This window comes from Coturnix japonica, chromosome 18 (assembly GCF_054131305.1).
Source record: "Coturnix japonica strain WE chromosome 18, WE-NBRP24, whole genome shotgun sequence".
Taxonomy (NCBI): Eukaryota; Metazoa; Chordata; class Aves; order Galliformes; family Phasianidae; genus Coturnix; species Coturnix japonica.
Genome location: NC_140680.1, coordinates 9,627,182 through 9,749,077, shown reverse-complemented (window position 1 = coordinate 9,749,077; position 121,896 = coordinate 9,627,182). Strand labels below are relative to the sequence as shown.

The following is a 121,896-nucleotide window of genomic DNA, read 5'->3' as shown; positions in this document are numbered from 1 at the left end:
CTCACCAATCTGTTCTGTGCACAGAGCCTTCAGGCATTCCTCTGCTGCTGGCTTCAGTTTGTGAATGCTACAACATCCCCATGTGGAGGTGTGTGAGACTGAAAGCAAAAGGGGAATGTGTGAACAAGCTCTCACGGCACCTCGGATCCACCTGCATCCATCCTCAGGAGCACACGGTGCTTTTCTGCCTTTCCACTTCTGACACCTCTCCGACTGCTCTAGATGTGCCCCATAGTGAACACTGCAGTCTGTCAGGGCCGTTCCTCTACATCTGCTGTAAATCACACGTAGGAAACAGGCAGTTTATTATGCACAGTAGGTTCTGCTATCTGTATCTTCCAGTGCAAACCCACTCTAAGCTGCAGGTGCTGGCAGAGAGCCACGCAGCCACACAAAATCAATCAGAAGCACTTAAGTATTAGCACTGCTTCACCAGAGCTGTTGTTTGCTCAGAGGGGTCAGATGTGACCCCATTGCATTGGACCCCAATACACCAACAGTGGTTGTAATTCCACTGCATCCAGCACTAGGAATGAGCAGAGGTTAGAGACAATCAGGTGGCTCATGCACTTAATTAACAGCCCTGATGAGAGCAGTAGAGAAGATTTGGGCAGTGACGTTGATAGTATGGATATGGAAGATGGAGCATGGCTTTGCATGCTGACCTACTGCATCCTGCAGGAGGCATGCGAGGAAACTGCAGGGCTGTGGCTGCGGTTCTGCTGCTCCTCAGGTGTGGATCAAGGACATGGTGATGGCCTGAAGCCCCATGCCTGGTGCACATCTTGGTTATGGCCATTGCAGCAGCAGGGCTGTGGCTGCAGCGCTTCTGAGGATCTCTGATATTGGGGTGCAGGTGCAATTAAGAGGAGTTCAGGGTTGAGCAAATTGTCCCCAGCTGCCCTAGGAGAAGGTTCAGATGTTGCTAATTACCTACACATGGGAGCTCATCACCTGCTGGAGCCAACATCTCAATCCAAGAGGACTTTTGAAAACCCGGCTGCCACCTGCCGCCCAGCAGTGTAACAGTGCAGCACTTTAGATACCGCTGTGCTTCTACAACAGCCCCATCCCGATGCCTTTTCTCCCCGCTTGGCCGCCCCCTCCGCAGCAGGAGCGGAGGTGGTTTTTGGGTGGATCGGAGCCCACGGTGCGCAGGGGAGGTAATGAGCAGAGCCCAGGGCAGCACAGGTCGTGCAGCACCAGCTGCTTCTCGGGGATGGCAGCTCAATTTTTATAAAGATAGACAGATTTTTCACTTCGCTCCGTGCTTCAACGAGGTAGAATGGCAGGTAATGGCTATGGCTGGAATACACGGTACTTTCTACCTATTTATAAATAAGAATTGTCACGGTTGAAGCTCCCCTCAGGCGCTGCCGAGGACACGGGGATGAATTAAATAGTCCCGAGGTACACTCAATGAGGCCACTTTGGACCGGGGTGTCCCAGGGGACAACAGGGCCCAGCAGATGTAAATGGAGGTGGCTCATTATGTATCCTCAGCTACTCCATCTCTAACTTACTGTATCACGGAGCAAGAAGACGGGCAGCCTGGTGCTCCTGTTAAAGCCGGGCAACCTGAAGAGGGGATAAGTGAGCGATTCGCGTTCTTCCCCAGCAGGTTGCGATGCTTTTTTCCACCAAGCAGGGGCACCCGAGCACTGCTCTCACCCATCCAGGAGCTGCTGTTGGCTCTGTCGGCGCTCCGGCTCCACCGCGATGTCAGGAGCGCTCCCGAAGCATCGAGCTGTGTTTAACTAACTGCGAGTTCAGCCTCGCAGTGCTCTCATTGCCAGGAGCGGCTCTGCGGGTTTCTTGACAGCAAAACCCAACCTGAAACAGCAGCGCTGAGCTGGTGCGAGGCACAGCTGAGAACACGCGGCGGAGCAAACACACGGCTGGGTTTCAGGTGTTACTTTATTAGAAGGCTCTTTACATCACAGTGATGACTCCGCTGAAGGTGTTTTCCAAAACATTTTTAAAAATCTTTTTATTCAAAGCCACATTTTTATTTTTTTTTTAAATGGCCCCACCCCCCCCCCCCAAAAAAAAAACAGATTTTTGTGGTTACTTCGGAACAGGAAACAACAAAACATCCTCTTCTTAAAGGGAGGCAAACTAACCTCCCTGTAAACATGACAATCATCAGATGTGCTCCCCTGCCCTCTGCATGGAGAGGGTTTGGTGCCAAAGCCCCAGTGCACCTGGGGAAGGAGCAGAACAGGCAGGGGACAAAACCATTCCCATCCTCTATTAGTAGAAGCAAAACCATGCTGATAACTCCAGGCTGTGAGCGAGCTGCACTGGAGGAAGGCACAACCGATTTCCCTCAGGGGATCTAACCAGCTCTTTAAAAGCCTCCAGAAATAGTCTCCATCCATCCCCACAGCTGCACAGTATTCAGAGAGAACTGACACTCCTGGATGCAAGAAGGCAGTCAGAGGGGCTGCAGCATCCTTCAGCTGGACAAGATATGGTAGCAACACTACTGCAAGGCATCCTCCTGCAGGTCACACACACCGAACCAAAACCATGTGCCAGGTACTGATTCCTGCAACAACCACCATCTTACAGAACAGCTCCAGCCTGACCCCAGCAGGATGGGGAACTAAACCACAGGGGCTGCTATGGTATATTTCTATTGCAACTAAAAGGCTGAAACAAACACATTGTCCTGGTTCAGGATCAACCCATGTTCATTCATTTTTATATCCTAAACTGGTTCTGTCATCATATCTGAAGGGCACAGCCAATGCTTTTGGATACAGGAGATGCAGCCTCCTTAGGACGGCCTATTTATTGCAAAGTCACCACGCAAACTGCATGCAAAGGGACCCAGCCCTTACATCTCTAGGCTATGTTTATTAGTGATGCTGATTCAGAAGAATCTAGGAATGGCCCAAATTAATGTAGTCTAGCTAGTTTGTAGGAAGCATATTATGAACTCTAAGTTCAATGCACTCCTCAGATAAAGATGTGGGAAAGATCTGGGGGCTGAGTCCTTCAGCTAGGGAGTGTAGCGTGCCACACACCACCTTGCCCTGAAATGGTAGGACATCTCTGAACTGATACTTAATAAGAGTTATTTTTTAGCAGGGACATTTCTTCTTGCACAAAACAATTGTCCAGACATCAAAGAGAGAAAAACCCAAGTGCTACCATACACCCTTTGGTCACTGCCATTGCATGAAGAGGGTCTTGCTCAGTGAGGTCTCTGCTTCCTTTTCCAGCTTCGTGCTCTGGGTCCCACTCAAAGCTCAGCCACGCAGTGCCTTGTGCTGGTGTAGAACAGCACCCACCTGAGACATAGGTACAGAACAGAGGGGTGGAAGGCTGGGCCTGCTGCTGCTCTGCCTCTCTGCAGCCTGACTCTAAGCTGAACCATCCAAGAGACTATGGCAATTCACAAGGAGATAAAACAGGGTAACAAGCCATCGTGACCTGTCTTTGCATCTCTCCTTCCCTTGCACCCCTTGTTTCAATACTCCTTTGCTTCTTCCTGTGACCCTGACTTCAGAGTGGCTGACTTACACAGCCCACACATATATGGCACTTAAAAAAAGCACCTCAGGCACATGTGTGACTATGAGAGCTGCTGCAGTAACACCCTGTGGCCAACCCCTCACTGCATCACAATGGGACTGAACACCATTACAAACTCCCACGTGCACACGCACTTCAAGAGACAAAAACCTGCAGGCAGTTGAGTGGTTCAGTGATGAACCCTATGTTATCAGCTGCAAGTCTGGGGCCTGATAAGATACTGTTAGCCAGGTGCAGAGGGTCTGTGGTGCCTGCAATCACAGCAAATGAAACGACAATGAAAAACTAAAGGCGCTCTGACAGGGTGCCCAGCAGGTCCCTTTTCTTCACAGTCTGTGCTGGGAGGAAGAGGAAAGAAAGAACCCAAATCTCTCTCCTAAAAGGAAAAAAATCCAAATCATCATCTTCCTTGAGACAAAGAGGGCCGTGGCAACTACAAATTAATCTAAGGCAAGTGTGGGGGGCCACAAGGCCAAGGCTTGCATATGACACCACCAGGGATGCTTTATCCCAGGCTGGCCGGTTACAGAGGACTGGGAGGAGCAGCCTAACCACTGGCAGTGTGCTCGAGGCCCTGCCTGCTGCTCCTGCTCAGGGCTGCTATTCCTCAGTTCCAGCTGATGAGCCCGCTGAGCACCAGGCTCACAGCACAGGCAACGCATTCAGCTAACAGTGCAAGTAAACCACAGAAACTGTCCTCCCCAGTAATGAGCTCTGCTGAGAGGGCCAGACTCTGGAAAAGCCTCCAAAACATTCAGTAGCATCTCCCAGCGACGGACAAAGGCACGTTTCTCATAGAGACAGCACAGGGACAGGCGGGTGCTGTGAGAAGAGGCTGCTGAGAGTCTTCCAAGTCAAAGATGCCCCACTGCAGCCCTGGAGGATGCAGCAAGGCCCAGCTGGTGTCCTGCCAGCCACAGGGTTACAAGCTCTCTGTGGAGCTGAAGGGGATGAACTTGGTGTGTTTGGTTGGGGATGCTGGGGTCTGTTCATCTGCCTCCACACTCAACTTGAAAAACATCTCCTGCTCACGCTTCTTCTGGTTCAGCTCATCCTCCAGGGCCTGAAGCAAAAGGAAACAAAACATGAGACATATTAGACATAGTACCAGAGCTCTGGACATTGCTCCCTCCAACCATCCCAGCACCCCAATCTGCAGGGAGTGCAATACCTTCTTCCGTGGCCTCAGCTTGTCTCTCCACTCCTTCATGTGCAGGTTGTGATTCTCATCCAGGGACTTCAGTTTCTGTGTTTCGTGTTCAATCAAGAGGTGACACTTTTCATTCTAAACACAGACAACAAAGCATTAAAGAAGTGGGACTGTAAATCCTGCAAGTCCAACAAGACTTGCAGCAGCTAGAGGCATTTGGAGCTCTGAGCTCCAGGCATGCTTACACTCTGCCACATAAACTTCTATAGGTCAAGCTGGGGAATGCCAGTCCTAGCTCACTGCAGTCACTTCTACAGTGGCCAGGGCTTTTCTACACATCTGAGGGGCACAAGTACCTGAAGCTGCTGGAGCTCGTTCGTGTTGCTTTCACACTGGGCTAGCATGTCCTTCATCTGTGTCTCGTGCTTTTGCTGCTGGTGTAGCCGCTCTGCCTTTTGCCTCTTCTCTTCCTGCTGAGAAAACTGGAAGAAAGCAGGAGCCTCTGTGTGAGCATCGCTGCTCTGATCACTGCATTAGGTTAGAATGTGGGGAATGGTTTCTTCTTTCCAACCTGAATTCCCCAGTGAAGCACTACACCCCTAAGCCAACCCTCAACCCCAGTGTTCTGTGCATGGCCTGACCTGTTTTATCTTCTCCCGCTGTTCAGCTGCGCTTCCACTGGAGTGGATGTGCAGGCTCTTCTTGTACATGGCCATGCGTGTTTTCCCTTCGCTCCGCTGGATTTTGGGGAGCCGAGCTTTCTCCTGCTGTTGCCGAATTTTCAGCTGCTCTATCATACGTTGGTTGTATCGCTGCATTTGCTCCCTTTCCTGCAATGAACGAGACAAGTTAATAGGAGGAAACATGTGTCAGATGTGCCAGTCTCACTTACTGCTATGGGAATCCAACTCACATACAGGATAATGTTTCCTGTCTGTCACCAACAGTTCTTACCAAACCAGGTTCCTCAACACAACGTCTAAATGTTCCTTGACTGCCTCCAGGGTTGGTGATTCCACCACCTCCCTGGGCAGCCCATTCCAGCACCTGACCATTCTTACAGTCAGACGACCTGAGTGTTATACCAGTTCCTTTGGACTAATGACACAGACCTTCAACTCGCAGCCCACATTCCACTCTCATTTCAATCCTGGATGGGAAACATCCCTTTCACAGACACCCAAGCACCCATCCAAGCAGCACACAGGACTATTACAAGGAGAAGCTATCTGTTCACCTTCTCATGCTTCCTGAGCAACTCATGCCTCTGGAGGAAATACTGGTCCTTTAGCTGCTGCTTGATAAGCTGGTGCTTTTCCTGCTGCTGACGCTCCTCAAGATCCCAGATGCATGCCTCTCGGTCTGAGGAAAGGAGGAGAGTCAGGAGAAAACCCACCTTGGACCATCAAGCTTGGTCACATGCAGCACCCTGAGCAGGAGTGGTGGGAGCAGCCTACTAGATGTGCCGCGTGACCACTCACTGCCTGTTTTCCAAGCAAAAGTGGTTGTAAACCATATTAGAGAATCATTTCTAGTAATTATGAAGCCTAATTGGTTCGTATTTGTAAAGTGCTTTGAAGATTAAAATGCTATTTATTATTATCGCTAAACATTTAGACAGGATCTGGCAGGGCTGTTTTTTTCTAAATCCTTCCCTGCCAGCTTGCAACTCTGCCACAGCAGCTGTTGCGTGGGACGAGCCAGCAGTGGATGAGGCCACCATCACAGCATTTGCTTTCTTCCTTCTCAGCCTTTGCCACCCACCTCTCATAAGCTGCTGCTTTTTGTTCAGGCACTCGCGTTCCTTGTCACAGATCTCTTTTTTGTTCTGGGCAGTTATGTTCTTCATGGCTAGCTCCAGATCTTCCTTCTGCTTGGCCAAAAAATCCTGTTCCTGGAAGGAAAAAGCAATAACAGCATGAGCCTTCCTCCTATTGCAACGTGAAAAGCAACTGGTGGTATTTTACAAGCTGCCAATCCATCAAGGAAGAAGGATGCTTCTATCGTTGAGTAGTGGCAGTCTTCTCTCAAACCTTACCATGGTTTGTTTTCTTTGGGCAAAGTCATCCATCTTCACCTTCATGTTCTCTTTGCGCTGTTGCCGTGGCAGCTTTTCAACCTCATTCTTGACCTTTGGAGAGGGAAAGAAAATTTATCAGCAGGTAATTTAGGCCAAGAAAACGCCATGGAATGTTGCTAAACATCTGGACCTCAAGAAACACCCTAATATACCAAAGAAAACCTAAAAGCTTCCTACTAAAACACCAACAACTGCCTCCCCCTTGAGCTCTGCTATGGAGAACTGTTTATGCTTTCCTGGAAGAAACAGATGCAGGAAGCCAGCTTTCCTCCATCTGACCCCAAACTTACCTCCTTCTTCTTCTGCTTCAGCTGCTCCATGAACTTCACGTGGTCCCGTTCCTGCTCTAAGCGGATGCGCTTGGCCTCCTCCCGACGGCGCAGAGAATGATCTTGTTCCATCTTCTCAATCTGCTGCTTCTGCTGCCGCTCAAGGTTCTCCAGTTCGGTGTCGTAGAACTTCTTCTTAGCCTGTACAGGAAGGGAACATGAATCAACCTCAGTCTCCACTGAGCTTCGTTTTCTGGTGTAGGTGTCCTACCACAAATTGAGCCTCTAATGAATACAGAGGAAAGAAACTCCCATAGAACAATGTGTGAAGCACACAGGGCAGACCCAGCTCTGGTGTGAGCATGAAGCCTTTTTTCATTTGTTCTAGAACTGATGCATTTCAACACTATCTACTTGCTCAAGTCCTGATCCGCAGCATCCCACTGGGACCCAAAGCCCTGAGCAAATATTAACAGGCAGCAGAGTTCAAACATAACATTTCTTTCTCTGCAGACAAGGATTTTCATGTTTGAGGGCACTGTGCTCCAACACAGCCTTTGTGTCTGATCTCCTTGCAAGGAGCAGGGATGGAGCACACCAGTATCAGTGGGGCTGGGCTGCAAACTGCCACAGGGAAATGGTACAAGAAGCACATGTGGGGCCTTTTGCACATTGCAGTGTGTGGTGAATAACCTCAGAAATGAGAAGTGACTTGCTAAGATGGGAATTCACAGATGTGGCACGTCAAGGCTTTAACAATCTAACAGCACACAAATGATTGATGCTTTTCAGCCTGCTGTGGGAGGATGGGGCTACCAGATGTGCAAGCTAGGTGAATTAATAAAGGGGTATTTAAAAGATGGTTTACAGAGACTGGACTGTAAAATCATTCTACTTCACTGTAAGCTGCCCATGGAGGGACTAAGTAAGCCAGCAGAGTTTATGTTTATCCAATTTATACTCAAAGACTTGCCAGTTTTCCTGCTCTCAGACCCTGACCACACGGTTTTCTTGTTTGAAGAGTTTTTGTTGTTGTTAAATACAATAGTGCCACAAATCTTTTTGCACAGTAGCAATAAAGAGTCACACAAGGAAAGACCACTAACGAGGGAAAGTCCTGAACAACCCTTTCCCTGCCACACTCTGCAATGGAAGACAGCATTCCCTAAGCACGTGTCACCCACAAAAGGCTCCATCCTCCACAAATGCATCCCATCCCTCAGATCCCAAAGGGGCTTCTCAGCTGTTCTGCCACAACCACAGTGCTGTACTGTGACAGAGTTTGCCAGGAAGAAAAGTCAAAGCAGCTGATAGCCAGCAGCTCCCCCTGCCCACATACTGTCATCTCTTGCTCGAAGCGGCGGAGCATCTGCTCCAGCTGCAGCTGGTGCTTGCTGTTGAGCTGGGCCTGGTTTCGGTGCTCCTCCTTCTGAAGCAGACGCAGCTCCCTCAGTTCCTGGCGCCTGCAGAGGGTTAAAAGAGAGAATGAGAGAGAAACACTGTCAGATGAGCTCAAGAGCTGAGTGCCTGAGTGAAGGTGGCAGAATCAATAACCAGAGCACTGCAGGAGTGAATAAAATCTGCACGGGCATCACTTAGCTGCTGACTGCTGTAAGTACAGGCAGGAGGTAAATGCCAACAGAGCTGTATGCACTGGGCTCTGTGACACCAGATCACTTCAGGAAAGCAAGATGCTGATTACATTAACTGTTGGCAGGCTGTCACTTTTCACAAGGACAGACTGTTAGCCCTTAAGCCCTCTCCAATAAGCCTTGACAAAGTTCGTGAGGTGATGCTGCAGGCAATGCCCACCATCCGGATTATTGCATATACAACCTGAAAACAAGGCTCTGGGGAAACCCCACTGTGACCTTCCAGTACTTGAAGGGAGCTTATCAACAAGACGGAGACTGACTTTTACACAGCGACAGGACACTTCTGCTTGTGGAGAACATAACACTGCCCAGCTTGTTGCTCTGCTCCCCCCCCCCCCCCCTTCAGCATGGAGGCCAACTTGCCTGAGAAACCTCATCTCTTCATCCTTCTTCTCATCCTCGCTGATGATCTTGGAGGTGGTGACGCTCACCTCTACTCCATCCACCACAAACTTGCGGGTGCGTTTCAGGGTCTTGTTGTGCATCCTGGAATCCTGCATTCAGCAGAGGAAGAAACAAAAAAGACACCATGAAGCAGCCCTGTGGTTTGCAGCACAGGGTACAGAGCTGGAGATCTCAGAGCGATTTTGATGTCATTGTTGATAAAGAACAAAGAGAAGAAAGGACAACACATCAAAGTGGAAATTGTCAGATTTGGGGTCACCATTCAAATCATTCAGTTTTGCTACATGATGGAGTAGTGAGATTTTCACCCTGCAAAACTGCAATGCCTAGAAATCTGCAAGACATAAAGCTGGCAGTGTTTCCTTCTAAGTCTCCTGTGCTTTCTGACCCGCAGGTGCAAGGCAGCCAAGGCTACAGAGAACTGAGCCAACCCTGCATAACACCTTGGAGTTTGTGTCCCTCTGGCCCTCATTACAATGCTTTGCTAATGACAAGCAGCTCTGAGCTCTTTACAGCACCATAAAGCACAGCCCAGCATCATTTCAACTCATGCTGAGGAAAGTGAAGAACCTGCATTCCTCTGCAGGGTCTGCACCTGCAGCCTGGCTGAAGGGTTGCCACTGGGGAATGGGCTTCTCTGGCAAATAAATAAGGGCACAAATGAATCACAGAATCGTTAAGATTGGAAAAGAGCACTAATGTAATCTAGTTCAACAGTTAAATCTATTACCACTATGCCCACTAAACCATATCCTTAAAATTGTGGTGTCCTACAGAGAAAAGGCAATAAGGAAACAGGCCAAAGCAGCCTAAAGTCCTCTCATTCTTACACTGATGGCCATTATAGAGAACATAGCACAGGAGCTTCCCATGAGCCTGCAAGAGCCCAAACAAGCACCCAAAGAGCCTACAGCAACCGAAGAGAGATGAGGTTTAATGCAGCTGGGCACCACGGAGCTGCTTGGTCACATCCCTGCAGCTGAATGGGGGGGAAGAGATTCAGAAGTAAGAAAACTGTTGAGACAAAGACAGTTTAATAAGAAAGAAAAATATAAGAAAACAAAAGAACCCTACAACTAAAAGGAAAAGAACCCTTTGTGATGCAATTGCTCACCACCAGCCAAACGATGACCAGCAAGATCCCAAGTAATGGTGGCTTTTATTGCTGACACCCTATGGCAGGGCACATCCCTTTGGTCAGCCTGGGTCAGCTGTCCCAGCTGTGTCCCCTCCCAGCTCCTTTCTGGCAGGCAGTATGAGAAGCCAGAAAGTCCTTGACTCAGTGCAAGCACTGCTCAGTAACATCGACAACATCAGTGTGTTATCAGCACTGTTTTCATTACAAATCTGAAGCACAGCACTCTGTGTGCTACTATGAAGAAAATTAACTCTATCCCAACCAAACCAAGACAAAGAGCAAGAGAAGTGCTAAGGGTGCGTGACTTATCCACTGGAAAACAATCTGGCAGAACCTTAGTGGATAAAACAACACTAAAATTTCTGGAAAAAAGGCTTGCATGAGACCATTTTAGGTCACAACGGCTCTAAGTGATGCAAACTGAATTAAAACAGCTGGCTCCTATGTTTTCAAGATGAGAAAGTGCCAATATTGAGCAGGTCTGAGCCACTCACAGTGCCCATTTGGCACCCTGACCTCCCCATGCTATGTTCTCCAAATGAGCATCTCCCCCCACAAACAGTTCAATCTGGGAAGTTTGCTTTTCTTTTCTATCTGCTTCCTGCCTGCAGCCCATTGCTGACCACCAGCAGAGAATCCAGGACTGTCCAGCAGCTCTGAGAGAACAGCTCTGCTTGATGCTTGGAGAGATGTGGTATCATTTGTTCTCAGTCTCTCACTGGGGTTGATCAAACTGTCATCTAACACACCTGTCTCTTTGATATTTACTCTCCTTTCCCCTTCTAAGGGACCAACTGAGGAGAGCAATTACACACGTGGCATCATATGTGTATTTGGCTGGCCCCAAGGAGACCAGGTGGCACAGGAAAGGCAATGAAGAGGGGTGAACTGCTGTGCAAAAGCATCACACTTTCCTTATTAGCAGATCTACATTGTGTGTGCACTCCTGCAGGGCAAACCAGAGGAAAGTTTTGCTAAGAATGAAATTTGGGCACATTTCAGTGCTATCAAGTTATCCCTCATGCATGCTACTGGATAAAGGTCTTGTGCAACAACTCACTCTGCCCCCTCAAGTCACACACATTTCGTCTCCTGAAGCTCAGCAAATATCATTTGAATCATTTTGCTTCTTCATCTAAGACACACTGACCTGGCTGGCTCTGGCTCACAAGCACTCCCAGCCTCCAGAAAGCCTCTGCAAAAGCCCCAAAGCCTGGGAGGTCTTTGTGCAAATCACTGCTGACAGAAAGCACGCCAGACGTACAGCAGGTTGGAAAAATCAAGAAGGTCTTTTCTGGGCTGGTGCCTTTCTCCTGGGGGATGGTATTCTAGGAAGAGCAGGGAATGATGGGCAATACATCAAGTTTAGGAAATGACATGTTGAGTTTCCTATTTCAACTTGATCAGACTGCACAACTGCACAAAGTCAGGCACAGCTCCTTCAGATTTCTCCAGGACCACAGAGCAATGAACTTCCATTAGATTCCAGTGGCCTGGGACATGCAGCAGCTCCACAGAGAGATTTTGCCTATTTTGAGGACGTGCCACATGCTTATGGCACAGCTTAACCCAGAACTGCTACAAACCTTCCTGGCCACCTCACCAAACAGCATCCTGCACCTGTGTGGCACTTCAGGTCACACTGAGGGTTAAAACCAGCATTCCTTGACCTCTGCTGTCATCCAACCTCTGCAGTCTCCTACATTATCTGCTCCCTTTCCACGCATGTGGCAGAGTAGGGGCAATTCACACATTTCTCCTGCAGTCACAGAGTCCAATGCATGGAGCAAAAATCTTCCAGAAAAACATTCTGGTTTTCAGGAAGGAGTTTAATGAGGTATAGATGCATGCATGCACTCAGTCTCTAAAGGAAAGGATCTGAATTTCAGGGACTTGGATAGAAAGAAAACCCAGCATTTATGGTGGGCTTGCTGCCCTTTCTGCTCAACACCCCCCCTACCCCCTGCTCTCACCTTCAGGGAGATGGAACCACTCTCTCTGTTGAGTGACAGGTCAGCAGACAAGGAGATGGTGAGGTCCATACTCTCTGAAGCTGATGTGCTGCCAGAATCTGAGTCCCCTTTGGACCGGCTGCCAGGGAACACTGCTGATGAATCCAAGCTTCCATTGGCAAGTTTCTCCTCTGGGAAGTTTTCCAGGTGGCTGCTCTCTGGTCGGTCCACCATGCTCCTCCGTTCCTTGCTGCCTGGCATGGGCTGCTTATCCCCCTCTGCTGAACTACCCCGCCGTCCAGACAATGAGATGATGTCTGGTTTGCCTGGGGTGGCTTTCCCTTCATCTGGGCTGGAGCTGGCAGGGGTTTTAGTGGAGTGGCTATTCACCAGTTTGTCACTGCTTATCCCTTCATCCAAGACTTTATCACTCTGTCCATTCACCATCTCCTTGTCAGTCGCTACAGGACCATTAGATGTCTTGAGTGAGGAAGAGTCTGGAGGTTTGTCCCCATCAAAACTCAGCTGACTCACTTCAGAGGGGTCTCGCTTGTGCTTTCCAGGCAGCTGAAAAGACAACAAACAGAAGATGCTGGGTCTTGCACCACCACTTTGACACATCTGCAAGAGTTTTAAGTCCCCATCCTTCAGAATAAAATCACCCACAACGGAAGAGAACTGTGAAGAAATGTTCCCTTTCAGGACATTTTCCCTGGAATACTGATGTCTTTCTCCATAGGAAGTAACAGAGCTTAGCGAAAGCCCTGGTGCTCCATCCTTTACAACCCTGCCCATAGCAGCAGCTCTATGTGCTCCCATCTCATGGGTGGGCAGCTGGGCCACCCGCCAGCACCATTGTTTCCCCATGCCCTTGGCAGCCACTGAAAACTGGCCTCTCCCTTGTCACAAAACTGCCTTCCCATCCACCTGAGGGGCCCCAGCAAGGCAGCAGCCTGCTCCCATTGGGCATCTAGGAGAAGACCCAGGATTCAGCCTTCTGCAGCCATATTCACCCACTGCTGCCCCACTCTGTGCCAAGCATGGCATGGGTCTGGCTGGAGAGCACTCACCGAGGCTGACTCGGACGAGTCATCATCCTCTGCCTCATCCCGGCTGTCCTCGATCTCCTCCAGCACCTCTGCCTTAGCCTCAGCCACCAGCTCACGCAGGGCTCGGTTGCTGGTCACCTTGCTAACGAAGGGATGCTGAAAAGCCAAGTACAGTAACATGTCAGACAGCAAATAACAGAGCAAGGTTGCTGAGGTGACAGTAAGATACACATCTTGCTATTACACAACTGCAAAGACCTAGGGGCATGGCTCTTGCCAGCATCACCAGGCATAACCCCCTAAGTGAATTTACAGCTTTGTATGAGGGAGGAAAAGATGCTAAGGTTAAACCTCAGCTCTGTAAACACGCTCCAAGCACAATCCTCTGCAAAGCTGCATTCTGTCAACATTCCTCCCAGAAAGCACCAGCTGCATTTAAACAAGGAGCTCTCATTGCAAGATATCCTCCTGCCCGCTGCGGGTGGGCTGACCCTGGGGTACAGGTCTGAGCCCTCAGGGCATCACTGGGGCAGAGCAGGGCAGTGGGAAGCCTCTGTGCAAACACAAAGAGGGGAAGGTTTAATTGAAATTGGGCTCAGATCACTCAGTAAACAGTGGCATGTTTGTGCAAAGCTTCTGCAAGAGGCTGGGGAGTCCCTGTGGTTTGCAGAGTACATCATGCACTTCCTACTCTTGACTCAGGTAAACACACACTGCCGTGGGCTGCCCCAGTGACAAACAAAGCCACTCCTCCCTCGTCTGTTATTGCACCACTTTCAGTGCTTACAGGGACAGAGCCCTCTAAGCTGAATGCTTGCAGGGTAGGAAGGATGCAGCAAACATTATCATGTCACACAACATTTGCACTCCATGCAAAAAGGCATCTTGCAGGGGTTTGTTATTTCAGTAAGGAACAGGAGGAAAAGAACTGCATTTAAATTTGGTAAAACCAGTTATAAACGGAGCTGGCTGCCACTTGGGCATTTAGGGAATGGGAACCACTTCTACTCTAGCTGGCATCAATATGAACCCTGCAGTTTGCTCCAATGAGTAAAACAAAGCTGCTGTTTTGGAGCATCTTAGTGGCTGAGCAGTACTATGGATTTTCTGAACAAGAGAGGTATTATCTAAATCCCATCTAGAGCTCATCATCACTCTTTTTTCCTCCTGAAAAGAAAACAGAATGAAGTTCAGATACTCATGGCCCAGTGAAGACCCAGCGAGCAGGGCAGTCCCATTCTGGGTACTGCTGGTCCCTACCTCGAGCAGCTGGGCTGCGCTGGGTCGGGTCTCAGGGTTCTTGTCCAATGCTGTCTTCAGGAAGTCTCTGAACTCCAGGGACCTTCAAGAACAGTCATCAAGAGCAGGTCAGTAGAGGGAAAGACCTCAAACATCACAGGGGACAGCTCTCCTGCACAGGTTTTGTTCCTGTTTACATCTGGCCACAATCCCTGTTTCACTCCCAGCATGGAAAGCCCAGTGCTCAGTTTGACAGATGATGTATAAGAGAATCAGCAGCATGGCCAAGTGAAGAACTAGATTTTCCCTTACCTGTTATGGCAACAGACAGCAGGATAGAATGACAGCTGCTGTACTGACATCCAGGGCAGAGAGATCAGGAAAGGGCACCTATCTGTGGCTTTCCAAAATCCCAAATGCAGCACTACTTGGGAACAAAGATGCCCCAGGACCAAACCAACCCTTCCATCCCTACAGCTCCAGTGGAGATGGATGGCCATAAAGGATCAGAAACCCCAGAGGAGGGCACCATCAGCCCACAGAACACAAGTCCCAGATGGACAGTGAGTCTGACTCAGTTCTGGCTGCCCAGCAGCCCCATGGGGAAGCACTAGCCCACTAGCATTCAGTGGTGGCTCACTACCCTGGGGCTCCTGCCTGCTGTCTGTCACAGCCCCAGCAGCCTCCCTCATACAGCAGCTCCAGGGTTCCCAGAACAAATCCGGACTCCAGATCACACCCTAGGCCCTCAAATTAAACACCACTGTGATAGAAGTGATGACTCTTCCCTCTTTGAGATGTTATGCAAAGTAGAAGATGTGAACTGCAGGCTTTGCTGTCCAGAGTACATCACAAATCCCAGGGTGCCCCCCCCTCACCATTTGGAAGGGCAGCTGAGAGTGGGAGGGTCAGACTTGGCAATCTTCAGCAGGACTCGCATGGGGTTGAGCTCATGATGGGGCGGCTCAATCTGTGCCATTTCGATCAGCGTAATTCCCAGGGACCAGATGTCTGCTTTGTAGTCGTACGGAGTGTCCTTCATGGTCTCGCACATCACCACCTCTGGGGCCATCCTGCAAGGGGCAGAGCAAGGAGCAGGGATGATGCCACAGCTGTTGCCACACTCAGGAGCCTCTTAGCAGAGATTAAAAATGCTTAAAATTATCTATAGGATGGTACAAACGACAACAAAAAAAGCCTTTCTTTCCAGCTCTGGGTTTGGGAAGTAGCAGCATCTTGTCTAAGGGTCACGGTCCTCCCTCTTCTGCAGAACAGCTGAGACAGCCCAGGCAACCCACAGAAACCCCCAGGCCATTGACATCTGGCACGGATGCTGCTTCAGACAATAAATTAATACTTGCAGACTCCATTCCTTCAGCAAGTTGGGTGATTTAGAGGTTGCATTTCTGGAGCGAAGAGTCGTGCTCATGTGCTTGGAGCTGCTTCAAAGCACGCTCTACCACCCAGGCAGAGGGGAGCAGCCAGAGCACACACGCGAACACATGTGTGTACCTCACTCCTCTGAGCCTGCAGTACGACAGCACTGCGGGGCACTGTGACACTATGCAATGCTCTGTGCCATTTCTATTCCTCACGGCTCCCTTCAAGCAAGGGGAACCCTTGCACACAAGCCAGTGATGCCCCAGACTCCTTGTTAAACCCTTTGGTAGGACAACATGGACAAGAAACTCAAATACTACCAGCTCCACGTTTCTGAGCAAGTCTCATTTTCAGAAGGGTGAAGCCATCATGTGGCTCCTTACAAAGACAGGGTTCCTTCCTCATCAGGTCACTCACCAGTAAGGGGTCCCAATGAAGGAGTCTCGCTTCTGCAAGGTTTTCACATTTTTGGCAGACACTCCAAAGTCAGCTGCAAAGAGCAGTAACATTAGATGCTGCAGGAGAACTGAAAGACCCTTCTGAATTAGCACACTTGGCTGAAACACAGATTTAAAAGCAAATACGCATTTAAAGAAAGAACAGGATAGAACGTGCTGTTTCCTCTATACTGAGCATCAGAAATCAAATTTGCTTTTGGGTACACAACCACCAGGGACCTTTCCCACCCATGCACTATGTATGACATACAGCGAACAAGCCATCCCTGCTGTAACCCAAACCTTACGTATTTAGAGGGAAGCTGAGATCTTTTTCCACAAACAAACAAAAGCAGCCCCATGACAAATTCCTCTTAACACTACTATTTCATAGCAAAGAGTCTCATTTTACTCCCAAAAGACAAAGCACTGTTGTGCTCTTTGTCTTCCTTACAGTCCTGTACACAACAGCCACTGTATGACACCATTTTCTGACTCTGGCCCACAAACAGCTGCTGAAGCCAAGCCAAGCCAGTCAGACTTGATCGAGGCACTGAACCCACCCCAGGTGCCCTTTCTCTCCATGATGGCAATGATGACATTCAGAGGAGCTGCTGTCCATCCACAGCCTGGGCCCAAAACATCCCTAACCAAAGGTCCCTGTTGGCTCAGGGCAGCAGAGCACCTCTCATGCTGGAGCACAATACATGGTCACAGGAAGGTCTGCAGCATCCAGGGCTGCCTATGTGTGGGTTCCCATTTTATGGGCCACCCCTGGGTCTCCACTGGCACCCACAGACACATTCCATGAGTACTCACAGCTGCTGGCACCCCCCAGCAGGGTCTAAAAGTGCTCTGCACCTTTCCAACCAGAATCCAAAGAGACGGCTGCCTTCTTGCTGGACACCAATTTAACTCAGACCTATAGTGAATTGGCAAAGCTTCTCTTTGGCACAACTCACCCTGTCACCACCAGACCTGCTCTGGAGATAAGATGAATTCCTTTAGCTCCCAGCCTTGCCATCTGGCACCCTTTACAGGATGCTCAGCAGGCCAAAGTGCACAGAAATCAACTTCAAAACATGATTAAGTAAATTCATGAAAGGAAAATCCATCAAGGCTCTGGCTCGGAGTGAGTTGGGGGTCTCGCTGCTCCATGCTACTCCCATAGATTAGCACAGAGCCCTTGCAGTGCTGTGCCCTCCACCAAAAGGCACTGCACTCAGCTGGCTTTGGGGACACTCACTGTAGCCATTTCCTGATGCCAGCACATGGCGTATACAAAGACTGGGACTCCCCAGAAGGAAGGCACTGACATCCCTTCCCCACCTCCCCTCCTATCAGGAGATCTGTGGACACTGTATGTGAGAGCTGACCACAGACACCTGCTCAGGACCAGGCAGTGATGCTTCTCAACCACCTTCTTCCCATTGTAATCTTTAACCCCCACCAGGCTACAGAAAACACCACATTTCTACTTGCAGCAGATACTGAAAGAACTCAGCTAAGCACAGCACACAACTTGATGGTGGATTTGCCCCACTACATAACAAAAAGTTTTCCCCTTTCTTTTCCTCCCTAAGCTCATCAGTCAGCAGAGAAGCAGGGCAACAAAATGTGCACGCCATCCCAGTCCTGCTCCCATACATGCAGTCAATAAAAGAGAGCATCCATCAATCCCAATCATGTTACACTGAAACAGTACCACAGCAAAACTAACAAAAGCAGAACCATTGCAAAGTGAGCACCCATGCAGACCCTGTGCTCACCCAGCTTGATGTCCCCATCCTGTGTGAGGAGCACATTGCCAGCCTTCAGGTCCCGGTGGATGATTTTCTTGCTGTGAAGGTAATGGAGAGCTTCCAGCATCTGACGGCAAATCACTTGGATCTGGGGCTCGGTCAGGCCCCGGTCCAGCTCTGTAAGGGGAGAAAGGGCTGTTAAACAGGGCAGGGATTCAAGCTGTGCTCTCCTTAAGCCTCAGTAAGGCACGGACAATCCTGTCAGGCCATTTAAAAACCACTGTCCATGTGTCAAAGCAGCAGGAGACTAATGCAAATCAGCTTATTAGGGTAATTTGTCCTCAAAGCCAGAACTCAGCTTGGAGCTCCTGATCCATGGCTCCCTCCCACGATGCGCAGCTGAGCTGCCTGGTCCAGGAGCAGTGGATGATGGGGATGGGGAGGCAGGTGAAGCTGCAGGGGCTGCTGCGCAGCAAGGTATCTTCATGACTGGAAAACAGGTCCCTGTCTGTTTGGGAACTGGGTCACTGCAGACAAGCTGGGTTTCACCTGGCACGGGGACACTAGAGGATGGTGCTGCAGGGAGCAAAGAGCTAAACTCAGCTGCAGGTGGCAGCAGGGCTAAACGCAAGCATGAAAACCTCTCAGCTCTGTGCACAGCCCTGCTGTCACCCATTGTCACCCACTACATCTGGGTGCTGAGCAGAGCACACTGAAACCAGAGCAAGTGTGAACCAGCTCTAGTCTGGCTGGAGTGGGGGCTGACAGGTGGCGGCTTAGCCTTCTTCTTGGAGCATCTGGCAAAAGAAAAGCTTTGAACGCCGCTGTGGGCAAGAGTTTTGTGCAAATTTGGGAGATAAAGAGAAAGCAAAGCTTTCGGAATGAACTGAGCTTTAAAAGGGAATAGAACAGGTTGGCCTTGTGGAGGGGACAACGCCTACCTGGGACCCTACAGCCCTGGGGCGGTTTTGAGGTACACTCACACACTCCCAGTCCCAGTGGTACTATGGGGAAGGGAGGAATTGAAAATGGGGAGGTTCCAGGAATTGCTGCAAACTGCAGTTTATTTGGATGCTTGGGCTGTTTTCCAGATGACTGATACCATACGGAGCAGTCAGCGAGGAGACCCTGAGAGATCCAACATGATGGGCCCAGATGAAGCATCTCAGCCCTCTTGGAGAAGCTGTGGGAACCAGCACCCCTGTCCCAAGCAGATAAATATTTAAAGCCCTTCGGTCAGACTCTGCCTTCTCCCCCATGCCTCGTGATCTGCTGATCCCAGTAGCATTTAAATCACAAAAGGACATCAAAAGCAGCTTGGGAAACACCCACGGGCTGCCACACCTTGTGCTCCAGGTAAGAAAATAGGCAAACTCATGGGAGAGGAGCTGCAGCAGGAGAGCAGGGCTACCTGCTGTCCTGGGGTGCACCTGATGGCACTGCACAGGAGGGACCCCCCCAGGGCCATGCACTCACCCAGCATGGTGGCATCCACAGCCCCGCCTGGGCAAAACTCGATCATGATCTGGAGAAACAAAGAGAGAGGAATTACAGTCAGCACCGGGTGCCACCGACACAAACCTGCAGGGTACAGGGGAAGAAAAGCAAAGTGTTCATTTTGCCACTTCCTGCACAACAAAGCCGCCGCTCACACCATGCAGTCACCTTCCTTGTGCCCTCATGGCAATGCTGAGGCTCCAGCTCTCCCCAGGGCGCATCCCCATCACAAACCTCAGCCCTGCAGGCTGATCCCACAGCACCCCAAGGAGCTGGGCATGGCCCCATCCTGCAGCTCACAGCCCACAGCCCCTACCTGCAGGTCTATCCACAGCCAACAGCCTCAGCTCCGCTCCCCGTGTTTGTTTACATCTTTTTCCATTGCCTTTTGGAGCGAAGGCTGCTCCAGAGACACGGCCTTGCCAACAGGATGAGATAGCTGTCATAGCTGGGAGCTGACGTGGCAGGGAGAAATCAGGCAGGATTTTGTTTGGAAGGGATGGGAAGGGCTAGTTGGGTCTTCCAACCTCCCATTACTCAGTAGTTCATTGCTCTCTTGACTTCAAGCAATTCGAGGGAAAAATATGTGAGCGAAGAGGTTGAGTGCATTTGCCAGATTGTTGCTGTTTGTCTCCCAGGGACACGAGCAGAACCCTGCCCATCACTCACGTTCCACTGCTGCCTGCCCACCCCTCTTCTCCCTCCGTTGCTCCACAGGGCTGCATCCACCAGGCATTAAAAATACTTGGCACAGTGCACTCAAAAACTTTGCAGACACTGGGGATGCAGATCCCACAGGTTGCAAGATACAGGACACAGAGCCACGTGCATAGCCCAGCACCACTAAACCTCAGCCTGCAGGGAGCATGCGCAATCATCCCCTGTCTCTGGAGCCTTCTTTGGGGACAGCTCGGCGCTGACCCCAGCTTCTTGCTTACGTTCAAGGCAGATGGAGCTGCTTAGATAAGCAAACTAAAAATTTCAAGCAGCCAGGGGTTAAGAAGGACAAGAGACACTTCACAGCCCAGTGCCCCAACAAGCTCTTCTACTCCTTGCTCGAGCAATGCAGGGTGACGTGCCCGAGAGGCAACATGCCAGAGTTTACTCTGAGGACAAGGACTGAGCACATTGCAGGCAGTGTTTTCCAGCACAGCTCCCTGAGCTGAAACTACCCTTCATGGGGAGTTCAGACACTCAGCGCTGCTCCATCTGAGAGGAGGAGGTTCAGCCTCCCTCTGCCCCATGGTCTAAGATCTGCAGCCACAGCTGAGTTACAGCCCAGCCTTTCATTCTGTGCTTCCTACATAAGGACACAACATACGTTATTTCCCAACCTGGACCATGGTGGAAGACATGGCTGCTTTGTTCTGGAGAGAGAGGACAGCAGGAGCAGAGACCCACACTGAGATCCAGCACACCTCCAAGTGTGCCGTGAGAATCGGCCCCGATCCAAGAGCGAGAGGGGAGACAATGCTGGGAGAAACACAGACAGGTTGGGCAGCATTACACAGGCACAGTTGGAGGAAGCAGAGAAGAATAACCAGAGGCCAGGAGAGGGGGGGAGGGGGAAGTGTTTTGAATAAGCTGGGGAAGAGACAGATGGAGAGAAGCATTTGGGAAGATGCTCAAATGATTTGAAAATCAGGAGAACAAATCTGTGCTGACTCAGAGCTGAGCACAAGGCTGGCAGAGAGGAAGACAGGGGTCAGCAGAGCCCTCACAGTAACAGATGATGTTATCACACTTTTTCTTACTTGAGTTTGTACCATTAACTACAGCATCAGCACTTCAGGAGCAAAGGCAAAAGTTGCCTCCTGGCATTGCCTCTGTGTGGAGATCTCCACTATCAACCAAACGCAGCTCAGACCTGTAAGCATGAGCATCACTTGTCCACATCACTCTGACTGGCATGAAACCTGCCCACACAGATTAACCTGTCTCATCACTGAATCACAGCTGTGGTTTTGCTCATCCCACATGAGCAACCCTTCCCTGTTGGAGCCAGGTGTCTTGGGAATCACATGCCCAAAGAGTTTCCAAGTTCAACCCTCAAGTTCAATCGGTAGAGGAGACCTGATGAGAAGCCCCCTGGTGCCACCAGGCTCAGCTCTTGGCTCTGAGCAGTCTCAGGAATCCCAAAATTTCCAGCAGCCCAATTCAAATCAGCTGCTAATGCAGCATCCAAGTGACATGGGTGCTTCTGTTGCAGATGCCCAACAAACAGCTTCACAGCTCTTTGCACCTGGCACTTCCTGAAGCTCCCTCTGCAGAGCCTTCAGTTCAAGGAATGGATTTTGAATCTAAGAGGAAAGCAGAGGGCTCAATGAGAGCCAAGTCTGGTGGACACAGCTTTGGGATCCCTGCCCCAGGGCACAGGCACTGCATGAACCACTGGCACAGCTGGATGTGCTCTGGGGAGAGTTGCTCCACGGGGAAGGGCTGGGCACAACAGACCCCACTCTGGGTCACCGTGGGTTGTAGTGCATCTCTATTGGGTTTCATCCACAGGCTAGTAATGAGAATATTAGGAAAATACTACCCCTGAAACAGCACGAATGTCTGCACTTACAGAGGCACAGCAGGCAGCAAGCCAGCCAGTGGGAATATGGAAAATATATGAAACTTTAAAATATGCATTTTCAACAAGGGCAGAGATGCCAAATAATAATTACGGGTGTGGTTAGATAGTCTGAACATCCAAAAAAACCTAATGGGCTCATTTCAGCCCAGAAATCCTGACTTAAATAAATCCAACTCCCAATCCCACAGCTCATACACCACACGTACAAACCTTCCTTCCAGGAGCAGGGCCAGCTTTAAAAAAGTTTCACCATCAAGCCAGCTGGGAACACAGGCCTGGTGTCAGCAGCGTGCAGCCTTCTCTGCATGCATGCACTTGGGCTGGGGGCTGCACCAGTACCTGTGCAGCTGGGAGCTGGTAGGGAAGCAGCCCAGGCACTGACCCCAACATGGGCACCTCATTGCTCTGGCTGCTAGAAGAAGGAAGAAGAAGAAGAAGAAGGAGCTTGTAGGAGTACAACAAAACAAAAGCGCTGTTGGCAAAGAGCCCATACAAGAAGGAGATGTACCCAAGGGCTGTGACTTACGGGTTAATGTTTTGCTTGGGACTGTTGTCACATTCCTTGATTCACAGGCAGACAACACCTTTGTCTACATGTCTCCAAGGCAGGGCTGAATCCATGACCTTGCTATCGGCAGTGCTGATCTTGAGCTGCCCTTTGCTTCTCTACTCCATGCCAAGCTGATGCCTGCTCTGTGCTCAGCTGCCCTCAGCTGATGGGTGAGGCTGGGGATAGGTCTTGTTGCTGAGCCTCAGCAGCCTCACACAGCCCAAGCATTAGTCCTATGCATCTGTGAATCACATTGCAGCCCCATGTAGGCATTCTAAAAGCAGCTCCTTCAAAGTATGCATGCTGGGTTTGCAGCCCCCTGCCCAGCATCCTACTGCCAGCTGCAGGGTCTCCAGCGAGCAGCCTGGGACAAACATCCTGTTTGTAATGACTTCCTCCATGCAAGAAAGCCAGGGACTTCCTCACTGCTTGTTCAGGCTGCCTGCTGCGGAGGGGAAGCGGCAGCAGCACCAGCCCAAAGCAGTTTGTGTATAAAACAAAAATGCCCCAAGTGCTTTTATAAGCCCCAAGGCAGCTGCAATTACATCTCACAAGTGAGTGCAGATATTCACTGTGAGCTCCTGTCACTGAAAAAGGCAACAAAGCAGCCCTTCCCACGCAGCCCAGCAGCCCTCACCCTGACAGCTCAGCCAAGGGACCCACCTGCTTAGCAGCCCAATGGGACACACAAGGGACATGCACAGGATGGATCTGGGCTTCTAGGCTATAGACACAACAAACTGAAGTCTGAGTGTTAAGCTCAGCTATTACGGCGTTCCCCAGAAGAATAAATATATGTGTATTTGTTGAAGCCACTATGACTTAAATTATATACACTGAAAGATGCTGCTGTCCTCCTGGGGACAACAGAGCTTTCTCCTGGCTCTGCCCTGGGTGCATGAACTCCAGCTACTTTCCAACAGTGTGAGAAAAAAGAATTAAAAGAAAACAAAACCAAAAACAAACCTTATCTCAAAAGGTATTTCACCAAACACCGGATAGTCGCCTGGGGTGGAACAGCTGATGTCCCTGAACTTATGCTGAGGTTCCTAACTGAAGCCCAATTAAGAGCACACACCCTCAGCTCAGCCAACTTGTTACTCATCCAACTGGCATGCTGGAGGGCAGAGGCCGGTGAACTGTTCCCTTTACAACAGCACTGGAGAAAAGCCTCTTCTAGGCAGACAAAAAGGAAAGGGGGAAAAAAAAGAAAGTCAGCTGGGAAAGTTGTGGGCAGCTCGGCCGTGGCAGTGGGGGCCCTGGGCAGGCCTTTCCCACCAGAACACTGGGCTGCATGAGGACACTGGGTCGCTCTGAGCTGGAGGAGCACTCTGACGCAGCGTGTTCACTCCTAATGCACTGGGACTCTTGCTGTGATGTGTCTTTTGCAGTGGCACATCGAGCAGCCCGACTGCTCCATAGCACCCCAGCTCCATTTGCAGCCCATGTGCCAGCGAGAACAGGAGGCTGTCGGTGTCTCCAGGATGCATCTGTCCCCAGTTCACACTGCTTGGTCATGAAACTGCTTCAAAACTTCAGCAATTTCCTCTCGCTATCTGCAGTGAAGGGTTTCATTTGGCTCGTACAGCCCGTTGCTGGGGAGCAGGTAACCCGCAACATCCTGTGCCTGTGCTGCCCTATCACTACGTGCTGCTTTCGCTCTGCCATGCTGCTGGGGCAGCTCAGCTCTCCATCATACAGCAGGGAGCACCCTCCTGCACAGACATCAGATCTCCTGCCTTGTCCCACTGTGGGAAGATTAGAAAAGCACACGTGGGAGATTAAACTGTGCCCTGTTAAAGCAGGATGCTTTTCAGGTTGCCACATTGGCTGCAATCACAGCCTTCCACCTTCCCCCCTTGCTCCAGGATGCAGAGCAAGCTCAGAGCTCTCACAGGGATGCTGCAGTTCATAGCACTCATTTATATCTGTTTTCCCAGAGTTTTCTAGTGCTGTACCTTGCCTGTTTAGGAGGGAGAAGCACAAGGATGGGGATAAGCAGATGCAGGTAATGCTGCATAGCAGCCCTCGGCCAGCACAAGGCTTCACTGGCATCACCCACCCACTTCCAGGAAAAGCGGAAGAAACAGTCAATGGCAGTGGGTGGAGACAGACCGGGTCACTAAAAATCCTTCACATTCAGCAAAATAGAACAAGAGGGAAAGAAACAAAACAAAGACACACGCACAAAAAAAGGAAAAAAGAAAGGAAAATGAGCAGCCCTGGTGCTGCAAATGAGCTGAGCTGCCCAACACAAAGGATGGGTGAGGAGGATGGCGCAGGACTGCTGCAGGGTTTGCTATGAACAAAGCCCCAACGCCTCCAGCATTGTGCTGATCCCTTCTTCCTCCCAGCACACCCAGCTGACAGACACGGTTCCCATGCTCAAGCAGAAGGCACAGGGCACACAGCCCTACCCAGATTGTGCTGGGTCCAGCTGCCCTGGGGAGGGAGGGAGGGAGAGAAGGAAGGAAGGGGGCAGACACCCCACATCACAGAGCTGCTTTTCAGCCTGCAGCGAGAGCTGGCCCCTCTCTTCTGTGTGGGGATTGCCCAAAGAGGGAAGTCTGGGTCCTCTTCCCCTTCAGCAGGGGCACTCGGCAGCATCACCTCGGGTTAAAACCACAAGGCACGTACCAACGCCTGCATTTCAACAGAATGCTGCATTGAGCAACAGCCTCTGCAGCTGCAGAGCCTTCTTCCCCCCCTTGCTGCCAGATCCTGCTCAGCAGGACACAGGCTGGGGACATGCATGAGGTTGGTGTCTGCAGAACCCCTAGCCCTGCTCAGCTGGCCAAGTGCTGCACCACAACAGTGAAGGCTTCAGCCCTGAAATCTGGCACCACCCTTCCGCCCTCAGAAAGGGCATCACAGCCTCCATTGCCTTCCTTCCCCTTCTCTCACCCTGCAGAGTAAAAGTGCAAGTGAGACCTTGTCCCACCCAGCCACGCATTGGAGCCCACCTGGGGAACAGAGCCCCTCTGTGAGCCACCCAGACCTCCAAAAACAGATCCTGGCTTCAGAGTGGGACAGAGCCTCCCTTCATTGCACCCAGCCTGCCGTCAGCACAGGCAGTTCTACCCTCCACAACGGATAATTCTCCTGGCATGAAGGTGGTGGAGAGCAACCGAAGGGTCAGGAGGAAGCAGTCTAGACTTCTTCTGTCTGTGACAGACTCAAGGAGCAATGGCTTCAGGTCCTCCTGGCACCTGGGTGAGATGGGCTCTTCCCCAGTCCTCCAGCAGCAGGGTAAGCAGAGGGCCCAGACAGTCTCCAGGGCTTTTGGTCTCAACTCAGCAGCAGGATGAAGCAATCCAGGAAGGCATCACCCTACTGCCCTCAGGGCTGCTTCCTCAGGAGCAGAATGTTTCCTGTTCTGTTAGGCATGACAGTCATTCACTGGGTCCTCCTTCTGTCCCTTAGGTGCCAGCATTACCTCTGCCTGCAGCATGCAGGCAGCACAGCTTGCCTCTAGCCCACCCTCCCAGGCAGATTGGAAGCAGGTGAGCCTCATCAGAGCCATGCTGACACGGGTCACAGCATAGTGCCCCATCACTAGCTCCAGGGCAAGCAGTGATCCCCAGTGCCTCCTAGTGCACCAGAGCAAGGTAGAGGTCACCCTGGCCATCCACTGCCCCTCCAGTTGATGCACCCCCTGATCAGCTGAGCCCATCCACATGGCTGCAGCAAAAGCTTGGGATGAACGCAAGCCTTTGAGTACAAACAAGGAGCTTGATCTGCAACCAAAACAAACCCCACAGGACAGAGCTGCGCTCCATCAATGGAAAGAACAAAATGATATATTTAGGCACAGAAACCACATTTAGACTCTGTCAGGGGGCACATCCTTTCCTCCGTCTGGTTGACATCTGAACCCAAGTTCTGATGCTTAATGCTGCAGTTATGCAGATCTGCTGGCTGGAAGAGGAGACAAAGGCATAGAGCCACTGCAGTGGAGCCCTGCACAGTCTGCCTCTTCCTATTGCACAGGGGGATGTGTGGTTCTTAAGCATTGTTTGGTCTCCTCTATCCTTATCTCCTTTACATCATGGCTTTGTTTACAACCATGCTGAGGATCCTGCTGTTGCAGCCAGCCTGCAGCCCACAGCTCCAGCCACATCACTTTGCCTGCTTATCACAGTGCCTGCCCCAGGCTTAATGCCTCACAAGTGCCAAAGGGCTGTAAGAAAGAGGGTTGCACACCAGGATTGCTCACAAGCCATGCCCAGCAGCCATGGGTGGATGAGCGCCCACAGAAGCCCAGCACCATGTTACCCTGAATACCACGTGCTGGCTGTGCCATCAAACAATCCACTGGTACAACAGAGAAAACAAATGTCAGCAGCTTGTCTGACACAGCAAGTATGCTGTAGGTGGAAGTGAAATAATTAGCTCTCTGTAAGAGAGTGCTCCAAGCTCGCCAATTTTCCCTATAGACAAGGACACCATTCAGAGGCTTTAAGTATAATAAACCTTTTTTTTTTTTTTTCCCCTTCCCTCTTCTGAATAAAATAACCTACAGAAAAAAAATATTTGAAATAAAAAAAGCTCTGTCTTCATAGGCAAAGAGGGAAAGAGGCAGGGCAGTAAGTAAGGAAACCCAAGTCCTATGGAGTTACTGAGAGCAAAGGCAGGGAGCACAGCGTTCTCCTCCAGAACACAGAGGTTCCTGCTGATGGCATGGAGGCTGCAGACGGGTTCTGTCACAGCTACATCACTCTGAGATGAACAACTGTTCACTTCAACTAACACTCACCCCCTGGCTACTCTGCAGCTACTGAAATGTTGGTAGAGCAAGTCAGAACTACGTTTAGGACAACCATTATGATATTGCAAAAGAGCATTCTTCCCTTTGCTGGAAGCACCCAGAGCATTTCATTTCTTTCAGTAACACAACAGGCGATCCCTCTGAATTCACAGTTTCTGACTTTGCTCTCCCTGGCAATAGGAACAAGAAAAACCCCCTGAGTGACAGCTGTCTGCCCAGGCACAGAGCAGTGGGGCTGAGGGCCCCTTCTCCCACCAACTCAATCTGCATTTTCAGTTCAACCTGCTCACCAACGGCATTTAGCGAGCAGCAAAAAGCACAGAATCTATTAAGATACAAATAGCTAAAATGAGCTAAAATGATCTTCAGACAGCAAGCAGTATTTCATTCAGCCTATGCCCAGCGTGACAGCAGAAGAGGCCCACATCCATCGCATAGGACGAGCTATTGCTATGCAACTGTTCAGGAAAGGCTTTGAAGTCAGTGGAAACCACTGGAGGCCATAAGGTCTGCAGAGTGAGATCCCTCCCTCACAGCTAACAACTTTCCGACTATATCTGACTGAAAAAAAGATGTCTAAAACTGCAGCCTGTCACTCATCCCTGGCCATAGCTGTGCTTGAAGGCACTGTCTCCTATACACAGGTATAGTTCATAAATATTCATTTAAATGCAAACACAATTGCTTAGCATTTCCCTTGGTAAGCCGGCCCAGTGGGAATGTGGCTCATTGAGATTCATTCCTAAACAAAGTTAGGAAAAGCTTTGAAAGTGAATTTGCCTACAGGCTTGTTGTCTGCTGCTTTTTCATAAAGCCATGGCCTTATGGTTAGAGCCCCAGACTGGGATCCAGCACTCAGGACTCATTCCCAGGTATCATTTACCTGCTGGGTAAACTTTAGGCAAATTCCTGTCTGTGCCCCATCTCTCTCTTTTAATAACCAGAATAATGACACTTAGTCTCTTTTATGAAAGCATTCCACAGCATATATGACAAAGGGATGTAATCACAAGGCATTATTAGCGCTTCACTAACCTTTTCTTGCCACGTTATCTCCTATAGAGGATGATACACAAAGGCTTATTTTCTAGTCTGTGTTATCATGTTGCTGCATGTAGAAGAGCTCTTGAACTTGGCTTTGCTATGGTCATACGCCTGCTGTGTAAGTCATCCCTGGTGCATTATCAAAATCATTTCAAGTCAATCCTTGCTTTGAGAGAAAGAACACAACAGGATTTCCAGAGAGCTGCCAGCAGCTCAAAAGCTCCAGCTCTCATTCACAGCCTGTTGTCCCCATCTCTGTGCCTGGTTCAGAGCAGGAAGGGGGACAGGAGGGAACTCAGAACTCCACATCTTTAGGAAGGGCTGCTCCTGCAGGCTGTAACCACACCCCATTAGCAAAGCCTTTAAGGAACCCAATGCTGCTATCAGCTTTCTTTTTTTTTTTTTGTTTGTTTTTAAGAAAAGATACTTCAACTTAAGAGACTTAGAAGGCGGAGACGCTTCCCGCAGCCCAGCAGTCTAGTGTATGGGGTAATGAGCATCTCTTCACAATACAGGATTTTCAAGAATGTCCAAGTCAACATCCATATCAAAGGGGTAACAATCCAAAAAGTCCCCGGCTGAACAGGTCAGAGCCTGCCCATAGAAAATGCAAAGTGCCTTCTTACCTGAGGTACAAAGAGTGGCTACAAAGCTGTTGCATCCCCAGAAGGCCCTGGCCAGGCAGGGTTACCTGCATGGTACAGCCATTTTTGCTCTGATTTCCAGGAAACATCTGTTTATTCTAAAGTCCGTTTGCTATAGCAACCACGGTTTATAGAAAAGGAGTGGGGATGAAGAAAGAATTCCCCCGTGCTTCACTAGAAAAGCTATACAGCCACTGGAGGAGTCATATATTAAATGCCTGTGGCCAAATGACACTATTTTCCATAGCACCCTACAGCCTTGGTGCTGGAGCATCCCGACAGGCTCTGCAGCAGGGATGCTGCTGGTGGAGACACCATGGAGCCCTGGGAGCACAGACCTCCTCACACATCCAAACAAGACCCCCCCTCCTTCCCCATCTCCTCTTTGCTCCTCTGTCTGCACAAGGAGGCACTCGGAAGCAGCAGAGATGCTCACAAGCAGATCAAAGGGCCTTTCCTTCCTCTGAGGTCTCAGTCTGCGTTCTTGTGGAAAGAAAGAAACAAACCAACACAACAAAGAAACCCAAACTCTCAAGAGGGACAGAGAACACGCGAGGTTTGTTGTTTTCCTTTCCCATGTACGAAATATTATCAGCACCAATTCGGTACCATTAACTCCGAGCATTCAAAACCCACACCTTGGTCACATTTTGCAATGACAAAATGATGTTAAAAAAGCCTTGTTTAAGTTGCACACGAGGTGGGTGGGGGTGTCTGCCTTTGTGTTTCCAGCCTCTACAACACACTTCACACACACAATGTGACACAGCCACAAGGACTTAAACCAGACTCTTTTTTCTTTCTTTAATAGCTCGAGATTCTCAGCTTTCATTTGGTGCCCCCATTTCCAGCAGCTGGGATTTATGCAAAAGAACATCAAATGCCACAGGGCTTATAATAAAAATAAAACAAAATCACGAGAGCTCCCAGCATTGCAGTTTTGTGAGCCTCGCTGGGCTGTTCTCAGCCAGCACAAGGCTGCTCTGCCTCCACCATAAGCACAGGACAGACAGCACAGGAAGGTTCTTGCACCACAAAAACTGAAAGTCCCCTTCTGTTACCCACAGCACACCGACCCCAGGCCCTGCCTGGCAGAGAGGGGTCCAAGCAGCCCCAGAAGGCCAGGTTTCCTCTTATATTTTCCATGTAAACTCAGGAGTCAGCAACAGACTGATGAAGCATGAGCACCTCTCAGGACTGTCAGCTGAGACCGCCTGTGGTGCAGATCAAGCCATAAATTATTCAGACCAAGGCACTACTGCCAGCTGGGAGGCTGGGCACATCTGGAGCTCTGGCAGTCAGGGTGTGCCACAGCTCCTGCCCCAAACATTGCCTTATCTGCACTGCAAACCATAGGACACACACCGTCTGTGCCACAGGAAGCCTAAACCGAAGCAGGGTCTGCACACCCATCCTGGTCCAGAAAAGCATTGCTCGAGTGACTGCATGGATAGAAATCACGGTGGGATGGAGAAGGCCAGATGAGGAGACGTTTAAATATGGCTGCAGATTTTCCCCTGCAGTGCTGGTGACCAAGAAGCAAAAACCTTTGACTTCAGAGAAAGCCTGAGAGTAAATAGAAACCTTCCAGCAGTATAAGAGGCTGGCGCATTTACTTCCCCTAAAGCCAGAAAAACACTACAGCATTAATAGGAACAGCCTGAGCACTGAAATGGAAATGCCACTCAAATAATTAAATAAAGAGAACGATCCTCTCTCCAAAACAATGGCCAGGGCTGTCACGTCTGCCCTCACGGGACAGCCTCATACAGCAGGCTCTTGTTCCATTAGATTCAAAGAGGCTGTTTAATTTTAGTAGGTCGGCGAGCATATGACATTACAAAGCACTTTGTAGACAAAAGCGGAGCAGAAGAGATCTGCAATCCATTTTCCCTTCAGGAAGGAAGGCAAAGCTTCCTATTGCAGGAAGGAGGTGGAAGGGAAAGGGGAGGGGGCTGACATTTCAGTGGGTCGGTGAGGCCAAAGTGTGTAACACAGGCAGATTGGGGAGGGAAAAGCAGAACTCAGTGCAATATAAGCCTGCCCCACCTCTCACCTCAGCTCGTTATACATTTGCTTGTTTCATTTTGCCAGGATTTATTTGGCTGCAATCACAATCTTGTCCAAATACTCAGTCCCCTCCTAGGAAAGATGTTTGCCTTACACTTCCTTAGAATAGCATATATTTACTTTTGTTCTCTAACATGCCCAGCATCTCAGCACCATGATTAGTAGCCATATAAATAGAAGGCCTTCTAACAGCATTCAGTCTCAAAGCAAGGAAACACACAGAAGGAAGTGCAACTGTATTTCTGCAGCAATGCTTAACCAAGGAACAAACTGGGTATGAGCTGTTATTCCAGTGGCAGATCTGCAGCTCCGCCTGGGCTCTGCCCTCAGTTCTGGGCAGGCAGGACAAGCAGTGAGCTACAGCTCATGTACAGAGAGTTATCTGAATCCAGCAAGCACAAATACACAAGGGGTTATGTACCTGTGCTGGGAAGGTGCCTTCCATGCTGACCTTCATCTGGCACTAAGGAATTAATAGAAAATCAGGAGCTGGGGAGCAGGGGTGGGTACAGGCTGTACCAGCTGGGCTAAAGGAAAGCCATGCATGAAGTTCCAGGCCTCACACCAGCTTGCTGGCTTCTATCCGGTGTCCCTGTGCCCACCTGCTTTTTTGTGTGCTACAGACAGAGCCAGAAATAACACATGAACCAAAAAATGGGGTTATACTTTCATCAGATCCTTCAAATGAAGGGGTGGTTGGGAAGGAGAGGCTCTCATCAGCGCTGCGTTTTCTACCTTTTCAAGCTACAAAAGGTGAAAAATCTAACAACTCTGAGTTTTGCTTCACAGTTAAGATCTCTTGATCTTCCCAGGGCTATTTATAAATGGCTTTAGTTAGATGACAGTTTGCCTGTCAAAGAAAATCCAGCAAGCAGAGCACAGTCTGCGAGTCATTTCTAATTCACACTGATGCTCAAAGGTGCTCCAAAGGTTCTGCTTCACTGTGAGTTACCCATCTCTTCTTTACCAAGCAAGACACAGACAATCATACAGGTCACACATAGGAAGAACCTCTTACCCACAGCTTGCCGTCCCAATAAAAGGCTCCCAGCAGCTTGACGATGTGTGGGTGATCGCAGGTCGCCAGTATTTCAATCTCCACCATGTAATCCTCCAGTTCATCTTCACTCTTTGTTTCAATGACTTTGGCAGCTGCTAAGGCACCGGTTTCCTTATTTTTAGCCTGCAAGACAAAACCAATATGAGCAGGTGAGGAAAAAACACACAGAGGCTGCACAGTTCCTGCTCCTCCAGTACCATCTACAACACAAGGATGGGAGCCTACAGATGCACTGCTGCTCTCCCCGGCCTGGGCAAGGCTTCAGACAAAGGATGAACACTGACAAGGAGATATCTCCACTTGTTTGTACTGTAAGAAGAGATGGAAGCCTCAGAATCTAGAGGTTCTCTGATCATATTGTAGACAATAGCTCCAAAATCCAACCAAACTCACGGTACAGCCGTGAACCATCACCACACTCCCTATATTCCTCTTCCTCAGCAGGACAGTTTCCTACAATATGGAGACATCAGGATGATGCAGGTAAAGCACCAAGAAGGATCTGTCTTGGTTTCTGAAGACCGTCCAGCATTCCTGTAAGCTGCTCTGACCACATTAAGAGAACCTCAGCAGGTTGCTCACTATTTCATACAGTCCCATTAACCTGTTCACTGTAACCTGCTTCACCTAATACCTAGAAATATATCCAAACTTTGTCCTGCTGCTTGGGAAACCTTGCTGACTTTCCCTCTCCTTTCTGGGGGGAGAACAACTCCACTGTTCTAAGAGTTGGCAACACAGGGTTAGTGAGCTCCATCACCTCCAGCCTCCCTTCCACAAGCATCACTCACTGCCTAGAAAGAGAGCACCAACATAGGAACTGCTCTGCCTGTAGATGCTACGTACCAGAAGAAGGCTGCTAATGCAGCATGAGACACCATGCAACACAACCATTTAGGAGTTCTTCAGTTGATGTCCATTTGCTTCCCGCAAAACAGTCAGGGCCAATAAACATTTTGCAGTTGGAAATTTGCACAACATTTGCAAAAAAATTTGCAACCAAATGCAGAAAGGGTGTGTTTGCAAGATAGTCTGTACAAAGAGCTCCTGCTATCAGAGCGTCACGGGCTGGGAGAGGGGGCGAGATGGAGAAGTTGACTCAGGGGCTGATTGCCATTCCCAGAAGTGCATTGAATCAGCAGGCTGAGGAACAGAAGAAATCCCCATTAGCTCACACACTCTGCTCCTCCACTGACACGGGGGAGCTCTTTTGTATGACTTCAGCTCAATCCCTTTTCTTACTCCCCATCCCTCCTCCATGCTGCTCCTCCTAGGTTCATGACTGCTTCCCAAGGCAGAAGTCAAGGTGGGGTTGCTCACGCTGAAGGAGCAGTTGGGATGTTTCTCACTGCTTTGTGGTTTATGTATTTGAGTCTGCAAAACCTACATGGGAGCTTACAGCAGAGTTAATTCCTAGTGTAAACACCATGAGCCCCGCTGAAGAGTTTCACAAGGCTTAGGTGAGAACGCTGCTGTGTATTACCAGCCAGACTGCGAGACGAGGAGGGAATGAGGGAAAAGCCATATAGGAAAGAGGGAAAATAAGGGGGTCCTGACTGCTGAATTCACACTGGTTGGCACGAACCGCTGTGTCTTTACCACAGGGTACAAACCCATTCCTACCTGGGCCTGCTGCCCAAGTGCAAGACAGCAGCTCATGCTTGTTTCAGAAGAAAATAACTTTTTGTTGGGTTTGTGGGAATTTTTTCCCCTCCAGTTTGTGTCTTAAGTTGCCAACATCTACCAGAGGAGAGCAGGCAGGCTTGGGCAAGATGCCGGGGCAGAAACAAGCACAGGGAATGCATGGTGCTTCCCAAGCTCCACACCAAGTGCCCCACCATGTTTGCTCTGCACTTACCACCCTGGGAGGGAGCCAAGGAGGGAAAGTAAATATTGTGAGACAAGGTGGGGCTTCCCTTGGATGCCAGCCACCTCATGGGCCCACCAGTGGGGCCCAGGCCAGGACTCAGGGGCCCTAAAGGCACTAATGGAGCCCCAGGGTCTCAGCTTACCAACAAGGGAGTGGTGGCCCTGATGGCCCAGGCTGCTCGCCCTCCCCAGGCACATGGTCCCCATGGTCCCAGCACCCAGCAGCCCTGGTTGGCACGGAGCTGTGCATTGCAGAGGCTGTGCACGTAGGTCTGAAGGATACAGATCTGCAAAGCAGCCTGTGGGCAGGGGTGCAATCGCAGTCCACAATCTGATCTTACTCATCGTTACCCGTGTTACTAACAGTGAGTAGCCCAGCAACCTCCAGATACGGCTTCCTCTCCAGATATGAGCCTGTTAGCACACTGCTTTGCTTTCGGTCCAAACATGCAGTGGGTGAAGTCACATTGCTGGTGGCAGAACCACAGAGCAAGAGTTGTTTTTCCCTCGACTCGCCTGGCTCAGCACAGTGCCTCATTACATGGCATACAAGGCCAGCAGGAAGGGCCATGAGGTCCACGCGCCTTTGGCACAGGCCAGGAGTTCTCTTAAGTATAAGAACAGCAATTCTGGGGCCTTACAGATGCTCACAGTGTGATCAGCTGCTGCCCTTCCCCGTGGATAAGGACTGACCTGAACAAGAGCACTTTCCTGGCCATTGCTGTGACCTGGCAGACACCAGGGTTGCATTTTTGCAAGGGACAGGATCCCACGAGCTGCACAAGTTGGCTTTCACTACAACAAAGCTCCTCCAGCATGATGAGGAGACCTCTCCCCACACATTGAGAGCACCCAGATCCCACCAGGCAGCACTGCTGACCCCTTCCAAGCTGCCCACGATCTTGCCCATCCCCAACCCTCCCACTATGCCAGTCCTGCAGCAGCCAAGAGACAGCTGTCCCCCATCAGTAGGAGTGTGTGTGTCACAGCCCTGCATTGCATTACATACAGGCAATGTCAATTTTTGGCTAAGTGTGCTGTGCGGTCTCTGTAAGTCACATCTGGCAATTTTCTCCAGCTTCTCAGCTATTATTTTCCTGCATACAGCATATTAAAACAGAGATATTCTTCCAGGAAGGTTTGTTTGGATGCTAAGTTTGCCAAATGCTTACACTGCTATCTTTGCAAGCCAGTTTCCAACACCTGAGGCAAGCAAAGATGCTTTAGGGCTTAAAGGCCTTTTCTGATTTCTACTTGTCCTTGTGCAGTAAGTCATAACCTGCCCCAAGACGCCAGCACAAAGCAAACTACAGATTGCTCCAGCCTCAAAAAGCCAAACCAGCAATCACACAGCAGCAACCTGCACCTCCAGTCCATGAGCTGCTGGTCTGGGCAGTGCTCCTTACAGATAGAGGGGATGGTGCGAGGCTCTGAGAGCTGGAAGAAGACAATTGCATCTCTACAGCTTCACCCCCATCAGGAGCTGCCATGGAGTGGAAGCCCTCATTTCGCAGCAATGGAAATGAGAACTTATCTCACGATAGCTGTTTTCCCTATCTTTTCATTTCTTTGGGCTTTAAAGGCAGTAATAGAAAGGAAAAGAAAACCAAGATGACTTGAGAGTACCATAGCTTGACTCACCAGCAGCGAGTTTGTTAGACAGCTACAGCATTCAAAATGACCTCTAGAAAACGCAGAGATGAGGAGAGAGTTTCATTTCCTGCACAAAACACCCCCAAATGCACACTGTGATGAATTAGTGTTTCCCAGACCAGCAGATTTTCCACTGAAATCTGTGGGCTGAAGAGAAAGAAGCAGCAAGTTGGTGAGATCCCAAGAACAGAAACTGTTTGATGCCAGGCTGTGACCTACGGCTGGTCAGTTACAACTAAAAATAGTTAAATAGTAAAAATCCACTTCCATCGTGTATCTCCTCCACTGCTGGGCATTTTAATGCCATGGATTATTTGTCCCTGGAGTGCTAATTAGCACAAAATATAGAGCAGACAGCTGCCAGCATAGTGCCCAGGAGGAGCCGTAGCTGGATTCATTACAGTCCTGGCATTTAAAGCCTGAAATACCCTTCTGGCCCTATGTGCCTTTTTGCAAATCAATGCACTGCGCAGACACAGCCTGACAGGTCTGTGCAGAGACAGCAGTGGGGCACGCAGTTCATAGGAGAACACGAATCCAATCGAAGTTACCCAATAAACCACTTCCAAAAAGCCAAACCAGGAGCCAAGATTCAGGATGCAAAGCAAGAAGGAGGAAGGATTTGCTGCAGCCCTCTGGACAAAGATGGGTGTGGGGCATCCTGCTCCCAAACACACTGGGAACACCAGGGAACAAGCACTGTAACTCTTTGGAGGCAGAGGTGTAGAGAAAGTGCTGCCCACTTGGTGGATTTAGGGGGTGAGAGGTGGCTGTTCAGGTGATACAAAGGGCTGTTTGGCCTTTGCTTATGACTCAGCCTGTTGTGAAACCTCGGCTCTGACAAACACAGGAACTACTTTAAGCTCTTTTAGAACACGCTGCCGGAAGGCAGATTGTTCTGTCCTTCCTCAGGCAGCGCCCTGCCATGGCACAGCACACTGCAAGGGCAGGCACAGGGAAACAGGGAACGTCCCTGTGAGCTCTCACCCATCAGTGACAAAGAATGGAGCCAGCAGCCAGCATGCTCCAAGTGCTGCCATAGGAGTTCTGCATGTGCTGTTCACCAGCATGGCACCCTGGAGGCTTCCTGAGCCTGGGATGACCCTTTCAGAGCTGGTTTGCAATGATATGCAGTCATGTTTCTGTCCCTTCTCTCTGTGTGCTGTGAGAGCTGATGCCTCAGGTATTACTGAGTTGGAGAACCAAGAGGGAGAAGCCCCCCTCGGCCTCCTTACGGTGGATGCTGCATTTGGGGATGGATGGTCCTACCTTGGTTTTCCACACAGCAAATTCCTGTTGCATGTCTTTGCATGGAAGCAACTGAATGATTAGGTATTTCTCGGGAATAGCATAATGATTAATTGCCTTCCAATGAGCTTTGCCTGAGCTGTCTGCATCAAGAAACACAGAGCAGACAGGCTCAAGTTAGTGTTCCTATTATTGCCAAATAGTCAATGGGAGCTGAAATTACTTTCATGTCTGATGAGCCCCACTGAGCCACTTCGGTCTGTCTGAATGTCCCAGGCTGGAAGGGACACAAGGATGACTGTGCGTGTTTCTTAGCTGCACACAGGACCACCCAAAATCCAAACCTTCTGTCTGAACACCTGCAGCCTCGCATGCTGCACCCAGCTCAAGTGCAGCCTCCCATGAGCACACCTCTTTACAACAAGGGACATTTTAACCTTGTGAGTTATGACTTTCAGGTGCAATACATGCCTTTGGGGAAATAACACTGAGCCTTATCCTGACAAGACAGGAAAGGATGCCAGCAGGCTGCTTTGTCTGACAGAGGGCCAAATGCAGCACACACACAACGATCCTTTCTGCACATCACACTGCTGAAGCCATTGAGCTACATGCACCTGGCATCCCTAATAGACACAGCACCATAAGGGCACCAGGCCGGGCAGGAGGGCTCCATCACACTTCTGCTCTGGTAGCTATGGTAATGCTTTAGCAAGAGTTAAGGGGAAGTGGAAGTGGTTTGCAAAACAAATTGAAAAGCGTTAGTAAAAATGCAGAAATTTCTTCCTCTGGTTTGACATGCTGGGTGCAATGGAAAGGAACATTGGCAGCGAGTTCAAGCAGTGACCAAGGACTTCTTTTCTATACAGACACACAAAGTGACCAGAGCACGGCACACAAAACCCTTCCTGCCTTAAAGGCTCAGCAGCAGCCCAGCAGAAGGCAGGAGGTGCCAACAAATCCAAGCATCAATGCATTGGCTGAGGAGCAGACAAGCTCTGTGCAGTGCTTTGAACCTTGTACCCAGGCACAGCAGGACAGTCCAAAGCAATGGTGAGAAGCTTCTGTGCTGATACACAGCATCACAACCTGAGCTGGCTGCATCGTGCTAACATGAGCCAGAAGTAGAAGAAAAACCCACTTGAGGGAAGAAGAAAGCTCAACACGGATAAGAAGGTTTTCAGCCTGTGCCTTGCTCTGAGCTCTCCCTCCCATGCAGCTGCCCACCCCATGCAGCAGTGCCAAGCTCTGGGCCATGACACAAAAATCATTGTCAAAATATTTAGGGCACGGAGAGCCATCCTGCTCCCCCTGCACACACAGCAACAGCTCGGCATGGCTGCAAACAGCCTTCTGCCATCAGCAGGGATGGAGCAGTGCCCGTGTCAGCGCATTTCAAGTGAACGTTAAGTTTAATCCAGTTTAAAGGTCAACCAAGTTTAGTACCGTTGGGCCACAGCTCCCTCAGTAAAGGAGCGATGTATTCTCATTCCTCTTTGTGAAGCACTTTAGGAGAAGCTCTCAGCACCACCCCTATCCAAAGCAGAGCTTTAGGGCTATCAACGAAACACTAAATGCTGCCTTAACACATCAGATAACCCACACACAGCTCTTGAAGCTGCATCTTAATAAAGATAGCAGGGCAGCACCAGAGGCTCACCGAGGTACTGATGGAGGGTTCAGATGAAGAGCCCCAGTGTCATGCAGTGCTGGCAGCTGCAGGCTGCCCTGCATAGAGGGGACATCCCATCCCCACAGCCCAGAAGAAAGGGTTATCAGGGCAGCACCCCATCAGCATGCACTGGGGAGAGGAGATAATGTTCAACAAGAGGTGTGGGGACAGCAAAAGGATCCCACAGTTTGACATGCAGGAGAGGCAGAGAAACTGCAGGCTCCTTCCAGCAGAGCCTGTGCCTCTGCAAGAGCCAGCCCTGTCCTCACCAAGGCCTGTAAGAGCCAGGGTGCATCCATTCCTGCTGCCAACAAAAGGTTCCGGAGGTAGGACATTGTGTTTTACATTGCATTTAGTTGTATGTTTGATAGTAGGGGCTCAGCAAACTTCACACTGTGACTGCAGCTCCTGACCACCAGCCTAATGACTGGCTGCAGGTCACTAATTTAATGAACTTTGGGTGAAGAAAGTAACTAAGTGCATCTGGAACGCAGCGCATTGCTCTCTGTGGGCCGCTATCGCTGCCTCATCACACCCACTGGAATTACCAAGACCAAAGGATTCATAGAGTGAATGCAAAGCAGCAGCAGTTTTCCCCCCACCCCCATCCTACTTTTCAGCTTCATTACCCTCTGCAGCGAGTTTCACTCTTTCCTCATACAATCAGGTCCCCTTTTGCTGGGGAAAGGAGTGCAGGCTTTATAGAGAAACAGGGGAATCCCTGTAGTTCTCACTGCCTGTGTGTTTCTTAAGGCCGACCATATCCATTTCGGGCTCTACTACAGAGCTGATTATTTGTAATTAACATACATTGAAATCAAGCCCATCCTATTTTTTGTGTCAAACCAGTTCATCTTTATGCTGGGCAGACCAAGGAACAGCTCCCCAAGCACTGAGCAATGCAGCTACACCAGCACTGTGCAGCTGGGCCCTTCTTCCCCCCTCAGCTCAAACCCAGCATCATAAAAACTAAACCCACTCCAATAAACACAGTTTCCCTTCTACCAAAATGTAAATGTCTCCCAGCACGGAGCTTTCCTGTTGTGTTTCAGACCATTCCCTGTACGAATAAATCCCATCTTTCTGCACAGGTCCCACACATGGGGTGGCAGGGCAGGATGCAGGGCTTACATCACATCCCCGTGCTGCGGGATGGAGGGCAGGCAGGAACTTCATTCAAACATCCTGAAGCTCTCACCGCCATACAAACGCCCCGAATGATTGCTTTGGTGTGAAAAGCAAATTGACATCAAAGCAAGTTGAAGAGAATGATTACAGTTTCTCACTGCACCTCGGCCACCTACGTTTTCCTGGTGTACAAGGGCTGGTTTGTTTGTTCTGGGCTTGGCTGGCAGCTGAGCAGAGCACTGCAGCAAACGTAATCCTTCACGTCACCATCCTATACACATCATCACTGGGGTCGTGCTCCAGATTGGAAAGACAAAGGAAGACAATAGGCAAGTTAAACCTTAACACGGCAGGAAACAGCTCTGCAATAACACGACCAGTTATTAGCTAAAACAAGGCTTTATAGTAATGTGTCACCTGAATCTCTTGGGGTTCTTAAACAAACCAAATCTTGTGCAAGAGCTCTTAAAGGCCAACCGTGTCCTTCAAGATGAAGGATGGGCACAGTTCAAAGATGGAGAACTGAAACTGGACCGATGAAGCAGAACAGCCCACTCCTTCGTCACAAGGTGAGCCGCCACCCCGTGCCTTAAGCAGTCTAGATTTAGTTGTTAAAGTACAATTACAGCTGCAGACAGAGTGAACTTTGGGCTATAACCACATGGCCTGCACTGCGTCACGCGCTACAGCCCACGTCCTCCTTCAGCTTGGACAGGGGATGGAAGGAGATGGAATGAGCTGGAGACACAGCGGTGCTGCTGTCTGACAGGCTGACAGCACAGCACACAGGTACCACCATAATTTAATGTCATGTCAGGCTGGAGTTCACAGCAAAGGCGTTCAGGTCTGACAATGCATTTAATACCCAATCCAGCCACTGATAAAGTTGGATTTTTTTTGTTATTTTGTTTCTTAAAGTTCACTATTTTGGATATGGGAAACACATTTCAAGTAGAGGAGAAATAAATCAGGTGTTCCTCCAAGTCTTCATTTGTCTCAGAAGCCCATTAACCTACTTTACAGTGTTTACCTCATTCCTTTCATTGCACAAGCAACCTAAGCAAATACAAGCAAATAATTACCCAGGCCAGGGTGAGTGTTGCTATATACAAAGTGGTTTCTAATACACAACACCAAGCAAGCGGGTCACAGAACAGCTAATTAACACAGGTGCCACTTTTAAACTGATAAATATATTAGAGATTAAGTCACAATTGTAAGCAATTGCACATTAAAAGAACGGATCCTTCACCAAAGATTTCCACTTTAAGTCTGATTTTTAGAGAGTTTTTCTCAAATAACAGGGCAATAAATGGAGAAAATAAATGGCAGAGCGTTGTCCTGGCCTGCAAACAGCCAGCTCCCTTCTCACCCTTTCTCTTGGTCACTGCATTTCTCAGCTCTGAAATGGCAATACCTTGCTGAACGTTCTTAAGAGCCTGCCAGAAAGCAGCTGCCAAACAGCTCATTCACAGCTCCACTTCCAAACGATTTCTGTAACCAGGGCAGCTCGCTCAGGGAAGCTGGAACCCAACCTGCTCCTCCAGCCAGCCCCAACCCCAGTCCCAGCCCCAGCATCCCGCCCTCCCCAGCTGCCAGGCAGCAGAGCTGAGCAGCGCAGATCCCGAACCAGGTGAGCTCTGGGGAGCAAAGTCCGCTTTGGTATTTGGCCTTTAGAAACCTAAAGGTAAAACTGTCACAGCACTGTACCCATCGGAAGGAGCTGCTGTGCTGCTCTGCTCACTGAGCTTCCATGCACATAATGGCCCCCCTGGAGGCTCGCAAAACTTGGAGGCAGCCCCGAGACGGCTGCCTTCCCAGCGAGCTCTCCATTCATTGCTCCCACAGTCTGGCAAGGTTTCGAAGTTTGACAGTTTAGAAGGAAAAAAAAGAATAAGTTTCTTTTAAAAAGAAAAAGAGACAGACAGACAGACAAAGTGCTTCTCTCCCTCCTTGCCCCAGCCCCAAGTACGGCTGCACTTCGGTCCTACTGAACTAAAAGTTCTCCCGTTGCCCCCGCTTACAGAAGAAGAGGTTTCCCCCCCTCCCAGCCCCACGGGTGCCCGGTGGGACGCGCAGATGCAGCCCGAGGCTCCGGGCACAGCTCAGCATGCGGGGCTGGGGTCCCGGCAGCACCGCGGAGATAGCGCAGGTGCCTGGGAACACGCACCCACCTTGTAGACCTTGCCGAAGGCTCCGTCCCCCAGCTCCCCTACGACCTCCCACACCTCTCCGGGATCCAAATCTCTCCGAACGTGCTCGTATTCCTTGGAACGTCGTTTCTCAAAGGTAGAAAGGCGCAAGATGCGGCGGAAATTAGCGAAAGCCATTGCTGTCGGGGCCGCTCGTAGAGCCGGGAACACGGCGGTTCCCTCCCCACCTACACCGCCGACCAACTACCGGCAACCGGCCGGCTCCCTACCCCGGGGCAGCACGGAGCCGGAGCCGCTCCACCTGCTGGCCTGCCTGCCTGCCGCCCCCCCGTGCCATTGGCCGGCACCCGCCCCGCCCGGCTCAGCACGGCACGGTAAGGCACTACCGTGCTGTAATACGCTGCCGAGCCGGGCTGAGATGGGCGGCTGCCAGCACGGTTGGGATCCGGCTCGGTGCCGGTCCGCACGCTCCCATTGGAAAAACTTCAAGCCCCTCTGAAAAGCCGCTATAAAATCAAGTATTAAATGGGGACATCTAGGGGAGAGAGCCGACGGTGCAGCCGGGGAAGTTTATTCCTAAAAGTCTTCTGGACTTTCCTATGGTCGTTTTACTCGTTCTATCATCTACCTTCCCAATCAGACTCCATTGAAGGTGTTCCTCCCCACTCCTTTTCTTTCTGACAGCCCATAATCCTGCTGGATTTTACATTGTTATCGTCCCCTGTGTCCCCGCAGCACGCAGAGCCCCCAGGTCAGCTTCCAGTGCTGTACAGACACGATAACCAGCTCCTGGCCGCAGTGAGCTGATAACAGACACACAAAAGGTGGTGATAAGGGAGGTCTTCACATCTGTACAAGCAAGATGTCAGCAACATAGGGCAAAAGGGGATTCTGGCTCAATGATACTCATTCCTTAGTCCTGCCACAACCTCACCATGTAATCCTTTCCATAAACCAGCCGTGCTCCATGCTAGAAGGCAGGCAGGTGTCCTGCCAGCAGCTTTCTGTGTCAGGCTGTTCACAGCCACAGGTCGCTCCTTCTCTCCATCAGGCAGCAGCACCCAGCTCAGCCTCAGTGGGCACCCCCAGCTCTGGAGCAGCTTGGGATTTCCTGCAGGTGAGGTCACCTTTATTCTCTGCATGGCAGCATCATCATGGCAGCATCATCATATTCCTTAAAGCAGGAAATCAGTGCTCACAGTCTTCTCCTAAACCTTTCCACCCCAAAACAGAACCAGTTCCCTGTGCCCTCCTGCAGGGAGCAGGACCTGCCCTGTGTCATGCTTGGTGCTGGCCCTTATTTGGGGCTGCCTGGTGAAAGGGATGCTGTGAGCTGGCTGTGCAATGTGGCTGTGAAGGCTCTGCTCTCCCTGTGCCCAGCCATGCCCAGATCCAGATGTTATGAATCTCAGCCACATCTGGAACCCATCATGGAATGGTGGAGAAACATGCCAGGGAGGTGCCCCATGAGCCTGTAACATGTTCGGGATGAGCTGCAGGCAAGGAGCTGGAACCCAATTCTCCTGAGCAAGCTGGGAAGCAGCGTGTTGGAGAAGGGGACAGGAGCTGGTGCAAGGGGGTCTCTCTGAGTTTGGATTAGCCAAGGCTGTTTGCACTGATCTGCACTGACATCCAGGAGAAGCAAAGTCAAAGAAGGCAGCAGTGGGTTGTGACCATCCTGCGAGCCAGAGCGGGCAGCTCCCAGCAGCCCCCATGGGAGCCCCCTCCTCAGCTGGGAGCAGTGCAGCCCTGTTCCTCCTCCCCTCTGGGCTCAGCTCACAGACCCCAAACGAATGGGATGCTGCTCTCTGCTCTGCATTAGCAGCACACGCCTGGGGGTCAGGCAGTCCCTGCGTCCTCATTACTGCTCATGAGGAGTGGTTTGACTGAAGGAAACGCTGCTTTCTGTGTTAACTCAGACACTTAATTAAAGCCATGTGGATAGAAAGCCAGAGAGGCAGCTTCTCCTGCTTTAACGTTGGCTGTTTACCCCTTGGATGCAGCATCCTGGTGAATGCATTTCCCCTCTCACTTTACACATGGCATCGCAGCATTCAACTTCCTCCAAACACGCTGCTGTTACAGACCTCCCCTAATGAAGCTGTGAGGCTGTAGCATAAGGGATTAATTAGGATGGAAACTGTGAGCTCAGCTGCTGACCCCCCATGATGCATGTTCAGCACACCCGCATCACCCACCTCCCCAACCTCCATGTGACTTTGTGCAGTCAGACAGAGCACAATGAACTATCACTATTGTCACAATATAAACATTAATTACATTCCATGTTAGCTGGAATGGAATGAAAGAGGTGTATATAACAGCTCTATAAGTTGCATTTTCCCCCACACTCCAATTACAGCATCATTAAGGTTGGCAAAGGCCACCATGACTGTCATGTCCACCCCCACCCCAGCCCAATGACAATGTCCCTCAGTGCCACATCTTAATGGTTCTTGAACACCTCCAGGGACAGCATATGTATTACATGTATGTATAATCTCTCTCTATGGGAATATATACATACACACATAAAAGGAATATACACATATAAATTCAGGCAAGTCACAAACCTGTTTGCTTATCATTCACATTGATTCTACCAGGAAAACAGATGAAGAGAAACCCAAAGCACTGCAGTGTTTGCTGTGCTACCATTTCTGACCAACGTGGCTCACAAAATGCTCCTCTGACACATTTGGCAATTAATCAAGGCCACGAAGTGGTGACCTGAATGAAGACATCGTACCAGCTAATGTAATTATGAGGTGGTTAGTCCCTCCGGGCGCTGCCTTGTTTGGGCTCTCCATGGGCAGCACAACTGCTGGCGAAGGACTTTGTCACACAGCAACACAGAACCATTATGGTTGGGAAGAGCATGAAGAAGATTGGGTCCAACCAAGCCATGGCTGTGACCACTCTTGGCTGAGTTGCTCAGTGTGATGTCTGCCCCCAACCGGGATCATGCCGTATCAGGAGGTCATGGGAGAGCTGCAAGGTTCCCATTCAGAATTAAAGCCCTATCGGATAAACTCAAGAAGAAAACCAAGGCTGTGTTGATTCCTTAAGGCATCGCATTTCCACTATTACTTTTTATTTTTTCAATGCAGGAAAAGAAGAATTTCTCTCTTTTTTTTTTTAAATCTGTTTTCAGTACAGGAAATTTTGTACAGCATTTCCAACCCAAGAGGAGGTGATGATGGTTTGCTCTCAGTGGCAGAAGATGGTGGTTAAAAAAACATCACGTAATTTAACAGCCTAAAGACAACCTACTTGTGCTTTGCCACTGATTGAAAATGTGCACACGCTACCGCCATATGTCAGCCAAGGAACAGAGGTACAACAAAAACACAGGATGCATTGAAAGTGACCCGATGTGAACAGCATCTTTATGCAGGCCGGGAGTTCTTCAATGACCAAATGAGCCAGGGAGGGGGGAGAAGTTAGAAAGCAAGTTTTACACAGCTCTGTGTTTGATTCCAAGAGAGCTTATCAAAAGGACAAGGGGAGAAAATAAGAAAGGTCACATTGCTGGGATTCCCTTGTCTTTGCTGTGCTGGAATTACGTCCTCTCCGTGTCAGTGCAGCTCCAGCACCATGCCCTAAGTAATATGGACACTTCCTTGTTACGTGGCACACACAAACAAACTGCGTACAAAAGGTTTTTTACCATAAAAATGAAGAGATTTATTCAAGAAGTACAAATCTGATGGTACCAGCCATCTTTGAAAGCCATTACCATGAGGCAGAGAGGACACAAACCTAAGTCTCTTGCTCAGGACATGTGAAAGCGAGTGTCTTACGAACCTCCAGTTAATGCTGTCATTCCAATCATTGCTCGAAAGCCACCTCCGCTTTTTGGACATTCCCTGGACTTGAGAGGCACAATCAGGGTTTTTACGACAAGACCAGTTAGTTATTTTAATAAAGCCGTCAGCTAAGAATTAATTCGTTTTAATTTTGCTTTAATTGTCTCCAGCCTTTTAACTGGACTGGAATTTCCTAAGGAAATGGACTTCGAGATGGGCAGGTGCAGAATTTCTAGAGCTCGAGATGAGCTGAGAGTTTTAAGGCAGGAGTCAGGATTTTAAGTTCTCTATTTGCCCCATGGCTCTGATCAAATGGTTACCGTCTGTACAGGATACAAACATGGAGATCTATCGGATAAATACCCAACAAAAGGTCCTGTGGAACATATTTCTTCACAGAGAGTCCAGCATTTATGACAAGTCTCAAAGTCTACAGAACGAAGCTGAACACATCTCATCTTCTGACTGCTGATGTCTGTAGGCTCGGTGCCATGCCACATCTGCCATGGAAGGAGCTCCATCTCCATCTCCTATGAACAAGAGCAACACACACATGCGGCTATGAAGCATCTGAATGGATGAAGCGTGGAAGAGGAGAGCCATCGGCAGAACAGAGCAGTCAAAAACTCTTTATGACAATGGAAGCAGGCAGACTTGTATATACAGCCAGGGACCAACAGAAGCGTTGCAGCTGCAGATATAAAGCAGGACGTTCATCTTCTTTGGGAGAAGACTGAAGCATGGCTGCCAAGTTTAGCTCAAAGACTTCCTACAATGGTTAACTGGCAAGGCAGACCACCACCACCTCAGGGATGTGAGGCTTTGGTTTTGTTTTGTCCAAACCAGTTTGCAGAGCATAGGAAGCTCATCCCCCATCCCCAAAGCAACTCCTTTCTCAGCATCCCTCTCCATGCTGTCCCAGGGAGCACGAGCTGCCCAAGAGCTGCCAGCCAGCAGGGATTGGGCTTATGGGGAAGTGGTGAAGGAGGAAAACCCCTTTCCAACAGAGCCTCCTTTTATTTCAACAGAATGAGCAGCGCAGTGAAAAAGCCAACAAAAATCCTTCATTTCCCACCCCCTCCCCCCCAACATTAACATGATCTGCAAAAGGTGCAGGGAGTCTGGAAGGTATTTACAGTGACACAGCAAAGAGTTTAGAGAATATGAGGAGTCAGAAATGTCGCTACTGCCGGCGTCTCTGAATGAGACAGGAATGGAGGAATGTACAGCATTCAGTTTGCCAACACTTACACAGCCAAAATGCTTTCAAAATCCCGTGGCTAAAAGCATCCCGCTGTGGCAACAAACCAGGATCTTTAATAGTAGCGTTGAACTTTTTACATTACTTACTAACAATAGATATATATGCAGGAGCATGTCGTACTACAGCAATACTTTTGTCAATTGGCCATCTGCTCTACTGCCGCTTGTGCTGCACGTGTTGCCTTGTTGCATCAACAAATCCCCCCCTCCTCTCCAAGCCAACCTGTGAGCTCGCTGTGGAAGGCAAGGAGGAGCTGCTCTCTGTCTGCTGGATGAGTTCATTTGCTGTGTTATTTCTATGACTTTCAGCATAGTGGCTATTAAAAACCCAACTCGTTACACTGCTGATTCACATCAGTAAGTCTTCCAAGCTCCAGAGAATAAAGGTGTCCAGACAACTAAGAACATTCATAGTGCAGTTATTCTCAGCTGTGTCCTCTGTGCAGGATGCTAATACACAGCTATGCATAAGCAGCCAATGCAGAGAGCACCATGCAGGAGTGCTGCCAGTTGGCTATGGAAGACCTGGAGCACCCTGCTGCAAGCATCCACTGTCCTGCAGCTCCCAGCAGACAGTGCTGCTGTCCTTTCCATTCCCTGCTGCCCAGGAGTGCGGGCTTTTACTGGTTTGTCACTTTTGGGTCAAGGAGAAGCAACAAGAGAAGGTACAAAAATCTGAAGAACATCAGAGAGCAAAAAAAAATGTCATCTGCTGGTTCAGCTCAGACTCAGGAATGACATAAAGGGCTGACAGTCTTAACAAAAAACCCCACAACACCATAGTCCTATTTCTCCTCACTCGTGTGCACGTGGCATTGCAGTTCGTGGCTGTGTGCATCACCAAAGTGGCTGCATCACACTCAGCCCGGCACAGCCCAGGCTGCCAGCAGCACTGAGCTCAGTGTGTGCCCACAGTGCTACACACACACGGGCAGCGCTGCCAGGTTCCTCTCATCCTCCCCATATGAGCAGCCACAGACCTGCCCTTGTCCCACTTGTCCGTGGGGCTGTGAGCTGAATGGCATCCCAGTGTTTGGTTGGACTCACTTCAGCCATGCCTCCCCTGCTCTGCACTGGAACAAGCCCTTCCCTCTGCCCTGCTCTGGGAACCATCATGAGCTCCATGTGAACCCAACCTGGGTCACCTACACTGGCATCAGCACTGCAGACCATCCCGGAGCACAAAGACAAAGCATTCTGCAGACAGAAGTGACCATTCTCTCATTGCATATCATTGCATACTGCAGCCTTCAGGAATATACAAGGGATAAGTTAGTCTCAACATGCTGTATGCTTTCCTTAATGATTTTTATTATATATATATATATATATATGTATTTGCAACTTGGAATTCTTTTTGCATGTAAATCTTGTAAACTTTGTTTCCAGCAGTGTATGTGCTAACAAGCACATCTGCTGTTTTATAAAGGAGAAATGAAAAGATTTCACTGCCACCTGTAGAAACGTTTCTACCACTGAACTCCTGTCAGTTCTGGCTGCTTAATGGTCAGGAGAGAGGAGAGTGGGTCAGAGAACACAGCGGTCAATGAACACAGCACCTTCACCAACCAGCCCTCTGTTCTGCTCAGAGCTCACACATGGCACAGCCTTCAGACCATCGCTTTGCAACCTGCCAGAAAAACAGTTAACACAGAACATCTGGGACAGCATAATGCAACCGATGCCATTCTAAGAGGGGCAAGAAGGGAAGAACAAAGTCTCCTAGTTCCTATGTGGTCTAATCTCAGAAGCTGGACATGGTGACAATGGCCTGAATGAGAAAGAAACCCCTCCAAAATATATCCTTCGAAAAGTAGCTCACGCTGGTTTTAGCTTTGCTCTCTCTTAATCACCTGCCACAATTTCCCCTTCCCAGTAAGGACTGAAGGGAAGCGAACACTCATATGGAGATGTACAACTGCGCCTTACACAACAAGTAGAGCCTTCCTGGCACAAAACCACCCTTTGACCAGTGAAAAATCAAAGAGAGTCGAGTTGTTTATATACCAAATAACTATTTTCCCCTCTGGAATGCAAAAGATTTGGCTGCAAAACCCCAGTATAAGAAAGCAGACCTGCCATAAAAAAACTCCACAATAGAAAACCGGTGTTCTAGGTTAGTATTTACCAGCCTTGATTTAATCTTTAAAAAGAAAACAAACCAACAAAGAAGCAAAAAGTCACTTGGGTGTTTCTGAGAACCAGAAACTGATTTTTCTGCACAGCTCTGCCATTAAGCTTCCATCATCCTGCACAAAACTGGGACTTAAGGAGCTGTAAGGTAATCTAAGTGTATAATACAAGGATCAAAATAAAAGCTGATTTGGGATAGAGAAGAAATGCATGTAAGATGTGGATCTGTTTTCCAAGAGGTGAGAGTTGGCTGCACCTATTACCTGCATCTGCTTCCTTCTGTTGGGTAAGAATCGCCATGTCGTACCGGGGTCCTTCTGGCTCTGCAGTGATACTTGGGGAGCAAGAAACTACCTCAGAGCTGGACAAATGGAATTCTAAGCAATTAATCAGGTTTCAAATGGCCAATCCTAGCCCAGCAGTTTCACCAGCAGATGAATATGAGCTGAGATAACTGTAGGTTTAGATCGCAGATTCAGAATGGGAAGGCAGAGATCAGTGCAAAAAATCAAACCTGGCCAGCTGTCAGAGCTGAAGGAGTGATTTCACTGATGGCTGAAAAAACAAGCAAACGAGAAATGAAGTTTAAAAGGAGCAGCGGATTTGGTCTCAAGCAAAGGCATTGCCAGGCAAGCCCGAGAATCAGAGTGCATCTCTACCCAAAGTAACCAATGATCAGATTCTTCCCCCCCAGGTATGTTTGTCAGATTCAGATTTTTGAGACTAAACAAGGATTTGTCCTTTGCCACAAGGGCTCCTCTTATATTCCCAAGGGAAAGTACTGTTGATTGGACACCACAGCCACACTGTGTGTTGGTGAGGCTGCCTCCAGACCGAGAATGACATCAAACAATGCAGGAAAAGCTGAAACTCGTGTGCTTTTGTGTTCTTACCATTTTCCACGTGGAGCCCTCCAGAACGGAGCAGGGGAGGCTACAATCCATTGCATTTGGGTATAACTGCACTTAACCTATTGCAGCAGGCATACCGATGCCACCAGACAGCAGTCATGCACCTCACCCTTAATTGCAGACCAGCGCACCCCTCCTCCTAGCTAGCTTGTCCAAAGTCTGTTTTAATGCTCTGAGTGCTATACAGTACTGCGGCAGGCACATACCCGGGTGCCAGTCAACCAGTAAACTTCAGGCAAAGTCAGTCTTGTAGGTTTACAGTACAGTACATGGGAGTATACTTTCACAAAGTTATTGCCTAAGGCCCCAGCAGGCTGCGTCCCCAGCGCTGGTGCCAGCAATGGCACAGGACTGCATTGCCACCTTGGAATGTACAACTGTGTGGGCTGAGCACAGCAGGAGCTGCCAGGAGGACAGGGACTGAGCCCCAGCCCCTCTCCCTGCCCAGGGCTGGCAGTGCCTTGGCAGCACCTGAACGAAGCTGTGCATTGGGTTAGCCAGCAAGATCCCCACAACACACAGCAGGACCTAGGCAGGGCGGCTGCAAGTCTTGCTTGAACTGTAGGTGGTGCTGATATGAAATATCCATTTTTAATTTTCTTTTAAATAAAAGTGCTCTCTTACTCTCGTTCCGTGGATCAGGACACCACCTACAGTTTTAAGGATCATTACATGCTTTTATTGTTCAAGTGAAAGACAACCTTGTCCCTCCCTCTTTGCACGCCCTCCCTTTTCCCTTCCCTTCCCCACTCCTTTCTTCGCCGTCACCGTCTGCTGTTTGCTGCTGTGTTAAATATGAGATCAGGCAAACCCCAAAGGCCAGTTTATATTTTTATGTTTTGTTTTTGCAGATCTCCATCACAGATGGAATTTTTGCTGGTCAATTCTTGGAACCAATCCATTAGCAGGACAAAACGAAAGAAGACAGGGCAGTGAAAACCAGTCCCAACAACAGAGAGGGAGAGAAGGAGAATCGATAAACAAGCAGAAATCAGTTTTCCACCGGGGTTGGGTTTGCTAAGGGCTGGCTCACAATGACTTGTACCACGTAGTCCTTTGGGATTTTCAGCTCCTCCAGTTTCATTTTGTCTGCAAGTGGCCGACCCGAGAAGAACCAGCGTTGGCTGCTGGGCTCCACTCCTTCCACCGCATGCAGCCGCCTCTTCATGTGATACACTGTGTCCATGCTGCGGACCATGAGTTTGAGGTCTTTGCCTGTGGACAGGCGCAAACGGAGCTGGCATTCATGCCCTGAGTTGGGCGGTGGGTCGGGGATGTCCAGAGTCTCCAGGTCTCCCTTCTCCTCAATCATGTTGATGGGTGGAGCGAGGCAGTAGACGGGGAGCTGGTACCTGTTGCCCAGTTCATCGTAACACTCTGTAAGAGCACCTAAGGGGTAAGAGAACAGGAAACAGTGAGAGTGGATGTGTTTCAAGTTTAAAACTGAAGCAGTCACACTTTGGAGCATTAACCCCACTGTTACGGCACTGATTAAGCCTCACTTGAGGTCTTAAAGGATCAACCTCAAGTTCTCATTAGGAACTGCTTCTACCTGTTTCCACATGGAAACTCGGGGTTGAATTGAAGCACTCCCCCAAACGTACCCAACCCTCCAAACAGAGCTGATAAACTTCAGCAAGAAGGAAGAGATGGAGCGAGCTGTGTGCTACATGAGCCATGGAGAAGAGCATTTCGCTGGCAGCACAGCCTGGTATTTAGGGCATGCAAACATCCAGAAAATACTACTGGGATGAATTACATGATCCCAAACACGAGTTATGAAAAGACAAAATGGCGAAGACTAGAGGCAAAAGACCACTATGAAGAAAGAAGAGACTTTGTAATTAATCAAACATTCAGAAATAGCTGAAATGGCTTCATATAGGCTCTATGTTTTAATGCTCGCTGCCAGAGAAAACAAACACAGCCACCCAAGCTGGACAACTCTGCATTTCCAAACAGAGCACGGTGTCATTGCTGGAGCAGTGACACGTGGCACACACGGAACCAGAGCAGATTTAAAGCAGTCCCACATCCCTGTAGTGTCAGGAGTCATTTCCATCTCCTCGGGCTCCTGAGAGGTTCCCTGGGATAACCTGGCTGTTGCTATTAAAGATGAGGAACTGCTGTGCTGCCTTGAATACAGCACATCCTTCCCTACTCAAGCCAGACCACACACACTAAACAGCTCAAGAACTACGACTCTTGCAGAATTAATAAATGCAAGCGGATAATTTTTAAACACCGTATGAAACACACCCTTTATGAAGGCATTTCAAGAGCTACCTCGGAAAAACAGCAGCATGTTTCTCTAACATCCTACGACTGCAGTGTCAGAAGCCAAGAAACGAGCCCTGCTACGCACAGCACACGTCACCGCCTGCAGCGAGCCAGGGAAACGAGATGCCAAGGGAACTGCATCCCCGCCACAACAGAAATCCCTTCTCAGTGGAGTTAAAAATAACACAGATATTCCCACTCCAAGGAAATGCCTCCCCAGTGCTTTGGCTTTACCTGCTCCAGCGAATTTCCACATTTTTGCCCCTAGAGGGGGCACATTCCCTTGCAACATCACCCATCCTTTTGTAGTTGGAGGCTTTGAAGAGAAGCCAAATCCCTGAGCTATGGAATAGTTAAAGAAGCGCTTTGACTCGGCACTCCTGCACACAGCAAACACCCAACTGCTCCTTGTTAGAAATTATGGCTGATGCTTCTTTCCTTTTCTTGGCTGGAGGCTTCTCCATGTTGACAGTGGGCTCCCTTTAACTTGGCTGTTTGATCAGCAAAGTGAGCACACTGTTTAACTCGGGGATACGCTGGATACACGCTGTCTTTTAGACAGATGCGTCCCCCACTTTTTAACATTTTTCTTTGTTGATGAAAAGACGTGGAAGAAATGTTTGACTAAAGGATCAGCCACTTCTGGAGCCTTCCTGTTCATACCAGTAGCGCCAAGACTGCCGTGGCATTTATTGAGAAAACAAAGCAAAAAAGGAAGTCCAGAGAAATACGGCAGCCTTGTATCATTTATGAACCTCCGAGCAAACCAGCTTGATCAAAACCGTATAGGCTCTGGAGCTTTCAGGATACTTTGCATGTGATTTATGTAGTAAGGCCTGAAGTCCTCAGCCTTCAGCTTTAAAACGTTCCTTTCATTCTATACACCTCATCAATTTCCTAAATGGCACAGCACTAAATTCTGGATGGTGGTTCACAGAAACAAGCAGGCAGTTTGCCGCTGAAAGAAAGAAAGAGCCAAAACCCCAACAGTTCTTTAAATTTAGCTACTGCAGCTAAAATTGTATCGTTCTTTAAAAGCCGTGCGTTTCAACAAGAGTGTCCCTGTTTTGGAGAAGTAGATCCAAATTTCCAACACAATGGAGTAAAGCTGGCTGCGGAATCGATTCATCGTTTACATCCTTGCCCAGCTGAACTCACATCAAGGTCAAAGCATACGCTATAAACATTCGATTGCTTAATCATCGTCGGATAAGTCATATTATAAAGAATCCTATGAAGGAGCAGCCAGCTTGGAGGTGTGGGTGTGTGTTTTTAGGTCTGTTTTTCTTGTTCTTCAAGACACCGTAGTGGAAACCTCTTGCAATAAAAACTGCACAGCCCTATCACAGAAGCAGAGCCTCATAAATGGGTTGGAAGGGATCTGAGATCACCCAGTCTCAACTCCTGCCGTGGGCTGGCTGTCCCCCACCAGCTGAGGGTGCGCAGGACCTCATGCACAGCTTTGGGTACCTCCAGGGATGGTGGCTATCCGAGGCTGACCATTAGCCTATGAGAAATTCATAATGTCACAAACAACCATAAACCTAGCCAACAAACACCCATTCTTTTTCTCTTGTTTGTAAAAATACTCCAGGCTCTTGAGCCACATTACATTCAAAACATGGAGCAGAATGTGAAGTGGACACATGGATTAAGGTACAGAATCAGCCCACTGCAAGCAGAGCCTTCATTTTATGGCTGTGCACCAACATCAGACCCATCTGTAGGAGCCGAGTGGGACAAGCACAGCTCTGTGGTTGTGAGCCCTTTGGCTGTGACTTTTGGAGAGGGTCGGGCTCCACTGACAACCCTTAAAATGTTGTAAATGGCTCAATGGCAGAGTGTGAAGAAGCGTCATATTGGTTGGAGTCCAAAAGCTAAGGGAAGGCTGAATGCATTTACCAGAAGGCACGTTGAGTTTGGATCTATTTTAAGCAATGCTTGCAAATGCAAATTGTTGGAGAGAAGATGAGAAGGCGAGCGTGTTGCCCGCAGGATTGCTCCCATCACTGCAGCCAGGCAGAGCTCCCACCCAGACCATGCAGTGAGCCCTGCATGGAGCACAGCAAGCAAACACCTGAGCTGCAGCCCCCCAGTAATGCCAAAGTAAGTCGGAAACATTCGGAGCCCTCCTGCATAATGCACCAGCTTGGGCCACTGAAGTTGTTCAGCACAAAAGGACACAGAAAAGAATGTTGAGCTCTCAGGAGAAAACAGAGAGAATGCAAAAGAATATATATAATTTTAAGGTTTCCCTGTTGCCCAGGCAACAAGGGCCCCCAGCATCCAGTTAAGGCACAGGAAGGATGCAGCTCCTTCAGCAGGAGGAGAAGCAATCGCTGCTCATGTGAAAGATCACAGCAGAAGGGTTTTACAGAAACAGCCAGGAGAGGATGGAGCAAGCACATCAATACTATAAATACACAACCAATACTCAAGTATCTGAACAGCTCTCTAGATGCTAACGTGTCTTCAATAAACTCCTGCACGGAGTACCTGGGCAGCAACATGTGGGAGGTTTTTGCTCTGAAATGCCCCAACCCTAACAACAGAGCAGATTCTTCCTCTTCCCATCCCTCAGTCAGACTTGCTGCAGGAAGAGGAATTAAAGCAACACAAAACAAAATCTAGCACTGCAATGAGACTGCCTATTTAAGGAGCTTAAATGTCTGTGTATAACACGTTTGCCCAAGGAACAGCTGGTTCATTTGTTTTTCTTACTGAAAAACTCCAGTCCAAAACCAAGCTGAGCTTGGACTGCTGAATAGATTGGCAAGAGCAGAGTTCTCACCTGTGGACTATTGGTTTGTATACAATTATAGGTCGCAAACGCCTGAAAACTCATTACAAGTGGGTCCTATTCTGGATGCTACAGTACAATTCCTAGAGAGTGATGATTAAGTCAGGCAAAGAAGCTGAGCTTTCTCTTCATCTTCATTAGCAGCTGATTCCAGGTCATGGCTGGGAAACACAGGATCTTATAGGGAAAAAAGTGTACTGACGTCAACTTCATGCATGAGTGGTGAAGGGTGACTGCTCAGTAAGAGAACAGGGTCGAGACAAAGAGGTGAAAACATGCAGTGCTCTGTTCTACCTCACCTACAACCACTGCAAACTGGAAGGAGTTAAAAGGAGGAAAACCCGACAATTTCACACCAAAGCCCATGTAACTTAATAACCACAGATACAGATCAGCAGTTAACAACGGGGGCTTTCCTGCGCCCTACATCACGTATGGAGAGCAATAAACCTGCTCTAATCATTAATGGTGTGGATGAAGCGTTTCATAACAAGCCACACAGACAAGTGTCCTCCCCAGCCTCTTCCTACTATGCTTTCACAGGCTATGCAAACTTCAGCTACCCTAAGGCTACCATACAAAGCTGTGCTTCACCTGGTCATAGCACTGTACAGTAAGTTTCCATTTCCCTTTCTGTACAGACTTTTGTTTTGATAAGAACTCCAGAACACATTCACCAGTGAGTACTCCTTTATCCAAATGAGGCTGGATAAAGAAAGTCAATTATGCATTAATGCTCAGTAGCGATCATACTGACAATACCATATGTTCTGCCACTGCTCTAGCACTCCCAAAAACTTGGATCTAACATCGTAAGAAGGTAACAGCTTCCCCAAAATGTTACATCAGGGTTTGAAGACGACAAGTCTTTTTTACTAATATAGTATTCATGCACTGTCCTGCTTTGCATTTCATTCAAATGGATGTCTGTCTAGACAGGCTTCTTGGATAACCAGATTTCTATTTTTTGGTAAAAGAGTCCCTTTGTATACCCTTTTCACTTGCATTTGCTGTTCTCCATCACACCCTTTAAAGAAAATGGGTAAAGTGATGCTAGGGTAAAAGTACAGTACCCCAATCACACCCCCCCCGCAGACAGCCAGGCAGGCAATGGTTCCAGGTTGTCTGTTCAGTGTGAAGATGCACAGAAGCAGAACTCAGTCACAAAAGTTGTCACTGCCTTTACAACCACTGAATTGATAAGTACTCTGCCAGCAGGGAATACTTAGCACTCAGCATAAAAACCCTATAACTAAAGCGGTTAAAACGGAATACTAGATGGGAGGTTATTAACAGCATTTTATACAACTGTTAAAGGTTTTTCTTGCCAACAAGGTCTTACGCAAAGTTCTTGCTCTGTTCTCCAGATACAGACTTGTGTAAGTCTCCTTCCAATGTAGAACTCATGGATGTTTGACCGTGATGCAGCAGAAAGGTCACCACAAAGCACAGCGTACCAACCCTTGGGGTGCAGACGCTTCATTATTCACAAGCAGAAGATGCCATTTAGACTGGAGAAATTGTGTTGAGCTTAAACTAAATCCCTACATTTACAAAAGGATGTCATCAACCTATGAACAGTGATGTGTTCTGTGGGCGCTGCTTTAGGTTTGCTGGGAAAAAAAAAGCCTTTGTCCATTCCAACAGGACACTGCACAGTAACGATACACCGAACACAGCTATTCAACCCCACTTTCGTACCATGACAAACACTTTGCTATTTGCTGTTACTCCTGCAAGACAAGGTAACTGCTGTCTATCCACATTTCACTTTAAAAGGATTTTCCTTTAGCTGAGATCAGCAGGACGCTGTCGATCAATACTACTGACTACTTCAGCATCCAGCAAATATGCAAGGGCCGGCTGTGGTCCCTTCCAAGTAATACATAAAGGCAGAGACAACTTTACCTTTGCTTGGGATTGATCTCATTAGGTACGATCCACGTGTCCTTTCTGCTTGTTCTACTCTGGACTCGCTCACATCCCCACCCCAAGATGCAGCATGTCCTTTTGCTTAAGGAAGCACAGGCTGGCCAGGGAAAGAAGTACTGCTGCACACAGGGAGGTTCAAACAGCAACTAGTGACTGCTGTAACTCGAGCCACCTCATCCCTGCATGACCAGTGTCAGTGTGCTTAACCTTGAGCAATCCCCTGCCAGCTACAATGCCCTCCCTGGGCAGCAAAATGATATTTGAGACTTGGTTTAGTCTGAAGTGGACATGGATGGAAATTTGGCTCAAGACAGTACTTATTATAGCCTGAGCTAACATAGCAGGGGAGACAACCCTATAGGCTAACATAAACGTGAATGCAGGCTTTTATGCAGTGCACTGAAGTCCCACAGCTGTTTGCAATGAGAGATGAACACACACAAAATTTCTGCTTGCTAAGGCTAAACAACACTACCCCTCATCTGCATGTAGCAGGGGATGGAAAGAAAGCACAGAATAACCTAGACAAGTTTGCCCTGGAATACTGTTCGCTCACATCCCTGAGTCAACATTCAAAGCCAAGTTAATGAGCACAGGAGCCATTCATTTGCATGCTCAGCCTCCAAGGATAAGCAGGAAAAATGTTAAAGGCTTCAGAGAGGTCAAGCATGCTGACACAACCCCACATTAGTATCTACATCCTAAAATAAGATGAAGGTTACAACCAAAGGACTATTTAGAAAGGGCAGGAGGACAATTAAACAAGGTTACAGGAAAGATCTGAGGCAAGTCTGCTGAACAGTTTGTTTTATCTAATATCCTCTTCACCTCTAAGATGCTGTTCCTCTAGAACTATTTATAATAAAAAAAGAAAATGTATTGATTAAGAATAAATGTAGAAGACTGAATGTTAAAGCTGTATTGCCCTCTCACTGAAATGCTGCAATGACTTGAAATTACCACCTTGGGGAATTGATTGAAAGAGGATGTAGAAGATCACAAGTATTAGAACATCTCCTTTTGACACATCCATAGGCTTGTGAGTGCTGTGCTGCTGTGTAACACACCAAGGAGCACCTCCCTCGGTCATCACTTGGCCCCAGAAAGTTGAAATACAAGGTGGCTTCTCCAGCTACTCATACACTGTGGGACATAACTGCCTTGGGAGAAAAGGTACCACTGTAGTCCTACTCAGACACCTGAAGCCAAAATAGAGAATGATGACAAACTTCCTGACCACTGTCCAGTGGATATCATAGAAGAGAAGCAGAGTGCACCCATGGCATGGAAAGGGACCCCTCATTTATCTGCCCAAGCTTCCAAGGAGACAGTGTGCTCCAGGTGTACAAACCCATGGGCAAAATGCTCTGTGCTTTCCTCAAAGGGGTTTGCTGTACTTTCCTGATCACACATTAATGGTAAAAAGAAACAAACAAACAAGCTGCAGTTTTGAGAACAGTGTTGTGCAGTCATCCTCAGCACAGCAGAAAAGGCAAACTAAAACCAAAGACAGGAAACAGACGGGCATCTGCTACCAGGGGAAGAGACTTGAGAGGAGTCCAAGCAATTATGTTGATGAAACTCCTCAAAATACCTTTCAGAGAACAAGAGCACAAGTTAAAAATACTTAAAGAAAACAACTGTAGGATGTAGCTGTAAAGTGGGTTTCTATTTGAAGGGTTGATCATTTCTAACCTGCACTTAGATTTATAAATATTTCAGTCACTCACAACTGCTTCACATCCTGATGATTTGCTTCAAAATTCCCTATGAAGAAAACACGGAAATCCAGCACCCTTCAGACAGGATGTTTGCATCTATTTTAGAAGCGTTAATCACGGCAGTCATGACAGAAAGCATCACCTAAGTTGTAACTCAGGACTCGAGGGGTTTTTGAGAAAATATCTTCTGTTTCAAGGTTAGGAGTTGTGTGAAGTTCCCAATCCAACAGGCACCTCAGTGACCAACACACCTCACCAGAAACAGCAGCGAATGATTAATAGTGAAAACACGAGTGATGAAAAGCTGCTGCAGGTAAATCGCAGTGCCAAGCACTCACCATAAGGAGGTAAGGGAATGAAAGCCATCCCTAGGAGGAGGGATCTGGGTACTGACCCAGCTTGTTAGCTTGAAGCAATTGCAAAATGCCATCCTACACATTGGTCTGGAAATCAGATGGGAAACAAAATCAGAATAAAAGAAGGAGGTGCACTATTAAAATAAAAGCCCTTGTGGTAATGATGTGCTAACCCAATTCCAATGATTATCTTTAATTGCCTCATTGATTTGCTATTGTCTTTTCCTCTCATTCTTGCTCAAATGTCTCTGTGCTCAGCTTTCCATACAGCACATAGTATGTGCTCAGGTCTATGTGCTGCTTAAAGCTCTCAGGATCCTCAGCCATGACCGCTTTTGGGAAGCCAATGCTTCCACTTCACCCTTGCTCTCTTGATTTGAGAGTGAATGTTTCTCCTGTATATAAAGAAAATTATGGGCATACACCCTGCTGAAGTAATCAGTTCTCAGCTCTTGGCCTGCTAAGATACACACTCTCCCCTCCAAAGTATGAAAAGCTCTCAGGATGAGGACATGGCAAACCAGCAGCTCCATCTTACTGTACAGAACTGACACTCTGCTTCCTCACATCCCTCCTCTGACTTAAGTACAATCTAAGGAATTATATCAAACAAACAAAAAAATACCAGCAGCTAACTTTACTATTTAGGAAAACAATCTTGTATATCACTTCACATAAAATCAAGGCTTTCCCAGTGTGTCTCATAGCCACCTTCACACGCTTGCATGAGTCCTTCTGTAGCAAGACCTGGAGCTAACACGGGAGATAAGGGAACTGAAGAGTAGAAACAATTGGCTGGGAGATTCCAGGTCAATGCAGGGTTGTGTTATTCACATTAACTCCATGCTCCTCTCTGCTAGAAGGTTTTCAAAAGGGAAATGGGTAAAGTACTCAAGAGCTTAAGAATTCAGAGCTCCACTTAAACACAGAAATCAAATCAAAGGTTTCTCCAAAGCTTTCAACTACCAGCTCTGAAGAAGTTACCTGAAAGTGTTTCTTCGGCGCTGTAGTCTATAAATGAATGCTGAGCACTTGCCCTTTTTCAGTGTGAAGGTAAACAAATGCTTTGAGCATCCAGGAACTGAAATAATGCACTGTAGTTTCAGGTTGGAGGAACTGAAATGGCATTGTGCAGTTTGCATCTGTACTTAATTCCTTTTCAAAGGACGACAGAAGGTGAAATCAATGGTACAGTTACTTATTTATCTTCTTAAATTTCACATGGATCCAGGGCAAAAATTAAGCAGTTCTTTTCCTTTTGCCAGACAACTCTCTAGACACAAGTATCTATTGGCAGCTATCCCCATTGAGTAGGGAAAACAGCATCGCAGATGTATTTCCTAGAAAATGATGTACCAGGTATAAAGCAGAACAAATTTCATATCTGATCACTTGAACTTGAGATGATGCTCCAACAGTGCTTAGGAAAAAAGTCTGCCTTCTCTCTGTATGGCATAAAGAAGCCCTCTTCTGATATAGGATTTGGCTTTAATACAAAGAAGATCGTGTCTGTGATATGTAATTCCTTTCATTAAATTAACACCCAGCAGCACAGGCAGTAAGTGCTGACACAGCCCTAGAAGTACTTGGGTACCTTATCTCCATCAGCACAGGGAGCCAACTGGTTCCTCTTCAGTAACAGCACTCCCCAAAACGCTTTGATTCTTACAGTTTACTGCAAGACTGGTGAGGAATGTGCAACACCCACCTCAGCAGACAACAGAAGCTCTCCCAGTGATTTACTTATGTAACAGAACAACCTCCTTGGGACTTTCAGTGTCATAAGTGCAATCAGCACTAAAAGCAGCACTGACACTCTGCCAAACACAAACAGACCACAGGCTGCTCTCCCACTTGCCCAATATAATATAATATACTGTTTGATCACGTTCAGCCATTGCCCCTCTTCTCCCCTTCACCTTGTACTCTCAAAGACTCATCCAACAGCATGAAAGCCTTCATTTATAAATAGAAATGGAGCAGTTTTCAACATTAGAAAGGGCAAGTTTCTGGATAAAATAAAGCTAGTGATTGCTGCCATCGTTCTGGCTATGTATGTTAAGCAAACAATCAGTGAAGGGCACATGCATCCTGATGGTGTGTTGAGCCCCCTGTGATCACCTCCTGATATGCAGGACTTCAGGCCCAGACATCACCTGAAGGAGAAGAAGGTGCTCTGCCCACTGCTAGAACATCTCAGTGATTTCACCTACTTTTCCCCAGCACTTCAGGTAAATACATCCCCACTTCTCATGACCTCAAGCGTTACACACAGTCAGTGTGACAGTTCTGCTTGCACACACAGAGCCAGCACTGCTAACTGAGCAAGCACACTGTGAGCTGCACTGCTGAATGCTCCTGAGCACAAAGCCTTAACAGAGGAGACCTTTATAGTTCAGGCAGTATTAAACAAGCTAAATTCAAGGCTACCGTAGCATAGTAACCACTTAACCCCAGACAGATTCCCATTAAAATTAACTACTTTCAGGATAAGTTCAGCTCTACTCTAATGTTTGGTGCAGACCCTAATAAAGCAGAACGCTTTCTAACATTTCTTTTTTGGTAGCTGAGAAGTATGTAAAAGCATTCATTAAACTTAAATGGGTTCATTAATAAAATATTGAGGATGTGCCACTTTAAGACATCATAAAAATCGTATAAATTGGAGAGAATGTTATTTCTATTTTTAAATACATCCCACAGAGGCACCCAAGATAGATGAGAAGTGCTAAGTCCATCCCACGAGCTTATTTATTTATTTAATACTTAGGTGCTATTTTTAACTGCAGAAGGCAGCAGAAGGCATCCGTTAGAAAAAACTACATTGGTTTTGATTTTTTCCTCACCCAGGTGAGAAAATGATGAATGCAATGTTAAAAGATGCATTTCCTCCGCCCTTCCCTTTATGTTTTTGGAATGAAAGAGCAACTCCCCTCCTGCAGCTTAGCATCCGCAGCTCCTGACCACCACCACTCCTTGCTATTAGCCCCTCTTTCCACTCCTCTGTGGCACACAGCTTGTAACTTAACACACAGGGAGAGGCAAAATGCAGAGGCACGGCTATGCTGCTCTGTTGCAGTGGTACTTTTTTAAGCCTCAGCTGTACGCAGAAAGGAGAGGAAATGCCATAGGCATTAATGTACTGCATCATTCTATTTTTTTTTCACTGAATATATTTATCTTTCTTGGTGCTTGTAACATAGTTCCCTTTAGGAACTGACACTCTTTGGTGAGCTATGAAATCAAAGAACGATGTCTCATCTCCATCTGTTAAAAAAGACCCACCACAAATACAGATTTCCATGTACTGAATTACCAGAACTACGCTGTCAAACTCAGAAAAAATAACTCTCGACGTGATTCCTACACTCCATCTTCCTAAATACTTGCTTTCCTCGAGGAAATACAATATTTTTATGCACAGTCTTGGCAGCCAATTTCCTATTTTCCTCTCATGTGAAGAAGCAAAAGCTAAGCTCCAACAAGACACTGGCACTCCTGGGCAGATCCTATCAGGGTTTGTGATGGACTTGAAGACAAATCAGGTTGGTATGTATATAACTTCTCTCAGGAAGCCCTACAAGCATTCAGCCAGGCTCCTCATCAGCTTTAACAGATCCCTTCTTCTTAAATTTTGCACAACTTGAGTTCTTGTAAACAAAAATGTGAAGAGTTCTGGTGTCACTTGGAACACAGGCAGTTTGTTTGTCCTACCTACCTGGAGACAAGCTCAGGTGACAACAGGAGCCCTGCAGATGGAAGGCTTTCATTCATCATCTGTTCATGCACGACACCAACAGTGCCTGCTGACTAAGAAGCACTTGAGTTCCTACACGAAGTTGCTTCCTCTGTAGTTGAAAGGTCACACAACAGAAAACTATGCAAGCAGCTGATGCATGAGACAAGTGTCACAAGCAGAAAGATGGATAAAAAGCAAGTAACTCAATGTTGCGCGTACAAAATCACTGCACTGCTCTCAGCATTTTGGATAAATGCTCAAAATGTTCTCTGTGTTTGGAACCTGACCAAAGGCCAGGTCTGCATAGGCAACAGATGCTCTAATACGAGCTTGATTCCTGGCTTATTTCTGAAATATTCAGAATATTCTGCATGTGGGCCTCAGAAAGCAGACTGCAGTCTGTCAGCAGTAGGCAGTATCCTGAGCACACTGTCTGCTGAAGAGCCAAAACTTCACGGTGCACACACTTCTTTCCCCCTCAAGTATTAGATTCAGTGACAGTGAAAGGGCTCGTTTCCAGGGCAAAGCATTCATCCTAAATTCCTCAGACTGCCCAGAGAAGAGAAGTGAGCTCTCTGCCTAGTTTGCTTGCAACCAGAAAGCACTGGGACTTAACGCCTGAAACTCTGACTGGGCACAGCAAGCAGTTATTCAAGAAATTCAGTCATTCAAAATATGGTAACTTCACACAGTGCAACCTCTCTCCTTGGAGGTGAAGGACACACAAGTGACACCATCTCAGAATCCAGACGCTCTCTTCAGAGCTGAACTGCTGAAACTTTCCCATTTGAATAAAATCCTCCTCCTCAATTACAAGCTGTTGTGCCACTCTGACGGGTGGAAGCCGAGCCCTAACGTGTCGAGCAGCTTCTCTGCATGACTGGATGCCATGAATTTAACATTTCCCCTGGAAGTGCTGTTCACATGTACACTTGTGCAACATTTAAACTGAATACGTATTCTAATGCTGTCAAAATAGCTCATTATCAGGGTCTTGTCAAATTCCAGAGCCGCATTACACAAATAATACCCTCTCTCCACAGAAGCATTCTCTGTGATTCAGATTATCGTTTTCTAAAACAATTATGTTTCTGTCAGTCTGGCGTACAGTCATAACCAGCAACAGACCCTCTCTGCAGAGCAAGTGTTCAGAGAGAGACTAACATCAGTTCCACTTTAGAGAAACAAGTCTATCTTTTGAAAATCACACCAGCTTGTAAGGAATGGAATTACTTTTCTTTCTCCAATTGATTAGGACTAATTATTGACAGAACTGTAGCAGGTTTATATAAGAAGAAATGAGATTTCCTCAGCATTGGCAGGTTCTGAAAACAATTGACAACAGAAATCATTCCCATACATGTAACTGCCCTCAAAGCTATCAATCAAGCCAACAAAATGCAAACCTCCTTGAAAACAAACAACGTTCCAGAGGACTACAATGCACAGCCCATGAATTATGGAAAAGACAGGTCATATTGCAGCCCTGAAACTTTCCAACCTCTCAGCTAGGTTACAGAGTGCCAAACAGGAGAGGGAAAATCATCCCAAGGCACAGCAACTTGTAATGTTTCATGCTTCTATATGGAAAAAAGATAGCCGGACCACTTAAACTCAAGGAAATGCAAGATAAACAGTGACTTCTTAAAGAAACCGAGATCCTGAACAGCACCAATAAAAGGATTTAAAACAAATGAAGTAGTTACATGAGTAGCCAACTTCATGAAGATTAATTAGCACAGAAAGTAAGGTATAAGATCTTCTAAATTAGCTTTTTCCTCTTCCCAGTAGACCCAAGACAGCATATATACTGTGTTGTTTATAAACCATTTAGTTCCATGTGTCTGGGGCAACAGCTCATTTTTGGGTATAAACCTCTTTATTAACCACTCCCCATCCCCCATTTTCTCTCTTCCATATTTGTATTTGGCATAAAGGGAAGTGATTCTATTCAGAGGGGCAGAGTGATTAAGAACAGAACCTGATAAAAACCAGAATAAGGTACAACATCGTGAAAGGGAAAACAACTGAAATGCTGAGTGCTTACAGTGCATCTCGCACAAGAGCTTACAGCAGGTTACCAGCACCGAGAATTTGGTTCTTCATACTCTCAAGAAAAGAAACTTTAAGAACAAATGTAAGTGTCACAGGCTCCCACAGGATCAGGAGAAAAGCTACTGCCTTGCAAAGGCAGACTGAAAAAATTGTACCTTTGAACATCCAAGTGTTCTAAAGGATTAGGGAAAGATAACACTGTTAATCATAGAGATCAGACCCATAACCTGCCCATTATAAAATGTAACAGATCAAACATTCACACTTAGATAATTGCAGAAAGGCAGGTTTCCTTGGTCCCTCTACAAACCAACATTGTTTTGCTCTGAAACACCAAATAGAAAGATATCGTGCACGCTGAAATAGGAGTACTTAAATCTGTTGCATGCTTCAAATGACGTTTAGATTAAAAACTCATTAGCTCAACCTCCCCTTTATGCTTCTCACAGGCCATATCCATCTCAGCTGAACCTACCATGTGGTAGTGTTATGTTTGCACCATCAATGATTGCTTGAGCCAGTTCATGATCATTGCTCTCAAAAGCATGTGCAGCAGCCTTGAGGGCATCCCAAATCTCCTTGCGGCCTTCGAAAGCTGGTGCTGTGTCCCAAAACTCATCTCTCTTACTGCGCAGCTGTCCGTCCGTCATGGGGTAATCACTTTTCCATTTCGGTTTCTCTTTTTTCAAGGGCTGATTACGACCGAGAGCAACTGTGGGGTGAAAAGAGAAAGAGAAATTTAGAAGAGTAACAGCACAAAGTTACTCCAGCATTCCTTGATTATTCTATGAAGATTCTATGAAGACAAAGCTTGCTTTTGGGCAACCCTGAATCCCTGAAGAATATCCAGGATTCTGTCAAGCTTTAATGAGTAGTTACTTCATTCAAAATAAAACAAACACTCTCATGTTTATTGTAACTACAGCTATGTTTATGCAAAAGCCAGTTAAGATAATCACTTAGGTCTAATGTTGGTGGATTAAAACTACCTGCGCTCTCTTTAAATTACAGCACTGCTGAGAGCACACTAAGAGCCTTCTCCTGTTTGTCTGAGTCTGCAAGCAAGGTGATATTTCAACTCCTGTTCAAGCAAGATGCCTGGAGGTGCCTGGGAGCAGAGTGAATGCCTCTTTCCTATACACAGAACAGGCTCTGTCATTAGTATCTGCCCCAAATACATCCTGGTGACAGAAATAACCCATCATTTGGGCTCTTCAGTTGTGGTTTATGTGAGAAAGCTGGAAGACATCCGTTATGAGTATAGAAAAATTCAATGAGCACTTGAACACTGAGATAGCAACCAGATACATATTACCAGCTTCCATTGTGCTACAAAAATGAAACTGAAAATTGTGCTTTCTAAAAACTGTTTCACATGGTTTTTTTTGGCAGAGACTAAAAATTAAGTCTAGCTAAGACAGACCAGGGAAGCTTTTACTGCTATCTAAGGTACAAAGACAATGAAGGGATTGAACTTCAGAACCTCTCCATGCAAGAGTCAGAACCCCACTGGCAGCAGGAACCTTGCTGAAGTGGGACTCTGTGACAGCAGCATGGGAAGAGAACAATGACAAACCACAAAAGCAGCTCTCACCACCACAAAACCTCGAGTACGCAGCTTGGATGTCTCAAGAGGAAGCAAGACGTCCTGTAGCAGTCACACTGCACTCAAGGGTGTTTGCAGCTGAAAATAAGTAGCTGCATCAACATAGAGAGGTCACAAACATTGGATGATGGCACCAGAAAGCTCCTGAGGGGCAGGTAAATGCTACTAGGAGTACCAGTAAGGATCCCATCACATCCCTTCTCTGTTAAGTGTCTGTGCAGTCCCAGGAGAGCAGAGGGCCTGCAGCTGCTACCACGCCATGGAAGCATGAGCAGATCTCCTGTCACCCCACATCTCTGGAGCTGAGGCCTGAAAAGCTCAGATGGGAATTGCAGTTTCCCAGCTGCTGGTAGGCTGAGATCAGGCTCCTGGTTATTCTTCAAGGATCAGAAAGCAGAATATGGTAGAGAATTTATTTGCGTGGAAACTTAAGTCAGATCACAATCAGAAGTAGCAAATGACAACTGCACGGCACTCCAGACGTTATTCTGTATCCCATGCAGAGACTAACAATAATAAACTTCTGAAACAGAATCCTTTCAAGTGACCACAAGCATTTATTGCCTGTTGTTTCCATGGGATTGCTTCCACAAGATTGCTTCCATTTGCTTTTCAAAGAAGCGCTGACCATTTAACAGACTGCAGAACAGCAAAACTAAGTGTTTACAAAACACCAAGTTTCCTGGCAAAGTCCCCACCTTAATGGTCCAAGCTTTGGTTGGGCACATGCGGGCTGGGAGCTGATGATGGCTCAGCAAAGAACAATGGCGAAGGAGGCAGTCCAGACAAGATGCACTGCTGCACTGCATGCATTAAACAGTATGTTATGAGACTGTAAAAACATATGTGGTAAAACACTTGAGCAAGGAATTGTTTCCTTATTAAGGCTTAGCAGTCAGAGCATGGAAATTTCAGACAGACAGAATAAACAGGACGATGCACCAAATTTGGGTCAGTGGGCATCTTTTCTTCCATTTTACTTCGGCTAACATCTGTTAGCATGTATGTTCAATGGATGCTAATTTATCCCACAGGGCCCTCTCCTCCTGCCCAACATGAATTATGGAGGCAGGCTAAAGGCACTCCTGCAGTCCCAGAACACAGCGGCAGTTCCTAGAGCAGGAGCTGCACAAGGTTATTTCTCTCCCCTTCCCACCCTTCCCTGCCCAAGACAGCACCTGAATAGATGGGTCCTTATCAAGCAAGAGCAGCAGGGCAGACACTGAAAGAGACAGAGACCTCAGCAGTCTCAGGTAACTTCTCCCTAGAAATACAACCTGCCTACAGGGGATGAACAACCCAGCGATAACTTCTCTTTCCATGATGGAAAGGATTGTGGAAGCCACCCATCCCAGCACCAAGCCTTTAAATGCAACTTGGCTTCATGAGCTGCTATTCAAAAAGGTCTTTAATAAAGTGTTTACTATTTACTGGAAACGCTTCAAGAATCCCCTAAAAGCTTTAGGCCCTGCTGAAGAAATATTCCGATCTCTTCAGCTGTGTGAACAGATGGAGCAGAAATGAGACAAAAAGCAGTACGACGTGTAAAAAATGTAATGCGTGAAATAGCCAATATCTCTCATTTTCTACTGCAAGTTTCAGTCACTAGAGAGAAACATCACTACATGAACTTCCATCGTGAAAGTTTCAGACATCAAAGCTGTAATAAAGCTGATAAAGATGAGTTAGAATCTGCCCTGAAATGAATGTGAGCAGTTTGTCAGGTATTTACAATGCCAGTTTTATGAATCTCACTTCAGAAGTTAACTACAGCTCCAAAGAAAACGACTTCATTTAAACCACATATATCAGAGGCACAACAGCTTACAAGGTCTCAAATAGACAGTCACATCCACATTAAATTTTCATCTTACATCACTTCAACGTAACTAAGAAATTATTAATGCCCTTCTTGAAAATGTGAAACTGTTTTCTAAATGCCAAAAAGGCACGCTCCTTCTAAAGCAATATTGAAAGTCTCAATAGATGGCGATGGTTGATCTTTTGGCAAGAGATTTATTTAGATGGAAATACAGAGACCATTACCAGCCTGCTTTTCAAAAAGACAAAGGTCAGCACGTTAGTGACTCCTCAAGAAAATATATTTGGAGTTTTCTTGCTCCAGCAGCGCACAGAGACACGAACTTCCTAGAGCTCAGCATCTATTGAGATGCTGCAGGATACAAGGGGTCAGGGCAGGAGAAGGGATGGCCGCAACATGCTGTTCCCACACATGCAGAATCCGAGCGCTGCTCAAGGCTCCATCCAGCCAAGCATCCCTTACTGGGCTGTTTCATCCCTCAGAGTGGCCTAAGAACATTTCAGAGAGGCAAGTAGGCTACTTGTGCAGCAGTGTGTGATGTTTTCACTTCAAAGGTAGAGAATACAGAATACCCCCTGAATCCTGGAGGCAGCTCCTACAGCAGGTCCTGTTAAACAAAGTCCTGAAAAACTGCAGAATCGTACTTCTCAGATGAGCAGATCTTCATCCCCCACCTCTCATGTTATTTCATAGCATGAATTCTGAAGGCTTGCTTCCTTTCCCCACAGCTTCCCTTCACAGCAATGGAATCAGTAGGTTAACGATGCTTTGAGGGAGCTTACACAGATAAATCCAGATATTTAAATCAGTTTCTTCACAGAAATTTAAAGTGTCTACGTAGAACTCTTTGCAGACAGCTGCTCCATGTTTGTTATGCCGCTGTCACCACAGATCACAGCACTGCTGCCTCCTTCGCAGTGGGCCAGATGAGCAGAAGCAGCTGGTACCAAAGTCTCATACTAAATGCCAATATCCAGTTAAAGCACTCCTAATTCCTTGTTTATAAACCCATGAACTGTAGCCCTGGATAATCAAATGGGATAATATTTCTGCCCCAGAGGGCTGACTGTCAAATCAAACAAATGCAACAGTCAAATGAGACATGAGACAATGTACTGCCTCCACAGTGGACTGGTCAGACCCTGCTTTGGGGTTTCAGGCCCAAAGCTGTTGATCTCCACACATTTACCAGCAGCTGCATATAGGAGCTGAAAGAACAAGGCCCTTTGCAGCTTTCACTTCTGCAGATGGACAGCAAGAACAAAATGGGCATGGAGGATTCTTCAGCCTGGAGAACACAAGTTAAGAGCAGATTTGGGCAGTTGTTAGCAGAGAACATCAAGATATGGAAATGACAACAGCACTGGGTAAGTGTGGCATATATATATATATATTAATATGTAAGAGATGGAGACAACTGTGTAAGTGTTAAGGGATGAAAGATTTTGAACGAAGTGTGGGGAAAAGAGCAGGAACATTGAACAGAAATGCTGAAATAAGGGCAGAAAATTAACAAAACAGAGACTGTTTGAATAGGAAAAGACAGAATTTCCAAAGCTGTTCTCACAGTGTAAAGGCAAAGTCTGATGATTGCCAGGCTCCAGGGGAGGAAGACAGAAGCAATAAGTGCTGAGGATACAGCAGGGTCCAAGCTCTGCATAAGGCAGCAAGGACTACTTAAACTGTAGTTTAAGTTTACTTAACCAGCTTGAGCAGTGGAAGCGATATCCTCTCGGAGCTGAGAAACTTGAGAAACAAAGGGTAATTATTTGAAGACAGTCATGAGGAGTTAACTAACTATTATATAAACTGAACTAATCCAAAATAAATGTCTGACAAATTGCTTTTGCAGTTCAGGATTGGTTGCTAACAAAATACTTTTTAAAGACAAATGAAATGCAAAGCAACAATTTGCTACTGATAAAGTTTCTTTTAGTAATAGTCCCAAGGGCTTCCCTCCCCAAAATCAGTGAGTAGTACTCTATCATCAAATTACTCCCATTTTAAATCTATTCTGCTCCAATTTCCCCATAAGGCATTTTGTAATTGGGCATCACTATCTAGTACCTGCCTTTGTACCTGTCTCTGGTGTAATCCTCGCAGACACTAAATGACAATCACATGTGGAGGAAAAGCTGCTACAAAGGATTGGTGCAGAAGAACAGAGAAACTGAGGTGGGGGTAGGGAGAAATGCATCGCATCTAAAATGATGACAATCTGAATTACATTAAGTCACATAGGCTTATACAATCTAAACTGCATTAAGTAATGCAGGCTTACACAACAATGGGAAAATAGCAGAATCTGATGTCTACTGCTTTCCACAGTTATTTTTTCTTTTGGAGGCTACATCTTTGCAAGGCAAGAACAGTATCTTGGAAAGGAAGTGTCCCTGGGCGGTAATAAAAGGTTTTCAGCCTTACAAATGCTACGTGTCACCAAATAACCAAATTTTTTCTCACAAGTAAAAGAAGGAACATTGAGATTCCACAAGAAAACTGAATGAAATGTCTATTAAGACACTTGTGAGAGCATTTAGGGCAGGACAGTGCTCCTGGGGATGCTGAGGACTGGGAAAGTCCTCCAGATGCTGTATGTGTACGTATACCTACCCATCTGGTAATGCTTGGAAGTAAATTGTTCGTGAAGGGACATGATGAAGAAGCTGGGAATGAACACTACAAGAAAAACTGTATCAGCTGATAGGAATTTAAGTCCTGTATTTGAACAGATGTGCAGAAAACATGTTACAAAAGAAGGAAAGAAACAGGTAGCAAAAGGGAAGGAACAGTTGAGGGCAGGGAACTGATTGCTCAAAGCCAGGTCTGTGCTCCTCCACAACCACAGTGTGCTGGTGCTAAGCAATGCATGCAGCCCACTGCAGATGAAGGGGCCATCCCTGTGCCACTAGATCCTGGTAGAGGCTTCACAGAATGTGATAAAACACATGAAAGGATGAAGGCATACAAATGGGCTAGACAAAGGAGGGAGCTGACTCTAATTCCCAGCTATTACTCTGTGTTTTCCACTGCTCCCATCATTTTCAACAGGAACTGCAGAAGAAATCAAGAGCGCCTGGATTTCCAGCAGCTCATCTCATCACCTCTCACATTTCAAGGAAACTGACAGCACTGCAGCGAGAAGTCAAAGCTTCAAAGCTGTGAGATCCTCACATTGACAGTATACCAGACCCAAACATCCCAGCCCATCCCAAAACACACACAGGTTCTGCCCGGCTACCCAGCAGCCTTGACACCCGCTTTGCACTGTGCTATTCACAGAACTCAGAAACCTATCTGTGTTTTGTCTGCGAGGTAAAGCTCACAGCAGAGAGCCAGCTGGCGAGAGGTGAGAGTCGGCCTCCAGTCTGTTCATTCACATTTTATGAGGATGCTTTTTCTGCTTCCAAGGCTGCGAGAATAGGATGCCGAACCCTGACATTTACAAACGCTCTGAGTAAGTGCTGCAGGACGGAGCAATAATGCAAGAAAAGCCACTGTGAGGTTCTCTATTGTTATTTGCCTCAATTTCTCAAACCATTTTTCAAAGGGAACTTCTTCACACTGGTCTGTCGCTGAAACTCAGCGCTATTTCCCAGTAGTAGTTCTGTGGGGTTATTATCTATTTGCAAAAGCTTCAAAGGACATTATGGTCACTCCTGAGCCCTGCCCTCCCATTGGATCCTTGCTGGAAGCACAAGCAAGCAAAAAAAAAATCCATCTCATCTCCAAGTTCTGATACTGTACGTCTTTAGACAGAGGAAATATCCATAGGAGCAGTCACCACCTCTAACCCTTAGCACCTTTGCCAAGGGGTGATGGCACATGGAGCCAGATGCTGCCAGGTGGTGCCCACCTGCAATGACTGCACCCCAGAGGCATCTCAGAGCCACACGTGCTGCTCTGCAGCAGGCAAGCACAGTGCAGAGACACTGACTGCACAGCCTCAGCTCTGCTGTGGTAGATAAGCTTCAAGGGATTGCCCTTATCGACACAATTACCTCGCAGTGCTCTTGACACCAGCATCTGAACTATTCCTACCTCTGGCAGATGGGAACATTTTGTTTTCAGCTTGTTGAGGAGCTGGATAAAGATTTATGTGTTTGCAAATCACTGCATGCAAACACTGAGACCTTCACTGTGCACCACGACATCACACCACCAGGCCATCTTATTGGCTACCTATTGCAACCACCATTAAGAAAGCTGTCAGCAGGACCCAGTGTTCCTTACGGGCCCCTTCCAACTCAGGATATTCTATGATTCTGCCTGAGATAGGCTGTACAATGTGGTTCAAGTTGAGACTTGGTCACAGCTGAGAGCCTGGCACCAACACAGCTTCTCACGTGCAAAACAAAACGCACACAGCATGCTGCACAGGAGAGCTGGAAATCACAGTGGGAATGCAGCAGGAAGCTTCTGCAGGAATCACCTAAAAACCCAGGGCGTTCTGTCTCCCATTACGAGGAAGAATGTAAATTGGCAACTTCACTACTAACACGCCAAGATCCTGTTGCAGCTTCTCCTCTTGTTCTGCTAGCAGGGGAACTTCAGCCACCTGATAAAACTGTGCAGTGAGGATCCTGCAGCCAGCTGCATGTCTGCTGGGGATCACAGGACAGCAAACAGCAAAAAATTTCCAGCCAAAATGCTGCAAGTGTTTCCCTGCAAGCTAACAGCCGAGCTGGGTGAGCTCCAAGTGAGACAAAGGCAGCACAAGGCTCAGCTCAGAGCACAGCCCGGCTTCCCAGAGGCTGTGCCCATGGAGCGGTGCCATTGCTCAGCCCTGCCATGCAGCAGAGCAGCAAAGAGATGACACCAGTTCCCTGCATTCACCAAGTGACAGACAGGGTCAACTGCTGCCTATCTGCTCTCTAGTTAGCGCACCGCAATTTTGCTAACATTGGAAGGACTTATTTAAGAAACAAAATAACATATCAAAGGCAGCCTTATCTTTTATCCTGCTGGAGTTATAAGAATTATTAAGCTAATAACTTTCTTTACACAATGCAACCGGTTCCACCCTGATTAAGTGCAATCTTGCTGACATCCAGCTGGCAAGCCCTTGCCAGCAGAACCACATATGGCTGCATGTGCTCTAATGCTGCTGATTCTGAAGGCTTGATGGAGAAACACCACCAGTGAATGTCTTACATGACAATACAAAGCTTCCCTTTGCTGTCCCATCTCCAGACCCAGCATAGAGCTGGAAGGGAAAGCACAGTGCCAGGTGTGCTTCCAACTCCAGAGGGGAAAGAACAAAATGCCCCCAGTTGGCAATTGTTATTTCTTGCCAAGATCAATGATTGGATTAGCTTAGCAACACCGTCCAACACCGTTCCTTGACTTTATTCCAGTGACAACTATTGGCAGGGATAGAGTTTCACATTAGCCAATTAACTAAATGCACTGCTACTGCATCTCAGCTACTTAAGCTCATCAGTTAATTAAGAGATCAGTATGAACTGAAAATAGGAATTTCACCTGACACACATACCAAACATCCATTATCTTAATGATTTCATTTTACAGTTCTGCTTTACGTTCTATAGGCACCATTTGGAAAGCCAAAAGGCAACTGTTCAGTATAAGGAATGGGTAAGACACACTAAGCAAACATTTAAGGATTTAATCAATAAGCTCTATTTCACAAGAGATGAAATTTTTCCCACGATGAAATTACTGCCTCGCGCTCGCAAATTATTTCCTTATCAATTTTTAGATGCTTCTGATGTGCTTCCCATTTAAGAGATGTTTAAATAGTTTCACTTCACACCCGGTAGCTGTTCTGCTTTGCCCCAGCTGCTGCATACACAGCAGCAGCTCTCCATAAGGACAGGCTGGAGCTGCTCAGCCTGGAAATGAAGGCTGCAGGCAGGCGGTGCAGTGGCCATCCAGGATAGCAGTTCAACATGGGAAGCTCCATACCACAATCTGACAGCATGAAATGATGTCCACGTGAAACAAACTCTGTTCCAAGGGTTTGGGGTGGTTGAACATGTTCTACCGGTTACGTTACTTTTCACCACTGATCAGATTAATGCTGATAGAACCTACAGACTGGCTGGATATCAAGGCATTTCTGAAAGGCTATTTAACATGTAAAGCTTCAGAACAACTCATACAAGGCTTTGTTACCCTTTTATCTACACACAGGACTTCTCTAGAATTGCACATAGTGTATCCATGCTATTTTATGATCTATACACTAATAATACCCAAGCAACTTCAAAGGGCCAAGCTGCAAAAATCACGTCTGTTTATTGGTATTAGGCATATAAAACTCTGACAAAGTTTTCCTATTTCCCAAGTACACCTTCTGTTAAGAAAACCATCCGTACCCTAGAATTAGAGATATGTTTTAATAACGAGGGTCCTCAGTGGGCTGTTTTGATAATTAGGAAGCTATCATTTGTCTTCCTAACCTAAAATGAGAAGTGCACGCAAATATACACAGTGCCTGGCTCATCCCTGGCTGCCAACCTCCTACATAGCCCGCACAAGATGAGGGACCCAGGGGCAAGCCAAGGAACTGCTCTCTACATTGAAATTGCTCAAATTAAGATAGATTAGAGCAGCCAAAACCTTACCACCCTCAGCAAATTAATTTGATCTCCTTCAAAAAGCCCCAAGTGCAGAAGTCTTCAGCTCTGTGAATGCACGGAGGGATGCCTGCTATGCAACAGAGGGCAGCACTTCCAGCAGACACAACAGCACTTAAGGAACTTCTTTTGTAAGGAAGGAAAAACCTGGTAGCAGAATTTGATTTAAAATGCATTATATTCTCAAAAGCTCAAAGCATGCTAAAAACATGCTGTTCAATGATCATTTTGGCAAAGGCTTTGGCTGCCATGTACCCAGCAACAACTGCACCAGGTCTTGAACATGGGCTACCTCTGCCTCCTCTAAAGAGCATTCACCATTCACCCAAGGGAGCTCATTCCTCTATTGTTATCATTTGTTGTAAGCAAAAGTAGCACTGTTTGTTAGAAAACATGCCCCTTTTTTTTTTTTAATTTTCACATAATTTAAGTAACAGGCATTATAATAGCAGATTGAAATAACTCTATAGAATCATAGAATCACAAGAGTTCCATGCACTTACTGCACAGGTACATCTCTCTTGTTTAGGTGAAGGCAGTACTGAAAGCCTTGAGCAATGAGGGCTAAGGGAAGAACTCGCAGAACAACTGGCTGCAGGAAAACTTCTGATTCACCCAGTCTGTTGTAGTAATTGCTGTGCTCTAATGAGCAAACTATGCACACAGAATGCTGCTTCTGCAAAACTGCCATCAGGGCACCCTGCATCCAGGGCCTACCCGAGCAGGGACCCCACTGCTGCCCCCCTGACAGTAGCAATGCCATTGTAAACATGAAAGCAAGCCATTCAGATCCCCCAGTGAATAGAACAAACGCACAAAGAAACTATTTGAGTTTTCTTGCTTTTAAAAGCCTGTATCAAAACTAAGAACTAAAAAACGTACGGCTGCAATTGGAAGCCATCAATCCAGCTCTGTTATCACAGCCAGCCCCCAGGCAAGGGGTTTTTTCCAACAGTAGTTTCTCTTTACTATTTAGGCTTTATCTCTGGTTCAGAGAACTATGGCCAGCATCCAGTACCCTCCCTTTTCCAGCAATATTTAGGCACTACTAGCAACAGAGGCCATTAAAAATAACCAGAAAAGCAACAAGAAACAAAAGATTCCCTTGGTATGGGAAGAGAAATCCTTGCTGGCCTATGTCCATGATGAGTACAAGCTACTTAGAAATAAGTGGAAAAGCCACCAGAAAGAATAAACCACTTTTCATATTCTTTTCACACTAAACCTGAAAGATTGATTTCCTGCATTCTGAACAGACTTCTATTTTTACAACCGAGCTGTAATTCCCTTCCCCAGATCACGGCGCTTTCCTCTCAGCTGTCACAGAATAGCTGGTGCCTTCTGATTCATCTGGTAGGAACTGAGTAAAGAGAAGAAAAAGGCCGATTTCTGGCTCATGCAGTTCAAGGTGTGCCTATTCCTAGACAGCAGATATTTGCTGAGATTACATTTCCTAAGCACCTGTAATGAGGATGCCTTGCTAACATCACACATTCTCTACTCCCCTCTAACACATCATTCAATACAGACTTATAAAAGCAATGAAAAGAATATTCAAATTAGATTGAATCGGGCATAACTATTTTTTAATCCCATTCTCAAGGCAAGGATCTCTTAAGCCTTCCAGTAGTCCTTAAAAGCAATGCAGAATATTCACTGCCCAGAACTGAATCATCTTAAGACACATTTTGTAGAACAAAAACAGCATTTGCTCTCCTAATTGAAAACAGCCTGTTCATGTGGGCTCACCATTCAAACTGACTCTCACACATAATAGTCAGCACTCTTCTTAGAAAATGCCTGTTTTCCAAGAAACTATGTTCTTTATTTATTAACCTTTGGAATGAACAAGCAAATCTACATTGAAACGCATCAAAACAATAGAAGAGGTGGGGTGGATACCTAAATCTGACCTGCATGGAAGAGAAGCAGCTGATGAGCTGATGGAAAAAATCCTTTATTGTCTCATTTTTCTTAATAACAACAAAATAAAACACAAGAAAGAAGGAAGGGAGGCTGCACTGCGCCTCTAGAAAGAGACTTTATCAATGGGAGATGAATTCAGCTGGGAAATTTGGCAGGAATTGCAATCAGATAGTGACAGCATACTTGAGTAGGCAACCCTGGAAAGGAGTTTACGAGAAGATTAAGTTGGTTGGTAGCATTTCTAATAGGGAATATTCTGCTTGCCGCAGCATTCAACTAGAAAACAGACACCTCTGCCAGCACTGTCATCTTGGACTTTGCACAACCTTGGATCAAGCTGAAACATCATTACTTCTATAAAAACAAATAAACAACCACTATTAACGGGTTTGCTCATCAGACAGCAGCTCTCACTGCATCTTCCTGCACAAAGGCTGCCAAGAGACGTTAACAAGGCGGGATGCCTGCAGGAACCGAACCGCCTCCACCACCCCAAGTACCCATCGTGTTTTCCTAACCAAAGCAGAGCTTAATGCCAATTATTGAGGCTCAGTAATATGTTTCCACCCCAAGATGGTAAAGCACTTCTGCTGCTTCTTCCATAGTTCTACAGCATGCTTGTTTCCCTAAGTGTAAACAACAGGAAGAGAACATCAGCCTCAGGGCTGGTAATGTCTGGATACGGGTAGTGACAGAACCTTCCCTTGCGCCACTGCTACACCAGCACTGAGCAGTCAGCAGGACCCAGCCACGGGTGGGCTTAAGGGTGAGCTTCCCTTTGGGGCTCACAAATTAACACACCAGCAGATCTCTGCTCCTCGGCTGTCTGGTAAATAATCCACGCTTAACTGACTTATGTCAGATATGCTTGCAATTCTCCACTGGCAAAACTAATCTGTACTCGCTATTTTCAAGTTAAACAGGGAATACAAATTCTTCTTGCTTAAAATAAGGTTGCCATGCCTTCCTCAGCTCTGGGAACTGACTCTCCAAACACCAGTAAAGTATTTCTCTTTTTAAGTTGCCTATAAAAGCTCTGTTGGCCACTTAACCACAAGCCACGACTTCTCCTCCTTCTGAACTTAAAACCAGTTCCCAGAAAGAATGTTATTAGGCACAAGAGACCAGTGAGCACACTAGAAAGGGTGTGAAACATCCCAGGAAGACAAACACATCAAAACTTGAGCTTCTCCTCTACTGACACCTCACTGGACTTCACTAAGTGTATGCTTTCATAGGGTTCATGCCATTTAAATAACTATTTTGAGATTATTTTTTTTTTTTTTTAGAATTTAAGCTGTTTTGAGAAGATTACAGGAAAATAAACCATCTTCTGTATTGTTCTTCTCTCAATGTGAGAAAAAACAAGACTTTTAGACCCTCTCCTGAGAGTTACAGTTAGAGAACTGCTGGGTTCCCTATGGCATAAGGTCCCTTGTTGCAGTGCTGCCTTGAGATGCTGAACCACAACATCCCTGCTTGCCTGCTCTGACAGTTGCTTCTCCCTAAAGGGGAGACCAAAATTCTGAGTTCTCTCTTGTTCCTTTCTGAAGGCATTTTGCTGAGGCCAGAAACTGAGCCTGGAGTATTTCTGGAGCTATTTTTATGCTGTAATATCAATGCAGCAGCTGAAATGCCTTGGATATGTACAATGAACGTGTTTGTTTCAGTTGTGTTAATGCAATGTTCCATCACTGTCTTAAGTACCATCAGCATGAGGCTATACAATACGTGACTGATCCAAAGCATGTGACTTCAATTGAGCAATGTAATTTCAATACACATGTGGCTTTCTGTTGGAACTCAAGCTGTTTTGGCACCAGAACTTGTTTTAGATTTGGACAGGGATATAATGGAGATACACAGATGTGGAAAACTGATGTACAAATGAGTAAATAAGAGAACTTATCTCAAATGATTATTTTAACTTGTCTAAGAGAAATAACCAATATTGATAAACACTTCACAGAACACAAGCCATTACTGAATAGCAAGCCATGTTCCTTTTATATAATTCTCTAGGCATATAGTAAAGAAAATGAAAAATAAAAAAACAGTCCATTATGCATTTTACTGAGCCAAGTCATCAACATATAACTCAAATCAGTTCCTACTCCATAAAATAAAGTTTAAAGAGCGATTTGACAGCTTTCTTCTTCCCCACCCCTGGAAGAGCCAAGCCTCCAGCTGGGACCCCAACTCCCCACACTCTGCAGTGGGCATTCTGTGCACAACACACATGCAATGCAAAGCACAGCTCTGCTGGCCCTTAGCAGCAGGGCATTCTGCTCACATCCCAAACACAACGGCACCAAAAGCAGCAGGGGCGAAGGATGATGCAAGCGAGAGGTGTGAAGGACTGGAGTGCAAAGCTTCATCTCGACGTATGTTTAACTACTGCTGCCACCAAATATAGCTTCCTCAAGAGTACATCCAAGGGTTAGCGAAATTGTTAGTCTAACCTTCACAGTGTTTATCGTTTCCAAACCATTTACCCCATTCCCATACAGCTTATTTTCCTTTGCCTTCATCTCATTCAGTGTTGTGGGTGCCCCATCCCCGGTGGTTCCCAAGGCCATGGATGGGCCTTGAGCAGCCTGAGCTGGTGGTGGGCAACCAGCTCACGGCTGGGCACAGGGCTGGGCCATCTCTGAGGTCCCTTCCAACCCAAGCCATTTTTAGAGACTACTGTAAGCATGTGAATCAGCTATTTTTCTTCAACTATTTACCCTTTTTGCCAGAAAGGCACTACTCCGCAGTTACCAATGTTCCACAGTAGGCTCAGTTGCTCAAAAGCAGCACGTTGCCAAACAAAAATTGGCAGGAGGAAATGGCATTTGCCAGCTGCAGGTGCTATCCGCTGTTTTGTAGGTACTCTTTTACAAAAAGACTGTATTTATCCCTACAGACAAGAAATCACAGGAGATGATAGTTCTACGGCAGAAAAATAAAGCGACAAAGTAAATGCCATGAGAGATCCTTCTCATGAATCTGGAGTGCCCTTGATCACAGCGGGAGAGCACAAATTGAGTTCCACAACTGAATTTTAAAAATACAAAGGTAGAAGGCTCCCAACCCCGAACCATTGTGCTCTGCCGCTGATGCAATTTCAGACCCTATGAGTATTCTCAAAGAACACACATCTCTAATGAAAAGAAGGTGAAAAATGCCTTCCTACACCATGGGTTCTCTGCACTACACAGATTATTTACAGTTGTGACATTTATTGGAGATTACAAATTATTAAATGTTCATAATTATGAGCCATATTTTAGTTATTTATAGAAAAATGTCAGTAATGGGAGATGTTTACTAAGAGTAAACACTCCCTATATAATGTGAAATGATAACATACATTCTACAACATCACACTGTATGTTTCCAAATGCTTTAGCCTGTAATCTTTCCCTCCATGGCAGCACCTGTTCTCATTGAAAATCACTGAAGTACTCATGTCTGCCATTTGTAAAGGGCCTCCTCTTTCAAGTTTGAGAATGTGGGAAAACCACGTGAGGGCTCATGCAGAAGCTGCCAGCCCCTCCTCCCTTCTATCTCATTTTCAGCACAAGGATGTCTGTATGCATATATGCATGTATACATGTATGCACACATATGCATGCATCTGAGTTTCTCCTAAAGAAGTGATTCTTCCCTTCTAAACTGTGTCCATCTCCTCTCACAAATGGCTTCCAAGCAATGCATTGAGTTTCTCCTGTTAAATCACATTCATTAAGTATGTGGGAAGGCAACAGAAAAGGATATGTGGAAAAAGAATGGGGGAGCTGAAAAAGTGGTCTAATAGACAAGCACAGCAGAAAGGCCTCCCCACCACCTGTATTTGTACTTAACACAGTTTTCAAATGCTGTACATTAGTTCCCAATGGGTCAAACGGATGCAAACTCATTAACAGCACGTATTAATTGCTCGTGCACTTCTTACCTGCAGAAGATGCAGTTGCTCTGCTCCTCTCAATACTGTGAAACCTCAGGATGACAGGCTGCTTATGTCATTTCAAATATTTAAGGTAGCCTAAGAGATACCAGCACTGCTCAGCATTTAAAATAGAGCTTTTAGTTCACTTCAAAAGGTGGGAAAAGATTAAAATCCACTTACACGGTTTGCTCTGCTCTGCCTTTGGCCATTGCTTACTTGCACAGCCCTAACCCAAACCTGCCAGGAGAGGAAGCTGCTGCCAGGTGACAGCTGGGAGATCAGCCCAGGGTCAGCATAGGCAGAAATGCAAAACTCAGGATCTGGCTGAACCTTAAACCACATCAGACAACCTGCATATTTTACTGCAAACAGGTCAAGACAGTAAAATATCCAGTTACACACAATGTTATAGGTGTTTTCCATTAGCTGTACAAGCAGCATAACACAAGCACTCTGGTAGCTTTTGGATGCATCACTTGTACTGCTTCTGTCCACCTCTGATAAACCAGTATGAAGCACTGAATTCAATTCTGCACTTCTCACACGAGAAATGCAATCACAGCGTGAGGGAAAACTATTTTTCTTTAAAATATATACACAAACCTTCTCTTCTTCTGCATCACAAGCAGTGGAACATCTCTGCTCCTTCAAATCTTAGATTTCAGCCAGACAACACATACACAGCAGATTAAGCTGTAACTGGAAACTTCAAAGTGCAAGTAAGGCTGTTCACTAACAGCCAGAAACCAGGTTACTGACTTCACCTTTTTTACTCTTCCTTCTGCTCTACGTGCTTCACAGAAAGGATAACCTCACTGAAGCCAGGTCTCCAAGCCCTGCCATGCTTCCGTTCCATACAATGACCATCCCAGTCCTTACACTGGTCCCCACTGGAGGGCAATGGGGAACCTGGCATTGCTGCCACCCAAGGAACAACTCTGATGTGCTGGTGTGCTTGACTTGTGGCAATGCAAATGCCCAAGGCTTAGAGTTACTGTGAGTAAATAGAGACCATGTGTTGTCAGTAAGCAAAACAGAGAGGACTGAGAGCCCAGTGTGCACACATACTGCTTGCACCCACCCAAGGTCAGTCACCTTCCAGTACCACAAACTGGGGAGACATCTAGCTCAGCCTACTCGCTGCATTCATACTATGAATAAGATGATGAGAACTAGCTTTTAAAACTAGATATAGCGACATGTAGAAAGGCTTATTTTCATAAGGTGCCCTTAAGACCTACAGAGCTTCCAGATGGAAGAAGGAAAAACAAACCTCCATGAACTACACCCTAAGCACCTGCACATGAAAGCCAACCAGTGGCTCCTGCCTTTAGGCTGACACTTGCCTGACATGCACCCAACTGATGCCCAGTTTCTCTTCGGCTGCAGGACTTCCAGCTGGAAAGGTTCACATCCTTCCTTTGCCATTGACACTGGGAAAGTGAAACTTGCTGCTACATACCCAGCTTTACTTTTTAGTTACACCTTCATGGACTATCCCCAGCACAAATGGAAACCACATGGGAAAGAACTGGGAGGATCATGAGGCACCTGCTGGCCAGTATTTGCCTTCAGGACAGAGCAAAGGCGCTTCTTACTTAAAACCCACCAAGCAAAGAAGGACTGTGATACTTAAAGAAATAGCTGCATTCATTGCTGGAACATCATCATCCGGTCAATAGTTCTCCAGAATTAGTTAGAATTAGTCTATTCTTAAGATCTGGGCAATCAGACCACATCTGGCTTCCTTGATCCTTCTTGGTGCTTGCAAGAGGACCTGCAGGAATGGCTAGGGCCTAAATGCAAGGCAGATCTTTATTTCTGGCTTCAACTGTATTATAAGTCATGACTCAAACTGTATTGTTCAACATTCATATGAAAAATAATCGCTATCGTATTACCCCAGTGCAATAAGAGGGGATTACTGAGATATTTTTTTAAGAGTTTATTCAAACAGGCGATGAATAACATGTTTTCATTTATCAAAAATCTCCAAAGCACAAAGAATGTTCAATTTATTATATTTAATATTCAGCAATTTCAACACCGAAATCCCAAGCAGAGAAATTAAAACAAATTGCTTCATCTAGAAACCAAACAAACAATTACACAAAGGAACAAGGCCAAAAAGGAAACAGAACAGCTGCATTAGTCAGCCCTTATTAACAGTAAACACATTACCTTATTTCATTTTCTAAGAGTTATTTGTTAACACCTGAAAAACAAAGTCTACGAGGCTACAAATGGTATCAAAGTGATTCTCAGGTGCTCTCTGTACCAATCTGCACATCCCACTGAACCCAAGCAGGCTGTGGGTACCCGGCCATTGGAAAAACAAGACATTCATTAATGGCTTTTATTAAAATGCCCTGATTAAAACCACATGTACTATTGCGGAAATCACAAAGAGATTTACAACAAGTTGTGAGAACCACACTAAGCTTTCTTTATTCCATTTTAAAACAGAAAAAAACACAGTAGGATATGACGCCCAATGCTTGTTCATAAATTTAGTATTACTGTTGCAAAACAGCACCTCATCTTAAGGCTGCACTATAAAGCAGCAGGAACAACCTGAAGTCCCAAACAACACCACAATCCCAGGAAGGTGCTACGAGCTGCTACACTGTATCCATGGCTCGAAATCAACAACTAAAACACTGCAAAACCCAATCTGGGAGATTCTTTGTGTGCTGACATACATTGGGGTATGCACCAAATGCTATTAACTGCTCAGTCATAAGATCCTTGTTTAAAAGCCCTGTGCTAGCTGTGCATGGGCCTACTGTATTAATGCAATTGTGAGCAACAAATCTGACTACTTAATATGCAAATTCCCTTGGTCAGCCTTCCATAGAAGCACCATGAAAGCAGTTATTGTAACTCCAGATCAGACATGTGATATACAGCACGACACAGCACTCAGCTGAAGATATTCCAGAAACCATAGTCCAGCCCCTGAAAATAGAGGCCAAGCCTGACATCTGGCTTGCTAGAACTTAACGAAGCATCAGCACTGTACCGAATATTGCAGGAATAATTGATACTTTCCACACATCCTGGTGCAGCAGTCAGATGGGCAGCCCTATTTCCTCTTGCTCCCATTATCGCTGCTGGCTGATAGGAGCAGCAGTAAAGAAGACAGATTTCAAACAGAATCATCTTCTTCCCTAACAAAGAAGGGCGATAAGAGCTCCAACAGGCAGCTCGCATCCAGCAAGGAGAGCACAGCAGCAATCAGACAGCCACAGCTGAGAGCCTTAATCTGTAATGACTTGTCATGCCCACACGTCAGGACATGGCATTTCTTGCCCTGCACAGATAACTAACTCTGAACTTTGGGAAGTAAGACAAAGTAATACGCAACTAGTAACAGAGGAAAGTTTACCAGAAGAAAGTGAATGGATTCGTTTTTCTCTTTCACAACCATCCTCCCGTCCAAGAAAAGGAAAAGAAATATAAGAACCCTCCGAAGAGGACTTGCACGTTTCTGGTTTGTGCCAAACCGAACTTAACCTGATAAGCTGTTAGACCACACTTGCAAGCACAACGCAGAGCTCTCCAGCAGGTAACTCACTCCAAACCCGATGTTTCAAAGCCTTTTTGAACAGACACCTGAGGTCATCACACAAGCTGTATACAGCCAGAAAGCAGCTATTTCTCTCCCAGTTTCCCCGTTCTGCAGAAATTCCATCACCTTTAACAAGGCACAGCAAGAGGAGATTTGTTGCTTGGCTCCTGAAAGCTTGGAATGTCTGACAGGAGACAGCTGAGCTAAAGCAGTGGGAAGAAACATCTGTGTCTGCAATCATCTCCCATTGTTCTTTTTATCTCCTTTAAAGAGTCACCAATAAAACCACCTCATCATCCAAGACATCCACACACAGCTCTGCTGGACTATAATGCCCCAAGCTTTGAGACAGGATTTTTTTCCTAAATACAACAAAACTATTCTATTCAAAATGAAAACCCACTGAAAAGAGCAGTGATAATGAAACAGGTGGTATCAAGCTGGAAAGAAAGCATTTCATCTCTAGCAGGACGGGCAGAGCAGCATCTGTTTAATTCCTGCCAAGTAACAGACTCCTCCTGCTCTGGTCAATGGGAACAGAGCAGGCAAGCCGGTAGGTTTGATGAGCTTGTTCTTACACTCAGAGACACACCCAAGTACATTAAATAGTTCTCTGGATAAATGCAAGCATCTCTCCGACCTTTGCAATAGGAAAAGACAAAGGAACCGCACGCAGTCAGGGCACTGTCAGCTTTGCAGAGCAGCAGGGAAATGAGTGGAAGTGCCGGTGACTGACAAAAGCTCAGAGGACAATACAGGGATGTGACAAATTCTGATTTTCATTGCGATGATATCATCTAGCAGGATTTCATCAGCTCTTCACTGCACTGTAATAGATGGAGGCTGGTATGAATTAGACTTGAGATCCGGCTCCCGCTTTTATGCCACATCAAGCGCCGCTGTTACTATCTAATCAATCTCATGACTGCTTGTCATTCTTTAAGAAACTTTCCCGTTCTGAGGGAAAAAAAACAACGCTCCTCCAAAGTCAGTCTATCAGCAGCAGCATTCTGGCTAGAACTGGAACATTTCTATCCTAAAACGTCTTCCTGAGTCACATAAAATGAGGCAGCTCCGCTGATTGACAGCAATTTGAAGGCGATTACACTTGAGTTGGTCGCAAAACAGCAGTTGGAGGAAGTAAGCCTTGTTTTCAGGAGCAGGAGCAGGCTGCCCTTCTGTCCAGGAAAGGCTCAAAAATGACACACACTTGGGGCTTCAGCTGGTTCGGTTTCTGATGCCTCAAGACATAAACTCCCTCCAGAGATCAAGCCAGATTTCATTCTCAGCATGGGCACACGTTCAGAATTTGCAACCCTAAGGATTAGCAAAGGGGGGACTTCAGCGCCTGGGGAGTTAAATGTAACAGAAGAGATGCTGAAGTTCTTGCCCCTTAACCTATATCCCCCACCTCCCCTTCCTTGTTTTGTAGAAGCAGAACAGATAGGCAGCCTTACAGAATGGGCTAACGCACACTGCAGCTCATTGTTTAAGACAGCCCTAAGAAGCACATAATTCAACTGAAATTACATCACTTCTCACTTGAGCGAGACAACCTTAAGGAACATTATCCCCAGAGCATGAATCAACGCGAGCCAGCTGACATGCATTCTGCAGCTCACATCTCGAGGAATCCAGCTGCTGTTCTGATGCACCGAGCACAGTAGGTTACTAACCCAAAGGCTGCAGCATGTCCTGCCATGTATGGTGCTCAAAGGAACGTGCTCCAACTAAGTCTTCTTGGGACAGCAATCTTTAGACAACTTGGATGGAAATCACGTACCTCTGTACTGCTACCAAGCATGTAATAAAGCAGCATTACTATGTTACAACATCAGCAAAACCCCGATCATAATTATTTTCCTCCTATCTCATTCATTGAGCATCAAAAGCAAGATAAGAGTAAGGAAATTAAACCACTGTGACACAATCTTACCTCATAACACCTGCCTAGAAAAGCTGTCAACACAGCTTTTTGATGGTTCTTGGTCAAGATTTTATAGGATGTGAAGATTTCTGCTGTTCTTTCTCCTTGACTTCCACATTCCTTACTCAGTTTCCCATCTCTTACTGGTTGGTAAGTTTCCTTAGCACTGGATACGGCTTTTAAGAACAACTTCTTAACAAAAATGAATTTACCTCTTTTAAATAGATGAGAAGAGCAAGGAAGACAAAGCTGTACAGTTTCCTTTAGTGAAATGACGTTGTGATTAAATCCCACACAACTGAACTTCCCGGTGTTCCTGTATACTATGTATACCTGGCATTAATCAGCAGGTGACTGCTTCAGATATAACTGTACAAACTGCATTTTTGTGTATATATGATGGTAAAGTCACTGATGGGACAGAACACCAACCAGCTGGGCTGCCTGAAGTCGAATCAAACCAATAAATAACACGCTGCAAAGCACGGGGGAAGATGCAGATCTAGGTCAGCAGTTTTCAGCCTGGTATCTGCGGTCCCTGTATGCATAAGGACAACTGATACACCAATTGTCCTGTTGGTAGGCTGACTTGAAATAACTGCACAGCGCATACAGCTCTGCTGGAGAACATCAGGGGTCCACAAACCTCAGATTGGAAAAGCAATCAGTCAGACGTTAAGGTGGAGGGAAGCAGAAGGACTGAGACACTTACAGTGTCTGCACACAGGAGGTGTGAGCTTCCACACAGCGAGAGCACACTGCTCCAGCTTCTGAAGTCATTGGAAACTGACTGTTAGCATGGGTGAGCTAGGCTAGAAGAAAGCATCCATCTTTCTTAGAGAGAATAAAGAGAGGAAAAAATAAAAGGAGAGGGGAAAAAAAGAGCCTAATCCACGGTAGTGCCAGGACTGAAGTTATCTGAAGAATTATTTTCCACTTACCACAAGGAACTGAACCCAAAGAAAACAAAGTTCCGGAGCCCCGGGCAGGCCGCTGCCCCGCCGCCGTGTGCCGCAGGAGGGCTGAGGGCTGCGGGCGGGGGGAGCAACGCGGAGCCACAGCCCGGAGGATCCGGCCGCCCCCCGGCTCCGGCACCTTCCCAGGAGATGGGGGAGACCCTCTATGGGCCGAGGGCTCGGAGCACACATACATCGCTCTGGGAAACTTGCGGCCCGGGCGCGGTGCGAGGAAGGCGGTCAGGGAGCAGTGCGGTTCCCCCTCCCGGCCCCGGCCCCACGGCAGGCCCCGGCCCGCATTGCCCGCCCGCCAGGGGTCCCAGCGCGGTGCCGGGGGCAACCCACCCGTCCGCCCGCCCCGCCGCTCACCTCCGGTGCCGTCCGAGTTCTCGTTGAGGCTGCCCGAGGAGTCGTGGTGGGAGCCCACACACCCGCCCATGGGGCCCGCCCGGCCCGCAGACCCGCCGCTGAGCCGCCCCCCCACCCCCCTCCCCCTGCAGCCGAGCTCCGCGGCCGGCCGGGCAGGCGCGATGGATGCGGAACCGCCTCCTCGTTCTGTAACACCGCCCACGGGGCGAGGCCTGATCCCGGGGCGCAGCTCCGCCCGCGATCCGCCCCGGACACCCGCCCGGGTGGGGTCGGCCCTCGGCCTGGCCTGGCTGTAGGCCGTGAGGGCCCTGGGCCGGAGGGGTGGGCCTATAAGGCCGCGCTGTGTGCGGGGTTGGCTGCGGCTCCGCTGCGACGTGGGTAGGACCACGGCCCGGTTTGTTTGGTTTTCCCGGCTTGGCAATCTGGGCCTTTCCCTTTTAATTTCTTTATTTATTTATCTTCCCCCCCCCCCGTGTTTTTTATGTTTGTATATGAAAAGAAAGTCCGCACGCTCAGATAAATCCACATCCTGCTAATAATACAAACACCTTTGTGTGAACAGCCTGTCGGTGTGAATTAGAAACAAAAAACCAGGCGAAATCACTGCCTCGTGGTCAGTCGGCACTCGGCCTTCAGTGAAAAGTTGGATTTTTGTGCGCTTCATGCCCCAAACGGCTTATGTTTATAGATATGTATGTAAATCTATTTCAGTGTTTAGAGGGGGGCAGGTGCTTTAAGGAGAATCTGTTGTGATAAGACAAAGGAAAATGGTTTTGAACTAAAAGAGGGGAGGTTTCAATTGGATATAAGGAAGAAGTTCTTTATGATAATGGCAGCGAGGCGCTGCATGGGTTGCACAGAGTGCCCCCATCCTTGCAGACACCCTGGAGGGGCTCTGAGCACTGATAGAGCTGTGGGTGTCCTGTTCATTGCAGGGGGTTGGACCAGATGGCCTTAGTAGACCCTTCCAACTCAAAGAATCCTATGATCCTGTATCAGTCTAGCAGCCGTCTTGCTGTGGGCTTGGGGAATTACACTTGATGTGCTATGGATGTACAGGTGCTATTCGGAACAACTAGCAATAAGTCAGAGCACTGAAAAGCGAAAGCAGTACAAAAAATAAAGCGTGGTAACAAACCGAGCTCTGGGTTCCCTGCACGTTCTGTTGCACACAGCAGCTTAACGTTCCAGCACACAAAACAGCAGAAAGCAGAACTGAAGCTGCACATATTTTACCCACTAAAAGATGACTTTTGCAAATGTATTTATTTTAGAATTCAAACACGATCTCTGTTTGCAGAGCTGCTTTTCTGTGCAGGACTTTAAAGCAGAGAGAGAAAACACAGTGCTCGGTTGTCGGAGCCATGATCAGAAGCACATTGGACACATAGCAGGGTGGCTGCAGGACAGGCCGCCGGCGTGGGAAAGTCTGTTGCCCTGACCCAGCAGTCTACAACAACACCGCAACAATTCACTGGCACAGACCGCTCTGAATGTTTGGTGCTAAACTTTAGCATTAGCTGCCTTGTTCTCAGACACACACTGTATGTAGTCTGTGTATCCGTGTGTATGTAAACACCAGCCAAAGTCAGTATTTACTGCCTGACCCCGTGATCTGGATGTATTCGCAGTGTACCAATAAAGTATAGAAGACAAGTGAAGACCTTTTCCAAACAGGTGACCTGTTTTGAAGATTATTCTCTTTCTCAAAGCACGTTTCATGAGAAGCAAGGGCTGAACTTTGCAGTCAAAGCTTCTGCACTCTAATCTTGGCTCTGCCCTGGATGCCCACTGTGGCCTTGGACAAATCACGTAACCTCAATTGCTCTATTTCTGTCAGTAGATTAATGTTTGTCTACCTATCTCCTGGGGTACGGTTAGGATTAATTAATTCTTACCCTTCATTACTTGCTAACTGCTGCAGTGTGTGGGATGTAAAACACTTTGAACATCAGAAGTGCCGTTTCACAAATTAAATGGTGTAATGAATTGACTGTTCCATCCAGTTTCAATGACCCTATATGGTTGGAAATTTTTCCTTGTGGTCATAAACCCTACAGTGCTAATGGCTACAGAGTTTTCTCTCAGTGCAAAGTGCTGCTGGACTGTGTGTTGTACCAGGAGGGTCAGAGCGATGGGACACCTCACCCAAGGAATGAGGCACTGGAAAAGCCTGAAGTGAATCTACATTTGTATTGCCTGGTTTATTTCCTATATACTCCTAGATATTAAAACACTTGGTGTACTTCACCCAGCTTTGTCTCCAACTGGGATCTTCCTTTTTGCTTGCAGTCAATGGCGGTGGTTCTCGCTGTCACATGATGACACAGTGTGATAAATCCCTGTTCTCTCATGAGTCATCTTTGCGTGGGAACAAGCATGAGATGCCGACAAATTGCACCAGTGCTGAAACTTCTGTCTCAGGCATCAACATTTTGATTTCTATCCGTGCTCCCCAGGACTGTACTATCAAAGTCTTATCACTAAGTGAAAGTCTGCCCAGCTCTCTTTCATCCTCCTTTGACAGATGGGAAAGGGAGACACCAGAGATGAGGTTATTTGCCAAAAGTCCCACAGGAAGAAGAAGCAGGAAAGAACTGTTGAGTCCAATCGGTGTGTGATGCTGAGCTCGTCTTCATCCTCAGAGAGCCTGAAGAAATATAGCAGATTGCTATTTTCAGATTTACTTCCACATGACTCTCCTCCTTAAAGCTAATGAGGCTGTAGCCTTGTTCTCAGCGGCAACAAACTATTGTCATCTATCCCCTAGAAAGCCCTACCAAAGCATCCAGTATCAATCCCTACCACTTAGAGGCCGCAAAGCTGTGTCTAACTGATGTTAAACTGGGCAGAGTTTGTTTCCATGGAAAGCTGAAAGAAAACTACTGCACAGGAGGGACCTGTGGCAGGGGAAACCCATCAGACACTGGGACACTGTCAGCTTTGTCAGTGATGCTGACAGTGGGATTGAGCTCACCCTCAGCAAGATGACACCAAGCTGAGTGGAGCTGTTAACACAATAGAAGGAAGGGATGCCATCCAGAGGGACCTGGCCAGGCTTGAAAAGTGGGCCCCTGTTGACCTAATGAGGTTCAACAAGGCCAAGTGGAAGGTGTTACACTTGGGCCTGGTTAATCCCAATATGTGCACAGACTGGGAGATGAACCCTTAGAGAAGGACTTGGGGGTTTTGGTTGTGGATGCCCCATACCTGGAGGAGTTGAAGACCAGAGTGAATGGAGCCCTGGGTAGCCTGATTTAGTGGGGGGCAACCTGTCTTTGGCAGGGATTGGAGCTGGGTGATCTTTAAGGTCCCTTCTAACCTAAGCCATTCTGAGATTCTATGATTAATCAGGTAATTCTCTCTCCATTCATGACTTTAAAATCGGATCTTTACAAAATTATGTTTGTAAAATATGTGGATAAAAAGTTGCTATAACTTCAGGCTGTAAGTACATAAACAATTCTACTGTGAGTTCTGTTTCTTACCTGCGTTTGATATCAAGAACTTCCAAACTCATTCTTTTAAATAGGGAGCAGGGGTATATATCTTAAAGCATTAGCAGTTGGCCGGCAGGTACCACCATGACAGACACACAGTGAGGCAGCCAGCAAGTGAGCTGCCCACTTTCATTTTGTGCTTCATGACAGCTTTATTGCTTCTGCTCCTTTTAAACACACTTCTCATTTTTAATAAATCCTGAATCCTGCAAGCTGTTCTGAAAGCAGATTTTTTTAACCCACATTCCCAACCAGCTTCTGTCAACTTGAATTCTGTGAATAAGAGACTTACTGGTTGATATTTATTGCTTTGTCACGTCAGGGAGGTGTTTCTAATGCTCAAAAATGCCCGTTTTGAAAAGAATTAGCCTGGAATGCTAAAGAGATGAAAGTGAAACATTGCTTCCCTCTTGTGGTGCTCCTCCTGATTGCACACTGAAATGGCAAGTATTGTTTTTGTGTTATTCTAATGACATTTGCAGAGTATCACTTTCTCACTGATCTGCAGCCAAGTGTTTATTCCCATCCTGCTGTTACTGTTGTGGTGTTGGATGGAAGCTTTCTTCCCAAAGCTGCATAAGGACACAAAGTGTCGGCCTTCAATAGGCAGATAGAAGATGCTGGATGCTTATCTCCTTAGGGCCTGCTGTTTGTGGACAAGTTCTCCTCCTCTCTCAGCTGCATTTGAATCGATTCTCTGTTTGAGAGGAAATGCCTGAGTATCACATACTAAGTAATGAAGTGGATTAGTGGCAGTGGTATAAACAAGGGGAAAAGCTGTGAGCCCTCTTGCAGAGTGTGCTGATGCAGCACGAGCTGTTACGGGCTGCTGGGCCAGCACAGGGCAACAGGCAGCACAATGGGCTGTATTATTGCATTTCTTCACTTGCTGCTGTTATTGTATTAACGTCTGGAGGGCTCAGTCAGAATCCCATATCTCCATCCAAAAGGACACTGAAGTTTCAAAGGAAAGACATGGAAATGTAGGATGCGGTTTGCATTAGAAAAGGAGCGTAGCAGGAAACAGGATGAAAATATCTGTGGCCATGAATAAGCGTGAGCAGTTGAGTCAAGAGATTTGGATTTACTACTTTTTTTCCCCTCTTTTTTTTGTAGTGTAAGAATGAAGGCATGTGCTGGCAGTGATAACCGGATCAGCCAGAGCTGATAAAGCAGCTTTCTTCCACGGGGCATGTAACTGAGCAGAGAGTGTGAGGAATCGATAACCCTGAGGGCTCTGCAGAGTTTGCAGAGGTTTGTGTCTGGAACCAGAGATGCCTCAGGGGCAGCTCCTCTCATCCACAGCTGCTGGATGGTGCTGGGTGCAAGGAGAGAACACTGGTGTAGCACAGCCCATCAGCTGCTTTCTCTATTAATCTGTAGGCAGAGGGGCCTCCTACGTACTAGAGCAGCAAGGAGGAAGGCATGTTAGTAGTGGAGTCAAGGTATTCAGGCTGCTTCGTGACCCATTGCTTCTGTATTGGCTTAGCACCAACAGACAGCAAAAACTCCTTAGGGAAAGACGTTTGTGTTCACATGTTCCTGGGTTTTAGCTCTGCTTCCCAAACACAAAGCGTGTGAAATCTGAGCTATTTCCTAGACAAAATATCCAGACAACCTCCTCACACAGGGCTGAAGAAATGGGTTCATTTGAGGAGAAATCACACAGTTTTTGGAGGGAGGAGGAGGAGGGAGAAGAAAAGATGCTACCTCCTGTCAAAATCCTTTTGATACAATCAAAGCTGAGCCAGATGGTAACGGTACAGGCTAATTTTCCCATATGGCAGGATCAATCATGTGAGAAATACACTACGTTAAGGGATGTGTGACACTGATAGATGTTAATATTCCAAATATTTGAGGCTTGCATCTTGAACGTTCTCATGGCCGTGTATGGGAGGAGAGGCACATAGTTGGGAAGTGCTCACTTGGACTGCAGTCCTGCCCCAGTGGGAATTTCTTCCTCCATGCTCCTCTGTAGTAGGAAACATCTGGTATGGCAATGGCTTCCCTCTCCCCCCATCACACTGTGTATGTGCCTGGGCAGGTGCTTGCCTGGAAGGGAAATGGTGGCATGGGAAGGCAGAGGAGCTGATTGCATGTGGGGCACCCCAGGGAGTTCTGTCTGCAGCTGTGCAGGAACTCCAGTGAATTTGTGCCATGCTCAGAGTGTGAGAGAAGCTTCCCTTGTTGATGGTGCTACCAAGAAGAGGAACGATGTGACTTTTTGTCTCCCAGATTCATGCCAGCTTTCCTAATTGTGGCATGTGGTGGTTTTCAGGGATGAAATACATTGTTCTCTTTCATATGGCTGAGTTTTATGTGGAAAGGAAAAGAAAAATAATAAGCTGAACAAAACCTCCAGCATGCGCGACACATTCACACTGAAACATTGGATGACTTTGCCTGGATTTATATCAAAAGCTTGTCTCCTCCTGTCACTATTTTCTCTGAGGAGAAGCTTGTTTCATACATACTGAAACTCTATTGAGTTGGAGGGATTATCTCAGGGATGATAAACTTGGCTGAAAATCTGTTTTGAACTCTTGACAATGATATTAAAAAACAATAGCAACAAGAAGAGATCTCAGCTCATGACAACTGTTGTTTGTCCCCTATGCTGCATGCTGCCTCCTGCTCTAGAATAGGATCCTATTGTTACATTTCTGATAAACAAAGAGGCAGTTTCTCCTCCTGCCTTATTAGCCTTTGTAAGAATTGAGGAAAATAATGGCAGCTGTATGGCATGCTGCAAGTGACCAAGTTTGGCCTGGTGGACGTGGCCTACAGCACATGTGAAGAAACCAGGTGAAGGACACCCAGAGAGAAGACTGAAAGTCCATGAATTCAGATAAATAAGAGTTGCTTTAATTTCTACTTCAGAACTCTGAGTTTTCTGTGACCACATCCAGTGATTCAAACTGAAGAGATGCTGGGATAGAGCAAATGCCACTTCATAAATAGAATCAGAGGGTGGAAAAGACCACCAAGATCATCAGGTCCAACCACCAAACCATCCCACCATGCCCACTCACCACCCTTTCTGTAAAGAATTTTTTCCTAGTATCCAACCTGAACCTCCCCTGGCACAACTTCAGGGCATTAACTATTGTTCTACTTAAACTCTTCATAGGAGAAACCTGAAGAGAGAGAAAAATGGTTTAAACATTGATACTGGTAAAATGAAATCATCCTATTGCCGTGCATGAAAAAAGAATTCTTAAACTTGTTCTTCAGGAAGAGTCAACCCCTTGCTGCTGGATCTAGTAAGTAACACCTTTTGGGGCACAGTAACTAGGAAATTACCATGGCTGAGGTTTGTTCTTTCAGCTCAGCCAGGTACAGGGACTGAGTGGATTTGCTTGGCAAGCACAGCCCTTCAGCTGCAAACAACATGGGACTCATGGGACCACTGGCACATGGCAGCACACACCACAGCTTCATGGAGAGTGAAGTGTGTCTGTCCCAGAGGGGATGGTAGCTCCAGTAGTCCCTCACACTCATTACACATATTCTTCACTTGGGCTCCCCACTACACAGCTTTTAATGAATGAACCCTGGAGAAAAGAATGAAATTCTCTTTGCTAAATGTAAAAACACGTGAGCTTCCTCCAGCTCTGTCAACACCACCAAGCAACAGAACCCAACAGTAAATTCTAGGTTAACTATTGTAATGAGAACAAATACTCTGCACGCAGGCAGAAGTGATAAAGTAATTGGTATCATCACCTTTTCAGTGATGCTTTGTCAGGGATTTCTCATTTTGCATTTATACATTCAATTTTTCCTGCCTAAGCACAGCATTTTGCCTTTGTCCTCATTGAGTTTTGGCTTACAAATATCATCCCATTATCCAGATCAATTTGAATTCAGATCCCGTCCCCTGGAGTGTTTACAAAACCTCCTAGTTTATAGGACTGTATTATTTTACTATCATACAAATCAGTTATTAATGAACATGATGAATAAACCAGGCTTGTGTGCTTGCACTCCAAACAGCTTCCTCTTTGGGAAGCATTTTCCCTCATGCTTATGCATCCAAATTATGGCCATTTTGTTTGTTTTCATTTTGCTCACATGACCCTAATTCACTCACGAGGCTGTCATATAATACTGAGCACACAGACTTCTTACACTCAGGATATATCACATCCACTTCTCCCTCACTCACCAGGGCTGTTGTTTCATCAGAGGAGGAAATGAGATTGACTTGATGTAATTTATTCTCGAGAAATCCATGCTGGCTCCTCCTTGTCATTTTATCATCTTCTAGGTGTTTATACTGATTATTTCATTATTTGTTCCAGTATCTTTCCAAGAAACAGAGTTAGGCAGGCTGGCAGATAACTCCCAAGGCCTCTTCTCTCCTTTTTAAAACTGGGCACTATTTATTTCTCCTATCTCTTGGGGCCTGCCACCATCACTTCTCAAAGATAATCATTAATACTTTAGAAATCTCCCTGGCTGCTTCCCAAGTGCTCCAGGATGGAATCCATTAGCTCTGCTGACTTCAGAACATCCAACCATTCCCACACACGCTCTTTCCTTATCCTACCCTGCACTGAGCACATCTCCCAGGGAGGGCACTGTGATGGAGGGCATCTGCATCCCTTCGAAATGGGGTCTGGGTGCAGGCAGGGAGCTGGGAAATCTCAGTCTCCAAAGCACAGAAAAAGTCTGGGTGATTGTAATGAGCTTCTGTGCTGGAGGCTCTCTTCAGTAAACATCTGTGGGAAAAAGTAAGATCACGGTTTTGCAGCCATCAGCCCTAGAAGTCCAGCTAGCATCCAAATTGTTCTGTGAGGACATCTGTGGCCTGAAAAGGGAATAAAATTCAAGTGTTTCTGGCAGTTGAACCTCTCATAGCTGAAACTGCACCTTCTGACCTTCTTATCCTCTCACCATTCCATGACATAAAGGAAGGACTGGATGTTTTCTGCATCTTTATCTGAGTGCATTTCTGCACAGGTTTTACTCTGGTGCAGCTTTACAAACATGAGACATTCCACTGGTGCCAAAGGCAGTCACACATGTAATGACCAGCACACATGGGATGTGCCACACTCCTATTTAGGTAATACAGCTGGATATTCCAGAATGCAGAAGCACTGGAACAAGCATTGTAAAGATGCTACTATTGACCAGACTAGTGGGTAGAGCAGGGTGTGTGCTTGAAATTTCCAAGTAATTTATTGCATTTATTAATTAACTCTCAGGCTGCTAGGAATACATTTACAAGGTCTAGGAATAACAGTGGGCAAGATTAGATCATGCTTATACCTTTCACAACAATTCAGCTTGTTATTAAATTTCCATCCAGGAGGAAACTTTATGCTGATGAAATTATTTGAGGAACTATAAAAACGTATCATAAAAATCCAAATTGCATTCGGAGCAGCAGAGAGGGAGGTTTTATGAGATTTGTTAAAAAGCATTTATCACCTACAAACACACCAGAGTTAGCAAAATCCAGTTTGCTTTTAATTTAGCTGCTCAGAAGCGATAAGATCATTTCTCCTTAATACTTAAACTGCCCAAAACAATTAAAGAGCACGACACAGCTCTCATTAAGCTTCAGACCACTAGGGAGAGCCAGACTATAGCCAATGCCAACTGCTTTGTGGCATGAAATGGAAATGATATTTCACATCACAAGATCCAGAACTAATAACTGAAGATGTGCGAGTAGAGCCCAACCCCCATCAACCCAGGACTTCCCTTTTCCCCAACCCCGTGGGTCCAGGAGCTGCCTACCTCCTGAAAGCTTCCACCTGGAAAAGGGGTCAAATTGGCTCCTGCAAGTGCTTAAAAATTCTTCTATCCAAAGCATCCCCTTTGTCACCTCCACATGGGATGTATACAAAGGGCTGTTCAAGATGAGCTAAAGTGATGAGCAAATGAAGAACATTTGGGTTTAGATTCAGAGTCAATTGCCCTATGTCATGGTGCATTTTGGTGACTGGTGTATGGGCCCTAGTTTGCCATGAGCTGAGCCACCCAGCTGTAAGCCAGCTCCAATTAGGAAATTAAGTTGACACTAAGCCAGAACTTAAATAGGCAGCCTTTGAGACACAGCTGGCAGCACCCTAATAAAGGCCTTGCTCTCTGATGGGATACACTGTGCTAAATCAAGTTCAGGAAAGAAATTCAGAAGCCATGAATGCTTGTTAATAAAGATCCAAGGGTGTGAGTGAGATGGAGTTGGCAGAGAAAATATCTTTTGTTAGATTTCCATCATGGAAAAAAGAAAGGAGGATGAACTCTTGGGTGCAGTGCTCTCTTTAAGTCCAGAAGAGAAAGAACTTAATGCTATACCTGGTTTGAGATCAGTGGCTCTGCTTAACTTAACCTGTGGGACTAAAAGAGAGGGTGGGTGGTGCACTGAAGGTGTGAAATTCTGGCTTGCGGCTTGGAAATAAGGTGCTGTTGTCTGAGGAAGACAGAGCTGTAAATAAGGGATGGCAACAATTGCGGCTACCAGCAAATACAAAACAATTAAAGGTATTTGAGGTAGAACTGTACCCCTTCCTCATTTTCCATGCTGGGTGATTTGCAATAAACTTCACTGGAGAAACGCCATGAACACTTGCATTAGAGAACATTGAAAGGACAGTGGGACTCTCTAAGAAAAAACTTCTTGGAAGAGCTGGAGGAAAGCTGCCAAGTGCTTGTGCTTAGTGTTGCTGGATAAACAAACAGGGCCATGCAGGCTAACGCAGTCGGCTCCACATCATTTAGGTTAAACGGCCACAGAATGCTCCCTCATCTAGTTCTTCCAACACCAGAAAACAAAGCAGCACTTTGCTGTTATTTATCCCTGCTTTCATTGATGCCAGCTACTGAATAGCCCTTCAGGAGGGTTTTGCTCCCCTGGACAAACAGCAAAAGATCTGTTCTATTATTCCAGAGCAGGTTGAGCCCATGTATGCTGCAGGGCTTGTATGGAGGCACAAGGGTTGGCCTTTCTTCATGAAGCTGAACTTGGAAATCTCTGCCTCGGTTTAAACAGAGCAGAGACGCTCCTTGCTGAGCAGGATGCAATGTGAGGTCCCTGCACAGTGCCCATCAGACTGTGAACTGCAGCACATTTTCATTTCTGCTTGAAACACCTCTTGCTCCATAAGCAACCAGTTCACAACCAAATGTTAGAGCTGCTAGGTCAGAAAAGCAGGACATTCCAGGAAGCTTTAGGCAGTGGGATTCCAAGCTCTTTTCTAACAGTGGGGACTCAAAGGACTTGAACCTCTACTACACTGAAATAAACCTTACATGAATCCTGCCTGAGAGCTGCATTTCCCATGGGTCTGTTTGTACCTTCACAGAGCACTGCAATTCAGGATAGAGATTAGCTATTTCATTCTGTGGAATTATGCCTGTCTGAGAAGTTGTGTAGATGCATTAATATGGCCAGAATTGCTCTCGTACCCCATGGTGTCCTGTTCAGGAGATACATATGTGTCTATGCACAGCAAATGAACCATGAAGGTGGATGCGTGTAAGAGAGTGAATCTGGGATGAAGCATACTAGGAGCTCTGATAACAGAGCCAATTTAAATGTATATCAAAGCACAGCCTGATCTCCTTTCTTCTGCTTACATTGCATCTTATTCACTTGCTTCCCATGTTGGAGGATGCTTGAAATGCTTTGACCACATGTATCTCATCTTCATGCAGGTGGAACAGACATCTTCCCTGGATCTTTCCAGTCTGAATGACTCAGATCCCAGTGGCAAGGCTGACTTCCTCCAAGACATTTGATTTGCCTGTTGTTTGGAAGCAATACATACCAGCATTGCATCAGCAGCCCCATCTCCTGGAGTGCTCTGGCACATGGTTCTTAGGAGAGTAGTCATGTTGCTTCTTCACAAAGGAAAATAAAGGCAAAAATGGGCACTTCTTCCCTGACAACCAACTCCCTACAGATCTACCAACTGCCAAATGAGGTGAAATAGAGACATGTGCTTCTCTTCTCACATGGCCATCCTCTTCAAACACGTGGTGGCCCTGAAAGCCGCAGATGGAAGGACTCCAGCAGAGGGATCTGGTACCACTCTGGTCCTGTTACAGGTTTTGGTGTTTTTGGCAGAACTCACAGATCAGTTTGAATCTCTCAAAGGTTTTAAACCCTCCTGTCAGTGTGTTACCAAAAAAACTACTTTCCATCTTCATTTATGCAGAAAGCTCACCTCAGGCAAAAGCCAACAAAGCAGCAAGGAAAGGTAATAATAGATAACCAGTTCTAAACTCCCCTCCAAAAAGCAATAGTCACAATCTAAATAAAAATTGATTTGCTTACCCATTCCAAGGAGCAGGCTCACCAAATACTCCTAAAGAAGGAATCTCCAGACAGAGTATCTTCTCTTGTTGCAGCTAGCTTTTAAATGAGGCTTAAGGGAGGAGTGGAACCTCGTGAATTGCTTTCACCTGTGCTCCCAGGGCTGGCTGTGCTCCTTTACCAGGTGCTCAATCATTGGTTCAGGCCATAACTTAGCAATTCCCATACAAAGGGCCATACCTAATGTCAGCACATGCATGTGACAGGGTGTTTTGAGGGGCTATTTTCAAGGACAGACCGTCTGATTTGCTTCCTTTCTTGAACGCTTTTGATTTCCCTCCCCCCAAACTCCTCTTGTATTTCCTATCTCTTTCCATTCCTTATAAAAATCAGCACAGAGATGACAGATTTTGACAAAAAAGCATTTCCTTGGAGTTTGGCATGAAGTTCAGGTGAGTGCAAAAAAGAGACTATTTGGAATTTTGCAGCCATGGGCTGTCTGCAGCCTCTACCCTCAGTGCAAGGAAGGGCAGGGAATACCCTGGTCGATGGTGGAGTCGGTTCCCCCTGGCAGTCTCTCAGTCTTGCTTTGTGGAGATGATTTAGCTCTGGAGCTGACAAACAGCCACTGAACAATGTTTGTTCTGCTTTGCCAGGCAGCAGAGAAAAGGCTCTCCTGACACTCCTGGTTCCATGCTGTACTGTGCTGTGCACCTCGAGCGTGCACTTAGTGGGATTTGGGAATAAAACATAAATATTTCAGCAGAGTGCTCTAATAACAGTTTGTTTGCTCAAACAACGCTGATCTTTTGGTTGTTGCTATGGTAAAAACACGTTGATTTAAACAGGAAAATGAACACAGACTGGAATGACCTATTCCTCATGTTGGTGTATACGTTCGACCCTGAGACTCATCTCACAAAGAGAAAGGAAGGTGGAGATGCTGCTCCTGATGTGGCTTCAGCCAGTCACTTCAGTGTTCACCCCTAGCAAAATAGTGCTGGATTTCATCACCAGTAGTATCTGTATTCCACAAGTGGCATTCACTCTAGTGATAATAGTGCAGGATTTGGAGCTTCTTCCTTACACCATGTTGTTTTTGAATATGAAGAGTCATTGTAATGAAGCACCAGGGCTGCAGTGGTTAGGCATCATCTCTTCGTGTGCCAGAGTGCCTGTGGGAAGGTAGCTGGAGTCAGAGCTAGAGAACTACTGCCAAAAGCACAATGCAAATAAAGAAAATGTGCTTCAGCAAATAAACAAAAATGGAAAGGCTAACAGATAAGGCCCCAGCAGGAAGCTAGATGAATTCTGCCACTTCAGCTGCGCTTATTTAGACCTGTGTTTATTTAGCAGATGCCAGCATCTCTTACTTGGAAGCACTGGACAATTCCTATTCAAAGAGAGCACCCAACCTTGTCTGTCTGTTGACTATGAAGTACATAGCAAAGAAGTGTGACTCGGCCTGGAGAGGGCATGCCCTTTGTGATGCTACGGGGAAGCTGACGTGGGAGCAGGGGCTCACCATATGTGTTCCTTCTCTTAAACCAGTGGAGAATTTCAATTGTTCAGCCTGTGAAACAGCTGAAGGAGCTGCACAGTGCCTTGGGCTAAAGCCAGCGCAGTCTCCATGCTGATCAGACATTTGGTGTCTCTCATCCCATTTGTGTTCCTGCTTCATGCCAAAGAACAGCGGCTGGCACAGGTGGCCTCAGACAGGAGATGCCTGCTGAGTTCTGCTGAACCTCTGTGTGCTGCAGTCAGCCCAGCCAGAGCTCCTCCTCCCACTGCTACGCAATGTTTGTACCCATAGGATCCTTTCAGCCAGCAGCTGGCCTGCTTACAGGCAGAGAAAAGGTCTTCAAACATTGCATCCATCGACTTTAAGACCAGGATCCAGGGTCCTGGGGTTGCTGTGAAGCAGCTGAACCAGCCACAGGGACAGAAATCACACGTACACAGCATGCCCTGCAAACACAGCAGTGCTTCCAGAGAAACCGTCTGACAGCTCATCTTCAGTCAGCTCTCTCCCTGCTGTACTTAACGTTAGCCTTGCTAACTGCACAGTGGCAGCTCCAAGCTTTTAATAAACCCCCCAAACTTGCAGTCAATAGTTAATTAGCTGGGGACTTCTGGTGGTCCATGCAGTCAGATGGAGCTGTCCGAGCACAGCACACTCCTGCATTAAGTCTCCTAATCTCTGCATGCTGGGTTTTTAAGAAGGAGATGGCAACATGAGCTTGCTGCACATAGAGACATCCCACCCAGACATCTATACATGGCTGGAAGGGACTATTAGTTGGTCTCAGAGGGAGCTGAAATAATGCATTTGTTACTTCTCTTCATCTCCTTTTCCCACTAAATTTCAGTTTTACAAAATGGCATCTATGTGCTTTAAAGCAAATTACAAAACCCACGTGGGTCTGCCTTGCAACTGCTATGATTTGATCAAATTATGCTGCCTGATGTGAAAACAAGCAAACCCAGTTAACACCCCATAGAAGGACGCAATAATCTTTTTATTGAAACTCTTTTCATAATACATACAAAATAAAGCACGTTTTGTATTTGCAGTGATTTCTTTCTCTCTTTATGTGGGTTGAAAATTAACTCAGAAATAAACACTGCAAAAAATCAGTGAATACTTCATCCTTTGGCCCCTGGGCTTGTTTATTCACCAATAACTCGAGCTGCACAGCCAAAGAAAACCAATTCTCTCTTCACTACGTTCTGCTTGAACAACTCCAAAGTAGTAGAAGTGGACACACTCTGCTATTGTTCTCTGCTGCTGCAGTAGCCAAAATCTCTCCTGATTCACTGGAGGCAGAGCTGGGCAAACAACGATTTGCACATTACATGGGAAGTGATGCCAGGAACATAGCAGAGGAACATGTCCTCAGGGCTTTCAATTTGTATGGGCTGTGAGCAGTTCAGACAACTGAGAATTCTCTACATAAAGATGGCCACAGAAAGTCTCTGCTGCCTTGAACAGAGCTTGGAATGGGTTTGGGAAAGTGAGATAAATAAACCAACACAGCATACAGCTTGTCCAAGAGAAGGAGCTGACTGCTGGCTTTACAGGCACTATTTTTATACCTCTAGGGTATTTCCAAGCTCCTAAGGGCTTAATAATAGAACAGACCTAGGGGAGATGTTGGGGAAGGGCTCTGCTGATGAAAAGAGGTTTCTTCCTGTTTGCTCCCTGCTGGTGGGATGCCTGCCAGGTGCAGTCAGTGTTGAGGAAGCTCTGTATCCATCTAATAACATGGGCATAGGAAAAATCATGAGATAATCAATAGGAAACCAAGTATGAAATGACCTGGAGCCCTGCATCCACATATGATCCCCCCCTGCAAGCTGATCAATACAGCAAATAGCTCCTCTTGGAAAGGGAGTTGGAGGCATCACTTGCACATCACAGTCTAAGTAAATGTAAGGATGCTGCCAAGCAGGAATGTTACAAACTTTGTAGGTTCCATTGTAAGCTCTCAAGTGCCAAGGAGATGAGATGCCCTGGAATGGCTCTGGCTGGGATGGCTGTTCTGCTGCAGGACACAGCTCCTGTTTTGCCATTAATTCTTTCAGTGAGAACTGTTTTGTTTGGCATCAGTGAGTTAGAAAATGCCTGCTGTAAATACAACACTAACAAAATAAATATATAAAAAGGAAGAACATTTTCAGGGCTTAATGAACTTGAAGCTCAGAGTGGCTGCTGTGGCATCTTATGGGATCCTCTTTATGGCCTCCCATTCATTGCCTCCTATCTGGGGCACAATCTCCCTTTGTGTGCAAAGAATTAGTTAGGAGTCAGAAGATAAGGAAAAAGACTGCTTTGCATGTTCATTTGTGTAGATAGATTGGTCTGAGTGTGTGTTTTTGAGCAGCACCATGTCTCAAGGTACATGCAGCATGGAGCTCCTCCCAGGTAAAACACAAACTGCATACACACCACAACCCCATGCAGCTCAGAGAGCTCCAATGCACACAGAGCAGAAGGCCAATGACATGCAGATCTGATGAAGACACCAAGCTTGGTTTGGACCATAAGCACTTTGGGCAAGTTACACTGGAGTCTGAAGCAAACAGATGTGTTGACTCTTGTGTTCCAGACACAAGAAAAATCAATCAGCTCATTATGTTCCTATTCCAAAAGCCTGTGGGGAGATTCTGCAGATCTCCCCAAATCACTGAGGCAATGCCAGGCCAAAGGGCTCTGCCTGTGGCTCTGTACATGGTGCTCAGCTCCACATCCCGTCCTCGCCTCCTGCATCTGTTGACCCCACAGGGGGTTGGCAGAACAAGTTTTTCTGTCACCAGCTGCAGGAGAATAATTTCTCCTCTCTCCAAAGCCAGAAGTAAAAAGAGAGATACCATTTTCTGGCCCCAGGATGCTTCATGTTTCTGTTTACTGGGGAAGGACGGGGTGTGCGTGTCTGGCAGCCGCATCCTCTGCTCCTTGCTGATGTGCTCCTGTTCCCTGTTCTCCAGCTAAAGCTGGGGCAGCACAGCTCCTTTGTGGGTCCCCCAGACCTGCAGCTGCTCCTCCTGCTTTAGCCAGAGTCTATGTACCAGACTCCGCAGTTTTCCCATCAGTGGTGTTTTCCCATCAATTTCATCTCAAGAGGAAGAAAAAATCTTTGTTTCCACCCAGATCTCTGAGCACAATTGCTAAAACCTGATGCTGCAAGAGGCACAGTGCTGGTACAGAGAGCGATGTTACCAAACCATGTGTAAATAGGAAAGACATCAGAAATTGGTGCAGTGTCTCCTGCACTGCAGCAATGGAGCAGCGATGCTAAGGAAGGGAATAGTGTGCATTGGTCCTTCCTGCTGCAGGGAAAGATGAAACCCTGCTACCATGTGCTCCCAGGGCTGAGGTTGTTGAAGGACATCACCTGCCTGGGAAGTGGGACAAGGTGTCCAGGTTCCAAAAGCCTTATTTCTGGGGCTGCAGGGTTTTGTTACTGCCAGGAATCACAAGCATCTGATTTTCCTGTTATAGACAGGGACAAGTCCATCACCACCTCCTTCCCTTGGGGTCCAGTGTGTGCTCCCTCCCTGGCACAGAAACCCAAGCTGCCATCCCAGACACAGTGTTCTTTCATCTGGTGGTGACAAAACCAGGGGGCCTCACCCGCTGAGTGAGCAGGACTGGCAGGGCTGTCCTCAGGCAGAGGCTGGTTCTGCAGCCACGGGCAGTGAGCTGGGAGAATTAATATACGGGCAAACAAAGGGGAAGCAATCAGGTGGGAACCTGATATCTGCAGTGCGTCACAAAGCAAGGGTGAGCAAATATACTTTCCAATTAAATGATGAGAAAGAAACGGAGGAAACTGCAGGAAGGGAGGGGAGGGAAGACAGAAGGGCCTTCTCCAGGTTTTTTTTCCCTGTGCGTCATCTTTTTTTGCCAGTGGAAAATGTTTGTAAGAAGCAAGCCAACCTAAATGTTCACCTTTTGGTCTGGTTCCAATAGCTGCGATACCGATGCTGGGAACAAGGGCACTGAAGTGTGGAAGCCACTTCTCCAGTGGGTCCTGCTGCTTGCCCTTAGCTCTGGAGGGAGGGAGGAAGGCATGAACCTGTGGTGCTGGAAGGCCAGCTGGTGCTCAGGATGGGGAGCTAAGTTTACATCTAATTGTAGGATTATTTTGCAGATTTGAACCCTCTTCTGGCTGAAATGTTGTGTTTGAGGCTGTTTTGGAAAAGTCTGTTACTAAGGAACTTTATACCAATGGCTGCTGGTGTCAGGGAAGGCTGCCCATTAAGGAGCTGACAGTGGGAGTCAAGCACTCTTCTGAGATACCACCCCTGTGAAACAGCCAATGTTTCCAAGGGGAAACTAGTGTCTGTGTCCTACAGGATCTACTCTTCTGTATTTCTTCTGCTTTGGTTGAATAACATGACAGCTTCCCACCACCCCATTGTGGCAGCTCACACTGCCATCGCTGTTCAAATAACTCTATGTCAGCATCATATTTAGGGTATTTAAAACAAGCCCTGCTCTACAGACAGGAAGGCTTAAACCTTGCTCCAATGGGCTGCGAGGGCTTTACCCTCAGTGTGCCTTCCACATGGGAATATCTGCTTCATCTATCCATTAATCTGTCCATCTTCCCAGCAACACAGACAAGCACTCTGCAAGGAGTAAGCCCATCTCTATTTGTCATCTTGAAGGCTTTGTTTGTAATGCTTGCTGGCTTTTCCAAGCTGGGCCTTTATGGAGCTGAAAGTCTTCTCCAGATGTATCCCCAGATCAGCAGAAAAATGCAGACACATTCAGGTGGGTGCAATATCAGAGAAGGGGAAATAACCCTGTATCAGCACAGAGCAGACCTATGCACATCTAGGTGATGTTTTCCCACAGCGCTCTGCCACAGTGCTGCTTTCTTGGCCCCGCTGCCTCCTGCTCCATCCCAGTTTCCTCCAGGAGGAATTTGCTGAACACGCCAAGTTATGGCTTGGTTAAGTGGAAAAATTATTCTTGGTATGACACCACGGAGCACAAATGAAAAGCTGGTTCTTGGGGCTTTACCCACGCCTGCCAAAAATGCTCTTTATTAGCACAAGGGAAAAAAGAGGGCTTGTTTTCATTGATGCTTGAATAGAAAAACCTAGTAAGAATTTTGTCTACGCTGCATCAAAACATTTTTATTTCCTTCTGTAATGAAAAAAAAAAAAGATGAAAAATATTCTTCTGGCTCCACTCAAAACCTTTCATTCAGTTTCATTTATGGATAATTTAACCCTTTGGTGGTTGGTAACCCACAGAATGGGCCAACTTTGACAACAAAGATCACTTCAAAATGAAATCAAAACTGAAATCTGACCACTTTGGTTTTAGCCTCCAAGCAGACCACCTGATTTTGAAGATGTTGAAATAATGCATTTTGACTTTATTATAAGCACTTTTGTGTCTGGAAGGGCTTGAAAAATTCAGCCTTTTTTTCTCCTTTTATTTTTTTGGTCAGGCTGTGTTGTGAATCTGCTGCCCTCTGTAAGACAGTTCCCACAGTATTATTCCCAACTGTTTTTTTTTTCCCCATCTTCAGCCTGTTTTAACTAACTTGCTCTCAGAGCACTACTGTAATCACATGCTTTTCATACAATAATTGTTTACAGCCAACTTGAGCCCATTCCCATCTGTGCTTTATCACTCACCACCACTTAAACGATATTTTCTGTCAATAGCTGTCACGAGCTCCCGGGATACTAATGTGTTTGAGCCACACAGGGGGGATGTGAAGCTCACAAATCGTGGGGAGAAAATGTCAATCAGCGAAAATAATAAAAAGTTCATTCCAAATGATAAAAAAAGTCTCTGTGAAGTAGATCTTAAGCTCAGAGGAGGGGAAGTGTCTGCAGAGAGGTGGGGCAGCTGCCATGCCAGGGGTTCTTCGCACCTTCTGTTCCTACCTGGGAAGACGTGGCGCTGTCCATGGTTCCAGTGGGATGGGGCAGTAGGGAGAGGAAGGAGGAAGAGCGATGGTGATCCCAGCCAACATGGAGGTATCCATCTTGGGGTTAGCAACATGAGCATCCAGCAGGACAATGGGGAGCATGAGGACCTTCTCCTGCCCCAAATCCTGCCATAGAAATGAAGGGACCTAGTGGAGCAGGTCCTCCTTACCATGGAGCGAGAGCTGGGGGAGCAGCATTATTCAGCTCTGCCTCTCGGAGCAGCTGGCTGCCTCCGAATCTGCTAACTCAATAACGGCGTTGCCCTGCAAATCCTCTTCAGGCAATGAATCCTCTTTTACTCAAGAGGCTTATTCAGTTACTCTCTGCTATTTCCAGTAGGAAAGGCATTTTTATTGCAGCAATTCAATAAATTAGCAGAGATTGGTGTCAGTAACCCCCCTTGCAACATCAGAAATGCAAAGCTTCATGTGGCACCAATCCCATTATGGGCCTAATCTCATCTACTTCTCTACAGATAACCGTGTGATAAGGGGTCAGATTTCCTTGGCTGCTTTTGTGAGCGTGCTAAGCTTATTATCCTCTCCTCATTCCCTACAGGAGACAGGCTTTCACCTCCTAACCTCTCCTGTAATTATTCACCCTCTGTTAGCAGAGCATGGCAGGTCTGGCTCTTGAATTCTACTTAATATGATATTATTTGTCCAGCCACTGTCCTCCTCTCAGTGGGTTTCCACTGATGATCTTTCCCTGTGCTGCAGCAGGTCTCCCTGCTGTGCAGTCTGAACTCTCACAGCCTTTCAAAGGCCATGAAGATCTTCCTAAGAAACAGAGCTTAGAAGGAGAGAGGACACAAGAAACACTCTTTGCCAGGTTATGTTTACTATAGATAAATGAATGGGCTCTCTGAATAGCCCATACTGTTACCACATTTTGCCTCCTGCTCTCCACATTCCCCACTGGTAATAAATATTTGCTTCTCTTCAAGAGGCTGGATCACATCAGGTTTCATTTTCTGAAAGATTTTTAATAAGAAAATCACTCAGTTTTTGTAAGAAGTCTTTCAATTTTTGTTCCCAGCTGTATTTAGTTTATTGCAGTTTATGGGATGAATACATAAGTGCGCTCTTGTTAGCACAGGGGTGGTTACAAATGGTGCCGGCTGGCAGAAAATGAGATCCCTCCCATCAGAATGGTTTGTAGGAGGGAAAGGGGTGGCACACTTTGGCAGACTCCTATAAATTGTGATAAGAAATGCTTTAAAATTACCCTTCCATAGAACAGGACTCAGCAGCAAGTCCCAATTACATGGTAAGCCACACAGCCTGCTTTGTAATAGATCATTCCTCATCAGCCTTGCAGCTGTCAGCTGTGAAACACTATATTAACCTAAAACCTTATGAAGAAACCAGTCACAATCACAGATCTGCAAAGTGTGTCAATGGGCACTGCTTGTGCACAGCGTACAAGATCACATCTTTTCCTATCCAAACCCACTCCTCCCACCTACGTGCATGTTACTTTTTACCATGGGCCCCTGATACAATTATTTTTATCATCGAAACTGACGGAGAAGAAAGTTGGGATGTTCATCCTGAAGCTTCAGATATCAAAGAACCTGTGCAACAGAAAGGTGTTACAGAGGTAAAAGGACTCACCCATCTCTGAAGATCCAGGTACATAAGGAAAACTCCACACAGAGGGGATCATAAATCCTTCCCTACTGGCAGTCAGCCCTTAAATGAGTTCTAAGAGAGGTGCAGCCGGGCTGCAGCCCTTCTGGTCACAGCTGAATTGCCTTCACCTGTGCTCCCAGTGCTGACTGGGTCCTTGCCCAGGTGCTCAATTAGTGGTTCAGGCTGTTACTCAACAGTTACCATATAGGAGGTCTGCTAAATGACCAGCTATTTCTCACCATGTATTAATGTGGCTGCAGGATCACTTATTTAAAATCACTGTGTATGCATAGTTTGGATATGGCAGAAGATATTCTGAATTATGAAGGACTGTCATTTTTAAAGAATTTGAAAGAATGGTGGATTGGAAGGGATGCTCCACAGTTAGCCCCAGAGAGTCCCTTTCAGACTCCAGGACGCATATCCCTCTCCTCCAGAGGCTGCATAGACTATGTAAAATAAATTCCAGTAGCTTAAAAAAGGCTTGTTAAGTCTCTATCATTGTAGCACACCAGCAGAGGAAGGGAGTGACTGCATAAAGGAACACTGCAGGGTTTCCCATTCATCTGCTACATAATGGCACATAGGTGGTGTGTGAACAGAAAGCAGAGGGCAAAACAGATGCAGTAAATGCAAATACAAACGCGGACTATGTCCAACAGTTTCCCACATGTTTTAATACAGTGAAGAAACTTGTATTTTGTGCCCAGCCTGTTCTGCAGGGAGCTGCTCCCAGTGGCACCCCTGGGGTCGTTTATCACAGCCTGCAAAGATGCTGCCCGCCCTGTAGCAATGCTCTGCAATCACTCTTCCTGCTGCTGCATCCCCCAGTGCCAGGCATCTTTGAGAGCTTTATAATAATCATCTAAGTGTGGTGGAAAATAAAAAATTGCTCTGCTCCCTCTGTGTGCTTGTGAATACAGCGCCAGCAGCTCTTCATAAACTTTCCTTGTTCTTCTAGCTCATGAAATGTTTAATGCTTCATTGCCTTCAGGGAAGGTTATGCACCAAGCAGACAATGCAACAGGGCAGGATAACTAGTGGGGAAGCAGCAAGGCTTTCCCCATACTCTCCCCTGCCTATAAGAGAGCCAGCCCCAGGATTAGTGTCCTAATTCCACACGTTGTTTATTGCCCCATGCTGTAACTTGGGTACTGCAGCACTCTCTAGTTGAGCTGTGAGGCTCAGTTGTGGTGGGGCACTCCCTCCATTCCACTAATGGGACTCCATCCAGCCTCATGCCAGTCAGAAAACCCAGGCTAGGAACAAGCTGAGGCGGTTAAAGAACTGTGCAGTCAACCACTGTATGAAATAATTTCAAATAACCATGCTGTTTTCTATCACCTCCCTACTTTTCAGCGATTGTGCTGTGTTGGGCTGGACAAGAAGCCAAGAGTATAACAGGCACAGGGGTCTGGAAAATATATATCAGGGCCAAGAACCCAAACCAAGCACCAGGCACAGGACAGACTGACCCTCCAGGGGCTGTGTGTTGTGTTTCAGGGTCAGAGCCATGTGCTAGCTGTGGTTGCTGCAGGCAGGAGAGTGATGCGAGCCAGGCTGGACCAACAGAAAACAGTGTATCCATTAATGTTATGCCATTATTAATTCATCACAGCACCTAAATATGAAATAAGAGAAGGATTCAACTTGGGAGTGATCCAGAGTGGAGCCCTGGACCTAAGCAAGGTTCTTTCACTAGGGGAGGTTATTTCTGCTGCTGTTTGGTGGCAGATGCTGGGCAGAACCTCCCGTGCTACAGCGCTTACACAGCAAGTCCTGAACTAGGCAGTCGTGCATGCAGGATTTCCTTCTCCTGTGCCCAAATACCCTCACTGAGGACTTAGAGAACCCTGCTCGTGGCTCACTGCCTGGCTCTTCATCTCCCTCCTTCCACACTGGGCACTGAACAAACCACCCAGTGTACCAGGGCTGGACTTCTGCCACCAGGACCAGGGACTGGAAAGCTCTTTCATTCCACATCGACCTTCTTACTTTTCCATCCATCGCAGGAAGGGCTCCTTGTTTTGCTGCCAGGGGCAGTGCTGGCGTTGGTCCTGCTTTGGGCTGAATGTCCTCTTCTGAGAGCATTTTGTTCCTTTCTGAGAGGTTGCACATGGAGGTACACAGATGTGTATTCTATGGTTGTGAGGAGGGAGATGTGGCCAGGGACATCGCATGGCCAGGCCAGGAAGGGGCCTGGCATCACCTCTCTGTGTACCTGGGAGGCTCAGGCCTCAGCTCTAAGAGCTGAGTGATGCCTCCACCTGAGAGCAGCCCTGGGCTGTTGCTCATTGTCAGCTGAGCACAGCTACAATAATTATAACCTGTAATTCCATGTGAGGGGTTAACATCTCAGAAAGGGCTGTTGGGTTTTTAATCTTAAGGAAATAAGACTTAAATCATTTTTCTCTCTTTGATTCTCTCAATGACTTTAACTTCCACCAAACAGAGGGACACAGAGGTGCCAAAGAGAATGTAATCCCTAAAAATACTTTGAAAATAGATGTCTGAACATCAGAAACTAAACCTGCCGCTGTCTCCTTTGGGGAAGGGGCTGCAGCATCTGCACAGCTTTCTGATATCTCAGCATGGGATGTGGGAACCACACCAGAATGGTTCCCCCATATCTTTGTGCCTCTGGCAATTAATGTAACTGTCTTTGTCTGTGGAACCCTGGAAACTCATGTGGGTAGGACCTGCCTCCTGGTTAAAATGGATGGAGTTTTAAAGACCTTTCTTTGCTGCTGCCTGGTTTCTAGCACAATGCTGCTATGCCTTTGTTTTCATGAGGCCACTCATACATCAGAACTGTGGGCATGGCCTGCCTGCTCCAAGGCAATTGAGATATCTGGACTTTGGCATCCACATTCAGCTGTTATATATGAGAGACTCCCACATCCCTGCATTCATCTCATTTATTACTGCACCACAGGGGCTCTGGAAATTTTAACCAAGAGCGATGTTTCCTTTGTAAGAGGTTCCATCCTCAGAGTGAAGCACTTTGTTATTACACAGACCATTAATGGTGATGTGGCATTTCCAAATGAAGAGCGGGTGAAAATCCACTAGATATCATTTCTTCCCTTCTTTCCTCTGCCTCCAACCAGGTGTCCCCTGGCACATCCTGCTGACCCAGCTGAGCTGGCTGTGCCCATGCAGCTGTGTCGTAAAAAGAGACATATGGGCAAGACAGCTTTGCTGGCTCAGCATGTCATGTAGACAAACAGCTGCTGCCATGCAAGAATTTTTTCTGGTGCTGTTATGGGGAGGGTCTGCAGCTTGGAGCTGCCCAAGGGCAGACCCTGTGTGTCTCAGCTAAGGGCACAGAGTCTCTGCCCCTGTCTTGTCCCCCTGTGGACTCGCAGGAGGCTAAAAATACAAAGCTGTTTCATAGGTGCTATTTTGGCTGCTCTGTGTTTCCCCCTGCTTTAGCTCTTCTAGCGTTTGCTGCTATTTTTTTCCCAGTAATGATCAGAATCACCCTGTACATGTCTGTCTAGAGTATGTAATATTAGATTCGGTTATGCAATTATTACCTAAATAACTTGCTGTGTGGATTGTTTATCTGAATTTAAAGCTATGATAAATTTGGCTTTACTTACAGCACTGTACAGTGGTTAGCCCCAGTAGCAGAGAGGGATTCCTTAGGGACTGCCTGTTCCCCAGCACACATCAGTCCTAGCAGTGTGTTTCAGCCCAGTTTTTCCTACAGAAAATCACCAGACTGTGCCAACATTCATATTATTGTATGAGATGGGGGAATACTTACAGGAAAGGGAGACAAAACCATTCATCACTGCTGGTATAATTATAACGTTATTATCAAACCAGCTGAGAACAGATTGCTAGAAGCAAAGTAACTTCATCATCTTTATATATTGTGATATTTTGTTTCATAAAGGCACTGTGGGTTGTGTTTTCTCCTTTCCATCTGAGGGAGTGAGAGGATCAGAGATGTACTGGAAGCACTGAAGTGTTCAGTACTACTAAAGGAAATGCTACAAGGCAAGGACTCCTTTGGCATGGCAAGAGAGTGGTCCATCAAGTCCACAAGCCAGCTGAGATAAAGTCTCCCATCTTTGCTCTGTCCTTGCCTTTAGAGATGGCTGTGGGAGATGCTGCTGAAGGCTTTGATTCCTCCTCCTAAAGGGTCAGCAGCTGAATCAGGCTGCTGGAAATGGAGACCTTTATCAAGTCTGCATTTGAAAAATAGGCTGACAGCCTGTGACAATCCATGGTAAGATATACAGACCCTTTGAGCCACATCCAGCCCAGTATCCCTGTGAAGCAGTGTCCATAGTGAGAAACTTTCTGGGTGGCCAAGCCGAAGTTTAGTTGCAAGGAACGTGTTGGTGAAGCCAGTGGGAAGCAGCAGTCCTGCTCTCATCCATCAGAAACACCCATCTTGGGCAGGGAAGAAAGCACAGCCTGGACTGGTGATGCTCTTACAGAGCTATTTTGAGGCCATATACAATATTGAACCTTTTAGAGGATGAAGTTACGAGGAATCCATACAGAAAGCCTGGCTGGTACCTGAATGAGGCTGAAAACATGGGGAATGCCTTAGCTCAGAAGGAGCCACATTGGGTCAGGAAATGAACCCACAAAATGGGGAGGGTTCACCTGGCTTGCCATTCCTCCTGTGGGGGATGCGGGTGGGATGCAGGTTTCTGAGGATAAGGCTCTCAATCAGCCTTCAGCTCCAAGTGCTGACACTGCAGCTGCTCCCAGTCCAACCCCAGGGAGGAATCAGGTCTGCAGGCCTCAGTGGATGGCGTCACATTAACTGGAGCAACTGGTGGTGTTACTGAGCCTGCATCCACACAGACAGAAATGTGTTTATACGAGGAACACGCTGCACAAAGGCTGACGCAGGCCCAGGCTGTCCCCCGTGGCACAAGCCTGGCTGTGTTCTCTTCCTTTTTGCTGGGGATCAGCAGCTCTGTGGTTCCAGTGGCATGGGTGTGGAGCAGAGAGGGGATGTGAACTTGGGCACAGTCACCAGCTGACGATGATTGGATGTCTCTGGGGAGATGGAGCATGGGGCAGGGAGGTGGCAGCTGCACATGGCTCTGAGTGCAGCTCCAACTCTTTCCTGGGACCATGTAGTGCACAGAAGTTGAGGGCAGGAGGGTGCCCGGGCATCAATGTCACCCAGAACTGGAGCCAGTATGTGTCATTGACGTCAAATCTGACCCCCGCCAAAGCTAAGCGTTGTGTTACAGCTGAACGGTATTTAGCTCCGGGAAAATGCCTCAGTGCTGAAGCTGTTACTAATGCGATAAACGCTGCAGCTCCCAAGAGGCCGAGTAATTACAAGTTCCTCATAGAAAGCAGCACTGGCCTCCGTTACTGATGAGACAAAACTTCAGAGCTGGGAGAAGAACTGGCTGTCAGGATGATGCGAACTCCAGAATGAACCTAGGCAGCTTCCCTCTGCTTCCACCCTCTGTTCCGACCCCTGTGTAAAGAGGATCTGGTGCTAAGAAAATCCTGAGGGCTCTTTATCATGGCTTAGAAATGATGGTACTGCCCCATGAAGGATGTGGAGGGTTGTAGACCAGGGTCAGCAGCCCCAGCCCTTGTATCTCTGCTGCTTGTTGACTGCAGGCAATGTGTGCTGGTATGCTGATGGAGCTGAGCCAACAGGACAGGAGATGGTGCTCAAAGTCTGAGTAATCCAGCCAGCCTTTTACATCCCGGCGTGGCTGCCTGTGCATCTTATAGCTTGAAGTCAGACGAGGAAATAAAGTTTTCATGTAGGTCTGGGGCTGGGTTGTGATGTTCAGGAGAATTTGCATGGGGCTGCTCTGCTGGTGGCTGATGATCATGGTGTCGATGGGATGGCTCTCTTTCAGGAGAGATAGAGGCATGCAACCAGGGCTGTTCTTTCCTCCTGGGCTGGCCTGGTGCTTGGGAAGGGAACTAAGATAGTCAGAAACATTTTAGGCTGTCTGAGGAATAGGATAAAGGTGTCTGGGACAGCTGCCCAGAGGCACCCCCAGAGCCCATGAACTTTCTTGGTGTCAGCAAATGTGGCATCCACTGCAAGACGGGAGTACATTTCACCTGTTCCAAACTACATGTTCCTTACTTGCAGACAGAAGAAGCATCTTATCCTCACCTTTGTACCAGAAAGCACTCTCAGGCCTTTAAAGAAACTTATCTGAGAGAGGATGATGGGACAGGGAGGTGTTGGGCACTGTCAAACCCATCCTAGCTGCCAGCAAATTCAGCATGGTTTATATATAGCCTCTGACCTGAGGCCTTCAAAGCAGGACTTGGACCCAAGTTCCTCGAACATGGCTGGAAAAATTCCACTTGGCATCAGGCAATTCACTGTATGCTGCCATTCCCTTCTGCATTTATCCAAACTGTGCCTCCAAGCCCCGTGCTATGGAATAGCTGCTATTCTGGGGGGAGCATTTGATATCTTTCCATCTCCTAACCATTCTGGAAGGGGCCATCTCCTTTCCTCCAGGTTGGGACACTAACAAACCTCCAACTCATAGCACCATCCCAGTTTCATTGGTTTACAGTGGTGCACAACCAGCAGCTGGTCTGTGGAGCTGAAGACAGAGGAAGGTCTCCCTGCCACGTGCCTGTACGTTGAGAAGCTGAGACATGCAGGCACTAGAATATTTCCATCCGCACAGAGTTTTCTCAATACAACCAGTGAGGCCAGCAGCTTTCCTGCACAACTTCCGTGCTTGAACAACGTGACTTGTGCTTTTCTATTTTCTTCTGCTGTTTCCTGTGAAGTTGCCTAGGAAGGAGGTTTTGTACCTTCTATTTCTACCCAGTGCCTAAGGCTTTTTGTTTTCCTTTTTAGCTCTCAGAAGGAGAAAGTACTTGAAACATCTGCTCTCAAGTGAACGCTTCTGCTGACAGGTTGGATGATAAACCAAATCACACACAAAGTCAACACACACCTCAATCATCAAAACATGTCTGAGTTTGTCCTGGGACCATAAGGGGAGAATGTAGGTTTCACAGCAGGGCTGATGAAAAGCTGGCATAGATGACCTGCAGTGAATCCTGGAAGGACACTACAGGTAGGTCAGTCTTCAGGATGAGCTTCACAGAAGCCTTTGATTTGAAGCAGTTACCTGGACAACCCTTCTGCTTTTTAGGAGACAACTCTGGCCTTCTTCAGAGCATTACTGAAGTGAGTTTGACTGCATGTTGTGAAGCAGACAGGATGGAGAAATGGGCTTCTGGGCCATACTATGCTGGGATCTCCCACACTCCACTATTTGTTTGTCTGGATACCTGCCACTTCTGTTCCAACCACGCAGAAAAAAGGCTGACTGATCCTCAAAGAGCTCCTTGTAGCAGTGGCTGTGTCTGGAAGGAAATTCATTTCATCCAGACCTTTCTCCCCTCGCTCCTCAGTAGAGGACAAGAAATACACCTCTCCTTCATGCCTGCATAGCATCCCCTCTTCTCTTGCATACATGGAAAATTGTACTGGGAAAGCACTTGTGTATATTTAGCTACTTCTAATTGAAGAAGCAAGCTGGAAATAAGAAGCAGAGCCAAAGTGTGGTGCCAGCCAGCTCCTTGCCGGCATCCAGCAGCTGCTGCCCAGCCCTGAGCCTTCAGTTTAGGACACCTGGCTGAGTGTTTGGGGCAGGACTGAGGGAGGGCACTGCCCAGCTGGAGGCAGAAGACAGGAGCTGTGACTACTGTGCGCCCTTCAGTACATAAACCTGAACTCCAGGTCAGCCAAGATGTCATCAGCCTCAGCAATGCAGCGATCACTCCTCTCCCATGCAGCTGGTGGCATGACAAGTTTACAGCAATAAGAGTCAATATTTACCACCTCTTGTGTGTGTTAGCTCGACTGAGGATGCTTCCCTGACTAATCTATGCAAACGCTTCTCTCTTAATAAGACAGTGTGATAAAAGGATGGCAAGGAGTGACAAAATAACAAGCAATGTCACCCAGGGCAATAAACTGGAAGAGAAACTGCACATGGTGTCAAGAAATCAGGAGTTACAGCAGGTTTGGAGAAGTGAAAGAAGATAAACCCATGAGTGAAAGCCCCAGATGGCTCTGAGAGCCAGGCAGAAGTTCAGCTGCTGAGTTAACAGACACCACAGCATCCTTCCTCCCTAGTCGTTTCAGCAAATACAGTGCTCATTTCATACCTCCCCATGCACATCTTCTCCAGCTGCCGTCAAGAATTTGGTCCAGAATCCACACTTCAGTCATCTGATTTGTATGCAGAAAGGTACCTGGGCTTAAGGAAGCACAACTTTCATTAAAGAAATAAACATCTACAACCTCCCTATGGAACTAAATCCCACAATTTTCTTAGATATATTCTCTTTGTTTATACTGCTTGCACAGCTTTGCTCCAGAATAACTCAAGCTGCAGCTGCGGTGCCTGTGTCCCTTCTGAGTGCTGCCAAGTTCCCCCCCAGAACAGCCCAGGGTGAGCACAAGCTGAAATCATGAAACCCACACTTGACACCGTGCTAAATTCAAGCTTAACAACCGCTGCTCAGAAAAGAGAAGCACAGCTCATTTTCAGAACAGCAGTTGGATGGCTGGCTCTCATCCCAGCCCTCTTCATCTTCCTCTGTTTCAGTGTGAAAAGTCCACCAGAGAAAACTTTGCCACTGGGGATTTGTCAGCCTGCCATATTTATTCCCACATAAACACCTCCCACAACCATTGGATTTAGTGCCTGGCAAGAACAAATAATTCCTGTAAGGCAGGAACACAGGCGGGTAATTAGGAAAACCCAACTCCAGACAAGGAAATATGGTCTGCAGGCAAAACATCTGGCAGTGCAGGAACAGGCTGCACAGCTGGCAAAGGCAGGCAGCAGATTGACCATCATCCAGCTACCGGAAACATCTGGGGGAGTGCAGCCTGCAGAACAGATTTGGGATGCATCGCAGTCAAGTAGATGCCAGCTAACCTTCATTCCTTAGCCTATCTAAACTGGAAAGCTCACAAGGAAATCTGCATATATTGATAAAGGTTTCTTACCCTTTCCAGGAGCTTTTTGCTCTCTGTATTGCTGCCGTTATTTTCTCTGCTGCCGTTATTTTCTCTGCTGTGGATTGCTGGAGGACATCCACAGCAGCTGTAGTGAGCAGATAATTGACATTTTGCAACGCTTTCTTGCTGTCAGAGACTGCTGTGTTTGTTTTATCCTCACTTTGCTCAAGATAGTTTTGAATGGTCCCTTGGAAGTGGTCTCCAATTGCAGCAGCTGTATCACCCCATTCTCTCCCTGAGCCACTGGCAGACAGGGTACGTAAGAGACTCAGGAGTTGGTGGTGGGTTTCTTGATTCTCCTTGGACATGGGGTGGCCTTTGAATGTCACATCACCCCACCAACAATGAGAGCTCTGCCTGGTACAGCTCTGCCATCTTCCCAAATCCCCAGCAATGGTGAACCCACTGCCTTTCACACCAGAATGCTTGGCTGCTGCTCTGGTTGCTGCACGTCATCCATCTGCAAAGGGTCTTGCAGGTAGTTCAGGGACTGTGTGCAGCTCCCTGAATGCATTCTTGGAACTGGCATCTCACTCCATCAAAGTCCCAGTGAGAATGAGTGCTGTCATTCCCACCTGCTCCCTGGAGGACCAACAATTTCTGTGCTGGGGGGGGGCTCAATGTAGTTCTCCACAGCTGGGTGTGACATTAAGGGTAACAGAGCTTCTATTGCTGGCAGGGGAGTGATAAGCATGAAGCATCCAGCTGGACACCTTATGTTTGCAAAATGAGTAGGCTCAATCTGGAAGCAATTTGGAAGAAAACATGGTAAGCATTGCAACAGCCTGCATCTGATTTTTACCTTGAAGGGGAAAATGCCCTTTCCCCATTTTGCAAGGTATAATAAAAACATTCCCAGACACACCCTCTGAAATGCGGTGGTAAACACGGTACTCTAAGAACTAATGGCCACACTCAATTCACTTTGCAACTTCTAGAAGCTGGAGCAGCTTCCATCTAGCTGAGTATATCCATTTCAATTTCAATGCTATTTCCTTTATTATTCAGACTTGCAAATTATCTGCTCCTATTGGTCTCCAATGCAAATCTTCCCAAGTTTAACACATCCGCAATTCTATAAAGTCATTAGTTTTAATTAACAGATAAAGCTCCTCCATTATTTTCAGAATTAACTTCAACTGAGAACAAGTCACAGAGCTAACACGTGCTTGTATGTATTCACAAGGAATCTTTCCTGAAATGCTGTGATTAAAAGCTTGAAAAGGAGAGTGAAATGAGTATGGATTTGCTGAAGAAAAAGCACAAATTGGTCAAATACATTGCCCTGAGAACCCAAATCTGAAGCTTCTTGATGAGAACCCAAAGGTGGGCTTTATGAAAGAGCCTCCATTTGATGGTTTGGCAGCTCCAAGATGCCGTCCCAGCTGAGCAGTAAATTACTTTCTCAGCCCAAATTGTTTGACCCTTTGCACAACAGAAGCCTAAGATAGAAGAGCAACCTGGATGCTATCAGATCAGCTGTTCCTCTAGTGGGATATGGCTGGGAAAATTGGAAGCAGAAAGGCTGGGGCAGACTACAGGGCACTGTCCCTTCTCCTGTGCCAGGATAGGGCACTGTGTGACATCCACACACCGACCCTACCACACAAGCAAATGCATTCAGAAGCAAAGAATAGAGGAAAAACAAACAAGTGCCACAAGGCTTAAGCGGGAATTAACGTGCAGAGCAAAAGGCAGGACAGTGCTGACAACTGAGCTATGAGTGGCAGCACTGTATTGCTTTGGGCCAAACATGGAAGTTCCAGTTCAAAGCAGGAGTCAGCCGAGCTGTCAGCAGCTCTGGTGGGATGAAAAACGTTGCTCTGCAGTTTCTATGCACAGTTGCATGAATACAAGGAAGCACCTGGGCTATGGTAAATCAAGATAAGAGCAGTTTAAGCAGCAGACTTCTGACACAGCAAGGAGAGATGCACTGAGATGCCTTGCAAAAATCCAGATGTCCATTAAGGTCACCATTGGCTTCTCAGTTCCTTATTCCTACAGTAGCAAAATTCAAAAGCAGTTGAAAGGGGCTGCAATGGTCATCAGTCACAGCTTAAGTCGGTTTTCATGGCCCAAACCAGATGTGTCATAGCAGTGTGGTCCCACAAACAGCTTCCACTCAGTGAGCAGTCAGGTGAGACTCAGCTGTCCACCCTGGGGCTGAAAAAATAGCACCTACAGGAAGAAAGCATGGTTAATGTCTAGGATCTCAGAACCCAGAATCCCACCACCAAACACCATCCAAACCCTGCTGTGAGGTGTGCTCTGTGCCCTACTTTGCCTGCTGCACCTCTGCTCAGGAAACAGGAATAGGGGAAGGAGGCTGAGACAGGCAGCTGTGAGGAAGGAAACAGAGATACCTGGAGAAATAAAGGCTGACATGAGGATGCAGAAGCCCTCAGACACAGCGTGAGACTGGGCAGAGAAGAACATCTCCTGGGACTGCTTTCCCATATCACTGACCCTATGCTTTACTTCTTGTGAGAAAGGATTCTTCAGAGCCCTCCGTGCCTGATCTTTAGGCATTTACTTGCTTTGAATTTTTAAGCTCTGCAAATGCCTAGAACCTTATTTTCTCCCAAGAAAGGCAAGTTCCTGATGCAACTTCTCTATTATTATAAGTGAGGCTATAATCCCTGAATAGCAAGGGAATTACAGGCCAGTAAACTGTCTTCAGATCCCTCCTGTGCCTCTCAAAGCACTCTGATTATTCTTGCCTTTGCAGCAAGAAAACTTTCTCAGTGCTTAGCAATTATATGTCTGGCTGCCATACCTGCTCTTAAACTCTAATTGTATGTGGCTGATGTAACTGTAGCTGTTAACTGTCCGGGTCAGTAGGCTGCAAGCTTGCTGGAGTCATGCATATGGTGCCTAAAATCAATAGGAAGGGCATGCAGTTATAGGAATATTTGGGGATTGCTGCCCAGATTTATTGCTTTTTTCAGTATGCATAGTGAGCAAAAAAGCAGAAAAGGGTGAGATGAAAACAAATGCAAGAGGAAAAGAAAGGGAAGGGAGAACATTTCTTTGAAGAACTTCTGTTCTGGGTGTTAATGCTCTTGAGCTGTTTTGCAGGCATAGCACTACCAGAGCAGAGAGGAGCTCCCACAAGTAGCTGTGAGGGCAGAGAGCTGCCAGCTTGGATGAGAAGCAAAATAGGAGCAACAGAGAGGTCAAGGACTCTGCCCACTGTTGTGGGTTTACTTGTAGAACCGCCTCTCCCAAACCAGGCTGAACCTAGGAACACACCAACAGAGAACAGTGATGAAATTCCATAACCTATCAGCTGGAAGCTGGCAGGAGGAAGCACAGTGGATGTCTTGATTGTTGGAGCTTGCAGCAGGTTGATGGCCTTGGTCCCAGGGAAGGTACATGGCAGCAGTTCCCTGCTGTGTCCATGGGATAACTATGCCATGGCTGCAGTCAGCATAACAGAGGGAAAGCACAGCAATAACAGCAGAGTTGCAGGTTCGCAGACAGCAGAAAATAAGAGTTTACTTAAATCCAACAGGTATGAGCACATAAATAAAGAGCTTACCTTCAAAAGACATCAGGTAGAAATGATCCCCAATCAGATGCTCCCACCTCCACTGCCAACCATTATATGAGGTCTGGGAAGGGGTGGAGCCAGGATCCTCCCAGTCATTCATCTGCATTGCATTCACTTGGGCTCCCCTGGGTTGGCCCTGCCTTCCCCCCAGGTGCTCAATCACTGGTTCAGGTCACGACATAGCATTTCTACTACAGTAGGGATGACCAGTTTATCTTACAATGCGCACCTTGTGTTTGTCGAGGTGCAGTTAAGACCATGGGTCAGAGTCCCTGGAATCCTTGTGTGAGAGCCTCTTTTGCAAGGAGCTCTGGAGACCATCTATCTCATCTTGTATGGGCTGCCCTGCTACCAGGCAGGCCTGGTGGGAAACAGAACTGCTGAAGTAGCTTTGACACAAGCAGGGCAAAAAATGTCAAAGCATTTTCCTTCAGCTGCCTGAGATACTGGCTGCTAGGAAACTATAAACTTCTGGCCAGGCTTGCAGTCTGCTTTGAACTGCTCTGGTGAGAAAGGAATAGCTAAACCCCAGCCCAGGCACCAGCTAGATGTTTTCTTTTGTGTGGGATAGGCATTAGCAGGACCGGCTTGAGCAGCAGACTGTATGTATCCAGGGTGCCTGAAGCACAAGGGGAAAACATGAGTAAATAAGAAAAAGGTTACTATGCAAGGAGGGCTCCAGGAGTGGGAAATGTGAGCCTCTCTGCCTGCACAGCAACATGCCAAGAAACTGCCCCTTGGAAGGAGGCAGACTGCCTGGTAAAGCTAC

At 47.0% G+C, this 121,896-nt stretch overlaps 2 protein-coding genes across 3 annotated transcripts; both read right to left on the bottom strand.

The window, feature by feature from the left end:
- Window positions 1-1,899: 1,899 nt before the first annotated feature.
- STK10 (serine/threonine kinase 10) lies at window positions 1,900-42,492 on the bottom strand. 2 transcript variants are annotated; one of them, XM_015876295.3, is made up of 19 exons: window positions 41,998-42,492; window positions 32,212-32,376; window positions 19,516-19,564; window positions 18,067-18,216; window positions 16,278-16,350; window positions 15,359-15,553; window positions 14,502-14,583; window positions 13,263-13,397; window positions 12,214-12,759; window positions 9,061-9,191; window positions 8,382-8,505; window positions 7,064-7,243; window positions 6,732-6,824; window positions 6,458-6,587; window positions 5,931-6,055; window positions 5,335-5,523; window positions 5,050-5,175; window positions 4,715-4,828; window positions 1,900-4,606 (listed from the first exon to the last, which is right to left on the bottom strand). In XM_015876295.3, the coding sequence occupies exons 1-19, from the start codon at window positions 42,151-42,153 to the stop codon at window positions 4,466-4,468; spliced, it is 2,904 nt and encodes a 967-aa protein (XP_015731781.1). In that variant the 5' UTR covers window positions 42,154-42,492; the 3' UTR covers window positions 1,900-4,465. The 2 variants fall into 2 exon arrangements, with proteins under 2 accessions (XP_015731781.1, XP_015731783.1); XM_015876297.3 differs by lacking the exons at window positions 32,212-32,376; window positions 41,998-42,492 and adding an exon at window positions 19,853-19,919.
- A 3,146-nt stretch (window positions 42,493-45,638) lies between these two features.
- UBTD2 (ubiquitin domain containing 2) lies at window positions 45,639-87,813 on the bottom strand. The gene is made up of 3 exons (XM_015876283.3): window positions 87,689-87,813; window positions 65,451-65,687; window positions 45,639-51,481 (listed from the first exon to the last, which is right to left on the bottom strand). Exons 1-3 carry the CDS (start codon window positions 87,756-87,758, stop codon window positions 51,084-51,086), a joined length of 705 nt encoding a protein of 234 aa, XP_015731769.1. The 5' UTR covers window positions 87,759-87,813; the 3' UTR covers window positions 45,639-51,083.
- Between the last annotated feature and the right edge of the window lie 34,083 nt (window positions 87,814-121,896).

Excerpts from the sequence above, each read along its gene's own strand:
- STK10 (XM_015876295.3), bottom strand. The coding sequence starts at position 42,153 with ATGGCTTTCGCTAATTTCCGCCGCATCTTGCGCCTTTCTACCTTTGAG. Across the intron at positions 12,760-13,262 it reads ACTCGTCCGAGTCAGCCTCG|CTGCCTGGAAAGCACAAGCG; the intron begins GTGAGTGCTCTC and ends TTGTCTTTTCAG. Across the intron at positions 5,524-5,930 it reads TGCTCAGGAAGCATGAGAAG|GAAAGGGAGCAAATGCAGCG; the intron begins GTGAACAGATAG and ends CGTTCATTGCAG.
- UBTD2 (XM_015876283.3), bottom strand. The coding sequence starts at position 87,758 with ATGGGCGGGTGTGTGGGCTCCCACCACGACTCCTCGGGCAGCCTCAAC. Across the intron at positions 65,688-87,688 it reads GAACTCGGACGGCACCGGAG|TTGCTCTCGGTCGTAATCAG; the intron begins GTGAGCGGCGGG and ends TTCACCCCACAG. Across the intron at positions 51,482-65,450 it reads AAACATAACACTACCACATG|GTGCTCTTACAGAGTGTTAC; the intron begins GTAGGTTCAGCT and ends CTTACCCCTTAG.